Source organism: Orcinus orca, chromosome 15, assembly GCF_937001465.1.
Source record: "Orcinus orca chromosome 15, mOrcOrc1.1, whole genome shotgun sequence".
NCBI classification, from domain to species: Eukaryota; Metazoa; Chordata; class Mammalia; order Artiodactyla; family Delphinidae; genus Orcinus; species Orcinus orca.
Genome location: NC_064573.1, coordinates 22,564,428 through 22,672,546, shown reverse-complemented (window position 1 = coordinate 22,672,546; position 108,119 = coordinate 22,564,428). Strand labels below are relative to the sequence as shown.

Here is a 108,119-nt window from a genome sequence, read left to right as displayed (position 1 = left end):
GGAAAAATAAGAATAAGACAGTGAGAAATTGTCACTGAAAAATAAGACAGGGAAAAAATTAAATAAGACAGTGTATAAAAGGAGCATAGCACATTGCTTCAGGGCATAAAGTCCTAAAGTACAGAGGCCTGTCAACTCTATTGAACCCCTTTCTGAGTCATATTTCACCGTATACTATCTATTAACATCTCAAGAACCTATGAGTTTATTGTACACTTATTCAGAAATACTGTCATGGTGTATACTATTAAACTCCTTTGGGTCCTGGGGCTTTTCTAGTAAAAATTGACTCCTGGATGGGTCTGGAATCCCTAGAGTAATGATAATCAAGATGGGTCTAGTTACTCAATATCTCAGTCATTCTGAAGCAGTCTCCAGAGTGGTCTGACTCAGCCCTGCTCTAGGCTCCCGGCCTGCCAAGTACCAAAGTTGACCAGACCTAAAGTGTATCTTGACTTCTGAACTCAATTCAAACAAGCATTTATTAGATACCAGCGGTGTGCCAAAACCTGTACAAGAGGGAATGGCTAGTACTAGTACCTCTAATGCCTGGAGCTCTTGTGGGTAAAGATTGTATCTTAGTCACCTCTGCATTCTTGGAAATACCCACCCGTAGTAGGCACTCAGAAATATTTATTGAATGAAATGAGGCCTTGATGTCATGCATGCACAAAATTTATGACCTAAAGTTTAGAACCTGTGCCTAGCCCATTTTATGACTGTATTTGTCCAAAATTTTTAGCTGCCTGATTGGTGGTACCCCATTCACTGCGTTGGGAGTACATAAATGAATATAAGACAGAATTTCAAGCTCACTGTCTTAAGTGCTGAAGACTGATAGGTAAATATCAGTAAATATGCAGTTCCTTCAAGTGTTTCTGATTTTATAGCCTACCACTCCATTTTGCTGTTCCTGAGCGTTCCTTGAGAGCTGACTTGAGCTCAAGCCCTTAGAATCAGGCTCTATTAGTATGTGTGGGCTAAGCCCTCAGAGAACATGATGTGGAACGAATTGATATGTTGGATTAAGTGTAGGGTATCAGTTCATGGTGAGAGTTCTTTCTTGGACTCTCTTCTGGCCTAGAATTTGTTCTTAATGGTAGAACACATTCTAAGAATTTGTGGAGCTAGAATTAAGAGTGAATCTTAAATTGGATTTCCTAGAGCTTGTAATTTGTTCATGGTTATGTGACTCCAGATGGGATTAGAATATGTGGTGTTCCCCAAATGTATTTGATCACTGAATCCTCTTTTGCCAAGGAGCATCTTGGAACACTGAGAAATGCTGTTTCTTAATACTTCTGAAAAGTATTATATTTATAATTTTTACCTGGACAATTTATTGAAGTAATAAGTTCCATATCTACACCGAGTATAGTATTTTCTTTGTCTTAAACTGACTTTCCCATTGTCAGGAATTCATAGGTTCTTGCTTACTTTAAATAAATATGCACTTTCTGTTTCTCTAAAGGTATTTAGACTTGCCCAAATACACCCCAAATCATCTTTGTTTTCAAATACCCATGCCTCATTAATATACTTTTAATAAACTTTTAAACATAAAAGCAGCATATGCTCAGTAGTTAATTTTTTTTAAAGATTCAAGAAAAGAAGATGATTACTCATAATTCCACCATCTAGAGAGCTACCGCCTTGGTCCAGTGATCCTCAAACTGAGATGTGAGTCAGTATAACTCAAGGTAGTACATAGGTGGACAGGGTGCATAGGTAGCCAGAGATCCTTGGGCTCTGATTCCAAAGACTCTAATTCAGTAGGTCTGGGGTGGAACCCAAGAATCTGCATTTTTAAAAAACCACCCCCAGGTGATTCTGAAGTATATGAGTGGTAGAACACATGAGGAGAAAAAGCTGTCTTTATTTATGCACTTTGAAAAATTGAGGTGTATATAAATATTTTATGTATATTTAAACATGCTTATAGATCTATGTATATTACACACATGCATATTTTTACATGTAGGTTGACCTCAACTGTTTTTCTTATTTAACATGAACATTTCCTCACAGTATTAACTGTTCTTTGAAAGCATGAATTTAATGATTTTATATTATTCCATTCTATAGAGGTAATATAATTTATCTGTTTTCCTACTTTTGGGGCATTGAGATTGTTTTCCATTATTATAAATAATAATATCATGAATATTCCTGGGCATAAATCTTTGTATCTCTGCGTATTTCCTTAGGATTGATTTCTCTGAAGGTCAAATCTGACTTACTGTTTTGGACTCTGGGTAAGAATCTCCCACTTGTTTTCCAACTCAAACCGCAGCAGCATGAGAGGCCTGTTTCACTACTCCATTGACAGATGATATTGAATATCATCAATTAATGACTTTTCTAACACTTCTCTTCCAAGACATTTGTCTTATAAAGATTATTTTTGCCTTCTAGTGAAAATAACTTTATTATGTCTTTCAACCACCACATATAATTCAACTGTGATTTCCTTGAATATTCTTATGCCACCTTAAAATCTGACCCTTCTTTCTTAAAGGGGTAAAAATCCTTCCTGCTTCAAATATGTTCATGACAGATGTAACAGTGAAGGTAACTTTTGTCTTCACAAAGATATAAATTTATGGTGAAATGTACTGATTCTGTCCTTACTGACCGATGGATTTTTTAGGTACTGAATGAGTCAAGAGTTATTTTTTTTTTTTATGGGGAGAATAAAAAGGAAACGCTGGTGATGTTCACTCTTTGGCAAGATAAGAATAGAGTTTAAGGTGGGGTGCGGTGGGACATGGGGTAAGATTGAGAAATTGTTTTCTTCCATAGTACGAAGTAAAAAATAAAGAGTACTTTAACCATATTATGTTTTTTAAAAAGGGGCAGGTGGCAGTAAATACCGGGTGAGTAAGAGTGGAGGATCCTTAGCGAAATGTGCAAGGGATGTGGGGAGGGGCAGGCAGAGGACTGTTTTATATAAGCCTAAGAGCCCTAGTACTATTTGGTATTTGGAACTACTTATGTGTGTATGTGTGTGTCATTTAGTTTAAAAGTTACATTAAAACACATAAACATAGATAAGACCCTGCTCCAAATAATTATGTCAGTTGGTGTCTCCAGATGGGTGCCCCAGGCAGCTAACAGTTCCTTTCAAGAATTTTTAACATTCCGATCCATTCTCCATACCACAGAGAGATTTTTTTCAAATGCAGATCTGAGCCTAGCGCGCAGATTTTAACGTTCCTGCCTTGCCCTCCCCTCCAAGCTAACCTTACTGAACGGCGCTACTCGTTTGTGCGGCCCTAGCCACGTGGGCCTTTAGTCCTTTGTCAGAGGCTCCTGTTGTTGCACAGTCTTGGCATGGACTGCTTCCTGGGCCCGGACCCTGCTCCCTCAGCCTGGAGCGCTCTTCCTCCTCTCCCCAAGTTAACCCTTGCTGGGCCTTCTGCTCACAGCTCTGCAGTCACATGCTCCTGGAAGCCTTCCCAGACTTCCCCACTAGGTCGCATGTGACTCTCAACAGTACTGGCACCCCACATTCCTGTTGCCTGTCACTTCGTATTTTCATTTTGTTCCTGTGAATATTCAGTTGATGTTTCTCTTTCCCACTAGCACTGTAAGCTTCACAAGAGCAGAACTGTGTCTGACTTTGTTTCCCTTTGTGCCCTAGTGCCTAGCTCAGCCCCTGGAACAAATTAGGCATTCAATAAGTAGTGGTGACTGGTTCAATTTTCCTTGCCATCCTGTTATTCTATAAGATGCAATACCTTGTTCTCCTAGGGATTTTTCCTGATTAATATTAAAAGCAAAAAAAGCAAAAACTCTTATGAGGCAAATCTTTATAAATACTAATTCTAAAGCTTTAGCTTGGTGTCCTAAGATATGCAGACAGATAACCTAGAGTCAGGAAAGGGCTGGAAAAAGGAGTTTCTCTGCCTGAGAAAGTGGGATGTTGGCCTTCGCTATGCATACGAAACTCAGAACAAAGGTATAAAGAATGAGGGAAGAAGGCCAAGCCCCATGTGGGAGTCTGGAGCCCCATGCAGGGTAGGGAAACGGTGGAAGAACCTTAAGAACACAGAGGTCTGATGTTCAATTTTATGGTGGCTGCGTTGCTTGAAAGTAGACTTTCTTTGAAGTCTGCTGCACACAGGATTTGGGGATCTCAACACTTCACACCACCAAACTAGAACACGTTCTGAATTCCATGACTGGGTTGACCTGGGTGGGAAAAGGACAGCAGGAGTGAAAGAATGAGACAGTCCCAAACTAATACGGTTCAGAAGGAGCAGAGTCAGAGGTGTGACCACCAGAACCGTCTCCCAGGAATTTTCAGAAGATGGCAAGGAGGGCACTGACCTTTACATAACCCATGGAATGGGGAGGTAATAGAGGGTTGAGCCAATTTCACGTATACCTTAAAGGACAGGGTAGCTCTAGCTGACACGTGGATGTAGATATTTAGGTGCCCTCGACAGACTTTTTTTTTTTTTTTTTTGCAGTACGCGGGGCTCTCACTGTCGTGGCCTCTCCCGTCGCGGAGCACAGGCTCCGGACGCGCAGGCTCAGCGGCCATGGCTCACGGGCCCAGCCACTCCGCGGCATGTGGGATCTTCCCGGACCGGGGCACGAACCTGCGTCCCCTGCATCGGCAGGCGGACTCTCAACCACTGCGCCACCAGGGAAGCCCGACAGACATATTTTTAAGGATTAAAAAGCTGTCACATCGAGGATAAGGAAGTTGAAGGTGGTGCCTAGGTTTATCCAAAGTAAAGAATATTTCTGCTCCTAAATAAAGCTAGCTGAGAAACACTGTTGCTCTGATGTCAGCATGCTAATCATACTCAGCAGACACAGCAGGTACAAAGATTAAATTCGCCCACAAAAAAGTAAAAGGGGAAAGGCGAAGGATCAAGTTTCCCAGCTATATAAATCCCCCTGTAACTGCCAGAAACTCTTCAGGCAGACTCAGGTAGAGGTAAGCAACACTGAGTTCAGTGTCACGAAATGTAACTATTTTGTCTAGGTTGTTCTCCTCATTGTTGTGGCTTCCAGATCATAGGCTTGTCTGAATGACACCATATCTCCATCAAACATCCTGGACTGGAGTTGACCTTGTAGACATATCCATGTCTGGGGCATCTGGGGCAGCAATCCAAGTGTTGCTCCTAACTGGCTTGCAAAGGGTCTTGCGTGGAACACATCTTCACACAGCTAGTAGCTACTGGAATGCGATCGATTTTCTCCCCCATACACCTACACTGAAAGGTAGTATAGCCTACTGCAAGTGGTCTTCAAACTAGGGTATCTGTACCCCTGGAGATATGCAAAAACTTTTCTAAGGGTATACAGGCATGCTTTCATATGAAGTATTTCCTAAAATCAATCTTTCTGAGAACTAGCATAGGCAAAGTGTCTTACTGGGTCAATTGTACAATGCTCCAGGATACCAAAGAAGGGGATAATTGAATTATTGGTATTGGGGTGAAGACATGAATGACTGGGTAACAAATTCTTTTCAAGTTGGGTAGTTTCCAGTGTGTTGCTTTGAATAAAACTGAAGGGGGATCTAACCAAGTTTAGATCAAGGAGTAGCTAATCTGTCCAATGACAGATTTTAATTGCTTTATTGAGATATAATTCACATACCATACAACTCAATGGGTTTTCATATATTCATGGGGTTGTGCAACTAGCACCACTATCAATTTTAGAACCTTTCAGTTATCCCCAAAAGAAACTGTACCCTTTGGTAGTCACTCTCACTTTCTTCCCAAACCCCATGGCCCTAAGCTACTTTCTACCACTAATCTACTTTTACCTACTAATCTACTTTCTGTCTCAATAGATTTGTCTATTCTGGACATTTCATACAAGTTGAATCATATAATATGTGGTCCTTTGTGACTGGCTTTTTTCACTTAGCTTAATGTTCTCAAGATGTAATTGATGTTGTAGCTTATATCACTACTTCATCCTTTTTATGGCCAAATAATATTTTATTGTGTAGACATACCACATTTTATTTATCCATTCATCAGTTGATCCAATGATAGATTATTAAAAGGAATTTTTACAATATACTTATATCAGGAATGCAAAATGAGACATGGCTACAGATCTTTTAATAAGTTAAAAGAAGATGATATAAATAACTTTAATTTTAAAGTAAATTACTAAAACAGCTTCCTTAAAAAACACAATTTGCTAGAACTGACACAAGAAAAAATATAGGACTATTCACTTTTCTATTTATTAAGGAAACTGAATTTGTGATTAAACCCTTCTTATAAAAAAACAAAACTCCAGGCCCAGATGGTTTTGCTAGTGAATCATTCTAAACAATTAAGGAAGAAATATACCTTTCTTCCACAGACACAGACGCAGGAAACAGAAAATGAGTTAGGAAATGTTCCCTCTTTTTCTGTTACTTTTTCTAAGTAACCTTGATGCCACAACTTAAGGACATCAAAAGACAGGAAAATTACAGGTTAATTTCTCTCACAAAAACTCTTAAGAAAATAATTAGCTAATTGAATCCAGTGACATGTAAAAAGAATAAGACATTTGACAAAGGGAGTTTATTTAAGAATGCCAGTTTTGTTTAACATTTAAAAATCAATATTATTCACCACATTAACAAAAACTACTGGGCATATACCCAGAGAAAACCATAATTCAAAAAGACACATGCACCCCAATGTTCACTGCAGCACTGTTTACAATAGCCATAACGTGGAAGCAACCTAAATGTCCATCGACAGGAATGGATAAAGAAGATGTGGTGCATATATACAATGGAATATTACTCAGACATAAAAAGGAACGAAATTGGGTCATTTGTAGAGGTGTAGATGGACCTAGAGACTGTCATACAGAGTGAAGTAAGTCAGAAAGAGAAAAACAAATATTGTATATTAATGCATATATGTGGAATCTAGAAAACAGGACTTCAGTCCTACAGCTGCAAGGAGCTTAATTCTCCCAAAAGCAAGAATGAAACATGCTTCCCCAGAGCCTCCAGATAAGAGCCCAGCCCCTGTTAACACCTTAATTTTGGGATTGTGAGACCCTAAGCAGAAAACTCAGTCAACAACTAGAAACCCCCTCCCTCACAATGGACTTCTCATCTACAAAATTGTGAGATAATAAATATATGGTATTTTAAGCTGCTAATTTTGTTGGTATTTTGTTATGCAACAATAGAAAACGAATATAGTCACTATGTAATTTTCAAACACGGTTTTATTGAGATATAATTTACATACCTCACAATTTATTCAAGTGTACACTTCAATGACTTTCAGTATATTCACAGAGTTGTACAATCACTGTCATTAATTTTAGAACATTTTCATCACCCAGAAAAGAAACCCCTTACTCTTTAACTATCACCCCTCAGCTTCCCGTCCCCCTAGCCCTAGGCAAGCACCAATTTACTTTCTGTCTCTGTGGATTTGCCTATTCTGGACATTTCATATAAATGGAATCATACAGTACATGATCTTCTGGTTTCTTTCACTTAGCATAATGTTTCAAGGTTCATCCAAGTTTATGTCCATGTATCAGAACTTCATTCCTTTTCATGGCTGAATAATAAGTAGTCCGTTGTGTGGATATACCATATTTTGTTTAGCTATCCATCAGTTGATGGATCAGGCTTGACTCTTTTTTTCTGTAATTGTGGTTAAAAAAAACCACAAAAAACCTGCAATAATATAAATTTACCCTAACAATTTTCAAGTGTATATTACAGTATTGTTAACTATATACATATTGTTGTACAATGGATCTCAAGTAGTTTTTCATCTTGCATGACTGAAAATTTATGCCCATTGAACAACAACCCCCTGCTTCCCCGTCCCCCCAGCCTCTGGCAATCACCAATCGCTACGTAATTTTTGGTACACAATTTGGACATGGTTCGAAAACTTGAGTAACATTATTATTACAAAGTTATTTTCATCCCCATTTACTCACTTATAAAACAAGATTCTCAGGGCTCACATCTATAAAAATGAAAACTAGAGATAGTATGGGTACTGAACCTGGTCATGCTTTAGTGTTAAGTAATATTTATCAATGGTTTTGGGCTGCACTCCACAGGCCTACAAGGCCTGTGCTTGCCCAGCTTCAAGACCAATAAAAGAGCCCGGAGTCAGCAACAGAGACAATGGTTTAATGGATGGAGCTTACACGTCTGAAGCAAGGTCCTGGAGCGACACCCCATCGTGTGTGGCAGCCAGCAGTCAGGACATGGTGGCTGTCTTCGTCTCTGGGGGAAGGGGAGATTACCAGTTATAGGGGAATTAATGTCAGGTGGACTCATTAGTTACCAGGGAAACCAGTAGAGGGGCACGCCCCTCACTGTCCCTTTGACAAGAACAATCACCAGCTGGGGCCTGGACCAAATACATAGGAAGGTCAGTCATGTGCATAGGGTTTTGGTAAAGCAGGCACTGACCTAGCAGAGGATGTACAACAGCCATCTTAAGTGGCCTGACCATAAAAATGGACACAGAACTGATTGTAAAAAAAGGAAAAAAAACGACTCATTGATCTCACTTAAGAAATGTATTTCCGGGGCTTCCTTGGTGGTGCAGTGGTTAGGAATCCGCCTGCCAATGCAGGGGACACGGGTTTGAGCCCTGGTTCATGCTGCAGAGCAGCTAGGCCCATGCGCCACAACTACTGAGCCTGTGCTCTAGAGCCCGCGCACCCAGAGGCGGGGCTCCAAGACGAGAGAGGCCACCGCAACGAGAGGCCCGCGCACGACAATGAAGAGTAGCCCCCGCTCACCGCAACTAAAAAGAAAGCCCACACACAGCACCGAAGACCCAACACAGCCAAAAATAAATTTAAAAAAAAAATGTATTTCCAATAAAATTTAACTTTTCATATTAGTAACTTGTAATTAGGTTATTTCGATCAATTATAACTACTTATAATTTTAATAATAAGTCAATCCATAAGAAATTTTTTGGTCACAAGAAATATAAAAAAATTGTTTTCAATATATTCAGATTTTTGTTACAGAAAAATATGATAGAGTGATCAATAAAAGTATGCAAAAAAGCATAAAAGGGCTTCCCTGGTGGCGCAGTGGTTGAGAGTCCGCCTGCCGATGCAGGGGACACGGGTTCGTGCCCTGGTCCGGGAGGATCCCACGTGCCGCGGAGCGGCTGGGCCCGTGAGCCATGGCCACTGAGCCTGCGCGTCCGGAGCCTGTGCTCCACAACGGCAGAGGCCACAATGGTGAGAGGCCCGCGTACCGCCAAAAAAAAAAAAAAGCATAAGAATACTATTAATTAAGGTAAGTAGAATGGAAAACAATCAAAAGGAGAACAGGAATGATGAAATATTTTACCGGGAGGACCACTGGCGTAGTAGATGGGAGCATAGACTCTGAAGTAAAACTGCAGTGTGGTCTTGAATAAATTATTTCATCTCTCTTTTGCCTTAGTTTCTTCATCTGTGAATCTGGAATGGTAATAGGATTGCCATGAATAAACTGTTATGAAGATTAAATGATTTAACATAGATAAACAATTAAAACCGATAGTACTATATACAAGTTAGACATTATCATTGTCAAACCTCAGATCTGAGCCCGGGGTGTTCCCTCATCATTCACTTCAGCTTTAACTCCCATGGAGTTTGGAAACTGCCCTTAGAGTACTCCACCAACCCAGAGGGTGAGTAGGGAGTACCTACAACCCCCCAGTTTAGGAAGGTTGGGTCCAGGACACATTGCTTTGAATCTGTTTAGGCCACTAGCCACATGTGCTACTAAGCATCTGAAATGTGACTAGTCCAAACCAAGATGTACTATAAGTGGAAAATATTCCCTGGATTTCACACAATATGAGAAAAAGAATATAAAATATTTCAATCATTTTTTACATTGACTATGTGTTGAAATGATATTTTGGACATATTAGGTTAAATAAAATGTATTATTAAAATTAATTTCACCTGTCACTTGACTTTTTTAATGTGCCTACCAAACAATTTAAAATGACATATGTGGTTCTCCTTGTATTTCAACTGTACAGTTCTTCTTTACACAGTCCGCCTCAAGGTCAGCAGTCAGAGTGATCCCTTAGAAAGATAATTAAGGTCACATCGCTACTCTGCTCAAAATTCCCCAATAATATTGCGTCTCACTCAAGAGTAAAGGTCAAAATCCCAACCAAGTTCTACCAGGTCCTAAGTGATCAGCCCTATCCACTGCCACCTCCAATCTCCCTGGTCTAGGGTGGGACCAAGATTTTGCCAAACCTGAGGCTTACACCATAGGTGAACAGGAGGGAAAGGAAAGAGGAACGTGGGTCCTTGCTAAGGAAAAGAATGCAAACTACAAATATAAAATTAGTTACAGAATTGATGTTAATTTAGAATTAGAAAATAAATCTCAACAATTTAATTCAGATCCCTTTCTTCTGATATCTCTTTAGGCAATTTATCAGACGTGCTTACACGGAGATTCTTCCAGATTGCAGCCTGGCTCCACCACCCCATCTAGAACTCTCCACGACTCCCAAAATTCCCCTCAGGAACAGAGGTCCAGGCAAGTGTCATTGGCTTCGTGGTAAATCTCACTCTGCTCCAATCTCATCTCCTATCATCCTCTGCTCTGTCACCTCGCTGTTCCTCACACCAAGCGTGTGCCCACCTTAGGGCTTTTCTACTTACTGTTTCCTGAGCTTGAAACATTCCATCCCCAGCTACATTCATAGCTCGCCCTCTCATTTCCTTCGGGTCTCTGCTCAAATGTCATCTCATCTGAGCAGCCTGACCTAGATAGACACTCAAAAAAATCTGTTGAATGAATGCATGTATATAAACTGAATGACAGGGAGACCCTATCATTTTTCAATATGAAATCATTTCTTCAAGGAAATAATTCACTCTGCACCCCCAGCCCATATCCTCATAGTAAATAGGAAGTGAAGTCATAGGACATTCTATTCCTTTCTATCTGTGTCTTTCTAGAAGAGCAGTTTAGCATGGTGGCTAAGAGTGCGATGTTTGAAATCCTAGCTCTGTCAGTAGCATGTGACCTTGGGCAAGGTCACTTAGTTTCTATGAGATTCAGTGTCTTCCTCTGTAAACTGGATACTATAACAGTATCTGTCTCACAGGGGTGTTGGGAGGATTAAATGGGTTGATATGAGTAAAACACTAAGAATAGTGCCTGGCATATAGTAAGTTCTCAAAAAATGTTGGTAAACAATAGCATATGTAAATTATATAGACTATAAACTCTTCAAAAGCGGGAGCCCTGCATCCTTTGTAGCTCAGCTAACATGTAGAGCCCACTCAAGATTTTTCTACTGGTTTGGCTCAGCGGTATTAATTTATTAGCACAGGCAGGCATTGTCTTGCTTGCTGGTTTCTCCATCTGCTCTAAATTTAGTACTAAATAAAGACAGTTGTGGGGTGGAGGAGACCTTAGAGATCTCTGGTCCAAATCCATTGGGCTTTTGTTTTGTTCAAAAGCTGTAATCTAGACAGAATTTAGAAATATCTGCTGAAGACTGTTTTTAGGCATGTGTTGCAGAAATTTGTAGCATCTATTTACATTGTTATGTGTATCAATACTTTGAATCTTCAACCATTTGCATATGGCAATATCCTGATATTCCAAATTTGATGTTACTCTGTATATGAGCCCACATAATTCCTAACTCATTATAATGTATGGATATTAAATCAATTGATTTATGAGAAGCAATCCACTTTTTCAATCTTAGGAGTAGAATAGTCACAATTCTACAATCCCAGGTTTAAATAAAGATGTCTAGGAGTAGGGTTCCATTATTAAACTTTACATTTGTTTTAGTACATAATAATACCTTATGTCTGTATACCTTGTTTAATGTTTACAATCACCCAGTAAGGTAGGCAGGTAGGGGAGTATCATGAATCTCATTTTATAGATGAAGAAATTAGAACCAAGAGGTGTTAACTGACTTGCCTAAGTTTACTAAGTGGTAATAAATGGCAGAGCCAAGACTATATTCAGTTTTCTGACTATTAGCCAGTGTCCTTTTCCACTCTCCGGGCAGAGGGAAAAGTTAGGAATTCTTCCACCAAGTTTTACAGCCAGACTGTACGAAGGACCTGACAGTACTCGCCAACAGTGGTCTGTGTGTAAAGGCTCCTTTGGTCAGTCCCAGTTTGTAATGCTATAGGCCCATCCCCTTGGCAATGAAGATTTATACCAGGAAAATGTTGTAGATAACCGTGTTTAACTGCATCTGCTAGAACTGAGAAACTTTGGGACTGAAAGATCAAAAACAATCATTGAAGAAATAACTTGAATAGTGGTGGGGAATCTTCCAGTCAAGTACTCAACCTCTTTGCTCCTTACTTCAAGCTAAAGATGCCTATGAAACCCCACATAATGTGGCAGCAGAAGATATTTTTGTAGACAGAACTTTGAATAAAAACAATCATAGTTTTGCAGAGTCTGTTTTCACTGGAAGAGGGCCACCACCCCAGAATTTCTTGTCACTAAATAGTTAGGAGGGAACAGGATCAGAAGTAGAAAGAGAAGTAGCCTGAACATACAGCTGGTGGGGACGGACTCTACTTGGTTTATGATGTAAAGGAGTTAGCATGAGTGGTAGGGACAGAATGACTAAAATCTCCATGCAGTTAGCATATATATTCTGATCAGATGAGTGTAAACTGGCATAGACAAGTATGAAACATTTGATGTTGGACATAGAAAGGGGTGAAGAGAAAGCCAGACAATGTAAGGGATCTATTCCACATAACACCCCAGTATGATAGTTAGGAGCCTTTATATTTTAGAGGACTGAATACCCATTCAGTGAGCTTGAACAATAACAGAATTTATCGATTTCTTATAAGTCCAAAGAACAGGGATGGTCCAGCATCAGATGCAACTGGTTCCAGAGCTCAGAGGAATCAGGGTTTTCCCTCTCTCTCCTTCTAACTTTTCACTCTGCTCTCCTCTGTTTGTTATCCCCTTTCCTACTGCAGACGGGCTTCCTCCGTGTAGTCAGAGATGGTTGCCAGCAAAGGCAGGCCAATGGTCCATCCTAGCACAGCAATCCCAGCACAAAGAAAAAGCATGGCTTCCATGTATAAATTCACAGAGAAGGATTGTGATTGGCCAGTGTGAGCCATATGTCCACCCATGGACCAGTCTCAAACACTCAGGTGAGTTCCAGGATTCATCAGTCCTTGGTCATGTCTTCACATGCAAACCAAAGCAAGCAGATGGGGTCTGTTACCAGAAAACTGGTGATGAGGAATTTGGCTGGGCTATCACGACCCACTATAGTAGTAGTTCCAAAATTTGTCTGAAGGTAAAAATCACCTGGACCTTTGTTAGAAAACAGATTCCTGGGCTTCCCACTCAGACCAATGCAATCAGAATTTACAGGGGAGAAGAATGGTAATTTGTACATTTAACAAATAACCCAGGTGTATTAGTTTACTACTGCTGCTGTAACTAATTACCAAAATCTTAGTGACTTAAAGCAACATAAATTTATTATGTTACAGCTCTGGAGATGAGAAGTCCAGAATCAGTTTCAATGGACGAATGTCAGAGTGTGGAAAGGACTGGTTTCTTCAGTAGACTCTGAGGGGAAAATTAATTTCTTGCCTTTTTCAGCTCCTAGTGGCTTTCTAACAACAAGGCTTTTTTTTTTTTTTTCCTTTTTATCTTTGGCTGCGTTGGGTCTTTGTTGCTGCATGTGGGCTTTCTCTAGCTGCGGCGAGCAGGGGCTACTCTTCGTTGCGGTGTGCGGGCTTCTCATTGTGGTGGCTTCTCTTGTTGCGGAGCACGGGGTCTAGGCGCACGGGCTTCAGTAGATGTGGCATGTGGGCTCAGTAGTTGTGGCTCACGGGCTCTAGGGCACAGGCTCAGTAGTTGTGGCACACAGGCTTAGTTACTCTGCGGCATGTGGGATCTTCCTGGACCAGGGATCAAACCCGTGTGCCCTGCATTGGCAGGCAGATTCTTAACCACTGCGCCACCAGGGAAGTCCTTCATAGTGGCTTGCTAGTGGTATTCCTTGCCTTGTTGCTCCATTTTCCATCTTCAAAGTGCACCACTTCAACTTCTGGTTGCAACGTCACATTGCTTTCCCTTTGACTCCAAATCCTCCTGTGTCTCATTAGTCAGGATTATTATGATTACATAAGGCCCACCCTGATAATCCAGGATAATCTCTCCACCTCAATATCCTAATTTAATCACATCCGAAAAGTCTCTTTTGCCATATAAGGTAATATTCATAGGTTCTTATTATCAGGCAAGGCAGAGAAACACCACAAGGAATGGTTAGTTAACATAAGAACTGCAACATAAATATTCCAAACTATAAATACTGTAGAAGAATAACTAATTATTTAACTGTATATAATATATAGATGCCCAAATTGGGTGTCCCAACCACCATGTTTTGGCATGTACCAATAATTCATGATATTTTATTGTTGTATAGTGGATCATTGAATGAATTTACCACAATCTGTTTGTACATTCACCTGTGGATGGACATTTGGGTTATTTCCAGTTTTTGGCTATTTTGAATAAAGATGCTATGAACATTTGTGTACAGGTCCTTGTGAAGACATATATTTTCAGCTTGGGGCAGTGGGATAAACATATAAGAGTGGAATTTCTGGGTCATATGGTAAATGTATATTTAATTTTTTTTTTTTTTTTTTTGTGGTACGCGGGCCTCTCACTGTTGTGGCCCCTCCCGTTGCGGAGCACAGGCTCCAGACGCGCAGGCTCAGCGGCCATGGCTCACGGGCCCAGCCGCTCCGCGGTATGTGGGATCTTCCCAGACCGGGGCACGAACCCGTGTCCCCTGCATCGGCAGGCGGACTCTCAACCACTGCGCCACCAGGGAAGCCCTATATTTAATTTTTTAAGATACTGCCAAACTGCTTTCCAAAGTGACTGTCCCATTTTACACACCTACCAGCATTCCATGCACTCCACACCCTTGTTATCTCTTGGCATGGCAAGTCATTTTAATTTTATCTATCCTAGTAGGCATAAAGAGGTGTCTCACTGTAGTTTTAATTTGCATTTCACTGATGACTATTACTATTGAGCCTCTTTTCAATAGTATATTTTTGCCATTTGTATATTTTCTTTAGGCATTTTGTTTTCTTTGTCTTATTTCTCTCCCATCACTCTTTCCTGATTTTTTTTTTTTTTAAGATCCTGCTAATGCAAATGCCCTTAAAGTAGCAGTGGTGGCTTCATCCGTGGTGGTTTCTGCTAAGTGAGGCCTTGGAAGGAAGTGATGATGGTAGATGAGATTGAGGAGGTGGGTCTGGTGTGGTCAATGCTGAGGGCAGAGTGGGGAGGAGCTGTGAGCGGTTACAGATCAGGAAAAGCTAGGACAAGAGCAGCTGTAGTTTGGGCAGAAATGAAAGCCTTCCCCATCACCTTAGGGCTTTCCTCCCTCAGTTGTTCCTGTCGAAGTTTTATTATTTGCAACCAAAAGTGTAGTGACTAATATAACCTAACAGGTCACTGTGCTCCCTAGCCATCTGATCCAATATAAATCCTGACAATCCTGAGTAGTAGCTATCAGACTTCTTTGGATTTTTATCTTCTGAGCCTTTGTTTCCTTATCTATTAAAAAAAGAGTTAATGGCCATCATCAAAAAGTCTACAAATAAATGCTGGAGAGGGTGTGGAGAAAAGGGAACCCTCCTACACTGTTGGTGGGAATGTAGATTGGTGCAGCCACTGTGGAGAACAGTACGAAGGTTCCTTAAAAAACTAAAAATAGAACTACCATGTGATCCTGCAATCCCACTCCTGGGCATATATCCGGAAAAGAAGAAAACTCTAATTCGAAAAGATACACGCACCCCAATGTTCATAGAGGCACTATTTACAAAAGCCAGCCTAAGTGTCCATTGACAGATGAATGGATAAAGAAGATGTGGTATATATATATACAGTGGAATATTACTAAGCCATAGAAAATAATGAAATAATGCCATTTGCAGCAACACAAATGGACGTAGAGATGATCATACTAAGTGAAGTCAGACAAAGACAAATATTATATGATATCACTTATATGTGGAATATAAAAATTCGTACAAATGAACTTATTTATAAAACAGAAACAGACTCACAGACATAGAAAACAAACTTATGGTTACCAAAGGGGAAGGGGCAGGGATAAATTGGGAGTATGGGATTAACAGATGCACAATACCATATATAAAATAGATAAACAGGGCTTCCCTGGTGGCGCAGTGGTTGGGAGTCCGCCTGCCGATGCAGGGAACACGGGTTCGTGCCCCGGTCCGGGAAGATCCCACGTGCCATGGAGCGGCTGGGCCCGTGAGCCATGGCCGCTGAGCCTGCACGCCCAGAGCCTGTGCTCCGCAACGGGAGAGGCCACAACAGTGAGAGGCCTGCGTACCACAAAAAAAAAAAAAAAAAAAAAAGGTAAACAACAATGATTTACTGTATAGCACAGGGACCTATATTCAGTATCTTGTAATAAACTGTAATGGAAAAGAATACAGATATATACATATATAAGCATAACCGAATCACTTTGCTGTACACCTGCAACTAATATTGTAAATCAACTATATTTCAATTTAAAAAATTTATTTTAATTTAATAAATTAATTTAAAATGTTAATGGCACCTTCCTCACAGAATTATTGAATAGCTGACATGAGATAACACGTGCAAAAATGCTTAGCAAATTTTAAGTGCCCAAAGGGTGTAAAGTGTTGTTGCTCCTATGGTTGTTAACCAGGAAGTGACTGACAAGTGCTGGCAATCAGTCATCTTGTGAAAGGGTATTCCCTTTCTAGATCCCTTTTGCCAACTTCATTACGTACATCCAGGTGAAAAAGTCTGAGAGCCACTTGGAAATAAGAGTTTGCCAAAAAGGGATGGGGCAAAAAAACTAATCTTTGATTCCTGAATGTAGCTCATTTGATTCTCACAACAACCTTAAGTTTCTTTTGAGGATAAGCTCAGGAGTGGAACTGCTGGGGTTTAGGGCTACCCAGCCTTATCCTCACGCAGTAATGCCCAGGGCTCTCCTGAATGACCACGCCAGGAGCAGTCACTTACACTCCCATCAGGAGCACCTTAAGCGCCCTGTCGCCCCACCCACTGCCAGCAGTTAATGGCATCTGATTTTCTTTTCTCCAATCTGAGAGGTGTAAAATGGTATTTAGTTTTGATTTACGTTTCACTGATTACTAATGAGGTTAAACATCTCTTAGTAGACTTATTAGTAATTCAGGTTTCTCCTGTGAATTGCCTCTTCCTATCCTATGCTCATTTAGTTTTGTCAGATTCCCTGTCTTTTCCTTAAAGCTATCTTAAAGGAGTTTTTTAAAATATTATAAGTATTTATTTTGTGTTGATTTTGAACATTACAAATAACTTTTCCCAACTGACCACTTGTCTGTTAGTTCCATTTATGATGGCCTCCATAGGACAGAAATATTTAATTTTGATTTCATCAAATCTATGGATTTTTTTCCCCTTAAAATTTGTGAATTTGGCCTCTTTTTAAAATTTATTTTATTTATTTTTGGCTGTGTTGGGTCTTCGTTACTGTGCGTGGGCTTTCTCTAGCTGCGGCGAGCCGGGGCTACTCTTTCATTGCGGTGCACAGGCTTTTCATTGCAGTGGCTTCTCTTGTTGCGGAGCACGGACTCTAGGCGCACGGGCTTCAGTAGTTGTGGCACGGGGGCTCAGTAGTTGTGGCTCACAGGGGCTCAGTAGTTGTAGCTCACAGGCTCTAGAGCGCAGGCTCAGTAGTTGTGGTGCACAGGCTTAGTTGCTCTGCAGCATGTGGGATCTTCCCGGACCAGGGCTCGAACCCGTGTCCCCTGCAATGGCAGGTGGATTCTTAACCACTGTGCCAACAGGGAAGCCCCACATACTTTCAATTCAAGTTCAGAAGTATGTAACCTCATCCATCTTACATGTATATCTCCTTTCTGCCATGTCAAAATCTCAGTTCTCAATGACACCAATATACTCATTTCCTTTATCCTTCTTTTCAACCAATTATTTTTTGATTTTGCTATTCATATTTATTGCTTTTCTTTCCTCTCCCCCACCATCATCAAATATCATTGATTTTTGCCCTTAATCTTTATGGGCTTTTGCACTGAACGCTTAGCTCATTTGGTTTCAATATTTCTTGTTTGTTAAATAAGTGCATGCGGCACTATAAATCCCTTTTAAGGACTACCTTACATATACTTTGACACGTGGTGTTTCATTTTTTTGTAATTTTCCTTATTTTAATATCTTTATTCTGGTATTTAATAGTATTTTTTGCATTTTCAGATTTTTAGGAATTTTAAGCTATCCTTTTGTTATTGATTTCTAAATATATTGCATTCTTCATTAGAGAACATGGGCTGTATGATGTTAACTCTTTGGAATTTATTGAGGTGCACGACTAGTACATGACTGATCTTTGAGACTATTCCATATATTCTTGGAAAGAATATATATCCTTTATTTGTTGAGTATAAAGCTCTCTAATAGACTGAGCTTACTAATTGAGTCATTAAAATATGTTTTATAGGGGCTTCCCTGGTGGTGCAGTAGTTAAAAATCCACCTGCCAATGCAGGGGACACAGTTTCGAGTCCTGGTCCGGGAAGATCACACACACTGTGGAGCAACTAATCCTGTGCGCCACAACTACTGAGCCTGCTCTCTAAAACCCGCAAGCCACAACTACTGAGCCCGTGCGCCTAGAGCCAGTGCTCCGCAAGAGAAGCCACCGCAATGAGAAGCCAATGCACCACAACGAAGACCCAACGCAGCCAAAAATAAATAAATAAATAAAATTTATTTTAAAAAATATATATATATTTCACTTTTTTTAAAAAAAACTATTTGATCTATCAGTTTCTAAGGTAATACACACAGTCCCTGACCTATGATGGTTCAGCTTAAGATTTTTCAAATATACGATGATGGGAAAGCTATACAATTTCAGTAGAAACTGTACTTTGAATCTTGAACTTTGATCTTTTCCTGGGCTATCGACATGCAGTACAATACTCTCTCCTGATGCTGGGCAGTGGCAGTGAATCATAGTTCCCAGTCAGCCACAAGATCACCAGGGTGAACAACTGATACATTTACAACCATTCTGTATCCATACAACCACTTTGTTTTTCACTTTCAGTATGGTATTCAGTAAATTACATGAAGTATTCAACACTTTATTATATAAAATAGGCTTTGTGTTAGATAATTTTACCCAACTGTTGGCTAATGTTAAGTGTTCTGAGCTTGCTTAAGGTAGGCTAGGCTAAGCTATGATCAATAGTTTAGGTGTATTAAACGTGTTTTCAACTTTTTATCAGGATATAACCCCACAGTAAGTTAAGGAAGATCTCTATATTAAATGTCCAATTATGGTTGTTGATTCTTCTATCAGTTGTTGCTTTATATTTTTTTGAAGTGATATTGTTAAGTGCATATATTTTATAATCTTTATAGCTTCTCAGTCTATACTGCATATGAAGTCCTCTTTGTCCCTTAGGATGTTTTCTACTTTAAGGTCTATATTGAGTAATATTAAATGGAGTTCTTTTGGTTCATATTTACCCTGTATCTCTTCTTCCATCTCTTAATATTCAAATAATGATTCACTGGGCACTTCCCTAAGCAGTGCTGTATAAGAGCATGGCAAGCATCAGGATGCCCCCGAGTCCAAGTTCAGCTCCTACGGTTGCAATCCTGCACTGCACCCTGCTCCTTTTCTTATTATTTTTCTCTCCCACGACTGTCTTGTTCATTATTATATCCCTATCTTGGAGCACTGTAGCTGACACCTAGTAGGCACTCAGTAAATATTTGTTCAATATGAATGTCCTCAAGAGCATACAGCCTTATTAGGAAAATGAGATCCCTTCAAGAATAACTTATGGAGCACTTACTACATGCTAAATCTTTCCCACATGTATTACCTCTTTGATCTTATCTCCATCCTTGCTCCTCTCTCTTACCCTGTCCTATCTGCACTGATCCTACTGTTGTCACATTAACACACTAGGCTCATTTCTACTTCAGGATCTTTATACCTGCTCTCCCCAGATTTTTGCATAGCTCACTCCTTTACACCTCAGGTCTGCTCAGATGTCACCTCTTCAGACAACCTTCCCTAATCACCCTATTTAAAATACTACTCCACCCTCTCTCCAAATCTAGTCATTCTCTATGATCTTTTTGAAAAAAAAATCACTATTTAATATTATATTATTTGTTTGGCTACGTTTATTGTCTGTAGAATGTAAGTGCTTTAAAGACAAAGAATTTGTCTCATACACCACTACATCCCCATCTAGAGCAGTGCCTGGCAAACAGTAGACACAATAAATATTTGTTGGAGAGAATTTTCAGTTAATTCTCAGGGAAAAAACGTTAAAGAAGTATGATGATACCTATTTTTACAGATGAAGTAACTAAAGCCGAGAAGATTCAGTAACTTGCCTAGGAACACAGTGATGGAGAAGGATTTGAACACAGGTCCCTTGACTCCAAAGCTCATCCATAACGCCCACCGCTATTTTATTGTCTCCTAATGAAGGAGAACGCAAACACACAAGATGGTAGGAAGTCAGGTGCCAGTTGGGGGCTTGTGGTTTTTTGGATGAGATCAGCTGAGACGGAGTCACTGGTAGACAGAGGGTTGGGCCCTACGGATGACTGAGAGTTGGAAAAGTGGGGAAGGGAGGGAGGCAAACCCTAGGCCTGGCCTGTGATTGCCCACTGTGGCTTTTTCCTTTGCTGAAGAATCAGTTCTGATTTGCTCCCTGGGGGAGCAGTTAGGGCAGGCTGTAGGGGAGGAGGGCATGAGCCTGCCTTCCAGGGCCTTTGGGTCAAACCCTCCAACAAAGAACCCTATCCCAGGGGACTTTGTGGACTGTGGTTAGGATAGGATTTAGGACCTGCATTCTAACTAACCAGCATAGCCTCAGGCAAGTTCAGACCAGGACCTCCCCTGCAAAGCCATTTATCTGTGTGCTGGGGAGGGCAGATGGGCATCCAGGCTGGAGGGGGCTTCTGAGCCAGGCCATCTTTTTTAGAGAGGATCGGTGTTATTGTTGAACCAGGTAGGAGCTGACCTGATAACCAGCATCCCTGAAAAGGAGAGAGAGGAAACAGCTCTGACCACCAGTGGCCTCCAGGGCCTTCTCATTTCCTTGGCGATTAAAGATACGTACATGGATATGCAGGTACCCAGCAATGGAGGAGTCTCGCGCCACCTCAGAAAGGGCTGTGGCCCCCTCGCAACTTAGGAGCAGACCCTGGATCCTGCAGTGCTTCTCCACCAGGTTCACCTTGCAGGCCAGGCTCCGGCAAGCTCTGGGTAGCCATAGGCAGGGAGGGAGCGGAGGGCAGGAAGTGTGGGGACAGTTAAAAGGTAGCAGCTGAGCTGCATAAGCTGCTTGTATATTTTGGAGAAAACCATAATTCAAAAAGAGTCATGTACCACAATGTTCATCGTAGCTCTACTTACAATAGCCAGGACATGGAAGCAACCTAAGTGTCCATCGACAGGTGAATGGATAAAGAAGATGTGGCACATATATACAATGCAATATTACTCAGCCATAAAAGGAAACAAAATTGAGTTATTTGTAATGAGGTAGATGGGCCTAGAGACTGTCATACAGAGTGAAGTAAGTCAGAAAGTGAAAAACCAATACCATATGCTAACACATATATATGGAATCTAAAAAATATGGTTCTGAAGAACCTAGGGGCAGGACAGGAATAAAGATGCAGACGTAGAGAATGGACTTGAGGACATGGGAGGGGGAAGGGGAAGCTGGGATGAAGTGAGAGAGTGGCATGGACATATATACACTACCAAATGTAAAATAGATAGCTAGTGGGAAGCAGCCGCATAGCACAGGGAGATCAGCTTGGTGCTTTGTGACCACCTAGAGGGGTGGGATAGGGAGGGTGGGAGGAAGACACCAGAGCACGGGGAAACGGGGATATATGTATATGTATAGCTGATTCACTTTGTGATACAGCAGAAACTAACACACCGTTGTAAAGCAATTATACTCCAATAAAGATGTTAAAAAAAAAGGCAGCAGCTGGGTGCAGCTTAGCAGAAGTGCCAGGGAAGTGAAAGTCAGCCAGGCAAAGGAAAGGGGAAGAAGCAAAAGCAGAGAGGCAGCAGCTGCCACTGGGAAAAAGGGAAAGAAAACGCTCAGAGCAGTGGCAAGTGTTCTGGGACCCTCAGAGAGGTGAGGGCTCTGCCGGCCTCCTTTTCTTGGAAGAGGGGGACTGAAGGGCTGAGTCTTGGAACCAGGTGTCTTTACCCTTCACACGGCTCCTTCCTGAGGGTTAGATGTGGGGCGTGTGCTGCTGAGATGCTCACAGCATCCTTCTTCTCCTTCAAGTAACTCCCCTCTAAAAGGTGCCACTTGATTATCCTCAAATCTCTAAGAAAATAGTAACTGTAGTTTTGGTTCAAGGTAAAGCTAATGATTTTCCTCAAGGTTGTCTCCCAGGAAAAATGCTTCAAAAATAAAAGATGTTGGTGATGTTAAGGTATAATAGTTTCCCCCTTAGAGCTGAAAGCTACAATCCCTTTGTACAAATATTCATTATAAAATTCTTACATCCCTAAAATGATACCATAGCACAAATGCCAACTCTTTTTTGTTTGTTTGTTTTTGCTTTTGATGATATCATCATTTATAGCACTCCCTGCCTGCAATGTTCCCTCTTGTGCCTGTGACTTGAGGACATGGGGAGGGGGAAGGGTAAGCTGGGACGAAGTGAGAGAGTGGCATGGACATATATACACTACCGAATGTAAAACAGATAGCTAGTGGGAAGCAGCTGCATAGCACAGGGAGATCAGCTCGATGCTTTGTGAGACTGTTAGATGCCAAGTTCACTTGTTGGGCTAAAAACTGTCTAGATTTAAGGCTGATTTGGAGTCTCCTAGGGAAGGGGAAAGACTGGATAAATTATAAGCCTTTCAGTTAATGTTCATCACCATTCAATTCCTTACTCTAAAGTGTGGCATCCAGTAGGCTCACTCTGCATGTACATTGAATGAAAGGATGTTTGAAAAAAGAAAGCTGACCTTATGATTGAAAACCATTTGAAGTGCATAGAATCAAAACTGTGGACTGTCTCCTAAATGTTCCTTACCATTATTCCCCTCCCCAATAAAATTTGCATTTTATTTTATTATTATTTTATTTATTTATTTATTTTGTGGTACGCAGGCCTCTCACTGCTGTGGCCTCTCCCATTGCGGAGCACAGGCTCTGGACGCGCAGGCTCAGCGGCCATGGCTCACGGGCCCAGCCGCTCCGCGGCACGTGGGATCTTCCCGGACCGGGGCACGAACTTGTGTCCCCTGCATCAGCAGGGGGACTCTCAACCACTGCGCCATCAAGGAAGCCCTAAAATTTGCATTTTAGCCCCTATAGTTCTGGGCCCTAGAGTCTACCTTGCCTCTGGAACTCTGATCCAGGGAGCAGCAGTATCGGCCTCATTTGTGAACTTGTTAGAAATGTAGACACTCCAGCCCCACCTGGGATCCACTGAATCAGAATCTGCACTTTAACAAGATCCCCAAGTGATTTGTGGGCATGTTAAAAGCTGGAGAAACACTGCTCTAAAGCACCTGGTCCACCTCCTTCCTAAGGCACCTGATCAGGAGGCCCTCCAAGGCCCTGGCTTCAGCTTATAACTATAAGGGTCACCGGGCAGCTCCATACAGTACAGTGTGTGGTGGGCTGGAGCCTACAGAGTTCAAATTCCAGCTCTGCTGCTAAAGGAACTTTATCACATGGGCAAGTGACTTAAAAAATTCAACTTACAGAAAACTTGCAAGAATAGTACAAAGAACTTCTGTATACCTTTATCCCTATTCACCAATTATAATGTTAACATTTTGCCACATATGCTTTAATATTTTCTCTCTCTACCTATATAAATATTATTAATGTTTCTGAACTCTTGGAGGGTTAGTTGCATACACTGGTATGCCTTCCCCCTTAATACTTCAGTGTGTACTTCCTAAGAACAAGGACATTCTCTTACATCATCACAACACCAGGGCCAGATCCAGGGGGAGGCAAGCAAGGCCTGGGAGTGAGTGATCCCAAGGGGGGCTTCCTGAAATTTTGCACACTAGGAGCCTTGCTTGCCACACCTAGTCCTGGCCCTACACACTACAGTCATCCAAATCAGGAAATCTAACATTGATTCTGTTGCCCATATTACAATTTTGTCAATTGTCCCAATAATGTCCTCGATAGCAATTTTTTCCCCACACCCAATTCAGAATCACGCGTAGAGTTTAGTTGTCATGTCTATTGAGTCTCCTTCAATCTAGAACCATTCTTTAGTCTGTCATGATATTGACATTTTTGAAAAAATAAAGATCAGTTCTCGGGCTTCCCTGGTGGCGCAGTGGTTGAGAGCCTGCCTGCCGATGCAGGGGACACGGGTTCATGCCCCGGTCCCGGAAGATCCCACATGCCGCGGAGCGGCTGGGCCTGTGAGCCATGGCCGCTGAGCCTGCGTGTCCAGAGCCTGTGCTCTGCAACGGGAGAGGCCACAACAGTGAGAGGCCCACTCTTACAGAATGTCCCTCAACATGGGGACAAGTTTTTTAAATCTCCTGATGGTTCAGTTTAACCACCTGTAGATTGAGACTTGAGACAGGACAGGTGTGGGTGGATTAAAAAGTAGCTATTACTGATTAGGAGCTTGTTGGTACCATGCTAAGTGCTTTACATGCATTATCTCATTAAGTCCTCCCTACAGCTCTGTGACAAAGGCTGTCTTTTTACCCCCGTTTCACAGATGAAGAAACTGAGGCTTGGAATAATTTTTCCAATGTAAGGAGTGAAATGGGGACCTGAACCAAGTCAGTCTGCCTCCAAGGACTATTTGCTTAGTAAACATGATAGTGATGGTTACCTAAATTTATGTAACATAAAATTCACCATTTTGGAAATTCCCTGGCTGTCCAGTGGTTAGGATTCAGCGCTTCCACTGCTGGAACCCCGGGTTCAATCCCTGGCGGGGGAACTAAGATCCCACAAGCCAAAAAAAAAAGAAAATTCACCATTTTATTTTTCCCCCCCATTTATTGAGATATAATTGATATATAACATCATTTAAGTTTCAAGTGTACAAAGTGATGATTTGATACATGTATATATCACAAAATGATTACCATTATAAGGTTAATAAATCTATCACCTCACATAATTACATTGTTTTTTCTTCTGTCGTGAGAACATGTAAGATCTACTCTCTTAGCAACTTTTAAGTATACAATACAGTATTGTTAACAATAGTCAGCATATACTATTAGGTCCCCAGAACTTATTCATCTTATAATTGGAAACTGGTACTTTTGGCCAACATCTCCCTACTTCCCCTGCCCCCCAGCCCCTGTCAACCACCACTTTACTCTCTGTTTCTATGAGTTTTAATATTTTAAAGTGTACAATTCTGTGTCTTTTAGTACAGTCACAATTTTGTACAACCATCAGCACCATCTAATGCCAGAACATTTCCATCACCCCAAAAAGAAACCATATATTTCCCAATTCCCCTCTCTCCTATCCCCAGACAACCACTAATCTACTTTCTGTTTCTATGGATTTGCATATACATACAATATAATACTACTGAACAGTAAAAAGGAAGTAACTACTGATACACACAATAACATTTTGGATCTCCAAAACAACTGAGTGAACGAATCCAGATACAAAAATCTGCATACTCTAAGATTTCATTTATATGAGATTCTAGAAAAACCAAAACCTTAGCAACAGGAGGCATGTCAGTGGTTACCTGGGGTCTGGAGTACGGAGGTGAGGATTGACTGCAGAGGGACAGAAGGGAACATTTTGGAGTGATGAAAGTGTTCTAAAACTGGATTGTGGTGGAGGTTATACGATGTATGCATTTACCCAAATTCATCTCTCTACCTAAAAAAGTTTGTAAATGTAAAATTATACCTCAATAAAACTGTAAAAAAAAAAAACCCAAACATACCTGTCTTCCATTGTTCAACTCATCAACATGTCTTCCTTCATAGGCTGGCCCCGAATCTATCTTCCCAGCCTCATCTCCCACCTCTCCCCTCCGTGCATTCACTCAACAAATATTCTAACATTCCATGCGAGGCCCAGTGTTAGGCACTCTGGAGGGAGTGAGAGAAGAGAACCTCTGTCCTCAGGGAACTCACAGCCTAGTCTGGGAGCAGAAAGAAAGGGTGCTCAACCTTGAAAAACATCAGGGGTCCTAGAGGATCACTGAGTCTTATAGGAGAGGAAGAAGAAGATACGTTCCAGTCGCTTTCAATTTCAAGTTGCAAACAAGTTTCAATTTAATTTTTTGAATAGGGAATACATTCACATGGTTCAAAAACAAAAGAAAGTGTACAGTGAAAACTTTCCTCCCGCCCATCCTCCATCTGCCCACTTCCCACTCCATTCCACACAACCACAGCTGTCATAAATACACATTACTTTTTCTCCTTTTAACAGAAAAGATAGCATAATATACACATTGTGCTGGGCCTTGCTTTGTCATTTGGCAGTAAACCTTGGAGATCTTTCCGTACAGGTACAGCAGAAAACTTTACTCTGACAGTTATATAGTGTTCCTTTGTATGGATGTGCCATAATTTATTTATCCAGCCTCCTTTTGGTAAGCATTTGAGTTATTCCCAACAGCCTGTTACGGCAAACAATGCCACAGTAAGTAACCTCTTATAAGTATGGCCAAATATATCTGTGGCTACATATTGAAATTTCTTTAAATCATTTACAAACACACCAACCACTTCCACATCTCTAGGCTGTTTTCTCTGCCTTGAAATTCCCCACTCAATCCCTTTCTACTGGCAAACTCCTGCTTTATCTCAAGATCTAGCTCAAATGTCACTGTCCTGTGAAGATTTCTGAACTCCCGCAGGCAAGATGGGGTTGCTCTTTCTCTTTTCTCTCACATATTCCATCCCCACATCACCAGAATTGTCTACTAACACTTCACTCTTCCCCCACTTGACTGGGAGGTACTCAAGGGCATGTGCTATAGTAGATTTATCTCAGAAGCCCTTAGAACTCAGTACCTGGTAGATATTGAATAAAACGTTCATCGCATGAACGGTTAGGACTGACAAAGACGGCTCACATTGCTCCTGTCCCTCACTTTCGGCTGCCTCCCAGCCTCTGTTAATACTTAGAGGACTGCCACCAGACAAAGGTGGGCCAGGATTTCCCTTCCCCTCCCACCTGATTCCTTCCTTCCTGCCTTCACCCCTTTCCCCCCTCAGGAATCTGTCCACAGCTGCCCTTGTGGCCCTTGCTGGATCTAGCTATTACGGTGGGGAAGGAAGGAAGGAAGGAAGGAAGGAAGGAAGGGAGGGAGGGAGGGAGGGAGGGAGGACGGAGGGGGGAGGGAGGAGGGAGGGGAGGGAGGGGGAGGGGAGGGAGGGGGAGGGGAGGGGGAGGGAGGGGGAGGGAGGGGAGGGAGGGGAGGGGAGGGGGAGGGGAGGGGAGGGGGAGGGGAGGGGGAGGGGGGAGGGGAGGGGGGAAGGAAGGAAGGAAGGAAGGAAGGAAAGCAGGAAGGAAGGAAAGAAGGAAGGAAGGAAGGGGAGAAAGAAAAGAAAGCGAAAGAAAAGAAAGAGACAGAGAAAAGAAAAGAAAAGAAAGGAAAAGAAAGAAAGAGCAAAAGCAAGCAAGGAACTGGAGCCTTGGCTCCACCCATCTTCTCCCTTCCTCATCAAGCCTGGCTTTGGCCGCCTCTAAAGCTAAAACAACAAATCACCTGATAGTCAAATGCACAACAGTCAGCCTCAAGCATAACTTCCTACACTTTAAGCCAGAGGAGATGACAGAGTTTACTATAGTGCTTTTAGGAATGTGGGAAACACAGTGTTCAGGTTAATCAATGTTAAGTGATCTTCAAAGGCAACTTGGATAATTGTAAAAAAAACCCCAAAACACTGGGTTAACCCCAAAATGATCATGTACTACCTCTTGCCTGGAGCTGTTAATTGCTATGTCATTTCCACAAGAATACTGCATATTATTCTATTCCTTCCTAGGTGGGCAGTACAGGAGGTGAGAGCTCTCTGTCTCCATCTCTGGGATGAAAAGGTTAAAACTCTGTATTCTCCTCACCCTAGGGAAGCTCCAGTTCACAGGAGGTGGAGCCATCAAAGAAAACAAAAGGGAAAGAAAGCTTTCAAGCCTTTGCCTGCCCAGGACTGAGATGGATCTGGGAATTGAGACGTTTCACCCAGGGAGGTCTCAGGAAAGGTGGTAGCTTAGATCCTTTGGGGGCTGTGGTCTTCAAAATTTCTTGCTTACCTCCTAAAAGAAATTTGACAAACTATGTTTCTTCTTGTATTTTTAAAGGTCATATGTAAAATGTTTCATCTTAAGTTTAAATAATGGCAAAGTTTGTTATTTTTGGCATATTATAGGTACTGGCATTTAAAAATAAGATTGTTACATCATTCTTTAAGTGTATCCAAGGGAATCTAAATATCACGATGCATCTATCATCCATTTAAAAAATACATAAAAAGCATTTCTTTAAAAGAAGTTTAACATCATTCTTTATCTCTTTACCTTATATTTCCATTCCACTTGCCCCGGAACATTTTAATGTAATATTTTAGGCTGGAAAGTCTTTTATTGATCAGCCTATTTTATTTCCCTATAAAAATAAAAATAACTTTGAGTCTCTAAGTTTAAAACATTTATCTCAATTGTATTACCAATATAATTTTGTTATTCTTTTGGTTCAATTTTGAATATCTAATTTATCTAAATTACATACTATGAATTTTGATCAACCATTAAAGTGTAGAATATTTTTGCCAGAATAAAATAGGGTTCAGAGTCAACTCTATTTCTCATTTCCACTTGTATGGATAGAAGCATGAAACACCTTGTTCATTCATTCAACAAATATTTATTGAGCACCTCCTATATGTCAATAGGAACTCTAGGCACTTGGGATAACTTAGTAAACACTACAGATAAATCCCTGCTCTTGTGGAGCTTTCATTCTAGGGGGAGATGACAGACAATAAGCACTAAGCATAACACATAAGTAAATAAGACAGTATGTTAGAAGATAAGAGCTATGGGAAAAGATAGAGCAGGGTAAGGGTGATCTGGGGTGTAGAATGAGGGTTCAGAATAGGTTGTGATTTCAAAAAGGTCAGGGTGGGCCTCACTGAGAAGATGACATTTGACTAAAGTAAATGAGGGAATTAGCAATGCAGATATCTGGGGAAACGTGTGTTCCAGGCAGAGGAAACAGCTAATGCAAAGGTCCTACCTTGGGAACCTGGCTGGTGTCTTCTAGGGTCAGCTAGGAGGTCAGTAAGTCTACAGCAGAGTCGTCCAAGAGAAGAGTAACAGGAGATGCAATTAGAGAGGTAATGATCCGAAGTGTGGTGACGGTGTAGATCTCATAGAACCCTGGAGACTATTTTAAGGATACAGACTTTTACTCTGAGTGAAATGAGGAGCCATTGCAGGGATTTAAGCAGAGGAATGATATGATCTGACTTGTATTTTAGGAGGATCACTCTGGCCGTTATGTTGAGAATAGACTCTAAGGGGCAAGCATGAAAGCAGGGAGAGCTTTTAGAAGACTAACCCAAGCATGAGATGATGGTGGAACAGACCAGGGGAAGCAGTGGAGGTGGTGAGGAATATTCTGACTCTGGACTAGACATGGGATGTATAAGAAAGAGGGAAGTCCAGCATGACTCCAGGGCTTTTGATCTGAGCAACTTGAAGGGTGGACTTCTCATCAACTGAGACAGGGAGGTTGTTGGGCTGAACAGATTTGAGGGAGGAGATGTGCAGTAGGCTGCTGGGTATCATAATCTGGAATTTAAATGAGAGGTCTGAGCTGAAGATATAAATTTGGGAGTTGTCATCATATATGATGATCTCATGTATCTTAGATGGTACTGAAAGTCAGGAGGCCTGATTAGATCACCAATGAAAGGTGAGTAGAGATAGAAAAGAGAAGAAATCCAAGGAATGAGCCCTGAGTCATTACAAGGTCTGGGAGAAGAGATGGAATCAACAAAGAAGAAAGAAGTAAGGGAATGAGGGATCTGATGAAGTGATGAGGAAGAAAACTAAGAGGGTGTAGTTAAAAAAAAGGTGAATCAAGTGGTTAGCTGTATCAGTTGTTACAAAGAGGTCAATTTAAGATGATAATTGAGAATAGGTCATTGGACTTAGGCAATGTGAAGTTCATTGTTGACCTTGACAAGAACAGTTTTGACAAAGTGATAAGGATGAAAGCATGAATGGAGTGGGTTTAAGAGAGGGTGGGAGACCCTCTCAGCTGAAGACCTAAAATATGCCACATATGTAATCTCATGTGTGTTGTTATGATCCTATTACCTATGTATGTAGTCTTAACATATACATCATATTTGGCATGTTTTTCAACTTTATATTAAATGTATCATATGTTATGTATTTTGTTGCTCTAGAATGGGAGAAGAACTAGAGACAGCACAGAAAACTCTTTTAGGAGTTTCATTGCAAAGGAAGCAGAGAAATGGGGCAGTTACTGCCAGTGGAAGTGGGTCAAAGAGAAGATTTCGTAGGACTGGAGAAATAACAGCTGCTTATAAAAGTTTATGGGAATCACCCAGTAGAGAGGGAAACATTGATAAGATAGAGGAGGGAGGATAATTGGTGGAGTGATGGTGACACCCTTGATTAAGCAAGATGATATTGGGGTCTATTGCCTTAGCAGAGGGACTGGCTTTAGCTGGCAGCATGGAAAATTCACCTACGTAATGGAAGGGAAGGTGGAGAAGAGGTTACAGATGCTGGTATGTGGGTATGGGTAGATGAGATGGCGAGATTCTGTGTAAGTTTTCGTGTCGTTGCTTCAACTTTCTCACTGGAATAGGAAACAAGGTTATGAATCAAAAACAAGGATGAGAGGGAAGGAGGTACAGGTTGGAGGACAGAGAGGTACGACATCCAGAAGAATGGAGGAGGGAAGTAGAATTCCTGGGCAGCACTAAGGACCCACTTGAAGTTCCAGGTGATGAAATTAAAGTGAAACTAGCCAGCGTGATTGTGTTTTTCTTTAGCCACATTCAGATGTACGGGGGCTGATGTGAAGTAGATGGAGAGCTGGCTTGAATCAGGATTGTGGTTTTGCCCAGTAACGGCAAAGGGGGAAGAGGAAAGGGGGTTGAAGGTGTGGTGTGCCAGGGAGTGATTGTAATGACTGACCAGGAGTGTAAGCTGGATAAGGATGGGAGAGAGGATAAGCGGATTGCAGAGTTGTTGGAGTTCGAGTACTACAGGGAAATATGGAAATAGGAGGGGCTGTTCAGAGTGTGAGGGGTTTGAAACTGTGAAGAAGTTATTGCGTTTGATGAGGCTCTTGTGATTATGCCAAGTGAATAAGTGGCTGAGTTAGGGTAGGACAAGATCCTTGGAGGAGACGTCATGGAACTGAGAGGGCAGGGAATGGGGATGATTATCGGGTATATATTACAAACGCTTAGGATTAAGACTGAAATGGTACTGGAGTGACTGACAAGAGCAAATGATGAAAAAATGAAGAGAAATGAGAGCAATGATGAGGGATACTGAATGACAAGACTTAAAGCTGCAGGTTAATGGGGAGGAGAGAGAGGGATGGTCTGGAAGTATTGTGGAGGAGCAAGCAGGAGGCCTACCTCACCTCCAGGCCCAGTCTATGAGGCTCATGGTTGAAAATACAGGACCTACGACTTGAGAGGGGGAGGGGAAGCAGTGCCCCAGGGGAAAGTCAGGTTTCCCTTAAACAAGGAAGCAACAGAACTTGAAGAAATTCTGAGGAGGTTGAGCTTATAGGAATTGTCCTTTGAATAAATAAATAGAGACTCTAATGTGGCCCCATATGATCCTTTCTCTAGGTGTTCATGTCCTGTGTGGTCTCCTTCCCCTGAGTGGGGGTGGGACTTGTGATTTGCTTCTGGCCAACAAAGTACGGCAAAGGTGACAAGATGCATGTGTATAGATAATTGCGAGAGATAGGAATGGAAGTTCAGATATAGCAATGTTATCAATTCTTTTAACTCCTTCTAAGGTATACTGCGAAAAATCAAATCACATAGTTAGGTTTTCCTTCAATTTTGTTGATAGCAAATAACTGAAAACCACCTGACTTGCAAGATAACTTATAACCATTCGCTTTGAGTCATTCACTTTCTCAGCACAGTCACCAATTTCTGACTTGTTCCTCTGCATTGTCCTGGAGGTTTTTTACATCTTGGATCAATGCACCTTAGTAATGGGTGAGAGTTTTTACTTTGGTTGGACAGCGGGAGTAGAACAGTTTTGAAAGGGGGATGCTGTGTCTTCAGGTGCTTTCTCAAGCTGAGCAATTTTTTTTTTTTTCTAAATCTTTGCCCACATGCAGCATGCGGGATCTCAGTTCCCCCACCAGGGATCGAACCCGTGCCCCCTGCATTGGGAGCATGGAGTGTTAACCACTGGACCACCAGGGAAGTCCCAAGCTGAGCAATTTTAGACTATAGTACACATTGCAGTGAGGCATCTGGAAATGAATTCCCTTAAAACTAGTCTTGGAAAGTCTTCATAAACCCCAGGGAACACCAGTTTGAAGACACAGTTTTAGAGGCTGTCGTGCAGAAGAAAGAGCCCAAGCTGTGAAAGAGAGGACAGCATGGGATTAGGGAACTGGGTGTAAAACATAGGTGGGGGAATAGACAGTTTCTGGGCGACAAGACTTAAGACATGACTTTAGAGCCTTCCGACAGTAATTAGTCTTGGTGGGACCCCAACAGAAATATTTCCTGGTTGGTGAAAAAATATATATGTAATTAGTATGTGTTTTCTGAAATTTTAAAAATATCAAATAAATGCATTCATCCTGTAAAATTTTCAAATAAAAGAAGTATAAAGTCAAGAGCAGAGTTTACACCTTTCCCCACCCAGCTGGTAACCTAGTTAACAGGTGTCTTGTAGGACCTTGAAAGTCCCTTCCAACTCCGAGGTCTGACTAAATCTCTTCCAACAGGAACCACTGACTTTTCGTAACACCTGTCCAGGCTCTCAAATCTATGGTTCCATTATTGGCCTGCGCACCTTTTCAACCTAAGAAGGCATCTCAAGAGTTTAAACACATTTGGATCTAGTGACCCAGGGCTGCAGTCATCTTAGTCTCTTTCCAAAGTACTAAACCGCTACAACCACCTTCTCCCCAGAGCAAGCTATTAAAGTCTAATTTTTGTGCCCACGCTGGTCCTCATAAACGAGGCCCTTTTGATCGCTATTTATAAACTTACTGGACACCCACTACACGCCGAGTTCTCCCGCGCTGCTTGGGAACTTTTTGGCAAAGGGACGCCCATTTGTCTGATGACCACTCCCTCCAAGCAGCCTTTCCCCCGACCTTTGCGGGAAGTGCCCTCGGCCAGGGCGATCCCAGGTTGGGACTCGGGGCTCCCCGCCGACTGTGCTGCCCCGCGGGCGCCTGCGCAGAACGACCCTCGTCACTCCGGCTGGAGGCGGGGGCAGCCAAGAGAAAGGAAAGCTGAGGGGGAAAAGGGCCAAACCCTGAAATTACCCGGATGTGGTCTCTGCGCGCGCATGCTCAGTGTCCTCTCGACAAGTTGGCAGCAACAACACGGCCCTGGTCGTCGTCGCCGCTGCGGTAACGGAGTGGCTCGGGTGGCGGAGCCCGCGTTCGCGGCCCCCCGCTCTCCTCCGGAGGCCCTTCCCGCCCTCCCCTCGGCTGCACGGCCGCCCAGGGGGCGGGAGCGGGTGCCGGGAGCCGGGCGCCCCGCGAGAGGGGCCCCCTGCCGCGGGGCGGTCCGGGAGCTCGAGGCGGCCCGGCCCGCGCGGGCAGCGGCGCGGCGCCGAGGAGGGGCGGCCTGGCCCGGACGCCTCAGCGCGGGGGCCGAGGAGCGCTCCGGGCCGCCGGGGGAGGGACGGGCCCGGCGCCCCCGCGGACGAACCGCCGCGGGAGAGCGGACGCCCCTTGCCGTCGCCCGAGCCCAGGTAACGCGCCATGTCCCCTCCCCTTCTCCCGACCGGGCCCGCGCACCCCGCCCGCGGCTTCCCCGCCCCGGGGCGGGCCCCCGGCGGTGGCGGTGGCGGCTGCGTGTAGCGCGCGGGAGGCCGGCGGGCCGGCCCGGAGAACCAGCGCGGCCGCCTGACGGGCCGACGGCCCCGGCGCGGGTCGGACCGAGCCGTGGTGCCTCGTGTCCGTCGGTCTCCGGGGTCGGTCCTCCGGCCCCGAACTCCCTTCGCAGTTTGTCGCGGAATCAAGTTGAACTCGGACTGGGACTCCTGCAGCGGCCGCCGCTGCTCTTTGTTGTTCTGAGTAGTTTCAGTGTCCCTCCTGGCCGAGCGAGTCGGGTCGGAGTGTACTGCCTTAGATCTAAATGAAAGTTGTAAATGGTTTGTCTTAATTTCTTTTCTCAAGCAAATTTTTGTTTTCTCTTTGTCCCTTATTTTCTCTTCCTGGTTGAGTCATTCCAGTTATGTTTCTGGCTTTGGTTTGTTTACTTATTTTTTGAGTATTGTGGGTGATGGCGGTATGCAGGAAACATTCTTAGCAGCTGACACCCGCCCGCCGCACTCTAATGAAAAATAAAAGACATAGTTTATCTCATTGCTAGGACTACAAGTACTGAGCGTGAAATTTGTGTGGGGTGTGTAGGGCGGTGGCTCCATCACATGCCCCAAACTGCTGTTACGATTTCTTAAGCTAGATTTTCAAAGATTTTCAAAGAAATTGGTGTGTTTTGTTAACTTGAACGGTTTTTTTTTTGGGTGGGGATAGAGAGGTTTAAAAAAAACCCTATTGAAAATTGATAGTTATTCCCCCCGCCCCGCGAAAACCCTAGTAAAATTAAAAAATATATTTGCCTATTTTCAAATAGTTTATTTTGAATTTAGTTTCTTAATGTCTTTAGTTTTTGGACTGTAGTTTAAGGTGAAACTGCCGGTTATTTAGGAATAATAAGTATAAGATAATGGGGAATCATTTTAATTAGCCTCAGTTGACTTTGTGAAAGCATGTTGTCTTGGCTGATTTTTAACATTTGAGTTTTGCAAGAATTAGCATCCTTTTAGTCCCAGTAGCAGTTTGACTATTCGGGTGTTAATTAGATTTAGAACGTTGCACTTGAATAGTTTTTATTGTAGTTTTCATAAGTTGTCTTTGCTAAGTTGTTCTTAGACTATATTTCAGCTGAAATATAGCCTCGGGAGTTCTAATGTGCAATTTTTCTTTTTCTGCTAAAGATTTATTTTGTCTTTTGCAAAGTTCTGATATGGTTAGTACGTGACATTTCAAGTTGTAAATGATTGATATAATTAACATCTTAAAATATGAATTTTTAGTTACAATGTTTCTCCCATAATGTTATGATTTTGAGTTTGTTACAGTACAAGTGTAATACAGGTAGGCCAAGCGTTTAAAATTTGGAGCATCTTTAGGTCTAAGGGTGGTGATGAATTATGTAGGTATAAGTTGTTGGAATTAAAACTAAGTTGTTCTAGAGAAAATTTATATAACATTTTGTGAGTCTATTAATAGAAGTGACTTTTTCTTTGCTTTCCAGGTTTTTGGGTGAGGTTGCTTTAAGGAGGTATTGCATCTTAATTTTTTTGTTTTTGAAGTGGGAGTGCCTAAGTAGAAACTTCTATGTTTAGCTGAGTTTCTTCGATATGAGCGAGTGTAGAAAAAACTGCAAACCCGTTTCAGATTTAATGAAAACTTGTGCTGAGAAAGTCACTTTGAAATTTTTCGGAGTAAGTTTTGTATGCATCATTGACCTTTTCCGAAGTCTTTGCTGCTCAAAGCAATTCTACTTATGCTAGGAAGCAGCAAATCTTATTTCTAAAAACCTATATACTTCACTTTCTTAAGCTACATTTTAGTTGAGCTGTTTCACCATTTGTGTGTGAATTAATTTTTCTGCATTCCCCTTCAGATTTTTCCCCCCAAATTAAAGAGCAAGTATTAAACTAATTTATGCTGTCCAGTCACACTCCAGCTCTCTGGCTTTGAAGCTGTTTTTTCTGATTGAGCCGGTGTTATAGTAACATCATTAGACACTATTCTAATTGAGCTGTGAAGTGCTGAGGCCTCTACTAGGGCAGTTAACCCTACAGGATCTACCTCACTCATTACAATTAAAATGCATATTTAGTCTCATCTAAAATTTTGTCTCTTTTGGTGAGAACATACATTATTTTTCTTATGTTTAAGCTTTACTTATTTCAGTTCTGTTGTGTTGCCTTCTAGCTTATACCTAACTTTTTTTTCATTTTTTTATTCAGTGATTTTAGAGTGAATCGTTCTTTAAACACGTTAGCCGTTTCCCTGCTCGTTGTATATGTTTGGTTTTCCTTTTTTTCCCCAGAAGATAGTGAAGTTAGGCAGAAATTTTTGTTTTGTTTCAGTAATGATTAAAGGTGAGGTGACAATCATGTATAAAACTAATTGACTGAAATGAGTTTGATTGATTTCATTATTTTCTACACTAAAGTTAAAGGAGTTAGATCAGCATAACACAGAATTTAATACCACTTTGTTAAATTATCAAATTTTGGGTTTTTTGTTCCACAGTTGATGAAGATTCAATTGTTTTAAAAAGAGAAATTCAAACAGTTGACAAATATGTCTAGATATTATTCATTTGAGCAACTTTTAGTATGGTACTATTAGCATCATAATATGCCAAAACATATGCTTAATAATGAGTCAGATTTAGAATTTTTGGATTTTTTTTTCTCATCCTAATATGTGTAATTTTGGTGATAGGAAATGTGGCTAAATTCCAGTTTCTCAGGAACAAGATATTTTAGGTTGTGTCACCTTGACACTATTACGTGGTGTACTTGGCATCCAGGAAAATTTGTTTTAACCATGACAGTGGATAAAAACTAGGGTAGTACTTACTTATGTAAAACTAAGATGATAGGTCATCAGAATCTTATAATTTAAGTCTTGATTGTTTACTACTGCAGATTATAGGTCAGACAGCTACTAGAGATTGTAAAGAGTGCCTGTTTTTACATCTTAATTTAAAGTTGGTGATAATTGTAAATACCTTTAAGCTTAAAGACTGTACTTCATTATTTACATTTTAAATGAGAATTGTTTGCGGTTTGGAAAACTTATAACTGTGTGGGGTTCGTCTTTTTATTGCTTTTTCACTCCCAAGGTTTAGGGCAGTGGTTCTCAACCTCGGCTACATTTTCAAATCTCTTGGGGAGCTTTACAAAATACCGATGGCTGGAACCCACCTCCAGAAATTGTGACTCAGATGGCTTGGGGTGCAGCCAGATCAGAGTTCCGAAATTGTTGAGCTATTAGGGTCCTGTAACTTCTTTTTTTTTTTTTTAACTGTTTCATTTGTGTCAGCTTTATTCTTTAATACAGTGATATACACATGGGTGATATAATTATCTCACTTCTGACTTAATGGGTTCCTTGAAGGTATTGCCACATTTGTTTTGTTTCCAAATCTGTCCCTCTGTCTCTCTCCTCTTTGAATCTCTTTCTTCATTTTTCAATTAATTTGAATTGTCTGGTGGCAAGTTATAGGAAGCTATCTCTCTCCTGATGAGAAGTTGGTTTATCATTGCTATCCCAAATAGGAAGTTGATATTTTGACATATTCTAAAATGCTTATTTGGGTTCCTTTTAAGGACTAAAGACTTTGTTTAGGTGCCAAACTTTGCATCTAAACTCCCAGTGGGAATTTGATCTTCCTAGAGGTTAATCTGCTTGGAAACCATCACATTTTCTAGGCATCAATTAACTGGTCACTTTGCTGGTTCCTGAGAAGCAAGTTGCATTGATTTAGGTTTTACTATCAGAGGTTAACTTACACACTGTGAGACAGTTGCTCAACGAGCCCAACTAGTTAGCAGTTCTTTAGAGATCATCTAGAGGGGCATGTTCAGTTCCCCATTTATCAATGTATTACTTGAAGTAGTTCATAAGTGCTGGTCTACAAGTAGTTGCATCTGCGTCTCTGGAAGAGCTATTTAAAAAAAATAGAACAAAATATTCTTTGTCCCATTCCAAAACACACAGATTCAGGATGAGAATGGAGTGCAGGAGGCATGGGAATCTGTATTGTTAAAAAAAAAAAAAAAAAAAGACCTCTTGATTTTAAAGCCTTTGGATATTTTAGTGTGCTTATCTTTATTGCTTCATTTGTTTTGATACAGTACAAGCTTTACTTTGCAATCATTGGTGCGCTGGAGTAATTTACTTAAAATTCATTGGGGTTCATCAAACCCCAATCTGCATGTTTAGAATGCAAATCTTATTTATGATGTCAAAAAAAAGACTTCTACTGAATATTTTGTCTTTGGTATGTAGTAAGGTATGATTTTTGTATCTTAATGTATCTTAATGTATGTAATTCAGGTCTTTTTCAAATCAAAATGTATTTCTAAACGTTAAGACTGGATTAAGGTTATTTATCAGCGGTATTCACTGGTGAATTCTGGAGCATTTGATATCAGTATGTGGCCAGTCATTGAATCATGACTGGTGAAAGGATTACTGTACGTAAGCACACTAGGTGCATCTGTGTCATAGAGGTCTCCTACCAAAACTAGTTGAAGGAAGAATTTTATGTGTATAGATGTTGAAATTAAGCAGCTGGCTAATAGTAAGAAAAATGGCATAACTTCTATGTAATTAATCTTTTAAATTAGTTTCATATATTCTTGACATTGCAATTTGTTTCACTATCTTTTTGGTAATTTGTAAAGTGAAGCATGTGGAGTAGCATAGACTACGTCAGTGCTTTGTAAAACTGACAACAACTCAGACTCCCAGGGTGCTTTTTAAAGGTAGGGCCCCACTCAATATATATTTAGTAGGCCTGAGCCTACTGCAGGGGGAAGTCTGATACAGCCCCTTTTGAAAGAATAAGCTAGATGACTTGATAGTCTCCTTCATTCAGAAGGTTTTATGAAATGTATTTTTCAGTTATTAAAATTCATCCTACTTCACAATCTTTTAAAACGGTATTTTCCAAAGTGTGGTCCACGGACTTTGGTCCCCATGCCCTTTATCTTCTAGGGGTTCATGAAATCAAAATTATTCACATAATAAAATTGAGACATTATGTGCCCTTGTACTGTGTTGACATTTGCACTGATGGTAGGGAAGCAGTGGTGGGTAAACTGCTGGCACTTTATCTTGAGTCAAGGCAGTGGCACCAAACACACGTTAAGCATTTGAAAAAATGCCAGTTTCAGGGGCTTCCCTGGTGGCGCAGTGGTTGAGGGTCCGCCTGCCGATGCGGGGCACGCGGGTTCGTGCCCCAGTCCGGGGAGATCCCACATGCCGCGGAGCGGCTAGGCCCATGAGCCATGGCCGCTGAGCCTGCGTGTCCAGAGCCTCTGCTCTGCGGCGGGAGAGGCCGCGACGGTGAGAGGCCCGCGTACCGCAAAAAAAAAAAAAAAAAGAAAAAATGCCAGTTTCACTTAAGAATATCCTTGGTGAAGCAGTAAAAAGTTTTAATTTTTAAAATATCTACCCTGGTGTGCATGTCTTTTCAGTATTCGGTGAGATTAAATGGAAGTGTGCATAAAGTTCTTCTGCAATCAGCGTACAAGGTTCATCTCTAGGAAAAGCACTTGTGTGATTGAGCTGCACGCTAAACTATCTGCTTTTTTATTTTTACTTAAAAGAATGACTGATAGGTAAACTGTAGTTACTTAGACTTGGATGTTTGGCAGACATTTCCTTGAAAATAAGTGAAGTGAGCCTGCCACTCAAGGAAAATAACTATTTGTTGCCAATGATAAAAATATGATCTTTCAAGTGAAAATTAGATTTTTGGAAAACTAGTATCTGCCACCATGGGCTTGCCAGCTTCCCAGTACTTAAAGATTTTTCTGATGAGATTGGTGGTGAGATTTAGCAATGTGATTTTTAAAAATACATTGTGTAAGGAAATGTATCAACATTGGGAAGGTCCGTATAAATCATTGAACCAGTGTTTTTCCAGATGACCAATGCATGATGTTACAAATCATGCATGGGTAGGAGATCCATTCAAAGCACAATATGGACCAATGGATTTTTATATAGCAGAGCCAAGAAGTTCACTGATACAGTTTCAGATTCCACATTGCAGCTAACCTTTAGGAATTGCCATTTGTTGCATTTTGGTGTTGAATGAAAGAAGAATATGCATCATTATCTAAAAGGGCCATTAAAATAGTCTTTTCTTTTCCAATTATCTGTGTGAGGCATATTTTCTTCATAAGCGTTAACCAAAACAACATATCACAATGATTGGATGCAGAAGCAGATATGAGAATTCAGCTGGCTTCTCTTAAGCTGGACGTTAAAGAAATTTGCAAAAATGGAAAACAGTGTCACTCTGAATACTGACTTTTTAAAAATTTTTATTTATTTTATTTTTGGCTGCGTTGGGTCTTTACTGCTGTGCGCGGGCTTTCTCTAGTTGCGGTGAGCGGGAGCTACTCTTCGTTGTGGTGCGCGGGCTTCTCACTGCGGTGGCCTCTCCTGTTGCAGAGCACGGGCTCTAGGTGCGCGGGCTTCAGTAGTTGTGGCACGTGAGCTCAGTAGTTGTGGCTCACGTGGGCTCAGTAGTTGTGGCTCACGTGGGCTCAGTAGTTGTGACTCACGGGCTCTAGAGCGCAGGCTCAGTAGTTGTGGTGCACAGGCTTAGTTGCTCCATGGCATGTGGGATCTTCCCGGACCAGGGCTTGAACCCTGTCCCCCGCATTGGCAGGCGGATTCTTAACCACTGTGCCACCAGGGAAGCCCCTGAATACTGACTTTTTAATTTGTTTTAGAAAATAGTTATTTTTCATAAAATTTATTAATATGTAATGGGTTTATTATTTAAAATTAATTTAATAGAGTAAATAAACATTTGTTTTAATTTGTGATATGATAAATATTAATAGATGTAACTCATATAAACAAAGGCTATTTGGAATTCTCAATAATTAAGAATGTAGGTAAGTGGACTGGAGACCAGAGAGTTTGGCAACTGCTATTTTATTTTATTTATTATTTATTTATTATTGTTATTTTTAATATCTTTATTGGAGTATAATTGCTTTACAATGGTGTGTTAGTTTCTGCTTTATAACAAAGCGAATCAGTTATACATATACATATATCCCCATATCTCTTCCCTCTTGCGTCTCTCCCACCCACCCTCCCTATCCAACCCGTCTAGGGGGTCACAAAACACCGAGCTGATCTCCCTGTGCTATGCGGCTGCTTCCCACTAGCTATCTGTTTTACACTTGGTAGTGTATATGTCCATGCCACTCTCTCACTTTGTCACAGCTTACCCTTCCCCCTCCCCATATCCTCAAGTCCATTCTCTAGTAGGTCTGCATCTTTATTCCCATCCTGCCCTTAGATTCTTCATGACTATTTTTTTTTTGGTTTTTTAGATTCCATATATATGTGTTAGCGTATGGTATTGGTTTTTCTCTTTCTGACTTACTTCACTCTGTATGACAGACTCTAGGTCCCTCCACCTCACTATGAATAACTCAATTTCGTTTCTTTTTATGGCTGAGTAATATTCCATTGTATATATGTGCCATATCTTATTTATCCATTCATCTGTTGATGGACCCTTAGGTTGCTTCCATGTCCTGGCTATTGTAAATAGAGCTGCAGTGAACACTGTGGTACATGACACTTTTTGAATTATGATTTTCTCAGGGTATATACCCAGTAGTGAGATTGCTGGGTCATATGGTAGTTCTATTGTTAGTTTTTAAGGAACCTCCATACTGTTTTCCATAGTGGCTGTATCAGTTTACATTCCCAGCAACAGTGCAAGAGGGTTCCCATTTCTCCACACCCTCTCCAGCATTTATTGTTTGTAGATTTTTTGTTGACGGCCATTCTGACTGGTGTGAGGTGATACCACGTTGTAGTTTTGATTTGCATTTCTCTAATGATTAGTGATGTTGAGCATCCTTTCATGTGTTCGTTGGCAATCTGTATATCTTTGGAGAAATGTCTATTTAGGTCTTCTGCCCATTTTTGGATTGGGTTGTTTGTTTCTTTGATATTGAGCTACATGAGCTGCATGTAAATTTTGCAGATTAATCCTTTGTCAGTTGCTTCATTTGCAAATATTTTCTCCCATTCTGAGGGTTGTCTTTTCCTCTTGTTTATGGTTTCCTTTGTTGTGAAAAAGCTTTTAGGTTTCATCAGTTCCCATTTGTTTATTTTTGTTTTTATTTCCATTTCTCTAGGAGGTGGGTCAAAAAGGATCTTGCTGTGATTTATGTCATAGAGTGTTCTGCCTATGTTTTCCTCTAAGAGTTTTATAGTGTCTGGCCTTACAATTAGGTCTTTAATCCATTTTGAGTTTATTTTTGTGTATGGTGTAAAGGAGTGTTCTAATTTCATTTTTTTACATGTAGCTGTCCAGTTTTTCCAGCACCACTTATTGAAGAGGCTGTCTTTTCTCCACTGTATATTCTTTCCTCCTTTATCAAAGACAAGGTGACCATATGTGTGTGGGTTTATCTTGGGGCTTTCTATCCTGTTCCATTGATCTATATTTCTGTTTTTTGTGCCAGTACCATACTGTCTTGATTACTGTAGCTTTGTAGTATAGTCTGAAGTCAGGGAGCCTGACTCCTCCAGCTCCGTTTTTCTTTTTCAACATTGCTTTGGCTATTTGGGGTCTCTTGTGTTTCCATACAAATTGTGAATTTGTTTCTTCTAGTTCTGTGAAAAATGCCAGTGGTAGTTTGATAGGGATTGCATTGAATCTATAGATTGCTTTGAGTAGTACAGTCATTTTCACTATGTTGATTCTTCCATTCCAAGAATATGGTATATCTCTCCATCTGTTTGTATCATCTTTATTTTTTATTTATTTTTTTGCATCTTTATTGGAGTATAATTGCTTTACAATGGTGTGTTACTTTCTGCTTTATAACAAAGTGCATCAGTTATACATATGTTCCCATATCTTTTCCCTCTTGTGTCTCCCTCCCTCCCACCCTCGCTATCCCACCCCTCCAGCAACTGCTATTTTAAAGTAACTCATTACCTGTATTATTGAGAAGATTATGGGTTGGTTCCATTGTTTATATATGTGGTTTGTATTATATTGCTGCTGTTTCTGAGAATATTAACTCAGTTTTTTAAAAATTGAAGTATATGGTTGATTTACAATGTCATGTTAGTTTTAGGTATGCAGCACAGTGATTCAGATATGAATATATGGATGAGATATATAGATAATATATATATTCTTTTTCAGATTATTTTCCCCTTATAGGTTATTACATAATGTTGAGTGTAGTTCCTTGTGCTATACCGTAGGCCCTTGATTAGCTCAATTTTTGTTCAGTTATGTACTGGGAAATATGTAGCAGTCAAGTTAAGTAAAAAGGGAATTCATTGGCTTCGTCTGGAATCAGAGCTGGCCTCAGAGTGCTGGATCCAGCGTCACAAGAAGCCAGTATCATCAGGATTCTATCAAGTTAAGTAAAAAGGGAATTCACTGGCTTCGTCTGGAATCAGAGCTGGCCTCAGAGTGCTGGATCCAGGGTCACAAGAAGCCAGTATCATCAGGATTCTATCTCTTGGCTTTGCTTTGCTTTCTGTTAGTTTATGTCTCAGATAGGTGCCAGACTAACTACTCTCAGCTTCAAGTTCAAGCCCAGCAAAGAGCTCCCCGCCCCCCACCCTCTGTAGTTCCAACAAAAGTCCTGGAGCTGTGTTATTAGCCTGACTTGGGTCCTCTCCCATCTTTGAAACAGCTAATGTACCTAAGAGGTAGCTCTGGTTAGTCAGGATTGGGATTGTCCCACCTGTCCAGATTGGGAAATCAGAGTACTGTTATAGAAGGGGAATTATATGCTGGCAGACAAAAAACAGATGTCAACTAGAGGACTTTGTTGATTCTTCTTTTAACAACCTTTAATTTATTCATTCAGAAAAAATGTTAATTTTTAAATAAGATTATTTAAGGTGAAATTGCTGTACCAGTATGACATTTAAATCTAATCCCAATGGGTAAACAAGAAGCACATCTCTAAATTTGTCCCTGTAGTTCATCTTAAAAGTTACCACACAAAAAAAGTTCTTTTTGTTTCTTTGATTGTGTTATTCCCATCTCAGATCTTTATAATCATTAATACCTGCACATGTAATTCTTTATGCTCTTGGAAGTTCTCCTCCAATTGCACTTATTTTGACAAAGCTCAATCTAGGCTGTAACTTGTACTGCACGCAGTTGAACTAATCCTGTGCACCGACCCCTGCCCCCTTCCCCAGCTTGTAAGCCTATGCTTGGAATTTCTTTCTAGTGATACTCTTCACCAGGCCAGGCTTTTTTTTTTTTCCTTCCTTGTTAAGCACTCTCAAATATTCCCTTTTTCTTTTTTTTTTTTTTTTTTGCGGTACACGGGTCTCTCACTGCTGTGGCCTCTCTGGTTGCGGAGCACAGGCTCCAGACACGCAGGCTCAGCGGCCATGGCTCACGGGCCTAGCTGCTCCGCGGCATGTGGGATCCTCCCTGACCGGGGCACGAACCTGTGGCCCCTGCATCGGCAGGCAGACTCTCAACCACTGCGCCACCAGGGAGGGCCAAATATTCCCATATTTGATCCTTGACCAAAGTATCTATAACTTCTAGAAAATATACCTGTTTTTTTCACATAGTGTAGTCAATAATCCAAAAGTAAACATACATCCAAGAAATAAAAAAATGTCAACATTCATTAAAGTTTATGAATTTCCGTGAGAGCCTCTCAGGTCAGTACTCAGCCTTTTTAATTTTAGAGAGTATTTTAATTATTTTGGCTTTGTAGTCCATGGAGTTGCTTTTAGACCTATGGTCAACTTCAGGTGACAGCTTATGTTTAACAGCAAGGCTAGAGACAAAACACAAAATAGGTAGATATAAGAACAAACCTCTGTTCCTTTTGCTGACTTCCTGCCTCCCGTTACCCCATCGCTGTGGGATGGCTTGTTCTATTATAGCGATTTTATCTAATACCTGTGTGTTGGAGACTTTCAAGTAACCTTAACTTCTCTAATGAGCTCTTCAAACTCAGCATATTTAAAGCTGAATTTGTTACTTAATCTCTTTTAAATCTTTTCTTCTTTCTTTATCATTCTGTTAACCTATCTAGGAAATAGGCCATCTTTTGACTCTCTTCTTTTTACTCCTTATACTTAGTTGACTAAAAAATCTAGTCTGTTCTACCTAGAAACGTCTTACTGGTTCCCCTTTTGTTTCCATTGCCCATGCCCCTAATCTAGGCCCTGTCACTGTTCTGATCACTGTTTCTTGACTGGTCTTCTGTTCCTCTTTGCAAAGCTCTTCTCCATGCTCTCACTATAGTTTTCTTTCTAATACAGATCTAATGCTGTTATTCCTCCCCCTCTCTACCAGAAACCTGCTCTAGACAAAACATCTGCACTCTTGTCCCTCTGCTTTTTCCTATGATTTTCCTTCAGCCTGGCAAGTTCTTATTCACATGTGGTAGTTGTAAGTACTCTCCCGTCCATATTCTGATGGCTCTCTTCTGGCATATGGTTAATATTTACTTCTCTGTGTCCCTCCCCCACCTTGAAATTAGGCATGGTCCTGGGTTCTCAGCTTGGGCACTAGTGACATTTGGGGCCAGATCATCCTTTGTTGGAGCGGCTGTCCTGTATATTGTAGGATGTTTAGCAGCGGCCTTGGCCTCCACCCACTAGATACCAGCATACTGCTCTGCCTTCCACCTCCCCCTTCCAGTTGTGGCAGTCAGCATTGTCTCTAGACATTGCCAAATGTCCCTGGAGGGACAGAGTTGCCCTGGTTGAGAACCACTGGCATGGCCGTGTGACTTGGTCCATCCATTGTGAACAGAAGTGATAGTCAACGTTTAAAAGCCAGTGCATGAGTTACCTATCTTTTCCCCTGCCATTTAAGGACATATGTAGAAATGGAGACTTTGTTAGCCTAATCCATGAGAGATGACAATGAGCAGTGATGGACAGTGCTGTTATGGGCATGTATCTGTGATTGACATATAGTTTATGCAGAAAACAAACCTTTGTTTTAGGCTACTGATATTTGGGAGTTGGTTGTCACTGTGACATAGACTAGCTTAGCCTGACTGTTACATCATGCTAAGACTTAGCTTACCTGTGGATTTTCCATGCATTCCTATTTCCAGATCACTTTAATTCCTACCTCTTTTAGGCATCTGTTACTTAGTGTAATGATATGTTGGATCGTCTGGATCAGTGGTTCTCAGTGGAGTAAGTACTGCCTCTTTAAGAGATGTTGTGGAAGTTACTGGGAGGGGCTTTGGTGCGGGGTGGGGGGGGCGGCTAGGGATGCCATCCTGCACGTGAGAGACTGTGAAGAATTTTTTGCATACCACAACACTTTTAAATGCCCAGAATATTCATGTAGGAGGAAAACGTATAATTAGCCTAGAACCTAACTCCATGTTAATATATATTCAGTTTTTGGAAATTAAGCTTCTCTTAATTCATCTCTTTTTTATTTTTATTTTTTTAAAATTATTATTATTTTTTTATTATTTTTTTTTTTTTGCGGTACACGGGCCTCTCACTGTTGTGGCCCCTCCCGTTGCAGAGCACAGGCTCCGGACGCAGGACGCAGACGCGCAGGCCCAGCGGCCATGGCTCACGGGCCCAGCCGCTCCGCGGCATGTGGGATCTTCCCGGACCGGGGCACGAACCCGTGTCCCCTGCATCGGCAGGCGGACTCTCAACCACTGCACCACCAGGGAAGCCCTGTTTGTTTTTTAAATTAATTTTTATTGGAGTATAGGTGATTTACAATGTTGTATTAGTTTCTACTGTACAGCAAAGTGAATCAGTTATACATATATCCACTCTTTTTTAGATTCTTTTCCCATATAGGTCATTACAGAGTACTGAATAGAGTTTTCTGTGCTATACAGTAGGTTCTTATTAGTTATCTATTTTATATATGTATAGTAGTGTGTACATGTCAATCCCATTAATTCAGTTTAATTGAAGTTTTTTTGTTTGGAACTTTATTGACAGTTAACTATTTTGGAAAATCCACCTCACCAACTGCAATGCCATTGTGCCAAAACAACACACCTGTCTTGGAAGGTCTGAATTTGTAGTTGTCATGTTTATGGTGATTTACTGTATCAGTTCAGGCATCCAACCTCTTTATTATACTTTCTGATTTTGTTGATATGCCTGAGCATTTTTATTGAAATACACACTTCATTATATACTAATCTTTTCCCCCTTTATATTATAATTAGGGCATTGTTAAAATTTTTAAAAAGCGTAAATAGGTTAGAACTTTGTTTCCGGAGAGCTAATGGGGTGATATAAATTATTTGTTATAAAAATGGGGTGGGGCTTCCCTGGTGGCGCAGTGGTTGAGAGTCCACCTGCCGATTCAGGGGACGCGGGTTCGTGCCCCGGTCTGGGAAGATCCCGCATGCCACGGAGCGGCTGGGCCCTTGAGCCATGGCCGCTGAGCCTGCGCGTCCGGAGCCTGTGCTCTGCAACGGGAGGGGCCACAACAGTGAGAGGCCTGCGCACCGCAAAAAAAAAAAAAAAAAAAGGGGGTATTCTCAAAAGCAGGGGTCCCCAACCCCCTGGGCCGCACAGCAGGAGGTAAGTGGCAGGTGAGGGTGGGTAGCTTCATCTGCCGCTCTCCATCGCCTCTCCATCGCTCGCATTACAGCCTGAACCTTTCCCTCCCCTCCCCCGTGCATGGAAAAATTGTTTTCCACGAAACCGGTCCCAGGTGCCAAAAAGGTTGGGGAGGGCTGCTGGATAGAGTTGAGAACCACTTTCTGATTATGTGCTACTTGTTTTTTTTATCTGTAGTGCTTTGCTCCTAGCGGATACAGTGTTTGCTGAATTGGCCAATTTATGGTCCCCAGATTGCTTTTATATCCTGTTGCATTTGATCACCATAGCCAGTCTATAAACTTGGCAAGGCAGATATTGTTTCCATTTTATAGATAAGAGAATTGAAAGAGATGTTAACTTGCCTAATCATGCTGCTAGAGCTTTGATTAGAATATATAATTTTGTTTATACCAGTCCAGTGCCCTTGTCTACTATCATTCCATACCACTCTTTACAAAATTATAATCTAGAGCTATTTAATGTAGAACAACACCTATATACCCCTGCGGGTATTATTTTTTATACAAGGAACTTTTTTTTTTTTTATTGCAAGGAACTTTTAAATTATGTTTCAGGCACTTGTGGTCATAGGAATATTTCCACTAATGTTCAAAGAAATGTGCAATTAAAACAGTTTCTGAGAAACTGTTAGGGCCAAAAATAGCTTAAATTTTAGAGATGATAACATCCAACAGGGAGATTGTGATGAAATAGTTACAAACACTTTAATTACATTATAAATTGGAACAAATCTTTTGGAATATAATATCAGAAAATGATTTCAACGACATAAGCATTTGCATTCTTCAAAATTTGTTGCAAGGAAATGACACCAAATAAAAAAGCTGTAGTCAACTTGCAATCATTTGCCTGGTATATGAAAGGAACTGTGTACTGTACTAGGATTTTTTAAGATGGGAAGGTGTTGCTGTTTTCTTCTAAACTTACGGCAACAGGGTGTGAAACAAATACATAATCAAACAACTATAATATAATGTGTTGTAATTGGGGTGTGTTTTTAATTTGATGGAGGCATCAGGTAATATACTAGGGTACATAGTAAACACACCAGGGAAGTAATTCTCCTTCAGGATTGTGGGGAGAGGAGACTGTGTTAGGGGAAACTCTTGGAGAAATTGAGACATTTAAGCTGCACTTTGAAGAATGGCTAGGACTTCACCAAGTAGATAAAATAGGACTGGATATTTTGGGCAAAAGAAATAGCCTGAGCATGAATCTGAAAGCACATGCAGAAATGCATTCATTTAACAATAAGAAACGGTTATATGTCCTAGGAATTGGGCATATAATGATGACTAAGACGAGTACAGTCCCTGTCCCTGAAAGCTTTTGAAGTCTAGAAATTATAATTTTGAGGTTGGCATTCTGAGATTTCAAACTGGTGATTCTCTTGGGCCAGATGTGAGTTGAAGGTGTGTTTGGTTTGGCATACACAGTGGTTGCTCTTTCTCCTTCCTTCCTTCCCTTTCCCTACAGGTGTGTTGCCAATACTTATTTTTGACATATAAATAGGCATTGAAGATGTGGCAGCTCAAATGCCACTTCTGCCGGAAGTGAGTAGCAGCTATTCACTTTATTTATTTATTTGGCTGTGCCGGGTCTTAGTTGTGGCATCCGGGATCTTTTTTAGTTGTGGCATGTGGGATCTAGTTCCCCTGACCAGGGATCGAACCCAGGCCCCCTGCATTGATTTTTTTGGCAAATTTTCTTTGACAAATTTTAATAGGAGAAAATGCAGAAAAATACATAATGTGTTTTAGGAAAATCTCTTTTTAAAACAATTAAACATTTTAGTATTCAGAGAGTAGCTGCTTTTTACTAAACATTAATATAGATTTTTCACTTTGTACGCTCTCCTTTTAATCCATGTTCAGAGAGAATTTAAGTAACTTAATTTGTCCCACTACTTAGTGTGAGAGCTAGGATTCTAATCCAGATCTCTAACTCCAAAACCTACCAGGCAGGTAATCTTTGGTTATCTGGAAAGTGTACCCTCAGCATGTGGGCAAGTGGTTAAGTATTCAAAGGTATAAGAAAAACTGCCTTTTCTCTGCCTAAGGGCAGGCGTTTATGTAAAACAGGTAACAATAGAGGGGAACACGTGTTAAATAGCAAGTGATATAAATTTAAAGGAAGCCCAAAACTATGCAGTGTCTGGTAGAATAGAAATTGATAGAAATGACTAAGATAAAGAATCATGTAACTTTGTGAGAGAATGTAGGGGGTAGTCAAAGAAAGAGGTAGGTCAAAGATGATTTACCAAGCTTTCCAACGCTGGGTAATTGAGTGGAGTTTAAGCTGTACAAGTAAAGGTCGTCAGAAGAGGAACAGGTTTTGGTAGGGACTGATGAGTTAGTTTTATTAATTTGGTCGTGGAGGGTAGGCTTTTAAAATTCAAGTAAATAGCTGAAGAAAATAAAAGCAAAATAAGCATGGAATGCAACACCATCAACAAACAAATGAAAAACAACCTGGCATAAGTACAGCCTCCACTCCTGCTTTATCTCACTTATTCTTAGGCTGATGGCCTTTTCTTATTCCATGTGAGATTTTGAGGTTAGATAAGTTAGTTTGTGTTATGAATGTTGAATGGATTTTTAATTAATATTCATTTTCTATATTTTAATTTTTTTGAAAATAATTTACCCTATTGCTTTTATGGGTAAAATCTTTTGAGGAATTTAGTGGTCTCTCTTTTTTAAAAATAATAACTTTATTGATATATAATTCACATACTATAAAATTCACTCTTTTAGAGTGTATGATTTGATGGTTTTCACTATAGTGACAGAGTTGTACAACCATCCATTTTCGAACATTTTCATCACTCCCAAAAGAAACTCCATACCCATTAGCAGTCACTCCTCCTCCCCCCCACCAGCCTTTGGCAACCACTAATCTACTTTTTGTTTTGGTCATCTGCCTGTTCTGAATATTTCATATAAATGGGATTATACAACATGTGGCCTTTTGTGACTGGCTTCTTTCACCTAACATGTTTTCCAGATTCATCCATGTTGAAGCAAATATCAGTACTTCATTCATTTTTATGACTGGATAATATTGCATTGTATAGACATACTCATTTATACATCCGTCAGTTGAGGGGCATTTGGATTATATTTATGGCTATTATAAGATACTGCTGTGAACATAGGTTTCTGGTAATTTTGGATGGAATTACTAAGGGTGGGATTGCTGGGTTATATGGTAACTCCGTGTTTAACATTTCGAGGAATTGTCAGACTACTTTCCAAGATGGCTGTACCATTTTGCAGTCCCACCAGCAACATATGAGGGTTCCATTTTCTCCACTTTCTGGCCAATACTTTTTTTAAAAAAAAATATTTATTTATTGGCTGTGTTGGGTCTTAGTTGCGGCACGCGGGATCTTTCGTTGCAGTGAGTGGGCTTTTCGTTGTGGCGTGCAGGCTTCTCTCTAGCTGTGACGCGGGCTCCAGAGCGTGTGGTCTCTATAGTTGTGGCACTTGAGCTCTCTAGTTGTGGCGTGCACGCTTAGTTGCCCTGCAGCATGTGGGATCTTAGTTCCCCGACCAGGGATTGAACCGGTGTCCCCTGCATTGCAAGACGGATTCTTAACCACTGGACCACTAGGGAAGTCCCTCGCCAGTACTTTTTTTGTCTATTCTTTTGATTTATCCAACTTAGTGGATGTGAAGTGGTATCTCTTTGTAGTTTCGATTTGCAATTCAGTAATGACTAATGATACTGAGTACCTTTCATGTGCTTATTGGCCATTCTTCTTTGGGGAAATGAGTATTAGAATCCTTTGCTCATTTAAAAATTATTCATCTTTTTATTGTTGTCAGTGGTCTCTTATAACAAAGTTGTGTGTTGTTAACTGATAAACAGTATTTGGTACCAGGTGATGGTGAATTTTTCATGTGTAGTGATAGACTTTTAGGTTTAGCTAGTTGTTGATCAAGAATATTTTAAAGTGCTGGTCTTCATAAGTAATCTTTTTAAGAAGTTGTGTTAAGATTTTACTTTAGGGTGTAGTACAGTCGACAAGACTTGATTGAACATACTTCTATAATAATGAGAAGGCCTAACTTTAACATTTTGGGAATGTCAAAAACAGCAACATTTTAATTAAGTCATTTAAAATGCTAAGCACCACATTTTAATTACGTCCATTCAGTCTTTGACTTAACTGGAGCAATTCCATCTTTTCCCAAGAAATTGAATCTAGTTTGTGAAATGTGTTCTAATATCTGTCTCTCTCTCTCTCTCTCTCTTTTTTTTTTTTTAGGTTATCCTGAATACCACATGTCTAATAATTTTCATTGCAACGTTAGCCGTTGTTTTTCACTGCCTCCAAAAGATCAAAATTGCTCTGGAAATTGGAAACATATTTGATTTAAAAGAAATAACTAACAAATGGACAATATGTCTATTACGAATACACCAACAAGTAATGATGCCTGTCTGAGCATTGTACATAGTTTGATGTGCCATAGACAAGGTGGAGAGAGTGAAACATTTGCAAAAAGAGCAATTGAAAGTTTGGTAAAGAAACTGAAGGAGAAAAAAGATGAATTGGATTCTTTAATAACAGCTATAACTACAAATGGAGCTCACCCTAGCAAATGTGTTACCATACAGAGAACATTGGATGGAAGGCTTCAGGTTAGTCTTGTTCTAGAGGCTTTTCTGTATCTTCGGTAGTGGCAGATTTTTACAAATTCTTTTTTCCTCTTAAGTTACTATGGGAAATCTAATGCTTGCTCTGTCTCTTTAGATATCATAGTACATCCTGTACCAGTACATATTATGGGAATATATGGAAGAATGTATCTTTCATACAACAGAGATATAGCTTAAAAGTTTTTAAATGTTTTGACTAAAAAAAAATGTTCTGTGTAGAAAATTTGGAAAATAAAAATAAAAATCAGAAGAAAAGCCACATCTTTAGTAACTTGGTATTCATCCTTTTTTTTTTTTTTGGTATTATATGCACATTTAAAAAACTGAGTTATACTCAGTTCTTTTATAATTTAGAAATCTGATATTGTATGTTTGGTACTTTTCATATGAAAAACAATCCAGAAGAATTCAAGCATACTTTTAACACTTGTGGGGTTAAAAACTTACATTTACAAATTTTCTTTACCTTTTATTTTCACTGATCAGATTTTTCATATAGAACTACATAATACACCTCCTGTATTTAATAGTTTTAAAGAAACATATAGAAAGCTTATATTGTTAGATTTTAAATTTTTATTTCTAGATTTTAGGCACGGTTTCTTCTTCAAACTCGTACTTTTTTTTGCATTTTTAAAACCTGAGCATAAGCCTTGAAATCATACCTAAGTTTATTGCTTTGTGACCACAGCCAAGTAAGTTATTTTGAGCTTTAGTTTTTCTCATTTAAGAAATGGGGATTATAATACTGACTCTGTAGGACTGTAAGGATTAAATGAGAACATATGAAGTGCCTTGTATAACATGTGCTGTATAACTGATGCTCAATAAATGTTCATTTATTTTTCTTAGGTGGCTGGTCGGAAAGGATTTCCTCATGTGATCTATGCCCGTCTCTGGAGGTGGCCTGATCTTCACAAAAACGAATTAAAACATGTTAAATATTGTCAGTATGCATTTGACTTAAAATGTGATAGTGTCTGTGTGAATCCATATCACTATGAACGAGTTGTATCACCTGGAATTGGTAAGTAGACTTTGCTTTTATGCTTAGAAGCACAAAGGGAAAGGATCTCAATAGTGTTTTAATTTTTCTCAGTTAAATTACAGATTTGGAGATAGCCCAGGACTTCAACTAAGGTTAAAGAATCAGACATTTTTTAATGAAATACAAATATTTAAATTTGAATTCAGAACAAACTTGTATTTTGACTGCTAAAACTAAGTATGCATAGTTGATATTTTGTCCACTTAGAACATTGTTTTTGAAAAATAAGATGGAAAGCATTTATGCATTGTTAGATAGCATTTATACTACTATTCTTGAATTGAAATTGTTCATGGAATTTTTGAATCCCTGGCTTAAATTTACGTTATGTTATTTTAAATATAATGGAAACTATTTTCATGCTAATGATTAATGTTTTATTTTCTTTTCCCCTTTAAAAATTTAAGATCTCTCAGGATTAACACTGCAGAGTAATGGTAGGTAATTCGTTTCTTGTAACTTTCTCTTTTCTTTTACCCCATCCTCTTTATTCTTTATTGACCCAGAACTAGTTTGTGTGGGCGCTGGTAACATTGACAAGAAAAAAACTTACTGCTTTGGAAATGTAGATTTGGGGGGGGCATTCATCAGCATTTAAAACTGGATTTAAATAGGCTGTTGGCTCTTTGGCTTTGAACTGCTGTTTATGACCGAAAGTAGTCTAAAAAATATGATAGGGGAACATAAAACATACAAAAGAAGAATAGATTTTGAATTGGTAAAAACTGGCTATTTTGGAAGAAAATCTCACAGAGCCAGTTTATTTTTTTATTGTTTTGAAAATCCTCAAAGTATTTATTTTAATTTAAATGGATATAAATAACCTCTGATAATTTAGAATCATGTGTAATATAGTTTAAAAACACCAAAATTGTCATTTTTCTTCATTTCAGCCTAACTTATTTTTATGAATGGTAATTTTATGAAGGACTTAAAACTGTGTACTATATTAATTTTTTTGTCTTGTTACATTTTGAGTAACTAAAACAAGGCTACTTTAAAGTATCTGCCAATCACAGATGTTCTAATTCTATTTTTAAAAGGAAAGAGTGTTTTGAGGTGGGGAAATGTAACATATGGGAGGTGTTTTTTGTGTGTAATATTTGAGAACAGAGGTCTCTTAAAACTTTAGCTCTGTTTCTTGGAACATGTTAATGAACTGAAATTTCTGTAAGAACTAATTAATTTGCAGAGAAATTCTGATAAAAGAGCCACTGTCATCTTAGTAAGGTGTGCCATTGTTTTGAAGGCAAATTAGTGGCTCAGCACCTCTTTTGTTGCAGAATCTTAAGAGATGGGCCAGAAATATCTGACATTAAAATTTAGGAAGAGCATGGAAGTCTACTTGTTTTTATTCTCCACTTCTCTTCCATGTCAGTAATAATAAAGGAAGACTCTAGTGCCTTTTCATACTTGTTAAGGGTTAGTTGGTTTCTGAGAACAATGGGCTGATAAGGGAAGCTGTTGTGGTAGTCTGAGAAGGGTAGCTTTAAGATTGATTGGGTAAAACCCAGTCTCTTCACCACACAGACGTTGATATCATATCACCTCTTTTTGAAAGTAAACACCCTTCAGATTTTCACCATTCTTCATCTGTGTTTTTGGAGAATGAAAGCTTTTAGCTCAGTGGGTGTTAGGGGTTGGGCAGCTGTAGTGATAACTAGGGGCGTGGTTGTGAGGAGATCTGATTCTGAAGACTCATTACACTGCTTCCTGTCCGAAAATTCTGCTGTTAGGAGTACCTGTTATTGATGGGCTTGTGTGGGTTGATAGCCCCTTTTAGTTGCTCTAGCCCTATATTCAGCCTTATGGATCCCCCTAGTGGTGGCTATGTAAAGGCTGGCTTCAGTGACTTCTTTCCTTAGAAAACAACAGGTGTTTCTCACAGGGCCTTTTAGATTTGGACAAAGAAATAATATAAGGCCAGGTAGTTAAAAGTTAAGCAAATTCCTTCACTTTTGAGTTGGGATCTTGGTGGTAATCATTTCCAGCCTGTCTCATCTCTCTCGTGAAACTTTCCATGACCACATTGACTTGTGTGTTGATTTTAACAAATATTTAATGAGCATGTATTGCCTGGTACTGTGTTAGGTTCCAGGGACGATAAGATAAATAAGGTATGTTTTTTCCCCTTGAGGGAGCTCATAGTCTAGTGGAGGAAAGAAAAGGTAAATAAGACAGTGACAGTACCATCAGACAAGCTGTGACCTGCTTGCTGGTGGTAATAAAGAACAGAGACCTAGGATGAGCTCAGTGTCTTCAGCTTTTCTGTCTGCTATGTGTTCTTTACTCCTCACAGAACATTTTACAATCTCTATATACAGGTATGTCCGCTCTAAGGGTATGGTTAAATCATAATAGCTAACACTTTCTAAGTATTTATTTTGTGTCAAAATAATTTACAAATATTGTCTCATCATTCTCATAATACTCCTACATGGTAGATGGCATTATTTACATTTTATCAGATGTAGAGACTGGTGCCTGGAGAGGTCAAGGAACTTGCCCAAGATTAGACAGCTAGGAGGGGCTGGAGTAATGTGTGCTCACTATTAGATATTTAAACAATAGAAAAATATCATAAAAGACTGTAAGCTCTGTGAGGGCAGTGATCTTTCTTTTGTTTACTGTTGTATCCCAAGTGCTAGAACAGTACCTGGAACATAGGTGCTCAATAAATATTTTTTCAGTGAATTAATTTGTTGAATGCTAGTCCATAAAGAGAAATACTTAACAGTTTGGTGTCTGTTTCCTGGACTTTAAAAATATATACTATATGTTTTTTTCAATCTTATTTTTTTGAATAGGCAATACATGGTCCATAAATCAAAATACTATAAAAAGGTATACAGTGAAAAGAAGTGCTCCCACCCCTGTCCCCATTCCCCCCTACCTCAGGTAATCACTTTTTTTAGTTTCTGGTGTTTCCTTCCAGGGTTTCTTTGTGCAAAAATACATGTATTATTTCCCTTCTTTCTTACACAAAAAGCGTATTGTGCACTGTACTGGACCTTGCTTTTTCACTTATAGGATTTTTTAAACATGAGTATGATCATAGTGTACAGTAGTGTTTTATAACCTACCTTTTTTCTCTTGGCAAAAGTATATTGCAGACATCTATCCTTGTTGATACCCAGTTTTACCTAAGAAACTTATGTTTTAAGTTATTTGATTAAAGAGACCTGTAGACTGGTAGAAGTCCCAAACTTACACTTGGGAAGGTTTAACCAACATATTAGGCAAGAAAAAGTTATGAGGCATAACTGTTTAAAAGCAGAATTCAGTTGTTATTTTCAAATCTTTCTTTCTTTTTTTTTTGAGGGGTGTGCTGCGTCATGTGGCTTGTGGGATCTTAGTTCCCGACCAGGGATTGATTGAACCCGGGCCACAGCAGTGAAAGCACCGACTCCTAACCACTGGACCACCAGGGAATGCCCAGAATTCAGTTGTTATGATTGCCCATTAAGCCAAAGTGTCAACTGAAAAGCAGAAATAATGAGTATCAAGTTGACCAGCTATATCCTCAAATGAGTAACTTTCTCCTTATGTACTAGCAATACCGATATCTTGGTCAAAAGATCCCAGTCGCTATAAACAGCAAAGAACCCTAAAATTTCCAAGAATTTAATAGAGATGTCAGGATCTATGTGCAGAAAATCATAGGACTTTGTTGAAGAGTATGATTTTTAAGAAACTGAATAAATACAGTCATACCCGCTTTATGTCTCAAATGATTTTTTCTTTGCATTTTTATAATTTGGCCAACATTAGTGGTGAGTGGTTAGATCCACTTTTTTTACTGACATATAATGATATGTTAAGCTCCTTTTGGTTATCTCTTTGTTTCCATAGAATTTTCTAAAGAGAAACTCTTTGTAGTGGGATTTATGGGTCTTAAAAATATCAGCGTCTTCATTACTTTTGATGCATGAGAAAGCCCTTTAAGAGATTGTATGTGGAAGTCTGAACAATAGATTATTATTACCTCTTTGAAATATTCTCAGTTTAATAAAAAAGTAGCTGTGTAACTAGTTAGTATTTATGTGTAATGGATTTTTTCAAAGATTGACATAGAGAAAGATAAGGAGCATTATATGCTGATTCTCAATGGAAAAGAGAATGTCTTTTTGTGGACTGTTAACTGCTCTAAGAAAAGAACCTAGTGTTAGAGTTCAACGGATTATAAAATTCTAGGGTAGTGTTAGTTCAGATGCAGTAAAGCGTTGTTTGCTAAAGATAAAAAGCAAACCCCAAAACTGTAGCCTAAAAAGAAATGGGGAGGTTCTGGGCAAGAGAAGCATTGATTATTGTAAGTGCAGCTTCAATTTTCCTTTTTTTCCTCACAACAAAGCCAACTAATTATTCCCTGGTTTGTTCAAGAAAAGGTGTTATATCAGCTAGAGCCTAGCTTTGCTATTAAGGTGTAACCACGTAGGCGAAAGATGTTGTTTATCGAGTTTTTTCACACTACATATTTATCAAACATCATTATTTGGATTGGGTTTCTAGAAGGAAATTTCAGTTTGACTTACCATTTGGGATTTTTCTGCTCATTCTGATCTTTTAGGGGACATTCAGTATACTTCACTTTCAAAGAATATGTTACTAAACAGTAATACTAGATCTGGAATTGGATAGCTGTCAGATCCCACTCATATTTTTACACCGTGAAATTAGCAAAAAGATTAAAAAAAGTAATTACTTGATCTCAATTCGGTCGTCTTAACTAGGTAAATATTTTCCCCAGCCACTTGATTTTTTGTCTACTTTATTCTATGTATTTAAGGTGATGATTACTTTTAGATTATTAATCAAGAAACTAAAAATACCTCTTTAGGACTATTGCTGGAGGTTGTTGGAATATGGTCTACCTTCAGATTTCAAGGAGTCAGTCAGATTGATCTGATGCCACTACCTCTAAATAAATAGCTTTTGCTGATAGAATAGTATGCTTTAAAAATAGTACTAGAAAATTCTGAGTTAGACTGATACACACTATAGTTGATTTAAGGTGTTGTTATATTAGTTATAAGATTTTTTTTTTCTGGGAATAGAAGCTTATAAGATTTTAAAATATGTTTGCTTTTCTGTATAGCTCCACCTAGTATGTTGGTGAAGGATGAATATGTTCATGACTTTGAGGGACAGCCATCATTATCCACTGAAGGGCATTCAATTCAAACCATCCAGCATCCACCAAGTAATCGTGCATCGACGGAGACCTACAGCACCCCAGCTCTCTTAGCCCCATCTGAGTCTAACGCTACCAGCACCACCAACTTTCCCAACATTCCTGTGGCTTCCACAAGTGAGTTGTAGAGTCAGATGTAGTCAGCAAGATGAATTTTCCTAACCATTAAATATTTATAGGTAACCACTTGGAGGAAACCTCCAACAGAGTATCTTTCATAGGTAAACAAGCATTAAATAGGTTTTTGAGTTGTCCTGGAAAAAAATGGTGTTTGTAATTTATTTAAATGTTCTTATGTTGATGTATAGTCACTTGGAATTTAAGTAATGATTTAAATTAATGGTGTAATTTGTACTTTATTACACGCAGAAGTAAGAAGTCTCTTAAGCTTTCAGATCTATTTTAGAGAAATATTTAAGTTACCAACAAGTAGTTTTGAACCAAGAGGTTTATAAAAATCTTTGTTAATGGAATTGCAAGCTTTCCTCTAATCAGTATTTTTATTTTGCTGTATCTGGCAGAATATTACTTTATAATAGTCATCTCAGTCTCCAGTTGTGCAAACTTAGAAAAAGGAATCTTGACAAATTTGTTAGTAACAAACATATAACCCTCAAGATAGATGTTAAGTATTTTAGTCAACTTTGAAATAAAGCTAAATTCTGTGTATCTAACTTTATTTTATTTTTTTTCTAACAAGTCTGTTTTCAAAAGATTCTTCCCATTAAAGAGGTGCTCACCTTCTCTGCCATGTCATGGAGGCAGAGTGCTATTAGGTCCAGATTTTCTTGGGGCCTGGTCAAGGAAATAATGACCTTATTTGCATAGCTACCAAAGGTTGGACAGTTTTCAACTTGGCAAGTTGAGTGGCCTTCTTTTTGTTTTTAAATTAATCACAGAACAGGGTCTTCCCATTTGTATTGTATTATTTGTACCTGCTTGCTAAGGAGATTGTATCTAAGCCCACATCAGCAGTGAATTGTTGATAGATCTGGACTGATACTTGTTAGTTGCTATCAAAGGAAGCATTATTCTGTTTAATATCAGATCAGATTCAACATAGAAAGTTGATCTTTGGAATAAGATCAAAGGACTGATTTCTGTAGGACTGATTTCTACAATTGAGTTTCAAATAAAGTATACCAAATTTCCCCCTCTTTAATTCATTTTACCTCTTCACACAATATCTTTTGGATTTGCTACATGAGATGACAGTCTCACTATAGACAGCATATTCCAAGTGGGCCATATAGGTTAAACACAAACTTGGGAACCTGAATCTTTAACCACTTGGTGCTTCTGTTATCTGTCTACTCTTTATTCACTAATTTGGGAATATAGTTGACAAACAGAGTGGGTAGGGAAGGAGAATAAAAGAAGGTACGTTACAGCTTCTTGAGCATAGATTAGTGCCACTTAACCTCTGTTGATACTACCTGGAGGTTGAATTTGCATGCCTTTGTTGATGCTTGCTAAAGTGACTTCATTTTAACTGTTACGTTCCCTGGGGCTGAGTCCTATTCAAATAAAGTGATATGAATGAAATGTGGATAATTTTGTCTTGGTGTTTTTTGGATATATTTTCGCAATGAGTAATGATTACCATAAGTTTTAGAATTTGTTGCAGAATGGTTCCTTAGATCTCAGAAAGTGTATTGATAAAATTAGAAGAAAGAAAAGAAATTGGACTAAAATAGGGGAATTGGAAGACTATGTGAGCTGATTTAGTTGTTTAATTTCATTTTATGTACTTGGAATTGTGTAATGGAAATACTCAGTACAGATAACTGCAGTGGGCTTTATGTTCATTTGGTACCTGAGTATCTTCAGGGTTTCTTTCTAAATATCTGTAGTAAATTAAAATAATTTAATTTCTTCTGCAAGTGACAGTTTTTGTAAGATAACTAAGAGTATGCACCATGTACAGTCGTTAAAAAGCAAGAGTAAAAATTTAATTAACTTTAAAGATGGAAAAATCTGAGGGGGATGAATAGGATGGGAGGTAGCTGAAAACATCCTCTTTAAAAAAATAGAGAGTATTGAAGTAGTCTCTTTAGCTTTCAATTTTATAATCTTAGCCTTAAGGAAATGTGAGTTGTAGAGAGGAGAAAGATGTTCCTTTTTCTTCATACTTTGAGCTGTTCATTGCATATTCGAGCAATGGTGTCATTTACTCTCTTCTATCTGATTATACTCCCACATAGATGAGAAAAGATTGAGGTAATGACAGTAACAAATAACAATTATGGAATTTCATTGCTTTCCAAGTGAGATGCACAGTTGACTTAATTAATTCTTGCTTGAAGAAATTAAGCTTTTTCTGTACAAAAAATAAAGCCTTAAAAATGTAAGCAATTTCTTAGAATGGTTTTGAATAGAATAGTTCTCCTGGTATATTACATACAGAGAGAGCAACTAATTTCTTGTGAATCCAGGAGTATGGTAGTGTTCTTAGAGGCAATTCTTGATTTTTAAAAGCACATGAAAAAATTTCAAAATAGACTGATTTTTTGTTTTGTTTTGTTTTAACTAGCAGATGCTGTGTTGATTGGACAGTGGAGCTTACCTTTTTTTTTTTTTTTTAACCTTCTCACCTTACCCATCACATTCCATTTAAAATATTTGCCTGCTCTCCTTTTCTTTGATCACCCTCTAGCATTCTGCCATTACCAGTACCAGTGCTGATAATAATGAACTTTCCAACATTTTCTTGAGCCTGGACTTTTGGAGTCCTAGTCAGAAAGGTCCAGAGCTAGATGGAGTGGCTGGGAGTGAGCTAGTGTGCTTCTGAAGAAGTTATTATGATAGGCTAGACCTATAGTGGGGTTTTGCTGGCATTTGAAGAATATTTGTGAAGAAATGGGCCAATAAAATTAGCTAGATATTACTTAAAGATAGAATAATTTTGAACTTCTTCAAGTTAAGGTTTGCCTTTATAGATGACTCTAGGGTTTTTTTATTATATAGGCCATGGGTGAATTCTGCTTTTTGCTCATCTTTGTAATTGTGACCATCAGATATAATTGATCCTTCATTTACTGTATAAAACCATAGGATTGCCTCTATAAATGTACCATATTAATGTCTTCTTGTTCCTCTAGGTCAGCCTGCTAGTATACTGGCAGGCAGCCATAGTGAAGGATTGTTGCAGATAGCTTCAGGGCCTCAGCCAGGACAGCAGCAGAATGGATTTACTGGTCAGCCAGCTACTTACCATCATAGTATGTATATGCTTTTTAAAATCTTCTAAGTAGTTGAGAAAAAATAGGCAGAGTTTATAAAAGCAAATTAATCCATGTGGGCCTTAATTTTTAGACAGCACTACCACCTGGACTGGAAGTAGAACTGCACCATACACACCTAATTTGCCTCACCATCAAAACGGCCATCTTCAGCACCACCCGCCTATGCCGCCCCATCCCGGACATTACTGTAAGCTCTTGTTTTTGTTGTAAGGGCCTTTTCTTTTTGAGAACTTTGTTTTCTTTCTATTTTTTTAAAAATGTTTTTACATCTTTTAGTCATCTTAAAATTTGGTTTCATTAAATGATTAGTGCTTTTCAGTATTTTTGGTAAACAGTTTTATTTTTCATAGTTATGTTATCATACCTTTGTTTTAGAGGATTGATATTTACAGAATACTTTTATTTCTTTGTTGCTGATATTTCATTAACACCACATTGATTGCCATTCATTTGTTTGTTTGTTTTGTGTATGTTGTTAGATCTCATGTGTACCTGTATATCCACCCTAAGTGTATTGAAACTCCTTGAGTGTCAAGATCTCAAGGTTTCTCTCACCACAGAGTGCAGCATACCATAGACACTCAGATGTTGAATCTGTCATTCCTCTACTCTGTGCAGGCTTGATTGGGAGGGATACCCTACTGATACCCATAGCTTGTAGTTTCAGGCAGAACAGGAACATTGTTCATTTGGCCTAGTAAAATCAAGAGTATAAATCTTTCATATATATTAAATCCCTTTTCCTCCATTATAAGATTAATAATACCAAAGAAAACTTGGAAAATACACAGAGGAGTAAATAAGAAAATAAAAATTATCCAGAATCCTACTACCCAGAGATATCTACTTCTAATATTTTGTCACATTTTTCCTTCCAGTCATATAGTCGGGTATATATATAAATTTGGGGGGAGAAGGAAATCAGACTGTGACTATGTTGTTGTACCCTGCTTTTTTACAGTTATGTTACTATTTTTCCATGTCTTAAGAGAATGTAGTTTTTAATGGCTGCCTGGGCCAGCATAGTTGTTACGGGTGGTGAGTTTGGACCCTTAACTGGCTGTGTGACCACTGGCAAATTATTTAACCTCCCTAAGACTTAAGGGTAGTAATAGTATCTGTCTCAGGGATGTTGTAAGAAGTAAATGTAATAATTCATGTGAGGTGTTTAGCACAATGTCTTAACACATAATAATCTCTCAGTTATGTTAGCTACTGTGCCATTTTGTAAATATTCTTAATTTAATAAACGATAAACACTTGTTTTAAAATGGACCTCACAATTTGAATTATTATTATATATTACATTATGAATTGTACTGTATTACATGGATAATTTATAATTACATTAAATTTTGCATGTACAACTATTGTAAATTGTTTAACAGTTGGTATACAGCTCTAAAATGTTGGCTATTAAATAGCTACAAAAGTAATTCAAGAGTACTTGCTTATTATAATTATAAAGTAAACTAAGCTTTTACATTCTTAGACATTGCATAAGCTTGATCTAAACAATTCCTAAGGTATGATAGTTATATTTAAGGTTTATTAAAAGTTTCAGCATTGGAAAACTTTTAATAAATGAAAATGGGATTTTTATTGTCTTTTCTTTAGGGCCGCCAGTTCACAATGAGCTTGCATTCCAGCCTCCCATTTCTAACCATCCTGGTAAGTGTATTTCAAAATTAATTCCCTACATTTAGCTTTTCTTTATGGCAATTGAAACACATACACACAGAGAGATTTTAATATAACTGCAGAGTAACTTAACTTTTCAGATAAGTACAATACTCATTATGGCATTAGTTAATCAACAGTTTATGAGTAACCAATATAAGCACACATAAACTGTCCATATTTGATTTTTTTTAACTGTCTCTGAAAGAAAAGACAAGAACTGCATTTTCGGCTAAAATATAAAGTACCAAAATACCGGTTTTAAGATGCATGTAATACATAAATATGCAGTAGAAGAAACTAGGTTTCAAAATAGAACAGCTGTAAAACTGTAGCTTAAAAAGCCAGGAAGAATCTGAAGTAGATGGTGAACAGAAAAATAATTCACCGTATCTGTCTTAGAAGATAGATTCAGGAATCTCTGGTTAACTGCAATTTAGAAACTATTTGCACTAAATTATGTTCAAAAGATTAGATGAAATAGCTAAGTAAACTATAGAAGTAATAAAACAGAAAGTTTGGAAATAAAAGAAAATATTGAAGGCTTCTTAACATAAACAGTGGATTTTGATTTGCTTTTCTTCCCTCCATCCTATCCTATCTGTTTTTCTTAGCTTAGAAAGATGCAGCTATATAATTTCAGTTCATCACCTTAATTTTCCCCCTAGTTTTACAAAAATTTTATTATGGAGAATTTCAACATGTACCAAATACAAGTATAGAAAATTGTACTCATTCCTCAGTTTCAGCTATTATCAACTAATGGCCAATCTTGTTTCATTTATACCCTCACCTACTTTTCATATCCTTACCTATTATTTTGATGGAAATACTATATAATCATTTGATACATAAATATTTCAGTATATATTTCCATTGAAGATTTTTAAAAAATATAACTACAGTAACCATAATGGTCAATTTAAAGAGTAACATATAGTTCCTCAAATAGATAAATAATTTTCTTAAACAGTGTTCTGCTATTTATTATTTATGTTGGTTCTAACTTTTCTTCTAGCTGTTAAAGAAAAATAACATTGAGGGTAAGACCTTTATGCTTATAATTCTTCTCATATTTCAGTTTCGGGAATTTGAAGAATTTCTGGATCAAAAGGCCACATTGCTTTAGTGATCACATCAGAGTATGAGAACCAATTTTATCACGCTCACCAGCAGTAGATGTGATACTTCAATTAACTTTTACTGATTTAGGAGGCAAATATTTGTTTTGATAAGGAGAAAAATGCTGCTGGTGGGACAGAAATATTTTTTAACGATACATATTTACTAGTTACATGTTTACATTTTTAAACATATTTTTCAATCATACATATTACTAGTTAAATTATCCTCTTAAGTGGATTTTCTGTATGTTATTTGCATATTTTTGTGATTTTAAACATTTTTTGTGGGTCAAGGGGTCTTGCCTTTCTATAAACATTTTTATTAAGAAATGTAATAAACAGAACGTACATAAAACCAGTATACATACAGTCTGATGAATAACATTAAAGCCAACACGTGTGTAACCAACACCCAGACTGAAAATTAAAACATTGCAGCACCCTCAGAAATTTTCCCTCCCCGTGCATTTTGTCTCAGTCAAAAACTTTTCATCTCCTCCTGCAGAGATAACCACTATCCTGCTTTTTATGGATTTAATTTTTTTGCTCTTTGAAAATGATGAATGCATCCCTAAACAATCCAGTAGTTTGGTTTTACTGCTTTTTGAAATTATATAAATGAAATCATTGTATCAGAATCTTAATTCATGTTAATAAGCATATTGTGATAAAAGGGGGAAATCTGGAGTCTTAAGAATGAGAATTTTGCTGGCTTCAAGGCAGCATCATTGACAATCAGTAGTGACCCCTGGCAAATTGGGGGGTGTGGTTCTCAGTGTTCATATGGCTTGGCAGAAGGTGGTCCACAGGAGTAGGGATAATCAGGGCTCTGAAAAAAGATCTACCATGGATGAATAGTGAAGTGGGGTTGGGAATGGTGGCATTTAGCTAGTTATTTGGACTCCGTTTTGGATTCAGCAGTTGCTTTGGCCTCTTGATGGATTTACTTCATTCTCATGGTAGAACTCATGTTGAGGCCTAACAGCTCCTGGTGGTTAGGGAATAGCATTCACTAGTTTTGAGGATATGCATCTGTAGGACCCTGCACTGGCATTAAAGCCTCTGTTTTTGAGTAGAACGGGAAGTGACTTAATGGCGAGGATGATACTGAAAGGTCTTTGTCCACGTGGTTGCGGGAGGGGTCAGCTCTGCGCCTGTACCATTAATGGAGTCAGCTTGTTGGAGCCCAGCTGGCTGTGAACTCTCTGACTGTGAATATGGATGGGCCCCAGAAGAGTTCTACCTCACAGCTGTTCTTCATTTCTCCTCTTGCACTGGTAAGAGAATATGCTGACTGGCCTTCCTAATGGGACAGCTTCCAGTCATAGTGCCCTCCTCCCTACCATTTAATCTCTACTGCTACTCAGTATTTCTTTTAAAATTTGAATCTAGTTATGTTATTTCTCTGTTGAAGAACTTGCACTGACTTCCCTACTTATTGCTTAGCCTATAGGATAAAGTCCAAATTCCTTAGCTGGGCAGAAAAGAATCTCTGATCCGGGACCCTGCATACTTCTCTAGGTTCATCTCTTCATACTTTAACCATCCTGAACTGCTTACCCAAGCTTGCTTGACTATATCATCCCTCTGTACTTTTTTTGTGCATGGTGTTCTCTGCCAGATATGTTATATACTCTGTATTAGTTGTCTGTTGTTTGCTCTGGCTCATAGTCTCTTGAGCTTGCAGTCAAGTTGTTGGCTCAGGCTGCTACCATCTGAAAGCTTTTCTGGGGTTGGAGAATTCACTTTCAGGGTGGCTTAGCACCTATCTGGCAAGTTAGTGGTATTGTGGGCAGGAAGCTCCAGTTCCTTTCTGCATGGACCTCTCTGCAGAGTTTCTTGAGTGTCTTCACATGGCAGCTTGCTTCCTCCAAAGTTGAGGGATCAAGAGAAAGCAAGACAGAACCTCGGGGTCTTTTAAGACTTAACCTCATAAATCACATCTTCATTTTTGTAAGATCCTATTTTGTAGAGAGGGGACTATACAAAAATGTGAATGTCAGGAGGTGAGAATCATTGGTGCCATCTTGATGCCCATACCTCACACCCCTACCCTCTTAAGTGTGGTGACCTCTTTTTAAAGTCACACCACAGTTGTGAAGAAGCATTCCCTAATCCCTCGTGTCCCCTGTTATCTAGTGCTTTGTAAATCCTAGCTAGTAGTTTACAAGATCTGCTATCCTTGTTTCATGAATAAATAGAAAAGGAAACCAAAGTAAAAATATTTTGTATTAGGTGTATGGTTAATGCAGCCCTTTAAGGTTTGATTAAGAAATGCTAAAATATTCTACCACTGACTTAGGACTGTATAGATGGGAAATGTGCATATCTGAATACGTAAAATATTTTTAATAATTAAAAATCATCAATAATATATAGTATATCTGTTTTGATAAAGTGTTTTTGAATATAATTGCATGTATGTCTTAGGAAATATAAGTAATATAAATTGTTGAAAGTGAAAAAAAGTTAGTATTGGTCTTTACCTTGGTATAAAAGATTTCAGACAGGACATATACTTGGTGATTTCTAGGCTTTGATAACTAAGTTGAAAAATATTTTTGGAAAAAGTTAATCATTTCATTTTTAATCATTTCTTTTTATGGACTAACACTCTTGCTTTTTTGTAAAGCTGAGATATATTCATTAAATTAAATATTGATTGCAAATTAAAGTGAAGAGTTTCCTCAGCGTCTTTGAGATTGTTTTGGTCACTGATAAATGAATACAGAATTCACAGATTTTCAAATTCAGGTTGTGTTCTAGTACTTTGGAACTAACTACCATTTAAGAGAGTACCTTTATATTTTCATGAAAGATTCTCATAGGACATCTCATTCAGATATAAATAATAAAAGGAATAATTCATAATGAGTCATTTAGGTGCTTCAAGCAAATTTCTAACTTTTTCTTGAATGACTCTTGTTTCAGAAATTAAAGATAATGCCTTGGAGACTTACACTTTCTATTATAATTGAATAACAATTTTTTGGTAAAGCTGTGCTTTGTAATACGTTTTCTCATTACAAAAAATATTTAGCTGAGTTTTTATATTAAAAAAAATTCATGTTCTTAACTCGTCTTTCAAAACCTTTCCTCTGGTCAGTGATGAGCAAGCAGCCCATAGACTTCATGGGACCAGTTCAACCTCACTAACTTAAGGAACAAGAAACTAAAAATAGCAACATCAGCAAGCACATAACAATCCCACTCCCTTTCAAGTGAGTTGGGACGTTAAGAAAGCTCTCTTGGAAATGAGTAAATTCTGTCTTGCTGTTGATACTAGTTTTGAGAGGCTGTAGACTTGTCACTTATGTGGCATTTGGTCCTTGGAGCGAAAGAGCACAGAGAGATCTAGAAAGGCTTAATGAGTGTTTCCTGTTACCTTCTCCTGTTTTAAAAATAAGAATGTTCCCTCCTCGTTTTATAACAAATTTAGAGTGGACTCTAAACCTTTAGAACCATTTCTAAACCTTTAGAAAAGGTTTTCACATGGTATTTTGTATCCCAGCACCACTAACTTCTCTGGATTACCTATTAGGTTACCTCTAGCCCTGTCTCTCCTCACAGATAGTAACCCCCTTCCTCCTGCTTTCCTGGGCCTTAATAATCCTTTTAATTAGACGGTCATTTTTCATCCCTGGTCCGTGGTGCAACTCTGATGTCACTTTCCTTTTATACTCAGAGCTTGCCAAATGCAGCTTTATGTAACCACCATTGTTGTATGCTGTCTGAAATATTAGGCAAACAAAAACCCCTTTGGTGACTGGAAATAATAACATAATGTTTAAGTGTAGTTGCAGATGTTGCAATTTATAATGATAAAAGTTATTTTTCTTATTTAAACATGGAGATTATACAGGTCCCCTTTTCCCCCTCAATTGACTCTCTTGGAAAAAAGATTGCTTGCCATGGAACTTTACTTGTAAATAGTATTCTTCAGTATGAACTAGGAAATGCATGTACTTGGATCTCATTTTTTTAACCAGCGTTGAAAACATTCGTGACTTCAGGATATTATTTGTAACAAAATTGACTGTTTGGGCTGATTGTTAAAGACCTTATTAAAGTGCTGTTACTGTTTATTGCTGCCAAAACATTGGGTAATTGTTATCTTGTCTTAAACAACCTCTTTAGTTTTAGCTTCAACCAGTATACCTGCCTGTTATGTTGGCTGAAGCTTCTTGTCCATAGCATAATGTGATGCCTTTAATAAAGAATTTTACTATAAGGAACAGCTTCATAAATATTTCAAAACTAGCTTTTTAAGAAGGCACTTCAGTATATCGCTAGTTTTCATGTTCTCATGATAATAAAAATATTTAAAGGAATGTTTGTGGTTAGTTGGTTGTTCTGTATGGCAAAACATTTGAATTATTAAGTTTTTGAATCACCCAGTTTTCATGTGGTCTCTTTTATTAATACTTCATTGGAAAGTACTTTTTTCCTTGACAACATTTTGAAAAGCAATTAGATACATAGACTTTACAGGATTTTTGTTTTTAATATATTTTAAGCATTAATCATACTTCATTTTAACATCTTTTGGGAGGTTTGAAGAAATGTATTTTTTTTGTCATTCTGAGTATCTTTTTATATTGTTGAAAATTCTAGGTCAGCCAGAGTTCATAAATGGCACAGTGAGATGCAGATAAATAATTGGTTTATCATAGAAAACTTTCAATCTCTAATAAATGGCACTGGCCTTTATTCCCCCCTTATGTCAGACCCCTTTCTGCTCTAGGGCTTTTGCATTTGCTTTCCTCTTGAGCTGTTCATTCACAGTCTCCACATAGATACATGGTCTTTCAGGTCTGACTTTTTCGGATAGGATGTGCCCCTGGTCTAGTCTGAAGTACCTTTCCACTCATCTTCTGTCCCATACCTTGTTTTATTTTCTTCACCGTGTTTATCATTACCTGAGTTACCTTGTTCATTTATTTGATTACTTGTCTGCCTCTGCACCTCCATGAAAATAGGACAATAGCTGCCTTGTTTACTGCTGTGTGTGCCTACAGTGATTCTTATGTACCCCATAAATACCTGTTATTTAAAAAAGGAAAATCAAATAATTTGCATGTATGTAGGCTCTATGCAATAACTGTATTCAAACAAAAATTAGAAATACTTGATCAACGATATTTGCAAACCAAACCTAGTAGTGGCTCTCTTTTGCCCAATTATTTAAAATCATTTATTGAAGTTCAAATGAATACATTCAACACATTTTCAGAGTTAAAATTGTAGTAGTTTGAGTTATTTGTAGTGAGGTGGATGGACCTAGAGACTGTCATACAGAGTGAAGTAAGTCAGAAAGAGAAAAACAAATACCGTATGCTAACACATATATATGGAATCAAAAAAAAATGGTTCTCAAGAACCTAGGGGCAGGACAGGAATAAAGACACAGACATAGAGAATGGACTTGAGGACACGGGGAGGGGGAAGGGTAAGCTGAGACGAAGTGAGAGAGTAGCATGGACATATGTACACTACCAAATGTAAAATAGATAGCTAGTGGGAAGCAGCTGCGTAGTACAGGGAGATCAGCTCGGTGCTTTGTGACCACCTAGAGGGGTGGGATAGGGAGAGTAGGAGGGAGACACAAGAGGGAGGAGATATGGGGATGTATGTATATGTATAGCTGATTCACTTTGCTATACAGCAGAAACTAACACACCATTGTAAAGCAATTATACTCCAATAAAGAGGTTTAAAAACCAGTTTTAGCGAGGGCAGACAGCAGAAGCAAGAAGAACGACAATCCTGCAGCCTGTGGAATTAAAACCACATTCACAGAAAGACAGCCCTCTGCCTTTTCATCTCGTCTATGTACCAGATGAAGGAACAAGATAAAACCCCAGAAAAACAACTAAATGAAGTTGAGTTAGGCAACCTTCCAGAAAAGGAATTCAGAATGATGATAGTGAAGATGATCCAGGACCTCAGAAAAAGAATGGAGGCAAAGATTGAGAAGATGTAAGAAATGTTTAACAAAGACCTAGAAGAATTAAAGAACAAACAAACAGAGGTGAACAATACAGTAACTGAAGTGAAAAATAACACTAGAAGGAATCAATAGCAGAATAACTGAGGCAAAAGAACAGATAAGTGACCTGGAAGACAGAATCGCGGAATTTATGGCTGCAGAGCAGAATTTAAAAAAAAAAAAAATGAAAAGAAATGAAGGCAGCCTAAGAGACCTCTAGGACAATATTAAATGCAACAACATTCGCATTATAGGGGTCCCAGAAGGAGAAGAGAGAGAGAAAGGACCCGAGAAAATATTTGAAGAGATTGTAGTCGAAAACTTCCCTAACATAGGAAAGGAAATAGCCACCCAAGTCCAGGAACCGCAGAGAGTCCCATACAGGATAAACCCAAGGAGAAACACACCAAGACACATAGTAATCAAATTGGCAAAATTTAAAGACAAAGAAAAATTATTGAAAGCAGCAAGGGAAAAACGACAAATAACATACAAGGGGACTCCCATAAGGTTAACAGCTGATTTCTCAGCAGAAACTCTACAAGCCAGAAGGGAGTGGCATGACATATTTAAAGTGATGAAAGGGAAGAACCTACAACCAAGATTACACTAGCCGGCAAGGATCTCATTCAGATTTGATGGAGAAATCAGAAGCTTTACAGACAAGCAAAAGCTATGGAGAAATCAAAGGCTTTACAGACAAGCAAAAGCTAAGAGAATTCAGCACCACCAAACCAGCTCTACAACAAATGCTAAAGGAACTTCTCTAAGTGGGAAACACAAGAGAAGAAAACAACCTACAAAAACAAACCCAAAACAATTAAGAAAATGGTATTAGGAACATACATATCTATAATTACCTTAAACGTGAATGGATTAAATGCTCCAACCAAAAGACACAGGCTCGCAGAATGGATACAAAAACAAGACCCATATATATGCTGTCTACAAAAGACCCACTTAAGACCTAGGGACACATACAGACTGAAAGTGAGGGAATGGAAAAAGATATTCCATGCAAATGGAAATCAAAAGAAAGCTGGAGTAGCAATACTCATATCAGATAAAATGGACTTTAAAGTACAGAAGGTTACAAGAGACAAGGGAGGATACTGCAGAATGATCAAGGGGTCAATCCAAGAAGAAGATATAACAATTATATATGCACCCAACATAGGAACACCTCAATACATAAGGCAACTGCTAACAGCTCTAAAAGAGGAAATCGACAGTAACACAATAATAGTGGGGGACTTTAACACCTCACTTACACCAATGGACAGATCATCCAAACAGAAAATTAATAAGGAAACTCAAGCCTTAAATGACACAATAGACTAGATAGATTTAATTGATATTTATAGAACATTCCATCCCAAAACAGCAGATTACGGTTTCTTCTCAGGTGCACACAGAAAGTTCTCCAGGATAGATCACATCTTGGGTCACAAATCAAGCCTCAGTAAATTTAAGAAAATTGAAATCATATCAAGCATCTTTTCTGACCACAACGCTATGAGATTAGAAATCAGTTACAGGGAAAAAAACGTAAAAAACACAAACACGTGGAGGCTAAACCATACGTTACTAAATAACCAAGAGATCACTGAAGAAATCAAAGAGAAAATCAAAAAATACCTAGAGACAAATGACAATGAAAACACGACGATCCAAAACCTATGGGATGCTGCAAAAGCAGTTCTAAGAGGGAAGTTTATAGCAATACAATCCTACCTCAAGAAACAACAAACGTCTCAAATAAACAAGCTAACCTTACACCTAAAGGAACTAGAGAAAGAAGAACAAACAAAACCCAAAGTTAGTAGAAGGAAAGAAATCATAAAGATCAGAGCAGAAATAAATGAAGTAGAAACAAAGAAAACAGTAGCAAAAATCAATAAAGCAGGGCTTCCCTGGTGGCGCAGTGGTTGAGAGTCCGCCTGCCGATGCAGGGGACACGGGTTCGTGCCCCGGTCCGGGAAGATCCCACATGCCGTGGAGCGGCTAGGCCTGTGAGCCATGGCTGCTGAGCCTGCGCCTCCGGAGCCTGTGCTCCACAACGGGAGAGGCCACAACAGTGAGAGGCCCACATATCGCAAAAAAAAAAAAAAAAAAAAAAAAATCAATAAAGCAAAAAGCTGGTTCTTTGAGAAGATAAACAAAATAGATAAACCATTAGCCAGGCTCATCAAGAAGAAGAGGGAGTGGACTCAAATCAATAAAATTAGAAATGAAAAAGGAGAAGTTACAACAGACACCGCAGAAATACAAAGCATCCTAAGCAACTCTGCTAATAAAATGGACAACCTGGAAGAAATGGACAAACTCTTAGAAAGGTATAACCTTCCAAGACAGGAAGAAATAGAAAATATGAACAGACCAATCACAAGCAATGAAATTGAAACTGTGATTAAAAATCTCCCAACAAACAGAAGTCCAGGACCAGATGGCTTCACAGGTGAATTCTATCAAACATTTTGAGAAGAGCTAACACCCATCCTTCTCAAACTCTTCCAAAAAATTGCAGAGGAAGGAACAGCCCCAAACTCATTCTATGAGGCCACCATCACCCTGATACCAAAACCAGACAAAGATACTACAGAAAAAAGAAAGTTATAGACCAATATCACTGATGAATATAGATGCAAACATCCTCAAGAAAATACTAGCAAACAGAATCCAACAACACATTAAAAGGATAATACACCATGATCAAGTGGGATTTATCCCAGGCATTCAAGGATTCTTCAATATATGCAAATCAATGTGATAACACTATATTAACAAATTGAAGAATAAAAACCATATGATCATCTCAGTAGATGCAGAAAAAGCTTTTGACAAAATTCATCACCTATTTATGATAAAAACTCTCCAGAAAGTGGGCATAGAGGGAACCTACCTCAACAAAATAAAGGCCATATACGACAAACCCACAACAAACATTCTCAGTGGTGAAAAAGTGAATGCATTTCCTCTAAGATCAGGAACAAGACAAGGATGTCCACTCTCACCACTGTTATTCAACATAATTTTGGAAGTCCTAGCCACCGCAATCAGAGAAGAAAGAGAAGTAAAAGGAATACAGATTGGAAAAGAAGTAAAACTATCACTGTTTGAAGATGATATGATACTATACATAGAGAATCCTAAAGATGCTACCAGAAAACTACTAGAGCTAATCAATGAATTTGGTAAAGTTGCAGGATACAAAATTAATGTACAGAAATCTCTTGCATTCCTATACACTGATGATGACAAATCTGAAAGAGAAATTAAGGAAACACTCCCATTTACCATTGCAACAAAAAGAATAAAATACCTAGGAATAAACCTACCTAGAGAGACAAAAGACCTGTATACAGAAAACTATAAAACACTGATGAAAGAAATTAAAGATGATACCAACAGATGGAGAGATACACCATGTTCTTGGATTGGCAGAATCAATATTGTGAAAATGACTCTACAACCCAAAGCAATCTACAGATTCAGTGCAATCCCTATCAAATTACCAATGTCATATTTTGCAGAACTAGAACAAAAAATCTTAGAATTTTTATGGAATCACAAAAGACCCCGAATAGCCAAAGGACTCTTGAGGGAAAAAAAACAGAGCTGGAGGAATCAGACTCCCTGACTTTGGGCTATACTACAAAGCTACAGTAATCAAGACATTATGGTACTGGCACAAAAACAGAAACATAGATCAATGGAACAAGATAGAAAGCCCAGAGATAAACCCATGCACCTATGCTCAACTAATCTATGACAAAGGAGGCAAGGATATACAATGGAGAAAAGACAGTCTCTTCAATAAGTGGTGCTGGGAAAACTGGACAACTACATGTAAAAGAATGAAATTAGAACACTCCCTGACACCATACACAAAAATAAACTCAAAATGGATTAGAGACCTAAATGTAAGACCAGACACTATAAATCTCTTAGAGGAAAACATAGGAAGAACACTCTGATGTAAATCACAGCAAGATCTTTTTTGGTCCACCTCCTACAGTAATGGAAATAAAAACAAAAGTAAACAATTGGGACCTAATGTAACTTAAAACTGTTTGCACAGCAAAGGAAACTACAAAGAAGACCAAAAGACAACCCTCAGAATGGGAGAAAATATTTGCAAATGAATCAGTGGACAAAGGATTAATCTCCAAAATATATAAACAGCTCATGCAGCTCAATATTAAGAAAAAACAACCCAATCCAAAAATGGGCAGAAAAACTAAATAGACATTTCTCCAAAGAAGACATACAGATGGCCACGAAGCACATGAAAAGCTGCTCAGCATCACTAATTATTAGAGAAATGCAAATCAAAACTACAATGAAGTATCACCTCACACCAGTTAGAATGGGCATCATCAGAAAATCTACAAACAATAAATGCTGGAGGGGATGTGGAGAAAAGGGAACCCTCTTGCACTGTTGGTGGGAATGTAAATTGATACAGCCATTATGGAGAACAGTATGAAGGTTCCTTAAAAAACTAAAAATAGAACTACCATATGACCTAGCAATCCCACTACTGGGCATATACCCAGAGAAAACCATAATTCAAAAAGACACATGCACCCCAATGTTCATTGCAGCACTATCTACAATAGCCAGGACACGGAAGCAACCTAAATGCCCATCGACAGACAAATGGATAAAGAAGATGTGGTATATATATACAATGGAATATTGCTCAGCCATAAAAAGGAACAAATTGGGTCATTTGTAGAAACGTGGATGGATCTAGAGACTCTCATACAGACTGAAGTAAGTCAGAAAGAGAAAAACAAATATTGTATATTAATGCATATATGTGGAACCTAGAAAAATGGTACAGATGAACCAGTTAGCAGGGCAGAAATTGAGACGCAGATGTAGAGAACAGACGTATGGACACCAAGGGGGGAAAGCGGTGGGGGGAAAAGCAGTGTGATGAATTGGGAGATTGGGATTGACATGTCGACACTGATGTATATAAAATGGATGACTAATAAGAACCTGCTATGTAAAAAAACAATTTAAAAAAATTATAGTAGTTAACATGAATGGACTTCACTAAAAATACAGATGGGACAAATGACCTTTCATCCAAGAGACAACTGAAAAATCCTGCTCACAGAAACTGTGTAGTTGGAGTGTAATTAACCTTGACTCTTGTCTGTGATGTCTGGCTTGGTTATGCCCTCTCTCTCATTTAGGGATCTATAAATATATACCATAGATTGATGTTATTCAAGAACACTTCTCTGAAATACGTATTAGAATCAGTGTGCTTTAAAAAAAAATAAAAGTTCAAACTACGTAGAAAATATTATGTGCAGTTAGATGAAACATCATGGTAAAAAAATTTATGTTTCTAATTTCCGTTTTTTAAATTCCCTGTTGATTGGGTACTTTCAGGTAAGAACCAAATTCCAGATTTTAAAAATGACTTTAAGTTTCAAGAATGTAAGATACTAAGCTGAAAAGTAGAAGTCATGGCAGTGCGTACTTTATAATGCATTATAAATTCTTTTGTGTGCTCTCTCTTTCCTTCACCCTTTAAGAAAAGCTTTGTCATATGGAGTGAAAGTGAAAGCCTTAAATCTTTCTCACATGATTGGCTGTTCTCTCCCATTTATCTCCTATAGCTCCTGAGTATTGGTGTTCCATTGCTTACTTTGAAATGGATGTTCAAGTAGGAGAGACGTTTAAGGTTCCTTCAAGCTGTCCTGTTGTTACTGTTGATGGTTATGTAGACCCTTCTGGAGGAGATCGCTTTTGCTTGGGTCAACTCTCCAATGTCCACAGGACAGAAGCCATTGAGAGAGCAAGGTATTGATTGTATAGTTAGATAGTTAATTTTAAAAATTGAACATAGTACATTGTCTTTTATTCAGAGATATCTTTCAATGTAAATTATGTTTTCGAATATAAAAGAATAAAGATCGTCTTGAAAATTCAGAATTTGTAAGCATTTCATTTGAATTGTAGATGTTTGTTATTTAAAAGATGATAAAATACCGTGTTTTTTAAAAGTCAGTGAGGTTTCTGTGTTTTGAATCGTAACTAGACCTTTTGGAACCCGGTTTGAAAACTAGTTTTTATTTCCTCTGATTGTATGGTATTTCTCCAAATTTATTGAGAGGAAATAACATAAAATGAAGACATGTTTCCACAGGTGTTATTTATAATGGAAGACTGATAATAAAAGGTAAATGGTTAAGTAAATTTTAATACACTTTCATTTTTATGCAGTCATTAAAATATAAAAAGTTTATATAATCAAATGTAAATACTTAAGATGAAATATTACAGGAAAACATACACAATTTTAGGTACTGTGTGATCTCAACTCTTTAAGGAAATGTGTGTGTGCATAAGCACATAATCTTGGCTCTATCCCTAGCTGTGTGATTTTGGCAAATTATCTACTCTCTAAGCCAGTGCTGTCTAATAGAATTTTCTGTGATGAAGGAAATGGTTTATATCTGTGCTGTCCAGTATAGTAACTTCTAGCCACATGTAGCTGTTGAGCAGTTAAAATTTGGCTCATGTGATTAGCTGAATTTTTAAATTAATTTAAATTGAATTGTGAAGGTTAAGTGAGAATTTATATTGAATGTTCCTGACACATAATAAGCATTATGTGAATGTTCATCATTATTACATATGAATAGGATACTAAAAAAAATAAACATACAGAAATGTTAACAGTGGCTATCTTTTGGTTATGGTGTTATATAATGTCCTTTATTCTTTAAAATTTTTCAGTATTGGGTATGCTATATAATCTGAACTAAAATTTATTTTTAAATACTTATCAAAATGAAATGTGATTCACTTTTTCTTCCTAAGGTTGCACATAGGCAAAGGTGTGCAGTTGGAATGTAAAGGTGAAGGTGATGTTTGGGTCAGGTGCCTTAGTGACCACGCAGTCTTTGTACAGAGCTACTACTTGGACAGAGAAGCTGGGCGTGCACCTGGAGACGCTGTTCATAAGATCTACCCAAGTGCATATATAAAGGTTAGTTGCAATTTTACTCAAATATTTTAGACTTGGAAAGCTCTGTTTGTTGTTTAAAGAATTGAGATGGAGGTGGGAGGAGTGTAAAAATGTCTCTTTATGTATTAAATAAGAAATTATGTTTGTATATAAAACACATTTCCTGGGCACTTTTATTGATATAATTGGTTATTTAGTTTTGTGGATGCATTCATGCCCTATTGTTTTATTAGCAAATTTGTTAAATGTTTTAGGGTAATACACAGGCTCTTGAAAATACTGAGTGAAACCTCCAAATTTCCTTTGATATAAAATATGTAAAACTCAGACTCTGAAATTGCATCTTAGCCAACCTTTAGGATTTTATGGAAGGGAATTCTAAAAGTATAGCTTTTCACATTAAGAACTGAGAAATGAAAAATTCTTCAGTACCACTTTTTTTAAGGTTAGTTATTTTGTGCATTAAATAGTTTTATTTACTATTATTTTGCAAATTAAGCCTGAGGTATTTTTCATTAATTATTACATATTCAACCTATTTTAATTTTAATTTATAACATACACTGTTTTTGAAAGTGGAAGATGGTAATTAGATACCCTAAATATATTTCTAATTTCAGATTTTTCACCGTCATCCTCAGCATGTTTAAGATTAGCTATTGTAAGTTAGTGGAATTAACTCTGCCTCATCACTTAGTCCTAGGAAATTGCTTAGCACACAAATAGAATTATCTTTATTTGTGTTTTCTAATTTTTCCACAAGGAATTTTGCTTATTTGTGCTTTATTATTTTTAAGTGGTGCTGTGTTTCCTCGTATGCTTTGTAGTCTGTTTAATATTTGTTGGCAAGTTTTTCTCAAGAGATTTTATTTTTTATTTTTTCCTTCCTGTCATGGCTTCTCCCTGTAGGGCAGTTTTGCCTTAGTCTGGCACCCTGGGATCCACATCTCAGGACCAATTCTTATATTTAGAAGGTAGAGGAATTTTTGTCCTTTGAGGAAATTGAGTTCCAATCCCCAGGTATGCTCAGGGCCTAATTTCCTGTTGCATAGATTTCTCTGATGCTTACCTATGCCATGGACAAGAATTTTATTCCTAATTGCATTTCTGAATTAACTGTCAAACTGTTTTACCAGCACTTGATTTATGGGCAGGTGCCCAGTTGTAGCCCTTGGAGAGCCTGTTTTCTCATTCCATATCACTCTGAGAAGTCAAATTCCTGTCCTCTACACCTGTTTGGTGCTGGTACCCCAAGTACCTTCTGTCTTTCGTCCTTGCTCTCCACTGTGGATTTTGTTTATCCATCATAAGTTAATGGACATGAGTTGTGTCTGCTTTTTGGCTATTATGAATAATGCTGCTATGAATAGTCATGTATAAGTTTTTAGGTAGATGTATTTTTTTCATTTTCTTGGATATATGCCTAGGAGTGGAGTTGCTGGATGATAAGATAACTCTATGTCTGACTTTTTGAGGGACTGCCAGACTGTTCTCCAGAATGGTAGTGCTGTTTTACATTTCTACCAGCAATATATATGGAGGGTTTCTGTTTCTGTATATTCTCACCAACACTTGTTATTATCTGCCTTTTTTATTTTAGCCATCCTAGTGGATATGAAGTGGTATCTGCCTCATTGTGGTTTTGATTTGCATTTCCTTAATGGCTAATAATGTTGAACTTCTTTTTGTGTATTTATTGGCCATTTGTGTATCTTCTTTGGAGAAATGTCTGTTCAGATCTTTTCCCATTTTTTAATTGGATTTTTTAGTCTTTTTATTATTGTTATAAGCGTTCTTTATATATTCTGGGTATCAGTCCTTTATCAAATACATGATTTGCAAATATCTTCTTCCATTCTTTGGCTCGTCTTTCACTTTTTGCATGATAATGATTTGCAGCACAAAAGTTTTAAAATTTAGTATAGTCTATCTATTCTTTGGTTGCTTGTGCTTTTGGTGTCATATCTAAGAAACCATTGCCTAAGGCAAGGTCATGAAGATTTATGCCTATGTTTTCTTCTAAGTGTTTTATACTTTTAGGTCTTACATTTAGGTCTATGATCCATTTTGAGTGAATTTTTGTGTATGGTGTAGGGAAAGGATTGTTCTTTTGTATGAGCACCAGTTGTTCCAGCAACCATTTGTTCAAAAGACTGTTCTTTCCCTTATTGAATTATCTTGACACCCTGTTGAAAACTCAATTGACCTTAAGTGATAAAGGGTTTTTTTCTGGGCCATCAATTCTATTTCGTTGCTGTATATATCTATCCTTGTGACAGTACTACCCTTTCTTGATTGCTATAGCTTTGTAGGAAGTTTTGAAATTGGGGAGTGCGAGCTCTCCAACTTTGTAATTTTTCAGGATTATTTTGGCTACTGCCAGCCCCTTGGATTCCCACATGAATTTTATGATTGGCTTGGAAGATACCTATTTTTAATAGTTTTTCTAGCCTTTGTATATGTTTGGAGCAGAGAGCAAAGGTGATTATGCATAACTATGCATCCATCTTGACTACAAGTCTCTGGATTACTTGTGCAATTAGAAGTGAATGGACAGAGGACTACAGTGTTGAATATATACTTTGTGCCAGACAGTAGTTATGAACTTAACGGATATGAGGTAGTATTTAAAACATTTAAGCTTAAAAAATGTGGAATCTTGTATAATTAATTTCTAGGATTGTCAAATAATGTAGGATCTCTATTTTGGTACAAATGGTCCTTGAAAAGCCACCCAGGTATGAGATGGGTCATCACTTGATAAACCACTGTCATGGATAGATTTTTATAGCAATCTCAGACTTTTGCCTTGAACAATAAATAACTCTCTTGTGGTACATTTTAGTGGAGTAAAAAAATCCCATTTTTGTTATATTAACTAAGATTTAAAAATAGTTATTTCTGTTTACTAAGTATATTGTTCTTCAGAAGAGTCTTCTCATTAGCCAGAAAGAGATGCAAGTTTATCCTAAATCTAACCATTGGCCTTTTCTTCATTTACTAATTTTTTGGGCCGCAGTAACTAAAGTTTAGGTTGTCAGGTAGATTTTCACCAGAGATCATGTTACTGGGGTGAATTGCATACAGATACATGAACCCTTGGAAGGAGTGCCCTTACATTGGGGAGTCCACATGGGGGAATCCATCCCTACCCCCAATACACATAGATACACACAAACACATTTTTTTCTTTTTAGTTAAAATGAGGAAAACATAGGTTTAAAGAACCATTCTTCCATTTTATAAACCAAGAAGCTAGGACTAAATTGTATTTTTTTTTCTCCTAAGATGTTGATTTTTTTTTTCCTGCTTCTCTTATGATATAGCAGTCACCTTATATTTATGAAAATCTGATGTAACAAAATGGCATTTTACAAGCTTTAAATGGAGCAAATGTTTGAATTCTGTTTAAGTGGCATTGCTCTTTTGCTTTCAAAAGTAAGATCTGTTTTGTTTTTGTTGCTTAAGCAGTAGACACTCAGGTTTTTTAAGAGTTTTTTTGAGATACTGAGATAATTCACATACCATATAATTCACCCATTAAAAGAGTACAATTGAGTGATTTTTAGTATATTCACAGAGTTGTGCAACCATCACCACAATCAATTTTAGAACATTTTCTTCACCCCAGAAAGAAACCTTGTACTCTTTAGCTGTTACCTCCCAACAACCCATTTCCGCCAGCTCTAGACAACCACTAACCTACTTTTTCTCTCTATAGATTTGCCTACTCTGAACAGTTTTTATAAATGGAATCATATAATGTGGTCTTTTGTGACTTCTTTCACTAAGCATAATGTTTTCAAGCTTCATCCATGTAGCATATATCTGTACTTCATTCCTTTTAGGGCTGAATGATATTTCATATACCACATTTTGTTTATCCATTCATCAGTTGATGGACATACGAGTTTCTACTTTTTGGCTATATTATGAATAATACCACTATGAACATTCACGTACAGATTTTTGTGTGAACATACGTCTTCATTTCTCTTGCATATACCAAGGAGTGGAATTGCTGGATCATAAAATAACTCTGTGTAACTTTTTAAGGGACTGCCAAACTGTTTTCCAAAGTGGCTGTAGCATTTTATATTTACAGCAGCAGTATATGAAGTTTCTGATTTCTCTACAGTCTCATGAATACTTGTTGCTATCTGTCTTTTTGATTTTAGCCATCCTAGAGGGTGTGAAGTGGTATCTCATTGTGGTGGTTTTTGATATGCATTTCTCTTATGATGATGAGTCAGGTTTGTTTTTGAACACATATGTTAGGGGCAGGGGGCAGGCTGTGTTTCTAAACCACAGCTGGACTAGGTTGAAGGTTATTATGATCCCACTTAAATTTATTCCCAGTTACTATATATCATGATTCTTACCTCCAGGTCAGATTACTTAGCAAGTCCTTAAAGCAGTCTTATATTCAGATGCCCGGTATACCACCAACACAATTATCTGTTTCTCTTTCTGGATTACTATTTCTTGGTGTTGATTTAAACAGAGTACTGTAATTGAGCCTTATAAAGAAGAATGCCAAAATTTGACTCCTGGTTGAAAGGGAATATCCTGAAGACACTCACCTTTGTTAAATAATAAGTTTGTAATAAACTTATATGAGAGTAACCACAGGAAATGTGTTTAAATAAATGAAATCAGAGGTAAATTGTTGATTAGCCCAGGGGTGGTGATGAAATATGTTTTGGATCTGAGCCAAAAAGAATATTTAAAACCTTTGGTTACTTTGAATTGTTTTTATCAACAACTCAGTCAAATTTTGAAAGGAAGATGGTTGCATTTCAATGAAAGCCTTAATTTTACTATCCAGTATAACAGATGAAACCTATTATGGTATAGACAGAGTATACAGTGGGGAGGCAGCCTGAGTTTTAGTTAGCAGTATAGCCAATAATATGTCTTTTGGTGTGGGTGCTGTAATTACATAAATAACCCATGTGGAAAGAAGGTTTGCTGAGGTGCTTAATGAATCGTTTTTACTACATCTGCAGATAAAAGGTTTAAAATTTCATCTCTGTGGTTAATATGTGCTCCTGGTGTTAGCATAGATTTAGATTAAGACAGTCGTAATTATGATTGTTTATAACATATTGTAAAGAACCTATGTGTGAATATCTCTTGGTTATTTTTAATAACTCATGGTGGAGGTGGGGATATGTTGAGAACATATTGAACCCTGGGAATTTATAAGTAAGCTGTATTCCCTCCTCCCGGGCCATACTAGGTTAATGATGGTTAAAAAAATTTTTTTTTAAGTGGTTGTAAAGACCTAAATGTGAAACATAAACCTCTTAGAGGATAACATAGGAGATGATCTTGGGTATGGCAATGACTTTTTAGATACAACATCAAATGCAGGATCCATGAAAGAAACAGTTGATAGGCTGGACTTCATTAAAATTAAAAATGGCTGCTCTACGAAGGACAGTGTCAAGAGAATGAGATGATTAGCCACAGAGTGGGAGAATATATTTGCAAAAGACACATCTGATAAAGGACTGTTATCGAAAATATAGAAAACACTTAAAACTTAACAGTAAGAGAACAACCTGATTAAAAAATGGGCAAAAGACCTGAATAGATGCTTCAGTGAAGAGGATACATTGATAGCAAGTAAGCATATGAATAGATGTTCAAGTTCATGTCATTAGGGAATTGTGAATTAAAACAACAGTGAGATACCACTACATACTAGTAGGCTAAGATCCAAAACACTGACAAAACCAAATGCTGGCCAGGATGTGGAGCAACAGGAACTCTCATTCATTACTGGTGGAAATGCAAAATGGTACAGCTACTTTGGAAGACAGTTTGGTAGTTTCTTACATAGCTAAATGTATTCTAACCATATGATCCATCAGTCACACTCCTTAATATCCACCCAAATGATTTGAAAATGTATGTCCACACGAAAACCTACACACGGATGTTTACAGCAGCTTTATTCACAGCTGCCAAAAACTTAGAAACAACCAACATGTCCTTCAGTAGGTGAATGGGTAAATAAACTGTGGTACATCCACAGAGTGGAATGTTATTCAGCACTAAAAAGAAATGAGCTATTAAGTCATGAAGAGACATGGAGGAACCTAAAATGCATATTACTAAGTGAAAGAAGCCAATCTGAAAAGGCTACATACATGTTGTATGACTCCAACTCTGTGACATTCTGGAAAAGGTAAAACTATGGAGACGGTAAGAAGATGAGTGGTTTCCAGGGATAGAGAGGAGGGAAGAACTCATAGGCAGTGCGCAGAGGATTTTTAGGGTAGTGAAAGTACTCTGTATGGCACTACAACGTTGGATACGTGTCGTTATACATTTGTCTAAACCCATAGAATTATAAAACCAAGAGTTACCCTAATGTAGCCTGTGATTTGGAGTGATAACGGTGTGTCAGGGTAGGTTCATCGATGTAGCAGGGGCACCACTGTGGTGCGGGGCGTTGACGGTGGGGGAGGCTGTGATTGAGTAGGGAGGCAGAGCTCACTTTACTTTTTACCCAGTTTTATCTTGAGCCTAAAACTGCTCTAAAAAATAAGATTTGTTAGTTTCTTTCTTTAAAAAGAAGTGGTTGTAGAGCTATTTGGCATTTCAAATATTTGAGTCCCACTTTGTACTGTGCTAGGTGATGCCTTCTAAGAGGTCAGAGAGCCCAGTGGAAAATTTCAGAATCTAATGGACTCTTGGGAATCTTGAAAAAACAGTGGGTTTTGTTCTGGGCATTGTGGGATTTCTGATTTCCAGACCTGACTTTGTCATGCTTTCTGTTCTGAAGCCTTTTAGGACTGATAGTTTGGTCAGGTAATAAATACATCTATTTGTGACAAATTTCTAACTCTTCAGAGAATGGGATAGTCTTAAGTTTTGTCCGTCATTGATGCTGGAAGATTGGCATTGAGTAGAGAAATAAGTAAATAGGAATGTGGTTTGCTGTTTGGAGAGGGTTCTCTTGTTTATTGTTGTTGTATGCTCTTATGTTTCATGTAAATACCATGGCTAAAGACAGTCAGAATTTTTCAGGCATCTGAAAACTAATGGTTTGGGTTTCAAACCTGTTGTTTATCTGATAAAGTACTATGTTATGCGTTCTTTGATTTCTTTTATTGTCAGGGATAATTATGCTTGCTTATATTTGGGTTTTGTGCATACTAGAAGGATTTTTTTTAATGTAATTTACTCTTGACAAAGGAATATAGTCACATGGTTCAGAAATTAAAATGATATAAAAAAAGTGCATTGAGCAGTCTTGCTTCTACTCTGTCCTTGTTTTCCTTTCTTGCAACTTCTAAGATGATCACTCTGCTTGTGTAATCTTCCAGTGCTTTAAAAAATGCCAGCCCTTGGCATGGCTGATAAAGAACATTGAAATTACTTATGAACTCCTTAACTTATCCTGAAAGGTCAATGGCTACATGGGAGGCCAAAACTAAAATAAAATATAATAAGTAACATTTATTGACAGCTTACTGTATACTATGCCAAGTTTATAACAACCTTATAAAAAAGCATGTACACTTAGCATTCCCATTTTATAGATAAGAAAATTGAGGCCTCAGAGAGGTTAAGAAATTTAACCCATGTAGGTAGCAGGTATCAGTGATAGGATTCAAAGCTAAGCATTTTTTTTTTTATCACGAGCATACAGAAAGTAATGAGAAACTAGTTAATGAAATCCCATGTATCTATCACTGAGATTCAGTAGTTGTTAAGATTTTACATTTACTTGATCTATTCTTTTTCCTCTGTTTCTAAAGTATTTTAAAACAAGTCCTAAATATCATGTTATTTTGCTCCTATGGATTAAAGTGTGCATCTCTGAGAAATGTAGTTGTTTTCTTATATAGTGACAGTGCCTTTTATTCACTCCTCCAAATAGAATGATAAAGAAAAGAAGTTGGCCATATGATCTAGGCCATCGATTCAGCCTAAAGAAAACTCTCAGCAATTTGGTTATGAAAGGGAGGGATGATTTCTTAACTGTTCATTTTACACAGTGGTGTGGTTTTTCACAAGGACAATAATGGCTGCCCCACACTGAACTCTAGATAAAGGATACAGAGAGCTGTGGCAGCCAAAGCTGTCCTCATAGTGAAATGTGCCTCTTGGTGAGCTTCAAGCCACCTTTCCTAAGAACTACATATACATAAAAAATTAAAATTTTGAATTCTTTAATTCTGAGAGCTGAATTAAGCTATGAGTTTTATGCATTGGTTTTTGATGTATGGAATATTTTCTGCTGGACTCATGGCATGAGACTTATACTTTTTTTTAAGGTCTTTGATTTGCGTCAGTGTCATCGTCAGATGCAACAACAGGCAGCTACTGCACAAGCTGCAGCAGCTGCCCAGGCAGCAGCCGTGGCAGGAAACATCCCTGGCCCCGGATCAGTAGGTGGAATAGCCCCAGCTATCAGTAAGTATACTTTTGATTTTTTTTTTTTTAAAGTGCAATAGTTGGCGTTTTATCTTGATTGACTCAGTTGATTAGTTAATTTAAGCAATAATAGAAATTAAAGTTCTTTTTACTGGGATAACATTTTTGAATTTGTAAACAAAAAAAAAGAAAACTGTTATTCTGTAATAGTTGCCCTTTGTCTAGGACCCTGTGTTCATTCTTTTTGTATCAAAAAAGGGAGTATGGGATAAAGGAGAAAGGGGGTTATTATATTATATTGATCAGTCTCCCCTTTTTTTTGCTGATGCTTTTAATTCTTGCCTCACCAGCCAGGGTGGGTTGAGATCACCGACATGCTTTGCTTTATTCTAGAAGGAAAGCATATTTCAGTTTCAGAGTTAGGCACCTCTCCAGTTTTTTCTTAAGTATGCTAAGCATGGAGAGAAAACTAAGTGAGGGTGGTATTTTGGTAACTTGTAGACTTTTTTTTAATTTTAGGGTAAAATTGAACTGTGTGCCAGGTTTCACACTGATGGGGAATTTTTTACTGCAGAGTTAAACTCCTGACTATAGACTTTTATGATGGAAACACGTGGCACCCATCTTCCACGTCTGAAGGCATAACTAGTGATTCATTCAACCCCTGTTCTTAACCTCTTCAGTGTGGTAAGCAAATCACACTGGCTAAGAAAACTGCAGTGGCCCTGCAGGTTTCTCTACAGTACATAACAAATTCCTCCCATTAGTTTCATTGTAATATTGATGAATGCAGATTGACTATATGACTGTATGTTCTGGAAAATTAGATGCAGAGTCTCCGTTGTGACTTATGTTCAGGAGTTTACAATTTAGAGGTAGATAAGGCATACTCATTTAGAAAATTTTATTTTTTAAAAGATTTGGGCATCTAAACCATTAATTTGCTAGTTTTGATGTTATAAACATGCTTTTACTAAAGAATCCAGATCTATTATTAAATTTTTCATTCTCATCTACTGCTCCCTGTTGAGTAATTACGTATTATCTCTGTTACATTGTGAAACTGAGAGACAGACATCATCTGGGTCATCCAAGAAGTCTTAGTGGAACCAGGACTGTTAACTGTCTCATTATTAGTCATGTCTTACTCTGAACTAGACTGTTTAGACAGACAGTAAGGTTCTTAGAACCAACCTGTAGACATGCACTACCTCTTAAAAACAAGTTGTTTTTTATTCCTTCACCTCTACTTCTAAAGAGAAAAACAGGTGGGGTGTTGGTGGATTGTGGTAATTCATAATTGATGGTAGCTAGAAGACCCATGTGGAATGTAGGTGGTCTTTACCAAAAGTTTTCAGTCCCTGTTGATAAAGTATAGATCTACACTTACTTTTTGGCACCTTGACAGAGAAGTTATATGCTGGGGAGAATGAAGTAAAGAAAGCTAATCACCTTATTAATGTAAGATTTAGGGAGGATGGGAAGAGATCAGCTGTCCCTCTGACGTCATCTAAATCTTTTCTGTTAGGTTTGTCAGCTGCTGCTGGAATCGGTGTTGATGACCTTCGTCGTTTATGCATACTCAGGATGAGTTTTGTGAAAGGCTGGGGGCCTGATTACCCAAGACAGAGCATCAAGGAAACACCTTGCTGGATTGAGATTCACTTACACCGGGCCCTCCAGCTCCTAGATGAAGTACTTCACACCATGCCTATTGCCGACCCACAGCCTTTAGACTGAGGTCTTTTAACTTAATGTTGGGGCCCTTAACATTATCAGGATGGTGGACTATAAAATGCAATCCTGTTTATAATCTGAAGATATATTTCACTTTTGTTCTGCTTTATCTTTTCATAAGGGGTTGAAAAATGTGTTTGCTGCCTTGCTCCTAGCAGACAGAAACTGGATTAAAACAATTTTTTTTTTCCTATTTAGAACTTTTCAGGCATGGCTCAGAGCTTGAAGATCAGGAAAAACACATTCTTATTAAATCTTCACCAGTTATGTATGAAGGAATCATTCCAATGCTGGAAAATTTAGCCCTTTAAAATGTTTTAGAGCCTTTTATATGCAGAACATTGATATGTGTGTTATTCTACAGAATAAATTCAATATTGCTGATTTTAAAGGCAGAGAAGTTCTCAAAGTTAATTCACCTATATTATCTTGTGTGTGAGTTGTTATTGTTGAACATACTTTACTCCAAAATATTGTGCCATGCGGGTGAGTTAATTTTACCAAGAGCAACTTTACTCTGTGTTTAAAAAAGAAGATAGTAATGTATTATAACCTTTTATGCAAATGTTTTTTTCAAGTTAAACTAGTGAAGATGATTTCAATTCAGATTGTCTTGCGACTTCAATTTTCTTTTGCCAAGGCAAAACACTAATCTCTGTATATTGAGAATTCCTTAAAATTACCAAAGGAATATCATTTAAAATTACATTTGTTATCTTTGTTGGATAACTATTTATCATGAAATCTACTTTAGCCATGTTAAACAGTAGATGTATTCTATATTTCTAGGCACAGGGTTGGTTACTAAGAAGCCTAGAGGAGGAATTTCTTTCCTTCATTAACATAGGGAAAGGTTTTGTATTTTTAAAAACACTAAAAGCAGTGTCACTCCATCTAATATCTTAACCATTCTGCAAAGGTGGCAGTGCTTAAACTAAATAATGAATATTTTGGGAATTGCTAAATTCTGTGTTAAATACAGTGCAGAATAAGGGAAACATTACCGTTCATAATAGGTAGTTTGGATATTTTTGTACTTGATTTGATGTGTGACTTTTTTTTCGTATACTGTTTGTCATGTATGTTATGACATTGTTTAAAATTCAGTTTTTGTATCTTGGGGCAAGACTGCAAACTTTTTTATACCTTTTGGTTATTCTAAGCCCTTTGCCATCAATGATCATATCAATTGGCAGTGACTTTGTATAGAGAATTTAAGTAGAAAAGTTGCAAATGTATTGACTGTACCACAGATACAATATGTATGCTTTTTACTTAGCTAGTAGCATAAATAAAACTGAATCTCAACATGCAAAGTTGAATTCTAGGTTTGATTTTTAAGTTTTTTTTCTTTTGCACTTTTGAGTCCAACCTTAGTGGCGAGACACCTTCTACTAAGTGACAGGCAAACAGCCAGTACTATTGGGCAGCTTTGGTTTTTTTCTCCCACTCTACCAGGACTTCCCTATGGACATTATGTATCAAGTGTAGGGTTGGTTATTTTTTTAACTTTTATTTTACTGTAGCAAAACTAGGCCTGATTGTCTATAAGATAAGTAGGTTGTCTACAGGATAAATAGTGTGAAATAAATCAAGGATTATCTTTCAGATGTTTTTGCTTTCTTCATGGAGGGCCTTTCTAAGTGTAATAAGATTATTTCAGGTGTGTTACAAGTTTGAGACATGAGAAACACTTAATGCATGATAGTCATCCTTATATCAACTTAAATCAACAAATCTTCTACTTCTTTGCTTAGGTCTTCTTAGTAAGACCATCCTAGAAACCACTGAGTTTGCTTATTGCTGTGATTTAAACATATCTTGATCCAAGCTACTTGTATTTTGTTTTTTAAAATAACATTTCTACCAACTCATTTATACTCTTGAGTACTTACAGATACTTCTGTTAAAGACCTAATCTTAATCTGTAAAGTTTGGTGATTTTACGTTTTATTGGCAGATTTTTTAAAAGGTATCTTCATTCTCTAGAAATTTTTTACTTAGGTCTGTTTTATTGTGAATGAAGAATAGGAGCAAGAGGGGAGAGAGTTTTAGAATAACAGATTTTAAAAATCGAGGATGTTAGATTAGAACCACAAGCATGCTATGATATAATCCATTGCCTCCTATTCTACTTTAAAGAAGGTTTACATGTTTAATCATCTAGGGAAAGTATTGTGGAAAATATTTGCTAAGTAGTCTGTCTTTCAGGCCAAGCCACCCACTTTGGTTTCCTTTTGCAAAGAGCCATAAAAATACGACAAGTACATAGAAGTACTTCTAGTTATTAATTGCTTTATACTTGTGCCTAGGTTCAGTCACATGCTTTTGAGAAAACATCTAGTATGTTATAATCAGTTATTTCTGAGGGCTTATAGTTGTTGAACAGTATTTACGTTTCTTAGAGCTAGTCATCTTTGATGAGTAAGACTAAAAGAATCACAGTGTTTAAGATTTTATGGCTATTTTAAGAGTAGAATAGTGTCCACAGTTCTTGGAATCTGATTGCTCTGAGTATATGGTTCTGGGTGTGTTTTCTCTAGCTAGTTCATATCTCAGAGACTCTCAGAATATTGAATTTCAGTGGAAGCTGAGAGAGAGATGAACCAGGTTTGTACCTTTATAATCAATCCAGTATGAGGCCCATTCCACTTTTGTCTAGTGCCTTTCAGTGCATTATCAAAGGGAAATCCTTAAATCCAAAATGGTGTTGCCTTTATTTTCCAGGGAGTAGATTCTTTTGTGGGATATAGTCTGTCATTTTTTATAGTATACTACCCCTGGTATACAAAGATAATGATAATAAATCACTGCCGTATAACCTTGTTTTTCTAGAAGCATGGCTCGTTTGTATTGACCTAATAGGCAAATGGGTTGCCTGTCCCATTCCTCCTGTAAACATTGTAGGTTTACAGGTTGAGTGACCTGGCTTAGGGATAACCATACTCAGAATACCCAAATAAAATGAACACATATGAGCTGTGTTGTATTTCAAAGTTAAAAATCCACTTTCGTGTGGAAGGGTGTAGTGTAGAGAGGGGGTATTTGTAATAGAACATTGAAGGCAAAATAAAATGTCCTGTCTTCCAGATGATAAATATCTTATTTCGAAAGTTTATTGCAGTTGTCTTTTTGACCATGCCCATCTGAAGAAGGGAAATTTTACATGTTCCGTGGTGCTCCTTAAGTATATGTGGAGGTTAAAGAATATATGGTGAAGTATTTCGATTCCTGGTTTGGTGGTAACTAGTTAGTAGTTACTAGCTATTATGAAAAATCAGATTAGTTCAGAACCTCTTTGAGAGCCTTTTGGAAGAAGAAGTTTTATTCTCAGTAAGGCAGAATAATCCTTTTTGTTGATAGTTTCTATAGGTTGCTCCCTCCATCATTGAGTCATTTTGCTGGCATTTAATAATAGCAGATTGGGAAAATGGTGAATTTTAGGTTACTGGGGTAAATGAGTATATGAAAGCAATTACCTGTATGTAAAGTCAGTTAACAACTCTTTTGTGGATGGGGTTTGGCTAAGACTAGCAGATAAAAAAAATGCTTTTTTTTTTTCCTTCCTAAAGGCAGAACCCATTGTTGCGGATAGCTATCTGTAAATAATCACCTAAGTCCTCCTTTGCAAGATTATTGAAGATGGGGTATGAGAATCTTGTGTGCAACCTTTCTATTTTTTCCTCACAACTAGATAATTTCTTTTCTCCTAAGATATATCAGGAAGGATGTAAAAAGTTAGTGGCCTTATTCATAGCATCCTCAGGCCCAGCCTTGTCTGTAAGCACTTGTCCCAGTGTTGCTAGGTTGTTTATCTTATTTATCTGGTATCACTGTGGAATGGAATTTTCTGCATAATCCAAACTTGCCTTATTTAAACAGTAAAACTTTTTTTACTTTGGCCATTTTTTTGGGTGGAGTTATTTGATATGTATATTAGAGAACATACTAGATACAGTGTTTCTTTTGTGCCTCCTGTCTTGTAGACTTTAGAGGCTGCTAAGACATGTGGGACTGTTTTACCTGCACTAAATGGTCGCAGACTCCTATGGTTTGGAATGTTTGTTTTGGTATACTCCCCCCGCCCCTTTAATGACAGCAACCACTTCCTGTGTGTTACTAGTATACCTCCCCTTAGTTCCTTCTTCCCTTTCTGATTCATTTTCCCGACTGGGCAAGGAAGCCAGATAACCATACTTATTAGAACTTTCTTTAAAACACCAGGGCAAACTGGGACAGGACCCAAGGAAGTTTCCTGTAAAGTATTGAAAAGAACTTCACTGCTTTGGCATTTGATATCAGTTTGACTGCTTAGTGTGCTTCCTGATTCTTGCTGAGTTTCAGGTAGTTCAGATAGAGAGAAATGAGTCATATTCATAATTTTCCCCTTTGAAAGGTTTAGTTGCTTCCACTTGAATGCTGCTCAAACAAATACTGGGGTTACAAGGGTTGGTTACTAAGTTAGCATCAATAGCCAGAGGCAATACCATTACCTAGAGGACACCAGCAAAAAGAAAAAGAACAGCAAAAAAAATAAAAACCTTGGAAAATGAGGGGGTCATTTTGTTTTGTTTTGGTGTCCCCTTTTTGAGTCCTATCTTCTGGCCTTCCTCCTCTACAGATATTTTTGACCTTTAGGTGCCTTTATGAGAATTGAGGGTCTGATATCCTGCCCCAAGGAGTAGCTAAAGTGATTGCTGATGTTTTCAGGGATTTTAACATCAGACTTGAATGAGTGAATGAACCTTTTTTTCTTTTCCTTTCATCATCTTTTTTTTTTTTTTAAATGTAGGAAGAACTAAGGAGAAAACTCTAGTGAAGACAATCATTTCTCTCTATTGATGCGGATAATTTTCAGCTTATTTCAGATGCTTTCTCAATAGGTCTCAGAACTAGTGTTCTTGTTCAACCTGAAACTAGTAGTGGCTCTGGGCTGGGGCCAGACAGTTGCACTCTCTAGTTTGCGCTCTGCCACTAATTTGATGTATGACCTTGGGCAAGTCATTTACCTTCTTTGGGCCTCAGTTGCCTCATCTGTAAAATGAGGGAGTTGGACTAGATGAGTTCTTCCAGCTCTGAAGTTTAAGTGACCTTGCCTACCTTGCAGCAGTTTTTGATTTCTTCCTTACCTTTGGTCTGCTGTCTGAGGGGGCTTTTTACTTATTTCCACATTATTCAAATGAGACTAGGCTTGATATTTTATTACTGTTCTGTGGACAAGAAGTTACATAATATGTCCTTAAAACTTAAATTCAACCAAAGGCCTAGCACCGCCTTGGGGGCTGCAATAAATACTTAAAAAAAAAAATGGAGAAAAGCCTTTATCTTATTTTCCCATCATCTCTATTCAAGGTGTATTAAGGCTTTTTTTGGAGTCATGATATTCTACCTTTTGGGTTGGTATGTGTGTGACACCATCCTCTTAAGTACTGTGTGCTGGTAGTTTTTTCTTTAAAATGGATTGAAAACTTACTGTAAATGCCTAATGGTTATTAGAGGTCATTGCTTTGGGTCTTTGGTTTCTTAACTCTTCTATTCTGAAAACAGGGAAATTCCCTTGAACTGTGTCAATTAAAATGGTTTATATGACTCAAGAAATTAATACCAGTGGATGATTATTCACTTTATTTTTGGCTCTTTTTAGGTCCATTTTGATTAGAAGACTTTTGGCTGGAGCATTCCTTTCAGAGTTCTCTTCCAGCCTATCCTTGGATGAGTATAATTAATGGACTTGGCTTTTTCAAGGACCTTGAGAACCTTCCTTGGGGGGTGGGTCAAGGGTAGGGGGTTGGGGAGTCCTGGTAGAGGCCAGCTCTGTGGTAGCTGGAAAGGAAGGAATGAAACCAGCTGCTGTTGCTGTGGCTGCTTGTCATTGATAGAAGGACTCATGGGCTTGGATTGGTTAAAAGGCCAAACATAGAGTCAGCAAACTTCTTCCAAGTTGGGTTCTGGCCGATGCCTTGGACATGTGATTTAAGGGAAAAGTGTGAAAGCTCCTGGATGATGAAAACCTGGTGAGCTGCAGAACCATTTGGAGGAGGTGACTAGGGGTTGGGAACAGATTTGGTGATAGTACTTCCCAACTCTGTCTCCTTCTCTGAAGTCAGAGGAATGCAGCTATGCCAAAACTCACAGAAGAGCCACATTTAACCTCTGCTTTTGAGAAAACTGGTTAGCTAAGGCTGGTAGTTCCTTTGTGGCTTTTTGTATACTTTTGCCTGGTTGAAGTCTGTGGCTAAAAAATAGTTGAACCTTTCCTGAGAACTCTGTAACAAAGTATGTTTTTGATTAAAAGAGAAAGCCAATTAAATCATTATGTGCTCATTCTTTTTCTTAAAGCCTGTGGATGTTTTAGATCTAGAAAGAATTTCTAATCACGTAGCGAATTCTCAGACTTGAGGACATTTTCCTTCATTGCTTTGTGACAATTGAAATGGGAACTACAGCATTTCAAATATGACCATGGGAGAACAGTCCCCATTCTTACCTCATTTCTAAAAGGAGAGAGTGGAATGATGGTGGTTGAAGAGGTGGGTACTAGGGAATTATGAGAACCAAGATGCTTAAAGGAGAGACAGAAATTGGAAATTGGAGACTGACCCTATCATTGCCCATCTAAGGATAAAGAAAGCTATTCCCCCCTAGCTGCCTCCTTTATGAAATGAGGGGTCAGTGTGGGGCAGGGGGTGGTCAGGTAAGGTTTTTCTTTGGCAATGGCTTGTAAAAAAAAAAAAAAAAAAATCACGACCAAATCAGAATTTTCTTTCTGGTCTTGCTGATGTGAGTTCCAGAGACATTTATCAGGCCGAGAGACTCATTCTCGCCTGACCTAAAATTTACAGTATTTTAAGCTGAACTTGGAGAGGGTTGTTGATTGGCATGCTGTTGAGGGGAAAAAAACGAAACACAAAAAGCATTCCTTTGTGGAACTCTTCAGGAGTAAGGGCAGTTTTGTGTATTCTTCATCTCTCTCTGCCCTCTGCTTTTGACCCTTGATTCTTTGTGCTTTATTCCATCTCCTGCCTTATCACAGCTCCCACAAATGACAACCTGAAAAGTCCCAACTCCTCTTCAAACCCTTCTCACCCTGTCTTCTCACTGTGATAAATTGTAGTGCCCTTTACCCTCAGCCCCTTCTGTTCTAAAAGAACAATTCTTTTAGTTCTGGCCCTACTTTGGGGATGGCATCTACTTCTTTATTTTGATGTAGTCCTTTTGGGCCAGACAGATGGACAGGATGGGTTCAGGGAATTTGTCACCAGCAGACCTATCCTAAAAGAATGATGCTTAAAGGAGTTTCTCTAAACAGAAAGGAAATGATAAAAGAAGAAAGGTAATATCAAGAAGAAATTAAAAATATGGTAAGCAAAATAATATATATGGTAAGCAAGAATATGTGTTAATACATAAATCTCATCTTGAGTTTTCTAAATTATGTTTGCTAGTTGAAGCAAAAATTGCAACACTACCTAAGGTGATTCTAAATGTATACAGAGTAAATATTTAAAACTATGAAAAAGCTAACCAAAGAGATAAACTCAGAAATACTATAGATAAATCAAAATGGAATTCTAAAACATGTTCAGTAACTCACAATGAGGCAGGGCAGAAAAGAAAACAAGCAAAAAAACAGAACAAAGAGAAAATGTTTTTAAAAATGTCAGACTTACTATCTAACATACTAATGATTATATTAAATGTAAATGGTTTAAATATACTAATTAAAAGACAGATATTGGTAGACTGTATTAAGAAACATGACCCAACTATATACTGTCTACAAGAAACTTCAAATATAACAATATAGGCAATCTGAAAGAAAAAGGTTTATAGGAAAATATATATTAGGTAAACAGTCAAAGAAAAGCAAGATTGGCTATGTTAGTATCAGATAAAGTAGATTTAAGGGCAAAGAAAAATGCCAGAGATAGAGAGGGACAGTATGTAATGATAAAGAGTTAATTCGTCAAGACACAGTTAATCCTAAGTGTGTATACACCAAGCAACAGAGCAAAAAATGGGAAGCAAAAAATGATAGAATTGAATGGAGAAATATATCCACAACCATAGTTGGGGACTTCAACATAGCTTTTTAAACAGTTGATAGAATAGTTAAAATCATCAAGGATATAGAAGAACTCAACACCACCATCAACCAATATGATCTAACTGACATTTATAGAACAAGTCATCCAAAAACAGCAAAATACTGTGCTTTTCAAGTGCAAACAGAACATATACTAAGATAGACTCAAAACTTAATGAATTTAAAAGAATTGAAATCATATAAAGTGTTCTCCAACCACAGTGGAATCAAACAAGAAATCAGTAATAGAGAGATAACAGGAAAATCTCCAAGCACTTAGAAACTAAACAGTATATTTCTAAACCATGGGTTAAAGAGGAAGTCTCGAGGGAAATTTTTTAAAAATACACTGAACTGAATGAGAAATGAAAACATCAACATCTGTGGGATTCAGTTAAAGCAGCGCTGAAAGGGAAATTTATAGCACTAAATGCAAACATTAGAGAAAAAGAAAAAAAATCTCAAATCAGTACTTTAAAGCTTCCACTTCAAACACTTAGAAAAACCCAAAGCAAGCAGAAGGAAGGAAATAAATTTGGAGCAGAAATCAGTACAATTGAAACAAAACCAACAGAGAAAATCAATGAAACAAAGAACAGGTTCTTTGGAAAGATCAGTAATATCAACAAACCGCTACGAAGACTGACAGAAAAAGACAAGACACAAATTACCAATATGGGGAATAAAATGGGATATCACTACAGCCACTATAGACATCAAAAGGATAAGAAGGGAATACTACAGATAACTTTACACACATAAATTTGACAACTTAGATGAAATTGACCAATTTGTTGAAAAACACAAATTACCAGAACTCACCCAACATGAAATCGATTATTTAATAGCCTTATAGCTATTAAGGAAATGGAAATAATTTTAAAATCCCTGAAAAGAAATCTCCAGTCCCCATATGGTTTCACTGAAGATTCTACCAAAGAAGAGTTAATACCAATTACACAATATTATCCAGAAAATAGAAGAGAATGCTTCCCCATTCATTTTATGAAGCTAGTATTACCCTGATACAAAACCAGACGAAGATGATACCAAAAAAAAAACCAGACCAATATCCCTCATGAATATATATGCAAAAATCCTTAACAAAATATTAGCAAATAGAATTCAGCAACATAAAATTATACACCATGACCAAATGGAGTTTATTTTAGGAATGCCAGCCTGGTTCAGTATTTGAAAATCAATCTAACTACCACATTATCAGGCTAAAGAAGAAAAATATCTCAACATCCTACACCCATTCATGATAAAAACTCAGAAAATAGGAACAGAGGGGAAATTCCTCATTTTAATAAAGCACATCTACAAAAAAACCTACAGCTAACATAATACTAAATGGTGAGAAACTAAATGCTTTCCACCTGGGATTGGGAACAAATCGAGGATGTCTACTCTCACAACTCTTATTCAGCACAGTGCTGAAAGTTTTAGCCAGTGTAATAAAGCAAGAAAAGGAAATAAAAGGCATACAGATTGGGAAGGAAGAAGTAAAACAATCCCTATTTGTAGATGACATGATTGTCTACGTAGAAATTCCCAAGGAATGTATTTAAAAACTAGAACTAATAAGTGAGTCTACTGAGGTCACTGAGTACTAGATTTACGTACAAAAGTCAACGGTAGTTTTATCATAAGCAATGACCATGTGGATGCTGAAATTAAAATACAATACTGTTTACAATCACTTGAAAAAGAAAGGTGTAATCTAACAAAACATGTATAGGACTTGTATGCTGAAAACTACAAATGCTGATGAAATAAATTGAAAAACGTCTAAATGGAGGAACATGCTGTGTGTTCATGGATTGGAACACTCAATAGAGTAAATATGTCAATTCTCCCTAGATTGATATACAGGTTTAATGCAGTTCCTGTCAAAATCCCAGCAAGATTTTTTCTCGTAGATATAGGTAAGATTATTCTAAAATGCACATGGAAAGGCAAACCAGAAGGTAAGACAATTTTGATAAAAGAATAAAGTAGGAAGAGTTAGTTTAAAATTCAAGACATTATAAATATAGTGTATGTGTGTGTGTATACTGAATGTGTGTGTGTGTGTGTGTGTATATATATATATATATAATTATATTGATTACTGTAGTGGAGACTGTGGTATTGGAGGAACAGACACACAAATCAGTAAGATGGAATAGAGAACCCAGAAGTAGACCCACAGAAATATGCACAACTGACTTTTAACAAAGGTGCAAAAGCAATTCAATGGAGAAATGATAGTTTTTTCACCAAATGGTGATGGAGAAGCTGGACACACATAGACAAGGAAACGGACCTTGACCCAAGTTTTATACTTTATATGTAAATTAACTAAAAATGAATCACAGACTTAACATGTAAAACCTAAAGTTATAAAACTTTTAGAAAAAAATCTTTGGGATCTAGGATTAAGCAAGAAGTTCTTAGACTTGACACCAAAATCAAAATCCATAAATGGAAAATTTGATAAATTGGATTCTGTCAAGATTGAAAATATTTGCTCTGTGAAAGACCTTATTAAGAGAATGAAATGACAATATCTAGAATATATAAAGAATTCTCAAAACTCAGTAATAAAAAAAAACAAATAATCCCATTAGAAAATGGGCATAAGAAATGAGACATTTCGCTGAAGAGGATATAAGGTGGCATATAAGTACATGAAAAGGTACTCAACATCACCAGCCATTAGAGAAATGCAAATTAAAACCACAATGAGATATCGTTATACACCTGTAATGAGTAAAATAAAAGTACATCATATGCTAACGGGGATGCAGAGAAAGTGGACCACACATACATTGCTGGTGGGGATGTAAAATGTTACAACCGCTCTGGAAAACACTTGGGCAGTTTCTCTTTAAAAAACCGAACATGCAACTAACCACAAATTCCAACTGCACTCCTGGGCATTTATCCCAGAGAACTGAAAAGTCATGTTCACACAAAAAAAACTGTACCTGAATGTTTATAGCAGCGTTATTTGTAATAGCTGAAAACTGGAAACAACCCAGATGTTCTTCAAGAGACAAATGGTTGGGCTTCCCCGGTGGCGCAGTGGTTGAGAGTCCGCCTGCCGATGCAGGGGACACGGGTTCGTGCCCCGGTCCAGGAAGATCCCACATGCCGTGGAGCGGCTGGGCCTGTGGGCCATGGCCGCTGAGCCTGCGCATCCGGAGCCTGTGCTCCGCAACGGGAGAGGCCACAACAGTGAGAGGCCCGCGTGTTGCAAAAAAAAAAAAAAAAAAGAGACAAATGGTTAAACAAACTGTGATACATCTACACCATGGAATACTACTCAGGAATAAAAAGGAAAAAACGATACATGCACATCTAGATGGATCTCCAGAGTATGCTGCTGAGTAAAAGAAGACAATTCCTCCAAATTACAAATTATTCCAATTATAGAACATTCTTGAAATGACAAAAGTACAGAAATGAAGAGCAGATTAGTGGTTGCTAGAGGCCAAGGTTGGAGGTCAGTGGGTATACAGCAGAAAGGTAACAGAGGGATCCTTGTAGTGATGGAAATGTGCATCTTGACTGTACAGTTGACCTTGGACAACCCGGGGGGCAAGGGGTGCCGACCCTTTAGCAGTGGAAAATTTGTGTATCACTTTACTGTCCCCACAAGTTCTGCACCTGTGCATTCAATCAACTGCATGTAAGTGGACCAGCGCAGGTTAACCTGTGTTGTTCAAGGGTCAACTGTATTAATGTGGATAACCCGGTGTGGAATGCTCTATAATTTAGCAAGATGTTACTGCTGAGGAATCTCCGTATCATTTCTTTTTTTTTTTTTTTTGCAGTACACGGGCCTCTCACTGTTGTGGCCTCTCCCGTTGCGGAGCACAGGCTCCGGACGCGCAGGCTTAGCGGCCATGGCTCACAGGCCCAGCCGCTCCGCAGCATGTGGGATCTTCCCGGACCGGGACACGAACCCGTGTCCCCTGCATCGGCAGGCGGACTCTCAACCACTGTGCCACCAGGGAAGCCCTCTGTATCATTTCTTACAACTGCATGTGACTCTATAATTTTCTCAAAATCAAAAGTTTAATCTTAAAAAAAGTCATACTATGAGGCTTACAATGAAAGACAGGTCTCTCTTTCTCAAACCCTAACCCTAACCCTCACCCCTCTCTACTCCCATTCCTGTTTCTTAGCTCTTTTTCTGGGTTTACCTCCATCTTTCTAAATCGCATACTTGCGTTGCCATTTCTTGGTTTAAAAAAAATTTTTTTAGACATCCACTGACTTCCTACTCTGAAAAATGAGGATTTGGCTCTCTCACACTATCACTACCACCATTATTTCCCATTCACTGATAGAATTAAGTCATAACTTTGATTAATTCAGTATTCATAGCTGAGACACTTGGTGCGTATTTTCTTTCTTGGATAATTTATTTTTGGCTTTTGCTCTTTTCCTGGAAATTAATTGCCTCAGTATTTTAATGTGCACATTTGCTTAGTCTATGTGTCTCTTACTTTAGCCTCCAACTTTGCAAAAGAACGATGAAATTCCTTTTATTATGGTCAGTCACATCAGATAACCTTTTAGTTCCATTAATTAGTTACTTTTCTGGAGGTGGCCTGTTTTACTGCTCCCCTGTGAACGAGGCCTGACCCCACTGCTAGTGTCATCCATGGACATCTTTTCACTGTTAGCAATAGGATTCTTGAGGATTACTTGGAACCAGAAGGTGAAGGTAGGAGGAGGGGGATATGACACTGTAGTGAGTTGCTGGTGAAAACCCTAGAGAAGTGGGCAAAGCTGAAGTCACCCCTCACACAGACGCTTAACAGAATATGCAGGATGGGATTTAGAATAGGTCAGGCAGCCACACAGCTAGCTGACGGGACCGGGATGCAAGGGTTCCAGGAGGAATGGAATCCATCCCACTGGTCCTGGCAGCAGTGACAGCTGGCATTATCAGCTTGGAATCAGAGCAGCCTGGTGTGGCATCTAACCCATCCTCAAACCGGAAGTCAGGACTGCCACCCGTGCACGGTCCACGGCACACTGTCCAGTGCTTATTAGTTGTGTGCTTCCCAAGACACCTTAGAACTTTGCAAACATCCCCATTTGCTATAGTTCTTGGCAGTAAAACTTTTAAGTAAATTAAAGTAGTACCATGTACTATTCAATCAATGAAAAGGAATGAATATAATATACAAGATACATGGAGTATAATGAGAAAATGAACACCCACAGACTCACTCCTCACATTCAGAACTAGCACGGTTGTGTCAGGAACAACCTTTTACAAATCTCATATGAGGTTGGGTGCCCAGGGCTGCTGGGACCTTGGGGAAAACTTTAGTTGAGGCAAAACTTGCAGGATTGCCATGGCACACAGCCGGCTGCCACAGCTGCCATCTCAGGCAGCTCGGGTCACAGAAACAGGACGAGGGCAGGGCCGGGACCCCTGCGACTGCTGCCGTCCCCTCTGGTGTTCCCATAGGACACAGCCCGAGGAAGCCCATCTTGGCTGTGCAGCATCCCTTCAGACCTCCCGTTTGCTAGAGGGGACTGTCCTCAGGTGAGCCGGAGGTCTCTCCAGCCACACCGGGTTCTCACACTTTACACTTCGTGTTCCACACACGCAATCTAGCCCTCAGCTGTATGTTTTGTGCTCAGTGAGATGTGTTGATTGGTGGACTGCCAATCATAAGGGATAAGGGATAAGCTGGGATAAGCTGCATCCCTCTCAGTTCTGTGCTGCTTTCATTCGAGGCTGATCTCCAGGAACTAGAACTTGCTCCTCTGGGGCTGTTCTCCCTGAATGATGTTATCAGCAGGTTCTTCAGGACACTCTAGAACTGCTTGGGGAGTGAGCCCTGAGAAGCTGTCCTCCAAGTCCACCGCAGCTCATCACGGTGCTGCCTGGAGGCTCTGGCTCTGAAGAGAAAGGGATGCTCTGATATGTTCCTCCAGACCGTGAGCAATCCTGGGAAACAGAGTGTCCCGGGGCCTGCAGGTCTCACAGCCCTGTGGCTATGGGGCAGGGCACCCCTCACTTCCTACCTTTATGATGGCTCTTCCATGCTAAGCCTCTCTTCTGAAAATCCCTCAATCACTGAGCAATCCCTCTCGCTCTGAGCCTCTAGTTTATTCTACCCCGTTTAACACTTGTGTAATACTATCTTCTTTGTTCCCTCTTGTTTCAGGGAATCTATGTAAGCATCTTGTCTAGAGTGTGAATTCCTTAAGGACCTGGTTTATCTAGTAAGCAAAGAAACCAGCTCTGGTTAATTTAAGCGGAAAGGGAATTTGTTAAAAGGATCCAGCTTGGTAATTAGAATCCTAACTAGAGCAGGAGATGTGGGCTTGGAATCCACAGAGCCAGGCACTGCCTGTGTCACATTGCAGAACTTGTCTGCTGGGCCCTGAAACAGCAGCGAGCTTTGACTTCACTGCCTATGCTGGCCTGATGTCGTTACTGCCTCTGGATCCTAGAGGGAACTGCCTCTGCAGTTCCAGCCACCCTTGCCAGCACGGATTCTGCACCGTCCCCAGGTCTTCTGTCGGTAGCCTACCAAGTGAAGTCTGAGTCAAGAACACATCATTGGAGAGCCTAGATCATCGGGTCCACGTCTTGGCTGCAGGAGAGGCTGGGAGGGCAAGTATTTGGCAGGTTCTCCTTTTATAACGGGAGGTGGGCTCTGCCTGACAGGCGGGAATTCCTTAAGACTAGACAGCTCAGAGGCTAAGGCAGGGACCATGACTTCCACTGCTTTGTGTGCTCTATAGTGCCTAGAACGGTACCATCATATGTAATCGGTAGGTTGTTCCCACCTTGTGACTGGGGCATGACTCTGCTAAAATCTTGCCCAGGAATGAGCCACAGAGCAACAGAGGGTTCATGCATTTATCACTATTTCTGGTTTTCAATTTAATTGGTTCTTTATTGGACCAGCACACCTGGAGGCATTTCAGAATGTCAGAAACCTAATATCTTGGCAAAACGTCAAGGTTGTTTTAGGTTTTCCCTATTATGCCTCAGGCTGCTATGCACATTAATGTTCAAGTTTTTGGATGGATATCTGTTTTTATTTCTCTTGAGTAAACACCTAAGAGTGAAACTTCTTGCCTGTATGCACATATTTTAAGAAAGTACCAGGGCTTCCCTGGTGGCGCAGTGGTTGAGAGTCCGCCTGCCGATGCAGGGAACACGGGTTCGTGCCCCGGTCCGGGAAGATCCCACATGCCGCGGACCGGCTGGGCCCGTGAGCCATGGCCGCTGAGCCTGCGCGTCCGGAGCCTGTGCTCCGCAACGGGAGAGGGCACAGCAGTGAGAGGCCCGCATACCGCAAAAAAAAAAAAAAAGAAAGTACCAAACTCTTTTTCAAAGTGTTGACATCATTTTACTTTCCTACTAGAAAAGTGTGAAAATTTCAGTTCTCCACATCCTCACCAACACTTGGTATTGTGAGTCTTTTTAATTTAACCCATGCTAGTGAGTATGTAGTGGTCTCTCATTGTGGTTTTAGTTTGCATTTCCTTGATGACTAATGATGCTGAGCATTTTTTCATGTACTTATTGTCCATTTATATATTTTTCTGTGAGTCTGTTTAAATCTTTTGCCATTTAAAAAATCAGATTGTTTGCCTTCTGATTGAACTGTAAGATTTTAAAATATATTCTGTAGAAAGATCTATATCAGATATATGTATGGTGACTATTTTCTCCCAACCTGCAACTCGCCTTTTCATGTTAATAGTGTCTTTCAAAGAGCAGTTCAAAATTTTGATTACATCAAAGTTATTGTTTTTCATTTATTGTTTATGTTATTTGTGTCCTAAGAATTCTTTGCCTACCTCATAATCATGAAGATTTTCTCTTTTCTTGTAGAAGTTTTATAGTTTTAGTTTTTACATTTAGGTATGTGATACATTTCAAGTTGATCTTTATGTGTGCTGTAAGGGAAGGGTCAAGGTTTTTCCCTATTAGAATATCCAATTGTCCAAGCACCATTTATTGAAAAGTCTTTCTGTTTCACCCATTAAATTATTTTGACATCTTTGTAAAAAATTAATTAACTTTACAGTAGAGAAACCTGACAAATTTTACTGCAGCCCGGTGATCAAGGTTCATGTAAACAGTGATAAAATCATGTTGATACTCTGTGCCCTTGACATAATGTGATGAAAATGGTACTTTACATCTTTGATCTTCTTCCCAGTCTCATCATGAGAAAAACATCAGAAATCCCAACTGAGGCACATTCTACAAAATACCAGTACTCTGCAAAACTGTCAAGGTCATCAAAAACAAGGAAAGTCTGAGAAACAGTCACAACCAAGAGGAGCCTAAGAATACATTATGAGTAAATAGAATGTGGGATCCTGGGTGGGCTCCTGGGACAGAAAAGGGACACTAGGGAAAATCTAAAGAAATCTGAATAAAGTATGGACTTAGTAATATTAATGTATCAATATCATTTCATTAATTGCAACAAATGTACCATTATAATATAAGATGTTAATAACAAGGGAAACTGGGTGTGGACTGTATGGGAACTCTTTGAACTATCTGTAAATCTAAACAAAAATAGTAATTTACCGTGTTTTCTTTTCACTTTGTAATTTTTATTTTACATTTATTGGAAGAATTTATTTAGATGTTTACACAAAGTTTTTCTGGTATCATAGCTTATGTCCATCCAATAAATGGAAAATATAAATAAAATAAGTTGGCTTAGGTGTTTGCTAAAATTACTGAATGTTTAGAATCTGACTCTTCCGAATCCCTTCTGACCCTGAATTGCCCATGACTGTTTTTATATACTGTGTCCTCTTTACCCATCGAGAGCCTTGTGATGCAGCATTTCTTAAAAGACCACTTCACTATCGTCTCAGGGAGTTTCCTCTGTTGTTAACATGCATTCTGCAATTTTTGACGCACTTTCTTCGTCTGACAAGAAATTAACAAAGTTTCCAGGCAACAGACAGCATTCATGTTTCTTCACCAAATCGCCCTTTAAGGGTTTGTGACATTTTGAGGGTTCACGTATACTCAGGGAATATAGGCAGTGGGCCAATAGCACTTCACATGTCACTGATTATAAGGTGACTTCCGATTTTCAGAGATGTTGAAATGTGATAAAATATGTGTCTCAGAAAAATTGAAAATATATGTTAGTATTTTGCAACTTTCTGTTCTCATCCAGTGATATGTGCACATCTTTTTATGTTAGTTTATATAGACCTGCCTTGTTTTAATATAACAGCTGCAACATTCCATAGTGTGGATATCCCACAATTTATCTAACCACTGTTCTAATATGGATATCTGACTTTTCAGAATATTATGAAAATGCTACAATAAATGTCTTTCACAGGGCTTTTTGAATATTTCTCTAGGATAGATATTTAGAAGTAGAATTGTTGGATTAAAGAGTTTGCCCATTTAAAATTTTATTTTATTTTATTTTTTGCCTGCACCACGCGCTCGTGGGATATTAGTTCCCCGACCACGGATTGAACCTGGGCCCCCAGCAGTGGAAGTGCAGAGTTCTAACTACTGGACTGCCAGGGAATTCCCAGTTTAAAATTTTAAACTGTCCCCCAGAAGTCCTTATCATTTTGCAGTCCCAACAAATGAGTATTAGAGTTCCCTCACCTTTGCCCACTTTGGATATTATCAACTTACAAATTGTGTCAGTCACACTGGGTTAAGGGTGATGTATTACTATTATTTTATTTTGTGTTTTCCTGATTATTAGTAAGTTTAGAAGCTTTTCATATGTTTATGGCTTGTTTATTTTTTCGGTGAATTGTAATTTTAAATTTATTAGTATAAGATTTTATATATCTGGACCTGGATATTTATCCTTTGCCTGTTATGTATGTGTAAATGATTTCTTCCAGGCTGATTCTTGCTTTTAGTTGTGTTATTGGTCCCAATGTCTAATTGAAGTTTTGAATTGATGTAGTTAAATTTCTCAGAAACTTCCTTTACAGCTTTCTGTGTTTTATGTTTTGCTTAGGAAAGTCTTCCCTACTCAAGGGTTACAAAAGCCCGAGGGGCATTTCTGGGAAAGGCAGGCACCCCTTGAGTGTGTGAACTGAGAGGCAGCCCCAGGAAAGGCGAGCTGGAGCTGGACTGTGATGAGGCTTAAGGACCAGGCAGAGGAGTCTGGACTTCAGTGAGTACGCGAGGTCAGCCTGACCTATTTTGACATTAGAATGCTTCTTGCCACTGCCAGGGAGGGAGAGGCCATATTCCAAGTTAATATTTCATTTTAACATCTAACATGAAAGAGAAACAGAGGCACTTAAGCCTGGAGTAAACACAGTCGTACCGTGACAACAAAAGCACCACTGATGGACTAATAAAAAGGGAAAGGGGGGGCTTCCCTGGTGGCGCAGTGGTTGAGGGTCCTCCTGCCGATTTAGGGGACGAGGGTTCGTGCCCCGGTCTGGGAGGATCCCACGTACCGCGGAGCGGCTGGGCCCGTGAGCCATGGCCGCTGAGCCTGTGCGTCCGGAGGCTGTGCTCCGCGACAGGAGATGCCACAGCGGTGAGAGGCCCGTGTACCAAAAAAAAAAAAAAAAAAAAACGGGAAAGGAACCAGGGGTGAAACGAGTACATCTTTGCAGCGTGTAAGGCAGCACCTCATAAACACTGCCAACCTTTTGCTTGCTGTGACAAACCAAGCCCCGGGAGCTTCAGTTTAAATTGAGAAACAGACCACAAGCAAATTGCCCTTAACAGCTGTTCTAGGTTGGATCGTGTCTTCCAAAAAGATATATTGAAGTTCTAATCTCTGGCACCTGTGAACATGACCTTATTTGGAAATAGGGGCTTTGGGCGGGACCCTGTGAAGTCGGAGGCAGAGACTGGAGTGATGCATCTACCAGCCAAGGAAGGCTAGGATTGCCAGCCACCACCCGAAACTGGAAGAGGCAAGGAAGGCTCCTCTTACTTGGGAGCACGGCAGGGCCCACACCTTGATTTTGGGCTTGCGGCCCACAGAACTGTGAGAGAGTAAGTTTCTGCTGGTTTTTTTTGTTGATTTTTTTTTTGCGGTACGCAGGCCTCTCGCTATTTTGGCCTCTCCCGTTGGGGAGCACAGGCTCCGGACGCGCAGGCTCAGCGGCCATGGCTCACGGGCCCAGCCGCTCCGCAGCATGTGGGATCCTTCCGGACCGGGGCACGAACCCGTGTCCCCTGCATCGGCAGGCGGACTCTCAACCACTGCGCCACCAGGGAAGCCCAGTTTCTGCTGTTTTAAGCCATCTGGTTTGTGGCACTTTGTTACAGCAGCTCTAGGAAATTAACACAACATTCATTCCTTGAGTTTTGAAACAGGTAAGGCATGCCCACTGAACTGGCCTGTGCTGGAGGCCTCGGGCGGCTCTCGGAGGGGTGAGATGGTGGCAGCACAGGACGAGTGGGAGATGGTGCCTTCCTGCCCTGGCAGGTTGGATTCTCCATGGAGAAGTTAGTTTGAGGCAAGCCCAGGCCATGTTGCAGTGTCCCTAGGAGGACCTTCTGAGAACCAGAGCCTCAGTCTGGAGGACAAAGGCTGAGAGGCAGATGCGGTGGGATGAGAGCATGTCTGCGATTCTGCCAGGACAGGGTTAGGGCTGGGGGGCCTGCTGATCATCTCCTGGGGCTCGGGAGGCTCATTTCCTTGGTACATTGATGATCGGCAAATAGGAGCACTCAGAAGGAGGGTGGTGACGTGCAAAATCTACCACCGAGGGTGAAAACACTACTACAGCGGCACCCTGTGCACCCGTGACTGGCCGACACCTGGAGACCGGGGAGGTAGTGGTTCGAGTGTCTCGGCATCATCAGACCCGCCCGTGGTTACTCATTGTTGCATTTTCGGCAACTTCTCTAACTTCTTTAAGCTTCAGTCTCTTTATCTGTAAAGCACTGACAGGCATACTTAAGGTCTTAGGTTTGATGTGAGGATAAATTGAGAAAAATGTATGTGAAGTACTTAACAATGTGCCTGCTGCCAGGAAGGGGTTGATAGAGCTTAGCAGCCATCATCTTCACCATCATCATCACCATTATCATCATCATCTTCACCATCATCATCACCATCATCACCATCATCATCATCATCATCATCATCATCATCATCGTTATGATTATCATCAGAGCCGTAATGGAAAACTGGTGTGTTTGGGGGCTGCCCCCTCACCATTGAAATGTA

General features: G+C 38.8%; 2 protein-coding genes across 4 annotated transcripts; one reads left to right on the top strand and one right to left on the bottom strand.

Annotated features, from left to right (window-relative positions):
• Positions 1-7,206: 7,206 nt before the first annotated feature.
• On the bottom strand, positions 7,207-45,053 carry LOC125961284 (translation initiation factor IF-2-like). The gene is made up of 4 exons (XM_049698143.1): positions 45,049-45,053; positions 33,655-34,334; positions 9,341-9,453; positions 7,207-8,248 (listed from the first exon to the last, which is right to left on the bottom strand). The coding sequence occupies exons 1-4, from the start codon at positions 45,051-45,053 to the stop codon at positions 8,132-8,134; spliced, it is 915 nt and encodes a 304-aa protein (XP_049554100.1). The 3' UTR covers positions 7,207-8,131.
• SMAD4 (SMAD family member 4) lies at positions 33,948-94,152 on the top strand. 3 transcript variants are annotated; one of them, XR_004481429.2, is made up of 13 exons: positions 33,948-34,088; positions 52,043-52,419; positions 53,290-53,464; positions 53,893-53,922; positions 58,581-58,793; positions 61,778-61,897; positions 61,992-62,108; positions 63,539-63,592; positions 76,357-76,540; positions 77,564-77,732; positions 86,006-86,144; positions 86,680-86,792; positions 87,634-87,772. XR_004481429.2 is itself a non-coding variant. In XM_004266108.4 (12 exons), exons 2-12 carry the CDS (start codon positions 52,171-52,173, stop codon positions 87,843-87,845), a joined length of 1,662 nt encoding a protein of 553 aa, XP_004266156.1. In that variant the 5' UTR covers positions 33,948-34,088; positions 52,043-52,170; the 3' UTR covers positions 87,846-94,152. The 3 variants fall into 3 exon arrangements, 2 of the variants coding, with proteins under 2 accessions (XP_004266156.1, XP_033277323.1); XM_004266108.4 differs by lacking the exon at positions 86,680-86,792 and having other exon boundaries at positions 87,634-94,152; XM_033421432.2 differs by lacking the exons at positions 33,948-34,088; positions 86,680-86,792 and adding an exon at positions 34,250-34,490 and having other exon boundaries at positions 87,634-94,152.
• The last annotated feature ends 13,967 nt before the right edge of the window (positions 94,153-108,119 follow it).

Excerpts from the sequence above, each read along its gene's own strand:
- SMAD4 (XM_004266108.4), top strand. The coding sequence starts at position 52,171 with ATGGACAATATGTCTATTACGAATACACCAACAAGTAATGATGCCTGT. Across the intron at positions 52,420-53,289 it reads CATTGGATGGAAGGCTTCAG|GTGGCTGGTCGGAAAGGATT; the intron begins GTTAGTCTTGTT and ends TATTTTTCTTAG. Across the intron at positions 61,898-61,991 it reads GCCAGCTACTTACCATCATA|ACAGCACTACCACCTGGACT; the intron begins GTATGTATATGC and ends CTTAATTTTTAG.
- LOC125961284 (XM_049698143.1), bottom strand. Across the intron at positions 9,454-33,654 it reads CGCGCAGAGACCACATCCGG|ATTCACAGATGAAGAAACTA; the intron begins GTAATTTCAGGG and ends TTACCATTCCAG. Across the intron at positions 8,249-9,340 it reads CTACGCCAGTGGTCCTCCCG|AGACGAAGACAGCCACCATG; the intron begins GTAAAATATTTC and ends CCCTTCCCCCAG.